Here is a 144179-nt window from a genome sequence, read left to right on the forward strand (position 1 = left end):
ACTTTTACAAGCTTTCTTTAAATATAAATCTCTATTTTAGATAAATATTACAGATGTGGGTTTTTTATGTTAGGGCGTGCAAGTTTTACTGAAGTTATTATGGTCTCTCATAAATATGTAAAATATATAACAGCACATTGCCATTCTATATACGTATATCATACCATCGTTTCTTTTTATGGCACATAGTCGTGCTGTTGAACTGTCTTTGGCAGGAAGTGTAAGCGATACAAGCATTTACTCTAATGGCAATCTTAAAGGAGCCAAAAGGTGATTTATAAAGCTAATGTCAGATTAATACAGCATGTGTCTGATAAAATCGTCTTGGGTTTTGATTACAAGACTAATAAAACTGTTGGAAAAGCAGTGAAATGTCTGTTAAATGAGTGAAGGTAGATTAGATTTAATTTTTCATTTGGATTGTTGAGATCGTCAAGAGTGGCAAGTGTACTTTTTCACATCTAGACCGTGCAGAATCAGAGACAGAAGCATTATGACTCACTTTCGAGATTCAAAATTACTCCAGTTTTGTCTAATTATTTGCCTAATTGTCTAAAACGTCTAATTACCTGTTTAACTGAATGGCTTACTGATTCATTTATTCATCACTTGGAGTGAAACCATAGACACAATCTACTGTATAACAGCATATAAAAGCAATCTATAACAATCACCAACAGTAACGATTTTTGTTTAAAGGTTTCACGGTACTTGCTGACTATATTTTAAGTCTAAGAAAGAAGTTCTTTTTGTATGATTAGATTAACGCAAAGCATTTTTACAGTTTAGACTACTTTTGGTATACTACTGGTGTTTCATTTCCTAAGAACTGCAGTGATTATAAAACTGTGCTGTAATTAAATGGCGTGACGGTGGTTCGGTGCTTGGCCCCCTTAAATACCGTATTAAATCTTGAGATCGAATAAGAAATATTATGTCTCATTCCAGTTTGTTGTCTCCATTGAAAGGCATATAGACCATGTCTATTGGTGTACAGTATGAACACCAAAGCCAAAGTTTTCTTTTCCACTTCCACTGAGGCTAATATAGGTAACAAGTAAGGAAAGTTTATAAGCATATAGTTTATAGTTTAGTGTCTTGCCTAACTTCATGCCTAAATCATCACAAGCGCTCTTCAGTTATTTAGTGGGAAATCTCCGCTCTAGGATACCGACCTGTTCTCATTGGGCAAATTGGCGGTGAGAAATCCTACACAGCTGAGAACAATCACTGTTTAAACTCTCAGCTACGTTATTTAGCCGCTTTGCTAAGGCACTGTTGGGCTTCTTAGATTTGGCAGGAGGTGTAGTTTATATCAGATGCTATTGGCTAAATCAGTCAGTTTGATAAGTCTACCTCCCTGACTTCCTGTATCCAACAGAAATGCATCAACATACAGAATCAAATCTCAAACCGGCTCTCAAACCATTTCATGGACACTTTACAGACGACAAAAGCTCACATGTTGAAAACCCATCTAATGATATCTTTCTGTTATTTTCATACTATAAATAAAGGAATGGTAGTGAACTTGAATTTCACTTCTGTATTTTTTCCCCCGTAGTAAACAGACATGGTCAAAAGATTATCATACACAAATACCTAAAAATGATTATATATCGTTTGCTTTTTGCCCTGCTTTAGACATTAAATTGTGTGTACACTCACATTCCCACCTCTGTCTATTACCTTGGCGAGAATCCAGGTGTGATAAACTTTTCAGCATAAAGAAAATAAAGCAAGGGAGGGGTAAAAGGAAATAGAAAAGACGAGAACAACACCAAAAATATGTTAATGTCCAGAAAATTTTCCCCCCTGCTTGTTGTGTGTTTAAAGAAAATATGAAGGTTCTCTGTCCAGGTGGCTGCTGTTTCATGTTGGCCGTAATACGATCAGACACTAACGCAGAACAGCTGCTTTTGGAAATGAAAAAACTTTAAAAGTTAATTGTCTGATTAGTTATGGTAATCTCTCTTTTTAACTGCAATAACTATGGAGACTGTACATCGAATCTAAATCAAATCACAAAATACAGATGTTCCTTTGATGGGCCAAGACAAAACAGAGATATTACAACCCATAAAGCTCTAAACTAAAAAAAAATATAGCATATCAAAATGTATACTTTATTTACTGTATATACAGTATGTATAGGCTATATCTGATATTATAAGTACATCAGTTTAGCTAAATAGGCCAGATACAGTCAGTTCCATAAGTATTTGGACAGTGAAAATTTGGGGAATTTTGCCTCTGGACACTACCACAATTTGTATTTGAACGGAAGCATTCAAGATGTGGTTGAAGTGTAGACTTTCAGCTTTAATTCAAGGGGTTTAACAAAAAATATTACATCTAGGTATTACAGCCATTTATTACAGAGTCCTTCCATTTTCACAGGCTCAAAAGTAATCAGACAAACTAACATAATGATAAATATTAAGATACTTGGATGCAAATGACCGCCTGAAGTCTGGAACCCAGGGACATCACCAAATGCTGAGTTTCCTCCCTTGAGATGCTTTGCCAGGCCTTTACTGCCTTCAGTTGCTGCATGTTTATGGGTCTTTCAGCCTTCAGTTTTGTCTTCAGAAATTTAAAAGCCGTTCAATTGGGTTGAGGTCAACATACATTTAAGAAGATTTAATTTCTTTGCCTTTAGATGCCCTTGGGTTGCTTTCGCGGTCCATTTGGGGTAATTATTCATCTCTACTGTGAAGCGCTGTCCTATCAGTTTTGCAGTATTTGACTGAATCTAAACAGAAAGTACAGCTCTATACAATTCATAATTCATCCTGCTACTTCTATCAGCAGTCACATCATCAATAAACACCAGTCAAGCAGTTCCACTGGCAGCCATACATGCCCATGCCATAACACTTCCTTCACCATGTTTGACAGATGATGTGGTATGCTTTGGATCATGAGTTTGGATCACAGTTAATGCCATATTTTTGTTAAATGCCTTGAATTAAATCTGAAAGTCTGCACTTCAATCACATCTTGATTGCTTCATTTCAAATCCATTGTGGTGGTGTACAGAGGCAAAATTACAGAAATTGTGTCATTGTCCAAATACTTATGGACCTGATTTTAGATACCATTACACACTATGGATGTGTCCCAAAAGATGCCCCTAACTAACTAACTAACCAACTATATAAATATATATATATATATATATATATATATATATATATATATATATATATATGTATATATATATATATATATATATATATATATATATATATATATATATATATATATGTATATACTGTAGACTTGTCCCAAACCACACATCCCATTCACTATATGGAACCAATAAATACAATATCACTCTCTGAATGTGTAATGCATCACACTACACACCCTATTCACTGTAATATCCACATAAACACTTTCATGGCGGTCTAACCATCATCAAGTGTCACTTTACAGGCCAGATAAATAACATTATCAGGTCCTCTAGAATCCACACTCCCTATTCACTAATATAGGCCACAAAAATACCACATCACCAGTCCACTTTGGATGTGTTCCTAATGTCACACTATACACCCTATAGGCCACAAAAACAACTCCATCTCCGTCTCACCATTATCCGTGTACTGTGGATGTGTCCCAAACCACTTAAATACTATTTACAGGTCCTCAGTGGATGTGCTCTAAACCACCCACCCTCATCACTATATAGGCTACATGAAACTGAAACTAGACAGTTGAAGACAGGAAAAAGACCAGGCAATGTTTTTCCAATCCTAAGCTGTCCAGTTTCTGTGAGCCTGTACCCAATGCAGCCTCCTGTAGATTCCTGTTCTTAGTCTTCTGCTGTTGAAGCCCATCCGCCAGAAGGTTCGATGTGTTGTGCATTCTGGGATGCTTTTCTGCTCACCATGGCTGTAAAGAGTCAGTACGTTTACATGGACAACAATAATCTGATTTTAACCCAATTAAGACGATACTCTGATTAAAAAACTACCATGTAAACAGTGATTATTGATGACCTTAATTCGACTAAAGTCATACTCGAAGTAAACACACATCGAATTAAGATTCCACATCGATATGTGGAGTATTCCTACGTTTACATGGACAGCAGTAACCTAATTATTGACCTTATTCTGAATAAGACAATATTCTGATTAAGGTGTTTACATCTTAGACGCTTTTAGAATATTCCTTTCATGTTCCTGTTTTACATGTTATAGAAAAGAGATCGATTAACGGCACACGTCATTACGTCCCCACGCCACATGTATATCAAAATACAGTTCGTCTTCATTAAGGTACCGTATACAGTTTTGGGTGTTTCCTTTTTAATGTTACGAAAGCTTCAAGTGCGGTTAATTATTTGTCATGCTAATAGACGACTGCTTGAAGCCGTGGGCTGCGTCCCAAACCACGTACTTACCTACTATATAGTAGCCAAGATACGTGTATTTCACCTACCATATAGTAGGTAAGTACACGGTTTGGGACGCAGCCGTGCTCTCTTGTTTGCTGTCAAACGGTTGAGCGCTGCCGTGTGTGTACGTGTAATGACGTGTGCCGTTAATCGATCTATGTTCTATAACATGTCAAACTGGAACATGAAAGAAATGTTCTAAACGTGACTCATGTAAACACCTTAATCGCAATATTGTCTTATTCAGAATAAGGTCAATAATTAGATTATTGTTGTCCATGTAAACTTAGTCAGAGATCATTTGAGTTACCATAGCCTTCCTGTCAGCTTGCTTTTACCATTCCTCTCTGTCCTCTTTCATGAACAAGGTGTCTCCGCTTGCAAAACTGCCACTCATTGGATGTTTTCAGTTTTCTTGCACCAGTTTGTGTAAATTCTCAAGTGTGAAAATCCCAGCAAATTTCTGAAATACTCAAACCAGCCCATCTGGCACCGACAACCATGCCACGGTCATAGTCACTCTGAATTCCTCAAATTTGATGTGAACAATAACTGAAGTTCTTGACCTGTATTTTGCATGGGGTTGCGTCTTAGGCTGTTGAACAAATAATTGCATGAACGTGCAGGTGTACGGGTGTTCCTAATAAAGTGACAATAGAGTGAGCGTAAATACCATTATCATGTCCTCTGTGAGTGTTCTCCAAACCACACGACCACTTCACTATAAAGTCCACTTAAGCATTATAACAAACACATCATCAATCCATTATGGATGTGTCCCAAACCACACAGGGTTTTTACAATACACGATGAAGTCAAATTTTCTCAAATGTTAGTGGTTAAAACTTTAAAGTAAAAAGAGTTTGAAGAATACTAAGCAGGGCAGCAGACATTACTGAAAGAACTGTGGGGAAATGAGATTTGCATTTAAGTGTGAAAGCTGTTCTTACAAGGCCCATATGCTCACTTAACCTCACACAGACATACACTTGGTTATAGGCTATCTATCTATCTATCTATCTATCTATCTATCTATCTATCTGTATATAGTCGGCTTGTTCATCTTAATGTCAGTAACCAGATCTCTGAACATCTCCAACACGACGAAAACATGTCCATCGATCACGTCAATAACAGCGCTATCGATCACAGACAGTCCGCACTAATCAAATCGCCTGCTGGTTTGTTTGAAGTTAAAAAATTAATCCGCTCTGCTTTCGGACTTTAGCTCGACGGTTACACGGAAAGCCAGAGTGTTATTTGTATTGTTACGTTTACATTAAGTCCATGTTAATTGCATCAGCTCTGGCGGTAATGGCCCTCCCTGAGAAAATTGCAATCATGTGTGGAGCGTAATGCCCAAACTTAATTAATCTAATCTCGTTGTGTTCCATTATAGCAGCACTTTATCATTTTAAACAGATGGAGCATGAAGAAACGAAGAACCAAGAGCGGCGTCTTCTTTCCCGCCGGTGCTTCTTTCCCGCCGGTGCTTCAACGGGATAAAACACACACACACACACACACACACACACACACACACACTCTCTCTCTCTCTTCTTGACTTGTGTGAGAGAAAGTATATTCCTAATAAAAGAGGTAAAAATCTGTAACATGAATTCATAAATCGTTATAACTGTGTTTATCATCCTGTGTCAATGTAAAGGGTAGCACTGCTTTTTAATAATGGCTCCAGTAACCTCAAATTGTCGTATAGGAGGAAATGAAGGAGGAAGTGATGTCATCTTCCACTTGGGTGAGCAGCACAAGTGTTAATAGAAGATGATCAATCAGGTGTGATCATTTAAAGATTGATTTCTGGACACAAAATTCTGCCACTTCATTACAAGCGGGGTTTAAAATGAATAATATGATGCCAGTGATCGGTCTGTACAGGATTTCACAGAGTTTTTATGTGATTGTTGTGGCTAAAAACGCTTGATTTTGCTGCGTCTTTTTTCAAAATTTGCGATGTAACTTGCAGAGTTTTTTGTGCTTTTTTTTCCCCATTTTTTTTTTCTAGAAAACTACTTTAATTGGCAAATTACAATTGCACGGAAAAATGTTCGCAGCGATGTTTGTTGGTAAATGAAACCTTTTAGCTGTACTCATGTTCAGCACACGTGAGTCGAAGAGGACTTTGGCTGAGTCCGCTAAATCTACATTTACGTTTATTTATTTAGAAGATGCTTTCATCCAAAGTGACTTACAAATGAGGAATTACAAGCAAAGCGATATATCAAGCAGAGAACAATACAAGTAGTGCTACCATACAGGAATGTTAAAAAAAAATTATGGGGGGTGGTGTTAGAGTTAGGGTTAGGGTTGGAGGGGGGGGGGGGGGTAAGTTAGGGGTTAGTTAAGTGTTCATGGTAGAGGTGGGTCTTTAGCCATTTTTTGAAGATAGCGACAGATTCTGCTGTCCGAATTGACGTTGGAATTGAGGTCATTCCACCACTGAGGGACAGGCTGTTTGAAAAATCTTTGGTAATTGTGAAAAATTGCTTGATTTTGACGGTCACAAAATCTGTGAGGGACTGATTCATGGATATTTGAAACAAGTTTTAAAAAAGAAAAGAAAAAAAAAATCATATTTTTGCCTATATTTTGTATTTTTCTAGTTCTGCAGCAATGACTAATCAGCCACACAAGCAAATAAAGAATAAAAATTATACGCCCATCCTGTCCTGTCTTTATTCCTTAGATAAATGTATCCCTTAATGTACATATGACACATTAATAACATTTGCACAACTCCTGTATAAAGAAATACAGAAAGCCTGTTCAATCCCTGTTCAATCAAATCAACACTTAAATGGAACTTTTTCAACAGCATGAAGGTGGTTAAAAGGTCTTCCCAGTAACACACTATGCCAAATTTGAAAGAAATTCCAGAAATGATGAGGAAGAAGGTGACTGAAATACAGCAGTCTGGGAAGGGTTACAAAGCTATTTCAAAGGCTCTGGGACTCCAAAGGACCACAGTGAGAGTCGTTATCTCCAAATGGAAAAGCACTCAGCACAGTAGTGAACCTTCCCAGAAGTGGTCAATCTTCCAAAATTCCTCCAAGAGCACAGCAACGACTCATCCAGCAAGTCACAAAAGAGCCAAGGACAACATCAAAGGACTTACAGGCCACTCTTACATCAATACAGTTCACTGTTCATGACTCCATTATCGGAAAGACACTGGGCAAAAATGGCATCCATGGAAGAGTGGCGAGGTGAACACCACCGCTAACCCAGAAGAACATTAATACTCGTCTGAATTTTGCCAAAACACACCTTGATGATCCTCAAACCTTTTGGGAGAATGTTCTGTGTACTGATGAGTCGAAAGTGGAACTGTTTGGAAGACAGGAGTCCCGTTATATCTGGCGTAAACCAAACACTGAATTCCACAAAAAGAACAACATACCTATGGTCAAGCATGGTGGTGGAAGTGTGATGGTGTGGGGATGCTTTAATCCTTCAGGACCTGGGCAACTTGCAGTAATTGAGAGAAACATGAATTCTGCTCAATACCAAAAAATCCTAAAGGAGAATGTCTGGTCTTCAGTCCGTAAGTTGAAACTCAAGCGCAACTGGATTATGCAGCAAGACAATGATCCAGAGCATAGGAGTAAGTTCTAGTCCTAGAAGTAAGTGAAAGACTGATCTCCAGCTGTCAGAAGTGTTTGGTTGCAGTTATTGTTGTTAAAGGTGGCACAACCAGATTTTAAGTTTAATGGGGCAATTAATTTTTCACATGGGTGATAGGTATGTATATAAAAATAAAGAACGCAATAAAAACTGTATTGTGTGTTTATTCAGGTTGTCTTTGTTTTATGTTGTATTTCGTTTGAAGATCTAAAACTATTTAGTATGAGACACAGTCTCAAACAGCTGATCTGTAATGGTTATAAAGAGTGTATGGCTTTATAAAAGATGAATACAATGCTTATAGATGTGCTATGAAGACCCTATGCAAGTACCCTTCAAATACATTGTTAGCAAGAAATTAATGATTTATAAAGTGTTAACAAATGATAAAGAAGTGCAGCGATAAGGCTGATTTACAGTTCATACTGTAAACTGTTCCTACGTGCATCACTAAATCCCATGCTGAATGTCCATAAAGTTCCACAGCACATATCAATGATAAACTCATGACTGAAGTGAATCAGATCAGAGTAAAATGATGTGATCATGTTTAATCACTACTGTTGTCTCTCGTGGCATTTGGAAAGTGTGATCAGAATAAATAGTAATGTGTTATGTGTTATTTGAGTGTTGGACAGTAACCTCTAGGTGGCACATTTTGTCCAATTAAAAACATAAACATGAGGACGGATGGACGTGATTCATTAAACAGTATTAAAATACTATCAATTATTATAATTGATTACATTTAGAAAAAAAAAACCCTATTGTCACATCATCACTAGCATCTATCTATCTATCTATCTATCTATCTATCTATCTATCTATCTATATAATAATAATAATAATAAGAAGAAGAAGAAGAAGATGAAGAAGAAGAAGAAGAAGAAGAGGAAGAAGATGATGAAGTATAAATGGATAAACCAATAGGATTTGTGGTAACTATGGAAGTGTATTATAGTGTGTGTGTGTGTGTGTGTGTGTCTGTGTGAGAGAGAGAGACCTGATCAGTCCCTCTCTCTCGCTATCTCTCGCTATCTCTCTCTCTGTCTCTCTCTGTCTCTCTCTCTCTCTCAATCTCTCTCAATCTCTCTCAATCTCTCTCTCTCTCTCTCACTCAGGATTCAGACGCTGTGTCCCAAATGCCGGTGTTCTACCAAGCCCCCCCCCCCCCCCAAAAAAAACCTTTGGGGCCATGTGCAAAGACATGTGTTACACCCCTCTCTTACTGTCTCTCATCATATTTTCCCCTCTTTCAGTCGCTGTACTCGCTCTTTCTTGATCTTATTCTTTCCTCTTGCATTCACCTTCCTCTTTTACCCTTTCTGGAAAATAGCAAGAATATACAAGACCTTATATTTGTGCTTGTGTTATGATCATGAACACAGGGGCCTCTGTCACTCTCTTTTCTGTCTCAGTGTGATTGATCTATGTATATGCATGCACATTTTATATGTGTGTGTGTGTGTGTGTGTGTGTGGTGGCTCTGTGACTCAGGGGTTATAAAGGTGTCAGTAGGGGATCCAGGCGTGCTGTAGTGTGACAGAACACTGAATTATTTATCGAGCTTGAGATGTAGGTGGTCTCTTACTGAAGGCGGTGTGTTCACCCGAGCTTTTAGAAACCACACCGGCATTAATTATTGCCCTGCACATTTAATAACAGTGATGTAATAGCGCACATTTTCACTGTTATTAAATCCAACTGAGCGTGTGATTCACAACCATAAATCACAAACCATGGTGCACTGACTTAACGTCTCAACATTTCATTTCTATCAAAATATTAAAATCTTTCTAATTAGATTCTGCACAAAGCCCAGAAATTAATACTATTATTAATAATCATGTTGATGGTAATGGTGATGTGAAAGTGCATTCATTTGACATTTCAAATACACCCCCCCCCTTCTATTTTCTCTGTCTTTCTTTTTCTGTATGTCTTTTTCTCTCTCTCTATTTTTTGACTTTCTGTATGTTTTCTCTTTTTCTTATTCATTCCTCTAGTTTCTTCTCCTCCTATTTTTCGTGTTCTCATTCTTCTCCTTATTGCTCAGTCTGTCATCTCTCTGTACAAACTTTTCTCTCTCTACAAACTCACAAAATCTTTCATTGTGATATTCATCTTTCTCTCTTCATATTGAATACATTATAAAATACTGCATATAATATAGAAATATAGAATTTAAGAGACAAGTTAAGTAAGGGAACTCGAAAGAACTAGGGAACAAGGAAGTTAATTTCCTTGTTCCCTCTGTTTTCACTTTGTTTTCTCTCTATAAATTCAATGTTTCAGTCACACTTATATATATATATATATATATATATATATATATATATATATATATATATATATATATATATATATGCTAGATTTGATTAACACTTACATTCCTTTCGAATTTTTTAAAAACAAATCCACCGTTTTGATTTAACAGCAGTACTATGCAACTCATTTCCAAGTGCATTAGGCTGATATTGCTAATACTGATGATGGATAGCATGGCTGGAGTCACTGCTGTGAAAGCGAAAGGGAAAAAAAAAAAACTCTGCCTGGTGATTAAACATATGACTGCAGAGTTAACCTGGATAATTAACCCGTGCTACCATGAACAATTTAATGTAAAAGTTTAATATACAGTGTGCAGGTGTGACCTCAGGAACAAACTAAAATATTCACATTCATTTATTGGAAAATCTACAGCAGAGTAATTGAAGCAAGCTCGGGCTTCCTCTGCATCCTTATTGATTTTCTATTTTCTATTTCTCCCAAGTTCATCATTATCCTGCATTATTTACAAAGATGGATAGCTGACTTTTATGCGTTGTTGACCTTTTTACGTCACCCTCGACCACTTTTTCCCTCACAGCCACCTATTAATTATGAAATATTGTCGCTCTTGCTTTTTTTTACGCTCGGTTTTACGGCCTTCTTCCTGTTGAACTCTGTTTTTCTGTTTTTAAACGGCTGTGTTAAGTAAATGTGGAGGAACGAAGTCCCAGAAGTCTTAGGTCATTCACACATTATGTCACTGTAGAACCCTGTAGGACACTGTAGGAGACCAGGAAAATAGGGGAAACAGAAACTAGCAGGTGACAAAACTGTGGGATCCAGAAAGTGGGAAACATGGAAGTAAGGGTTAGTTGAAATTAGAAACCAATAAAACTAGGGAAACCAGAAACTCTGAGATAATAATTTTCTGGAATTAGTGATTTAAACATAGCTAAACTAAGGGAAATATAGCTAAGGGTTTGGAAACCAATGGAAGCTAAGAAACACACATAAACCTTTGTAAAATAAGGTTACTTGAAACCAGGGGCTAAGAAAACTAGAGAAACTTGAAAATAAGAGAAAGAGTAGATAGGAAACACTGCAAAACTTGCTGTAAATTTACAGTATTTATTTTACAGCAATTTTTCTTGTATTGTACAGAATTGTACTGTAAACATTCAGGCAATTAGAGCAGTGCACTGGTCAACATCTGCAAATTAGTGGATCCTTTATTTTAACAACGATGTTAGGCGAATACAACTCCTGTTTGAGTTTATTTTATATTTATATTTTATATTACCTTATATGCTAGTAAAATCTTTTAGTAAAGTGCTGAAATTCATCTTTTAGTGCAAACTTATTCAGTGGTGGAGGTGATTGAATCAATGCAAGTGAGTTGAGCTAATTGTGGTGGCTTAGTGCTTAAGGCTTTTATTTACAGATCAGAAGGCTGTGTGTTCAAACCCCAGTCCTTGAGCAAGACCCTTAACCTTTATAATACTGTATGTTTTTACAGTTATTTACTGTAAATTTCAAGTATTTTACTGGCAAATCTGCTGCCAGTAAATTACAGTAAATGTTTTACAGTGAAACTAGACGAACTAGAAATAAGAAAACAATGAAAACTATGAAAACTATGGAACTAGGACTATTAGTGTTAATCAAGTATTACTTGAAACTGGGAGGTGTACAACTATACAACTATAGAACCGGAAACTAGGAGACAACAAAAATGAGAAAAAGTAGTAAATCGGAAACAAGGATTTTGTGGAAATAGTGATTATAAGAACTGTAAGAGATAAGGAGTTTATTGAAAATTTAAGCTAGAAAAAAAAAAAACAACAACAACTCAGGAGACTAGGACTGGAGGGTTACATGAAACTAGAGAAAGAAGTTAGAGAAATGAATTTTGTGGTACTAGTGGCTGGAAAACAAATAAAATGGTGGAACTAGATGTAATTATGGACATTTAGCTTACTCACTCATTGCGAAGTAATTGCTCAGTTTCCCTGGTGTTCTGTCATTATCAAGCCGTTGTTATTGTGTATAGTTTCCTGGTTTTGATATTTGCCTTTGCCCATGTTTCTGATCTTTGTCTTTGACTCTGATTCTCTGTTTGCTGATCGCTCGACCCTGGACTGTTTATCACGCTGATCATTGCCTTTTGTTTCGGATTTGTCTGTGTTCCTAATAAACTACCAATTCATCTGCACTTGCACCCTGCTCCGAGTCTGTGTCTGAGAACTAGAAATAGGAGATAAGGAATCTGGAGGAACTAGAAACTAGGAAATAAAAATAATAATAATAAAAAAAAAACAATGGAAATTTTGGTTGTTATATATTTATATATAATATTTTATATATATATAATTATATTTTATTATATATTTCCTTATTATTAAATAAGGAAAATTGGAGAACTAGAAATCTAAAAAACAAGTATGGGAACTAGAGCTATTAGAGCTATTCAAAGGAAGACAGGAGTGGACAACTATGAGAACTAGAAACTAGGTGACAACATAACTATAGAATACAGAAAGTAGGGCCTTGGGAACCAAATATGAGTTGGACCTATGAGCTAACAAAATTAAGCAAACTGGAAACTTAGGGACAAGAATTCTGTGGAACTAATAATTAAACTAAAGCTTAAAAAGGGACACTACACCTAAAATATAAGGAAATCCAAGGAACTAGAAACTTGGAAAAAAATCACAGGAACTTGGTCTATTAGGGCTAATCAAGGCTTTCTTGAAACTTGGAGCCAACAAAACTAGGGAAACTACAAATCAGAGAGATGAAATTTGTGGTACTACTGACTAGAAGACAACAAACTAGAACTAAGCAATACAATTAGAACGAACAAGATGTTAAGTGACAAGGAAACCAGGTGAACTTCAAACTATGAGATCAACAATAGTTGTCTTATTCTCCGTTAGAAATGACAAATTGTATGATAAACTGCATCACATCATATATAAATTCATCACAAAGTATGTCTATTTTATATATCGCCAAAGTAAAAGGAAACTAATGGAATCTGTTGAAACATATAAACATATCAAGTAAGAAGGCATAGGTGACCTTAAAAAAAATGTCTCTTGTGCAGACTTACAGAACTCTCCATCCTGCTGTGAATAAGCTATAATAAATTTACACACTCCTGATCCCTGCTGTCACCGCTTTCCCTCAGTGTGTGTGCTGACTTCATCAAACACTCACTCAGCTGTGCTTCTCCTTAAAATTTCCTCATAAAACCAGAGCTTTGCTCAACATCATAAATGTCATTTTCCACCTACGCAACTGCACATGGCCCAACAGCAGTGTGTGCTGCACTGAATACTTAACCTCACTGTTCCGGGTCCACATGACCCATTTTAAATGTTGACTAAGAGCGGAACAATACAAGAAGGATATTTTTTTTTATATAAAACTTTATGGCTTAGTTTCTCTAATCATTATCAAAGGATATATAAGAGATTTTGAGGTGAGAGGAACAAGGTGAAAGTATAAAAAATGAAAGTAAAATGTCTGCATTCACCCTATCAGGAAGTTCCCCAGGCATGTGGAGGAACTGTGGGAGTCTGTGGGAGAGAGTGCAGGAGAAAGGGATTATGGGAATTTGCTAAATGACACCAGAGCTTAGAAAAGTGAAACGTGCCTGGACAGGTGCAGCTGTTTAGCCAGTTTGCAATGCTGAAAAGACCACAAAAGGTGATTAACAACAGGAAATTAAACACTTTTCAAGTACTGACCCTTTCAGTCCTAAATAAAAGTCAATCTAAACCTACTGAAATTTTTTTAAAAAATCTTTTCTATATACAATTACTAGCCATGAACATTTGTACCAATGCTCATTCATGCAATTATCCAATCAGCCAATCATGTAGCAGCATGTCTATCAGGTCTAAAATCATGCAGATACAGGTCAGGAGTTTCAGTTAACTTTCACATCAACCATCAGAATGGGGAAAAATGATCACCATGACTGACTGTCACGTGGTTATTTGTACTAACCAGGCTGGATTCATTATTTCCGAAACTCCTGGAATTTTCGTGCACGTCAGTGTCTAAAGTTTACACAAAATGGTGTAATAAACAAGAAAACATCTAGTGAATATCAGAGAGAGATCAGAAGAGAACACTATTGTAACTCAAATAAAGTTTTTTTTGTTCTGTCAGGTGTGGCAGGAATGTGGCAGGAAGATGCTAAATCAAGCTCATGAAGTCGTGACGTGAGTAGATGTAGGTTGTAATGATAATCCCAGGATATACAGTAATGCCAGTGTTGTGTTAATTCAAATAAAGAAAAAGTGTGCCCATGGTTTGAAGGATAAGCTGACCAAGCACTAAACTGCTATGCTTACAGCTCATGTTATGCACGCTGTCTTCTTCGATCTCATATTTCATATAGGCCTCAAATGGCATTCTATAGTTTTTTTTGTCTGAAAAGTTGCCGTTAGTTAACATAGTGGTGCTGGATCTAATACCGCTCGTCACTCTAGATGATATGTTGGAAGAAGAATCAACTTCAATCCAAAGACAGAATCATGTGTAACCTGCCTCCTAAGCCCCAACCCCCCAAATGCAAATCCCACTAGTGTAAGTCTGTAGCTGTACCTGAGGTCTGAATACCAAAGTGTGCAATTTCAGCATTAATTTGTTACTAGGAGTGTCCTCAGATGGCTCCGCCCCTTCAGATAGATATAGCAGGTGGACATCGCAAGTGCAAAAAGTGTCTGGCATTCCACATTTCATTTCTCTGTGATTCTAGAACATTCTTAATAGTGTGCTTTCTTTGCTTTCTTCAGCGTAAACTATACTCATGAACACAGCATTAATGCGTCCAGAAGTAACGTCAGGCACACGTGTGTCTGCCTTCTCCTGTCTGTGTTTTGGACTGTAATAGTGAAACTAGTGATTATTGGATCAATCCTAATAAAAACCATTTTCATTAATAGCTAACTGCTTTTGACTCGACAGAATTACATAATGAATTGATGAATCTGGACTGTGTTATGCAAAAGTCTGGATTCTAACTCTGACTTAAAACAGCCTTCTAGAAATGATCTGCACTAAAAATATTGCACACTTGTTCTCCTCCAGGCTGTTTGAGACACATAATTCACTCACTCTTGTTTACCATATATAATGTGAGGGTGTGTTGCTATCGGATGCCAGGTTTTTAAACTAGGTTAGATCTTTAACAGCTGAACTTCCCTGCTTCCATTTCCTTGTGTGTGTACTGTATGTGTGTGTGTGGGTGTGTGTGTGTGTGTGTGTGTGAGAGAGAGAGAGAGAGAGAAAAAGAGAGAGAGAGAGGGAGAGGGAGTGTAAAACACTTGGATTATGTGTGTGTGGAATGCTGTTCATTTTATGGGACAGTGAAGATGCTGAGGTAAACGATTTTTCGTTTGAGTGTGAGTGTGAAGTGTTAAAAGTATCGTATAAAGTGACTTGATTCATGGCATGACGTTTAAAAATAACCTGGGGTCAAGAACAGTTTAAGAGCCAACAAAATGTGTAGAATTCGTTCCATGAGAAAGAATTTGGCCAAAATAGAAGTACTCAATGTTCCTCTTATTACAAATGCTGCTATGATGCTAATGTTGCTAACAAGTAAAGGAAAATTTAAGCTTCTAGTTTAGCAGAGTACATTATTATTTCTGATTAACAGCTTGGCAAAGCTCTGTTTGCCTCGTGGAAATGTGAAAATGTTCCGTTTAACCCTACAACACTACATAAACTAATGTTTCCATGGGCTACTAGCTCTAACGGCTATATATGCTAGCCCGCTAGTGTTCACCTTGCTAGCGAATCTTTATAGCGAAAAAGAAAATCATTCCAACTCAATATTCTGTGTAAAACTTATTGTTTCCTTGTAGCCGATTGAGAAACACGAGTTGACCCTTAATAAATACATAAATAAATAAATAAAATTTTTGATACCTAATTGTTCTCTACGAATTAATTTATGATTCAACTCATTCAACTCATCAACTCATATAAATCAACTCATATAAAAAAGCAGTTTTTATATATATATATATATATATATATATATATATATATATATATATATATATATATATAAAACTGCTTTTTTATATATCTGATTAGAGAATGTAAGCAGTACAGGAGGTATACGCAGTTTTTAGCTGCTCTCACAGCTTGACCTGCCTATAAATAGAGTGGAAGCGTGGAAACACTTGCAGCCGAGTTTCAGTTACACCACCTGCAACTTTTTATAGGTCAGAAAACTTCCTGTTGCCATGGCTACAGCGAAGGTTTTGGATGTCATACAGGTAAAAACCCATCCAGCCAATTAGAGCCCATTTACCTGAAGGCAGTGGGTGGGGGAGGAGAGTTTGAGGGAACAAATGAGGTAATTTGTGGGGTTTTGTTCATTCATTCCGCTGCACCTGAGATCATTTGGCCTGAAAACAATGGCACACTCATTCAGTTTAGCTTTTCATTGGAATTTCAGCATATAATAAGCATTTATTTGTCCTTTTAAAAACGTTTTATGTTCACACACACTATTGTGAGTAGACTCCTCCCCTTTCTTTTTTTTTTCTTTCTTCAGACTGCAGAGATGACATTTTATTTGTCATGGTATTGATATAGAGACTGATGCAAATGCAGACTATCAGTGAAACATTTAATAAAGTATCAAAGAAAACACTACACAAGACTTACATGAAACAAGGCTGAGCATAACGTGATACAAGAAGACAGAACAACGCAAGACAACAGTGCAGTGCTGAACATGACACACCAGTACTAATGAGCTAAACGTGAAATAAGTGAATGAGACATGAAATGGTGCCGTGGCTGATGGGAAACGTAGTTCCTAGTCCTTTTCCGATATTACATAACAGAACCCTCCCCCCACTTAACGGGCAGCTCCTGAAGCACGTAACCAGTTCATGAGGGGGTCCTGGATCCCCAGACCAGATGTCCCTATGCATTTCAGAGTTCCATGGTGTGTCCTCCCTTGCACGGCTGGGTAGAGGATTCTTAAGGTGTTCACTGAGGTTCTGATGAGGATCGGTCTCTTCCACACCGTAAAGAGATTATGTGATATCCCCGGCCTGGTTGAGAGTGGAGCGGAGCCCGAGGGGGGCGCGATGTTCACCATGTGGTTAGAGGGGGGAACAACACTCTCCACAAGGCCAGAGGGGGGAGCAAAGTTCTCCACGAGAAACAGGTGAATGAGACATGTGATATGGTGCAGTGGCTGATGGGAAACATAGTTCCTAGTCCTTTTCCAATATTACATGACATTATTTAACTTTATGAATGATAAAGATAATGCATTATGCAATTTAGGTACACACTGTGTACCCTTCCTTGTCACTAGGTTGGTACCACCAGATGTACCTCTTTTGTACCTTTAGTATATATCAAAAAAATGTGATAAAGTGGATCTTTAAAAATAATCAAAGGTACAAAATTGGACCTTAATGACCACTGATGCACCATGAACACTTTTACTAATAAAAAAAAAGCTAATTAAAGGTATACTACATGCACTTTCCCACGTAAAAGTTACACATTAAAGGTATAAAAACAAGCATCCTCAATGGTACCACCATAATTACAAGAGACTGAATGCAAACACAATTCTCATATACTGTGCACTTTATGTCACGATTTCCCTTCGAGCCAGTGCTGCAGTATTGTAGCATGCTCAGAAAACCTGAAGTGCAAGCTCGTTGCACGAGCCTGTTGCGCGGACACTTAGCGAACGCACACTTTTTGGTCTTCCATGACATTGACTTTGTTTAGTTTGGACACGTGCTTTTATTATGGTTATGTTCTGTCTCCGCCCCGTTTTGTCATTGGTTGTTTCCCGAATGTGTGTCATCATTGTTTTCAGCTGTCCTGTGTTTAACCCATGATCACGTTTGTCATTTAAACCCCTCGTGTCTCTTAGCACATTGCGTATTATTGAGTTTATCTCCTTACCAAGTGGTTGTGCTTGTTTCTCGTTTTGTTTCACGTTCACTGACCTTGTTTCTCATTTCTCGATTCTGATTCTAGCCTCGCCCTATTTATGCCTGTTTGTAGATTTCCTGACCCATTGCCTGTTATTAGACCACGCTTGTGATTACAAGCGTAATGTGTTTTGGATTTGTCTGCCTGTCTCGCTCTAATCAAAGTCTTTAACTGCACTTGCATCCGTCCTAACCTCCATTATGTAAATTACATGACACTTTACTTCTGTTGTTTTCAAATGATTGTTGTTTTCTATCCAAGATATGGACATTAATGTACTCAAAGTAGTGCAATATGTCTTTCGAAATGTAAAACAAACAGTTACAATTTGTAACAGCAAACAATAAATGAATATTGAAAAAAATTCAGACACGTTGACTCCTCAAATAGTGTACTACACTACAGTGAAAAGGGTTATCAAGAAAACATCCCATTATCAATTAGTAGTAATGAAAAAGCTTATAACTAAATTGGACTCAGTTTGTCTCACTTCTACACGATATACGATACTGGAACTTTCTCCATCCCAATTTACCATCATGAAACAATCACATGATGACTATGCAATTTCCAAAATTAAGCGTTAGGGGAAACTCTATCTCACTGAACAGACTTGAATAATTAATACGTTATTGACGAGCTCTGCATGGACATTCGTCTCTTTAGGCACATTTGTTATATACACAGAAGAGATTTTTAATGTTTCGTACGTTCATCAAGCACTCTTAGGACTGTTATATACAATGTTACTGTTACTCTGAAAGAAATTCTATGACTACTCATGAAATTGGCTCCCAATTTAAGTTATAACTGTTTAGTAAACATACATTAGAATGAAATCACACATAGCACACGTGATTAAGTTCTTTCACAGTGACGATATAAGCTCGAAATTAAGACACATCATGTAGATACAGGTCAAGTGCTTTAGTGAATGTGATCTCAGTGACTTTGACCTTGGCATGGATGTTAGTGTCAGACAGGCTGGCTTGAGTATTTCAGAAACTGCTGATCTCTTGGGATTTTCAGACACAACAGCTTTTACAGTTTACAAAGAATGATGTGAAAAACCCCCAACTACAAACCATCCAGTGAGAGGTAGTTCTGCAGCTAGAAACTCCTTGTTGATGAGAGAGGTCAGAGGAGAATGACCAGAGTAGTTCAAACAGACCGGAAGTCTACAGTAACTCGATTAACCAATCTTTACAACCATGGTGAGCAGAAAAGTATGTCAGAACACACAATACATCAAATCTTGAGGCAGATAGACTACAGCAAAAGGCAACAATGGGATCCTTTCCTGTCAGCTAAGACAAGGAATCTGAGTCAACAGTGGGCAGAGGCTCACCAAAACTGGACTTTCCAGCATATAGCTAATTTATATAAGAATACAGTAACAATACACTTTTCAAGTGTTAAGGTAAGACATTATTTGGTTGCCAACTCAATGTGCACCATAATCAATGCATCATAATGTTGAAATATACTTTTATTTATGCCCAGAATCACAAATAGCTACATGTTTACAACATAAACGCTCTACTGAAGATATAACAATCACTTTTTATACCCGACGTAGTGCAGTGCATGCCACATTAGATTAATCCTCAGAAAAAAATGTCCTGGTCTTCAAATATTGACTCAAGTTATTTATTTAAAAAAAAAACCAAAAAAACAACCCACAAGTTTTAGATGTAATATGATATCCTTATCTTCTATAAAACCGAAGTGATGAACAAGAGATGTGCTTCCATTTTTCAGTTTTAGACGCTTGGCCTAACACCACTCAGCTTTATATCATTATTGTATTGTAATCCTTCACAACAATAAAACTCACATTGTGAATTATATGAATAATCGTGCAGAGCAAGTGTGCGATAATGAGCTGCTGTAGAGACAATGACACATAACACATAGTCCATTTAGTCATTAAGTCATTAAAGACAATTAACATTTTAGCTGTGTAATTTAGCATTTAGTTGTCAGCATTTAGCTAATAGCTAGTTTTCTGGTTTATAACTTCTTCTATAACCCAAAGCTCAAAGTGCATTATGGGTATTTGAGTCCTGTCAGTCACTAGTTTGCCCTCCAGGTATGTGTTTTTATCTCTGACCTCCATCACTGTCCTCTTAATAAATGGCACCTTTTACAAAAGCAGAAGGCAATGAATTGAAAAATGTTTATCGGACATTGTGCATTATTAATGGCCCCTTCTTGCTCAGATCGTCCGCTGATGAATAATTAAAATTAATCTTGTTATGGGAGATTTCATTATGGGACAATTTAATTAAATGAAAGCCCGAGGACCTCAAAGGCCATAGAGATCATGCTAATGGAACGAGAGGACGCGCAGGCCGAGGTTAATGCACGCACGGCCATACATTATTTAATACGGCTCCTTCTAAGTAAAGACAGATCAATGATCACTTGTCATCTCGCCAATGTGCTGAAAGCATTTATAAAAAAAAAAAGAAAATAAGTGGAAATGTGAAAAAGTGGCCACTGCTGAAATGTCAGCTCCCTGTCAGCTTAATAATAATAATAATAATAAAGGAATGGCTAGAATATTGTCTAAAGTTGATTAGAATAGTGTAGAACCATTACTACATCTAATCGTCATCACTTTAGAAATGTATAATCATGGAACAGATTTCAGGCAATGCATGATACCTTAAATTAAACACTTCTTATTATAATGTCATTATTAACACCTCTATAACTCTAGTGATTTGAAATGTGCAAATTCCTCACCTGCATTACATGGACACACTGGGAATAGATCTTCAACTGTATGAAATAAACATGAAAATTTATAAATGGTTACATTTGGACTTTTATTTCTTAGGTGTCTAACAAATTTAGGGGTCCAGAGTCTCTATAGGTCTACTAAATTTAGGCCTGCCCGAAGCCATGGAATTGTTGTGGTCTAAGGATTTTATGGATCTAAAGTTATATAGAAAGCAGGTATCAAAAATAAAGGTTTCCAGAGCATGATGGGATTCTAGGAATCTTGGGACTCTAGGTCTCCTGAAATTGTGCAGGGAATCTGAGGCATCACATAAGTCCTGGAAATCTAGTGGTCTCAGGAAAGCAGGGCTAGGCAATCTCGTCTTCTTAGACATTGTGTGAGTCTAAGGGTTTAGGAGAAATGGGCTTCCTGGAATGATAGAAGTCATCTAGAGCAAGCAAGCTTCTTGGAAATCTAGTGGTTTAGGGAGTCTAAATGTCCAGGGAATCTAGGTTTAGAGAGTCTTGACTCAAGGCTGCTTTGTATTATGGGTATGCACTATGTGTATAAAATCATGACTGAATTCTATAACAGACTGCACGATAACGTGTTCTCTATGTCATATTGTACGATAAAAATCGTCTAATGATGATAGCTCAGCGATTAAAGAGACTTACTGTGTTCTGCTCGTGTCATCAGTCAGCATGATCTGGGCTCATACAGAAGACAGGGTTGCAGAAACAGAAACATTCTTCATAATGAGCATGAGGTAATAAGGATAATTTTCTGTATTGCCACTACTGTATTTGTAGCTGTTCCATGAGTTTCGTGTCATCCAATGTCATGCAAGTAAGATTATATAATTACCGATATTTTACTTTAGACCTATACAAAGCTTTCTGCTTTCTAGATGTACGTCAAAGCAGCATTCAAATTGCAACCACTTAGTCCAAAATGGTTTTGGGAGAAATCTTGTTCATTTGGTCGCAAAGCCAGGAAATTGGCTGCTGGTGAAAACTTTACGTTAAGCGATGTTTGTGAATCTTACACATGATTGTACTGAAAATTGTACAGTGTAAAGCAGCACTTACTGGAAGTTCTAGAAATTCTTGAGGGCTACAGTAAGCTTAGGCTTCCTGGAAGTGTTAAAAATCTATACGGTTGAATCCAGTGTTCTACATAATCCAAATCATGCACAAGGACACAAAGACAGAGAGTACAGAAGTTAGCTGTGGAGGGAATGGCGTGTGAATACTTTTGCACCCAGGTTGAAAGTTGCTCCATATGAATCTCGGAGGAGAAAAACTTCATCTATCGGATGCGGAAAAAAAAAATCGAAATGATATCACAGCCTTGTGGGAGCCATTAGGAAGCTTTCTTTGTGCTGGAGCCTTTTTGTGTGTCTTGTCTTCAGAAGCACTTAAGTATTCCTTCGAGTCTCTGATCCACATCTAATGTGCTTCTGAAGGCACTCAGATATCGAGTGTGTTAAAGGTTCTTCACACACTCACCGTAACCAGATTATACCGTAACACAGGTGGGTTCAAGAAGACTCGCAGTGAGGAATGTTGGAGAAATATTTGACTGTCTGAGAACGTTAAACTGGAACAGATAACATTACTATTTGAAAAATATTACATATTTATTTGAATCTGACACAAGGCTGTTACCGCTTAAGCTTGCAATATTGAAGTATATATATATATATATATATATATATATATATATATATATATATATATATATATATAACTTTCTGAACTATTGAAACTTGCTTTTCAGCCTCAGTTCTGAATTTTAAGGTGTTGGTTCATATCGGTCATTCTTGGTTTAATTTTACTTACATTACTTATATTAACATTTGTTAATGCAGATGCTAAATATTTATTCATTATTAAAAAAACAATCAATACAAGTGTTAGTTACTTTATTAACACCACTGCATTGTTTTATTAATGAAGGATACATCACACTTTTTATCCATTTATAGTTACATTTAATGTAACTGCAAGTTAGTTCTTATTATTGCTTAAGTTATAGCAGCCACTCTCACTGATCAGCCTCTTGCTTTTTCTCTCGTTTATTAAGTTAATGATCATGTTCCTGAGAAAACAGAAAGCAAAGATCACCTGAAATACTGATAGTATTTCAGTTATATGATAGTACTGCTGTTATATAAAATTGATTAATCCAGGACCTTTTGACCAATTAGATTCGAGAATTTAGCAGCACTGTGGTATAAGATCAGTTAATGCAGCCTTAAAATGAAACATTACCTATATATGTATCGGGCGCACGGTGGCTTAGTGGTTAGCACGTTCAGGGTCCGGGGTTCAAGTCCCGCCGGGGCCCTGTGTGTGCGGTGTTTGCATGTTCTCCCCGTGCTGTGGGGGTTTCCTCCGGGTACTCCGGTTTCCTCCCCCAGTCCAAAGACATGCATGGTAGGCTGATTGGCGTGTCTAAAGTGTCCGTAGTGTATGAATGGGTGTGTGAGTGTGTATGTGATTGTGCCCTGCGATGGATTGGCACCCTGTCCAGGGTGTACCCCGCCTTGTGCCCGATGCTCCCTGGGATAGGCTCCAGGTTCCCCGTGACCCTGAAAAGGAGTAAGCGGTAGAAGATGGATGGATGGATATATATATATATATATATATATCTAGAATATAAAGTTGTTCAAAACATGATTGCATTGCTTTAGCTAGTAATACAGCACAGTATTTCATACTGTGTTAGTAAATGCTCTATAATGGAAGGTAAGACTGCTAGGTTAAAGAACGTCGGTGAAATATTTGAACAAATGAATCACATTACATTACTATGTTCATAATATTGTATATTGATCTTAAATAGAAAACTTGCAAGCCTGCAAGACGAATTACATTTTACATTAAAAAGAAAACAGGCTATAACGTGATACCTATACATGTGCAGTCTTCGAACAGGAACTTGCCAACTTCCTTGAGCTGAATATGAAGGGCCTGTGAATCCCATTAAGCGTATAATGCATATGCAGACGCGACCGCCCATTTTAAAATAGGAAGTCACCACCATAAACATTAGCATTTTGCGCAAACAATGTGAGTAATTTGTTTATCCTGATAATAAGCCTGAGATGGCACACAATGAAAGAAAGCCTTTCGGTTTTAAAATGAATAAAAATTGATTGCGTCCCAATAAAAAACGAATTGGCAGAGTGTTAACTGGATTCCGCTCAAACGTCTGTAGGAGTCCCTGGTCGCTTTATTGTGCGTTAATGCAATAGAGCACACTTAGCAATAAATGCATCTTTCTGATGAGCTCTGAGAGGTTTTCCAAAATGGCCTTGATGAAATTGTCCAAATCAGATTAGGCTAAGCTGCTAATGACTCCTAAAACAAAGGAAAATCTCCAAATAAAATTAGCTGAGCCTCTTGTTCTCTAAATAAATCATATGTAAATTACTGTCAGAGGAAAAAAGATGCCTGCCTGCAGGGTAAGTGCTTTATTATCTCAATGGAGCTCTAATAAGGACGAGCTTCCAAGATGATTAAAAATAAAATAAATCAAAAGGAAAGTGCTTTAGCTTAGTGGAGTGGAATCTTAACTCTAGTGAATACTTTTATTTATACGTCTATATTTTTAATCTCAGGACTCATTCCTGGCTGCGGCTTGCTTTCCATAAGGCGTGTTTCAGAGACTCACTGTTTTCATTTATTCCCAGTTATTTTAGCAGTCTAAGGTGTACAATTGTCCAAAAAAATTCAGTTAACACAAGCCAACATACATTTTTATACGAGTAAGGCAGCCTCCAAACTGGTCTTGCAAATGAAATGAAAAGACAACATACGCACACACAACAATTATACACTGATCAAGCTGGACAAACAGGGTTTGCTAAGCAGCTTAACCATTGCTCAGGACAAACAGTGAGACATCAGTTGCTTAGTAGCTGTGAGTAAATGCTTGCGTGTGGTTCTCCCATTCAGCCAACGCGTTTATTGTTCTTATTCAGACCTGTTTCAGCTGCTTAAAGACATGATGGGCGAACAAAGCTGCTCCTTTATCAAGCCGAGCTCCATTCAGCCGTACAGGAACACAATTTACCCAGAGTTATCGTTTATTAATTAGTTTAATGTGTGGATGTGTAAGAGAGCAATCATAACAATATGCAGAAAGAGCTGTTTAAAAAAGCTGAGTGTCTGGGTTTAAATATTCTCAATGAATGCCTGAGGATACAGGTTGCACTTAAAATTCTGTTTTTGTATGTTTTAGACCATTCTTACTTTTGTGCGGTTAAGACATTCATAGTCAGCACTCAGCTAATACCTTTATTACTTTTAAGTACTTTTGAGTACTTTTGCACTTTGTAGCTACTAGATCAATAGTGACTGTTACTACCGTAGCTAGAAGACTGCAGGAGTGCCATGTGTGTCCTGAACAATCTGGAAATCTCAATTAGTGATACTTTATATTCTATTGTCTATTCTATTTTATATTTTGTGTGTGTGTGTGTGTGTGTGTGTGTGTGCTTTTGGCATTACTCACCCCAAAGTCCATCCTCAATCCATCCAATCCTCCAATCCCTTACATCCAAAACTGAAAAAATAAGAGCATCAGAACTCGAAATCTAGGTGGTGTGGATTTCTAAGTACAATGTTCTATCGCCCAGTCCCACTATCTAGAAAAGAGTGAATAAATGTCATGATTGTGTCATGTGTCTATTATAGAGTGTTAATATAGTTTAAAGGGGCTGCTTTTCTTCCGTTAAAGATACAAATGTCATTATAATGTCCTGTATTTGTCATTAGCGTGTTAATATCGTTAAAATAGGCTGCTTTAAAAGAGAAACATGTCATTACTGTGTAATGTGTTAATATAGTAAAAATGTCATTATTGTGTCGTGTCTGCCATGGTGTTAGCTAGAGTGTCATTATTGTGGGCTATGTCTGTCATAGAGTGTTAAAATGCTTAACAGAGCATTGCTTTAGTTTAACTATAGAAATAACATGTCATTATAGTGCCCTGTGCTTGTCATTAAAATGGGTACTGTAAAATATCCTGCTTTACATTAACGAGTGAAAAACAATCATTATCGTGTCACGTCTGTAATAGTGTTAAGATAGTTGGGAAAAAAAAACAAAAAAAAAACAACCTTGTTTATTTTTATCTGTAGAACAAATGGTGTTATAGTTTCCTGTGTTTGTCATTAGAGTGTACTAAAGTTTACTTTAGATATGCCCTTATTGTTTCATGTGTCTCTAATGGGGTGGTTAAAAGAGTTCAAATGGACTGCTTTACTTTAGCTATAGAAATAAAGGTCATTATTGTGTCATGGGTCAGTAATAGAGTGGTGCAATAGTTAAAAAAAAAAGAGCCTTGCTTTACTTTAGCTATAGAAGCAAAGTCATTATTGAGTCATTTGTCTGTCATCGTGTTACGGTGGTTTAAAGGTGGCTGCTTTACTTTATATAAAGTTATTACTGTGTGATTATCGTATCAAGTTACAGTAGTTACAGGGTTTAATGTTTGCTTTATTCAAAAAAGTCGTTACAGCATTAGACATCAGGTAGGACAGTTGTATAACATGGATATGTCAGCTGACATACGACATTACCGACACATGATTTGCTCCCTGATTTTCTTTGTGTGTGAGGATCAAGTGCGAATCGAATCATTCTGGCCGTGTGAGCATTTCTACTATCTACATACTGTACGAAATGTAGACCATCTTCATGGGATTAAAATGAATGCCAAAATACGAACTATATCAGAAAACCATGTGCACCAGCTGTTTAAGTAATCTATTCCTCATTTCCTGTAAAGCTTCACCTCCAAAAACGATTCATACGATTCAGGATCATTCAGATACAAGTCTTTAATTGGGCTGAAGGAGCTGAGCAGCAGATTAGCGCAATAGAAAGTTCACACCGTGACAAAAGTAGCTGTTGCTCTGCTTAGCCAGACACGCTGGTGCCTTTCGCCGACTGTTGGTGAGAACTAAATATATTTTCTGGATTCTGAATGGCATTCCGCTCCAAAAGCATTCCGGGCCAGAACTTAAGAGTGTATGAACATAAATAGCTTCCTCATCCTATGCCTTTGACCAAATGGGACAAGTTTGGACTCTAAAAAAGAAAGTCTAATCCAATAAAAGGTGATTCTAAAGCCATTTATTAGTGAACATTCCAGTCGTATATATCGAGTACTTGTTCATATTGACAGCGTAATTACTTTTCCTGGCAGCCTGGTACGCAGTAATATGTCAGTGTTTCTCACTCGAGCCAATATTATGTCACTCGCACCACCTGTTTCTGCAAAACGTCACTATCCTTAAGTAGTTTGGGCTGCTTTCCAAATAGCTAGCCTCCTGCCTCGTCTTGTCCCCTTCATTCTGGAGTGAGCAGAAGAGGAAGGAAGCCTGTAGCAACAGCCACGCTAATTTAGTGATGAGAGGAAATAACCAGCAATAAACGGCTCTGGCCTGATTTAACCCTGCTCCAGCGTGCTCTGTTTAGCCATTCCGTTCCTTTAGATTTAGAAGGAATATGACAGTGAGAAAAGAAAAAAGAAGACCTTTTTCCCCCAGATTTCGAATGAATACGTATGTCAAATGTGTTTTTTCTGACTGAAACAGAATTTAAGAATGAATACAGTCCGGTTCATAAGTATTTGGACAGCGATACAATTTTTGCCTCTATATATCGCCTGAATGGATTTGAGATTTGAAGCAATCAAGACGTGAAGGGGTTTAACAAAAATGTCGCATTAACCATTGTGGAATTGCTGTCATTTTATATTTTGTATAAAATTACGAAAACTCTGTCGCTGTCCAAATACTTATGGACCTGACTGTAGATGACCTGTGACCTTTCTGTTAGTTCTTTAACTCCATCTGTTCTGACCAAAACCCTATTTGATCCCAAAATAGTTCAACAGTTGACCATCCATCCATCCATCCATCCATCTATACCGCTTACTCCTTTTCAGGGTCGCCGGGAAACCTGGAGCCTATCCCACGGAGCATCGGGCACAAGGCGGGGTACACCCTGGACAGGGTGCCAGTTGAACAGTACTACCTCTGAAGTAATAATTATTTTGGCCATAATAATGAAACAATTCATTGGCTGAACACACCAAATTATGTTTAATATCATTTCTTTTATAAGTGACAATGTGAATAAAAAAGGGTTATCAAGAAAATCTGCTTTTTGCGATATTGTCGATGGGTGTAGCTGTTTTGAAAAACAAAAACAACCTTTGCATGATTGCGAAACATTTTTAGGTTAATCATATCTAATGGAAATGATACGCTTCCATTTTACCAGTGTTTAAATCCACACCAGCCTCCCACAATCATGGGATTGTCACAGAAAAGTCTTTTAAAATTTGGTTAATATGGTTTGCATCACCTACATACTGTCTCATCACCTACATACTGTCTTCTCTAGGAGCCTGTTAGAATAAATAAAGCAAATAAGTGCCATCGCAGATATCATGATATTTTATTGTATACTTTTTCATCTATTCATGGTGTACAGTGGGTAGTGTTGCTGTCGTACAGCTCCAGTATCCTGAACCTGATCCTGAGCTCAGGTCATTGACAGTGTGGAGTTTCTGTGCATGTTCTCCCCATGTCTGTGTGGGTTTCCTCAGGGTTCTCCGGTTTCCTCCCACCTCCCAATGCCAGTAGGTGGTTCGGCTGCTCTAAATTGCCCCAAGGTGTAATTGAGTGTTTGTGTGTGTGTGTATGTGTGTGTGTGTGTGCATGGTGCTCTGTGACGCAGGGGTGTCCCATGCAAAGTGTATTCCTGCATCCAGGACAAGAATATGACTGAATGATGATAGTCTTTAGCCCTCTTTGGAAATCTCACATCTGGTCAGCAATAAAATGACCACAGGAGTGTTCAACTCACTCACTGGAGTGAGTTCCTTATGGATCATGCTCCATTCACAATATGGCGTCCAAGCCATTGAAGAGGCGCTTAAGAGTGTGGAGAAAAGGCACTGGCTCTTATTTCAGTTTGAGGAAAACTTAAGTTCCAGCAACAATTTGGAAAATACAATAAAACACTAATCACAGTGTATATATTTTTTTTTATCTGTTGATACACACTACAAGACTGAATACAGCAAGTAGCAGCAATCAGACATCTTTTTTTCCAACACGAGGTGACATTTTTATGGAAGAACACGGACACGTGTATCCAGGTGGGATGAAAACGATCAGACGATTGCTGATTTTAGCGAAAAACAGTAGGTAACAGTAGGCCTGTAATTATCTCAAAGGAGGCCTGAGAAGAACATCGACATGGCTGATCAGGGTGGAATAAAGTCATAGAGGAGTACCTGTAAAATAGGAAATTACCCCAGGACCGAATGTACATTTAAACCCTCTCCGGCTAGAGCTTATCATGTCAATCACTCCATAAATGATTTTTTTAAATTGCTTGGCCCAATTTCATCCATAAGTTATTATCTAGAAGATTTTGGTAACATATTATTTGGATAGTCCACTTTCAACATTCTACAAGAAGAGGATAAATGATAAAGAGACTGTCAACAGCCTGTGTTCCTTATTATTTGTGTCCCAAATTATTTTCACATTATTTGGATAGCCCAGTTTATAGCTCTTGATGTTTAATAGATCATCTATAGACAATTAACTTGTCCCTCGTGTTATCCTGACAGTCTGCATAGTTTGGAGAGTACACAGTCTGGATTATCCAAATATCAAGACACACACACACACACACACACACACACATAGAGGTACTCTGGTACATCAGGTACTCCGGTTTCCTCCCCCAGTCCAAAGACATGTGTTGAAGGCTTATTGGCATTTCCAAATTGTCCGTAGTGTGTGAGTGTGTATGTGATTGTACCCTACGATGGGTTGGCACCCCGTCCAGGATATCCTCCACCTTGTGCCCCGAGTTCCCTGGGACAGGCTCCAGACTCCCCCGTGACTCTGTGTAGAATAAGCAGTATGGAAAATGGATATAATAATAATAATAATAATAATAATAATAATAATAATAATAATAATAATAATAATAACAACATCAACAACAACAACAATAATAATAATAGTAATAATAATAATAATAATAACACAGCATTAGGGAAGAACAGCATAAATGTAATAGAAATTCTAATGAAAATTTATTTTAAAAAATTATAATAATAAATTAAATCAATTAAAGTAATTACGATAAAATAGTAATAACAAATTGGGCACAGCACTGAAATGTAGATTTAAAAAAAAACAAAAAACAAATAAATAAATAAAGAAGTAAGTAAATAAATACATATTAAAATATCTTGTAAAATGACAATAAATTAAAAAAAAAACGAAAGAAAGCTAAAGTGTAAAAAGGGTATTAAGCTGCTTTTTTTTTTTTAATTGCTTGTGCAAAGAAGTTCTACAGTTTGGGAGTGTGAAATCACTTCTCACCACCTCTTCTGTGTTATGTTCTTGGAACCGAAAGCAATCCTCTGTTTAATACAACAATAGTTCCTGGTAAAGAGGACCCTTTATGTGTTTGTGGAATTAATAACAGTTGAGTCCAAATAAGAAATCGGAAACATAATCAGCTCTAAATATGAAGTGCAGGAATGCTGTGTTATTTACGGTAATAATACCCGCTGCGGTCCAGGAATAATAACAAGTTTATCAGTCAGCAAGAAGTGTAATATAAAAATGAGCTCATAATAACTTTTATAGAACTTTCCTTGTAGTAGTAGTCAACAATTGTATGTATTAGAAAATGTCACAATTTCACACTGTTAAGAGTTTTTCCCAAACATATTTTATGGAAATATCATCTAATTGCTGTGCTGAATTCTCAACTCTGATTGGTCAGAGAGTGTCGTTTTCATTTTCTATAACAGCGGCAAGGCGGACACTCCACATAACTTAGGTTTTATAATAAACAGATTAAAAATGTCACTTAACCAAGAAAAATGTAGAATCATTGATATGGTGACGCTTTCTGTAAGGAGATGTTTATTTCACACTTATGGAAGGAGTCTCCAGTGTTAGAGCTTTGTAACAGTTTTCTCCTATGGGAAAGTCTTCAGGACAGAGATGTTTCTGTTTTGTGGTTTCTTGGTAACATTTTGTCTTATTAACTTTAAGAATAAGAACATATGGCTGCTGATGGAATGATAGCTTATACGGTAGCTGTTATAATGTACGTGTAAACAGGAAATAACTTGTCTGGCTAACTTTAGCACTAAATGTAACTAGAAATGGATAAAAAAACTATGATGTGTCGTTCTTTAATAAATACAAAAACTGTAATCGGAAGAATGCTGTAGTATTAGAGGAGTAAAACATTTTAGAATGTTTTTGTTGTTGTTGTTGTTAGAATGTAATTAAGTGGTAAGAGAGTAAGTGTCTGGCTGTATCGTTGATTAATTTCATATAAGAGTACACCCCTAAGTGTTTGATTTGTTAGTTAATATTAGGTTGAATCTAATGAATCCAGGTTCTGAGCTGTACATGTCAAATAGTATTTCCTGAAAGTCCATCAGATTTTCTTGTAGCATCTCAGGGAGCTTGAGCATGAGCCGAGTTCCTCTGTTCTCTGGACTCTATACTTCACCTCTTCCTACTTTAATCCCACTATCCAGTGTGGACCAAAGAAGGATGACTTTCCCCTTTTTTAGTCTCAATTCCTCTCAGTTCTTGACGAATGTTTGTGTGAGTTCTGCAAAGCTGTCTTCCAATGATCTCTTAAAAGTGTTACATGGGAATTGACATTCTTAATGTGTTAAATGGGTCAAGATAAGTTGTTCAAACCTTTGAATAATAAAAAAAAAAACACTTTTTGATTATTACACACTATTTGCTTACACACCTTGCTTCCACTAAACATTTAAGATGCTTCAGGACATGAAGGGTTAATCAGACATTTGCCTAATGTGTTTTTGTTACATGGCTCCTAACCCCTGCCCTCCCCCCCTCCGATGGGAATTCAGGCTTAAACTAATCCAAACGCCGGAGTGTCTGAGTGTCCTGTGAATGAGACGGAGCCGAAACGCTCCGAGTGGTCGAGGCAGCTGCGAATGCCACAATTTCGGCCCGTGAACAGCAAATGTTCTCTCGAGTCATTAGCAAAACGGGCCAGGAAATTTATTACCAAACATATTGGTATTTTAGGGTGCAGCTGATTCGAATTTAGTGCACTCTAAAGGCACTCTTTCTCATTCAGGAATTCCAGCTTCCAGCAGAGGAGCCTTAAAAAGCAGCCAGGGTCAAAAAGAGTCAACAAATTATCCACTTTGACGGCTGTGCTACACACACCATGTATGTTTTAAGGCATATCTTGGGTCTAAAAAGTTTAATAAGATAATATCCTTTGTAGTACATTGCTAACACACACTGTGTACTGTTAGACATTCTAACACACACTAACACATTTTCACATGCTCAACTACCACTAACAAATTTAGTATTACAAATTAACAAATTAACAAAGTTCTGACTTTCTTCATAGAAAGGCAGGGATAAACTGAGGGCTGAGGTTAAGTTGAGGGGTGTGGTTAAGTTGAGGGGTGGGGATAAGTCGAGGGGGGTGTTAAGTTAAGGGGTGGGGTTAACGTGATGGGTGTGGTTAAGTTGAAGAGCGGGGTTACACTGAGGGGTGGGGTTAAGTTGAAGGGTGTGGTTAAGTTGAGGGTTGGGATTAAGTTGAGGGGTGTGGTTAACATGATGGGTGAGGTTAAGTTGAAGAGTGGGGTTACATTGAGGGGTGGGGTTAAGTTGAGGGGTGGGGTTAAGTTGAAGGGTGTGGTTAAGTTGAGGAATGGGGTTAAGTTGAAGGGTGGGGTTACACTGAGGGGTGGGGTTAAGTTGAAGGGTGTGGTTAAGTTGAGGGTTGGGATTAAGTTGAGGGGTGTGGTTAACATGATGGGTGAGGTTAAGTTGAAGAGTGGGGTTACATTGAGGGGTGGGGTTAAGTTAAGGGGTGGGGTTAAGTTGAAGGGTGTGGTTAAGTTGAGGGTTGGGGTTAAGTTGAAGGGTGGGGTTAACTTGAGGGCTAGGTTCTTTTAGTGCTTTTTTCGGCCTTTGTAAATATTTCCACATTCACAGTTCCATTATTTCTGTTGTCTTGGGCATTTTATCCTTCCTCTTTGTATTGACTGCATTCCGTCCTTGCATCCATCTACCTCTTCTACTTATGCTCTACTTCCTGATATCATTTAGAGTAATGAGTCTCGGTAGTGTGCTTGTTTCACTTTTTCCAGCTCTAAGGAGCAATAAAGTGTCATCTGGACGACGACGAGGCCTGGCTGAATTTCTCCAGGTGTTTCACTCTCATAAAGACGAGATTCATGACTTGAGAAAGCACTCAAACTCAGGCACAATTTGTAATAGGTTTGAATGGAAACTCTGCTATGGACACAGCTACAGAGCAATAGCAAAGACCTTAAAGATCCTTTTCAGTACAATTAATTAGATGATATGCAGGTGGGACGTTCATGGAACCACAACTAATCATCCTCAGGCAGGTGAACCATGCAAGATTTCAAAAAGAGCTCTTAGGTTAATGATAAGGACGATAAGAAAGAAGACAGCAGTCACTCAAAAATTGTTGCAGGATGACCTGAAAGCCGCAGGAACAACAGATACACTTAGAACAATAAGCAGTGAACCCCTTGCAGAACTATTCCCTTAAAAAAAGAAGCACAGACACGCATGTCTTAAACCATTTACCTGCCTAATATTGTGTAGATCCTGCTTCTGCCACCAAAATAACTCTGACCCATCGAGGCATGGACTCCACAAGACCTCTGAAGGTGTGCTATGGTACCTGGCACCAAGATGTTAGCAGCAGATCCTTTAAGTCCTGTAAGTTGTGAGATGGGGCCTTCATGGATTGGACTTGTTTTCCCACTGCATCCCACAGATGCTCGACCAGATTGAGATCTGGGGAATTTGGCGACCGAGTCAAGACATTGAACTCTTTGTCATGTTCCTCAAACCATTCCTAAACATTTTTTGCAGTGTAGCAGACCACAATATGCTGCTCAAAGAGACCACTGCCATTAGGGAATACCGTTGCCATGAAGGGCTGTGGACGGGGGACAGCATGGGTGTTCTGACACCTTTCTATCATAGCCAGTCATACACGGTCTAGCCTTCACTCCCCACACACTGCAATGAACCTTGGGTGTCCATCACCCTGCCGTTGGTTCACTGGTTGTCCTTCCTTGGACCACTTTTGGTAGGTACTAACCACTGCATACCAGGAACACCCCACAAGACCTGCTGTTTTGGAGATGCTCTGACCCAGTCGTCTAGCCATCACAATTTGGCCCTTGTCAAAATCACTCAGATCCGTACGGTTGCCCATTTTTCCTGTTTCCAACACTCAACTTCAAGAACTGACAGTTCACTTGCTGCCTAATATATCCCACCCTTATGACAGGTCCCACTATAACAAGATAATGAATGTTATTCATGTCACCAAGCAGTATTTTTAGTGTTATGGCTGATTGATGTATTTCCCCTTGCTGAATATCTTCTCATATTTCCTATTTCAAACCTGTGATTTGCCTCACAGCCAGCACTGCTGTTATAGTAAATGAATCAACACCTTCTGACTAATCAGACTCAAGAATTCAACAGCACTGGTGGTATTAATACAAATCATACACTAAAGCATACGTATGCTGTGTGTTGTGGGACTAACTAACTAACTCTTGCGTCTAAATGCTTGCAAAGATGAAACACCTTGTTGTGTTTGTGCATAAGAAAGGAGGTTTGCATATTTTCCCATCACGCCCGCCTACAGACTGACCTAATGTTTGTTTAAAGAAAACTGTGGCTCTGCTTCAACTTTCATTCGCCACATGAAAGCACGTTACTTGCTACTAATTTACTTTAGAGGGCTTTCAATGATCTTTGTGCACTGTTCAATCTTTTTTTGTGGTTACAACTTGTCATCATCATCATCATTCACATTTATGGCATTTGGCAGACGCCCTTATCCAGAGCGACTTACAGAAGTGCATCATCATCGACATCAAACATATAGGTGAATTATTCTGAATGGAAAGATGCGAAGGCGTATTAGGACGTCTTCTATTCTTTTGCAAAATTATATCTGAAGCTGTTTCAGCTGTGTCAACAGGAACAGTAACATTATTATGTTGCAATGGTTGCTCAGTGGTTCATACACTGACCGGAAGGTTACGAGTTCAAATCCCAGCACTACCAAGCTGCCCCTGTTGGCTGGACCCGTGAGCAAGGCCCTTACCCCCCAACTGCTCAGTTGGATAAATGAGATATATGTAAGTCGCTCTGGATAAGGGCATATGCCAAATGCCATAAATGTAAATGTATTGTTTTTTTTTATATAATCCTGTAACTCTGGATATTATTAATATTTCTCTGATTATGCAGACTTCTGACAACTCTTTGAGAAGTTGCCTAGATAGCAAACTAGATTTAGCCCACTAGCTAGTTAGGGCTTTAATGATAAGCTGAATTCATTCTTAAATTCATTTTGCTGCATTCTATTTAGGAATTTGAAGCAACAACAACAACAAAAAAAATCATTTTCTGAGTCAGAAATATGCAACAGACATATAATTCCCAGTTTGACCCTCATCTAAGCTCAAATAGGATCTTGGCTAACACCTTGCCTGAGTTTGCAGACATAAACATACCACAGTGAGTGAAAATGCTAGCTTATACAATGAAATCTATCTTTGCTTTAAACCAAATCTTAAAATGACTTCCATGTTTATATAACCATTCGTTTTGGTTTGAACGTTCCAAAGATCTTGGTAGTCTGATCCGACTAGTCTGACTTGTGTATTAGCAGAGCTCCTGAATGTTGATTTCATTAGCAAGGCTAGCAAGAACGTTAGCCTAGCTTACGCATCATTTTTCCAAGTCTATGTTTATTGAAGTTCCAAATTTTTTTCTGACTAAATGACATTTTCCTTTCAGTTAAACCCTTTATCTCTCCACCTTGAGCATTAAAAAAACATACTCACTTAGTAATACACCCTATCTAGCGATGTTAGCTTGAATGCATGGAAGCTACAGTACAGTTGAGGTCATAAATTTATACACGCCTTGCAAAATCTGCAAAATGTAAATATTTTTTTAAAGAGGGATCATAAAAATCGCATTGTGTTTTTTTTAAATTTAGTCCTGCCCTGAATAAGTTATTTCACATGACAGATGTTTACATATAGTCCACAAGACACAATAATAACTGAATTTACACAAATGAACCAGTTCAAAAATTTGACACACGCTTGATTCTTAATCCTGTGTGTCGTTACTGTGTTTATGTGTTGTGAGAGTTCTTCACGAGTCCCTCGTTTGTCCTGAGCAGTTAACCTGCTCACTGTTCTTCAGAAAAATCCTCCAGGTCCTGCACATTATTTACTTTTCTAGCATTTTCTTTATGTTTGACCTCTTTCCAGCAGTGTCTATATGATGCCGAGATCCATCTTGTCACACTGAGGACAACTGAGGGACTCGTACACGACTATTACAAAAGGTGCAAACGTTCACTGATGCTCGGAAGCTACTTAAGATATTTTCAAGTTTCCCAGACGACAAAATAATAATAATTTAAAGCTAAATTCCAACACCAAATTTTAAGTGTCAAAAGTGTCTGAATAGATAAAAACACACTCTTACACTTTATTATGCAACGAGTAGCCACAACATGGACTCAGATAACCCAACGCAGATAACATTAAAAGGTTAAACACAGGTGTGGTCTTGCTGTAATGATTGACTTACAACACTGTTATATGTAGTAGCCCATTACGTGTCCCTTGGTAGTGAAGTTCAATTTGCAGATATAGTGCAAAATGGGAAGTATTATTTTAACACCTTGAGCGAAAAAGAACTCTATAAAAAAATATAAGTAATGAAATTACCCAGTGGACGGAGGATGTTTTTTTCACCTCAATCAGACGCTATTTAAAGCCGAATCACTTTAACGGGCTGCGAGTAGGCAGCAGCTTTGGCAGCTCAGCTGTAGGCAAAGCATGAATCATTGCATAATTACGCATTTGTGACATAATTTTCTTAATAAACTCCACGCATTCAATCTAAATTGCAGTCTGCAGCCTCCCGGTAAGAGATGATCCTTAATAAAGAACGGATTCACTTTTAATCTTAGCACACTTCTCAGGTTTCTCACTTGATATAGTTCTTGGCAAAGTCGTGTTTTAGCACTGATGTCAGGCTGAGAGCATCAACGATGCTTTGTTAAGGCCAGAATAATGGCCACATTACGCATCTATAATATTAATACTTTCTGTATGTTCACTTTTAAAGTGTTTATAGATATTGATACTCTAACCTATTCCCACAGTGATGGATTAGGAGTGATGGGTGATTTAAAAAAGAGTTTTCTTTCTTTCGTTCTTTCTTTCTTGCCTTTATAATTATATTTTAAACCACAGTGGGTTTGAATTCTCAAATCAGAAGCTCTGAGAGTAGTTCCATCTGTAACATAAATGACAGGTTTATATTAACACGCTCGTTGTACTATCGTTTATAAAGATCTACCATTAATTTTCAAGGACTTGTATGGAAGATGAGCTTAAGCTGATTTGTCGTTTAATAAAGAAAAATTCTGTATATACAATCGTACGTTTGAGACATTTATGGAACATTCTGGGAAGGAGTCTCCAGCATCAGAGCTTTGTAAACAGTCAGTAAGTTTCCCGACATGAGCAATCTTCAGGTTTGTGCTGTCTGATTTCTCAGTCACATGACAAGCTGTGTTTCAAAAAGAAACTCGCATTCATTTCCAGAGAGAACTTTATATGTGACTATAAATGGTTAAGGAAAGTGTGTTGTTTATTAATGAATTGCAAAAATGGAATCGTTGGCAAATCAGCGTGGTATACATTTGATATCTTATCGACTATTATTCAGCTCAGTTCAGACAAACAACGTTAGCTCTGGAAAACATACTTTAAAAATCGTATATCAATAAATCACTTTGAAATAATAACATTGTATTATATTTTCTGTTATTTATTGTTATATACTGTATACACATATATACAGTACAATTATACCTTAACACTCTTATAGGTGTGCATATTATAGTATATTAAATGACACCATTTTGCTGTTATATAGTCATTTGCCATTTATCATATCGATGACCATATATGGTTATGGTATTAGTCTGTATGGTTATTTATATTTATACACATTTATATGCCAACCATTTTATTGAATGGTCTATTATTATATGTCATTTGTTACATGTCTATTGTACAACTTTATAACAATTCTTTATGATTTTTATATTACATTGTTGTTCAGCACACGTTATGTTTAATTATACTGTTATATAGGGTTGTGTAGTGATTTGTGGTTATATACCTGTAATTCTTCGGACTACATTTACGCTGTCTGATCGCTCACTAGCTCACTAGACAGGGATGAAAACTGTGAGTGTGTTTGGATGGGAGATAAGGAACTTGCCGGTAATTACACTCTGCAATTTGAAAGTAACTCGCTTGCAAAATGACAGTGAAAGTTAATTTCATACAGCTGCTCATTGAGAGAGAGAGAGAGAGAGAGAGAGAGAGAGAGAGAGAGAGTATGTGTGTGCACCGTAACTCGATTGGCCACTTTTTAGCCCACAGCCATGGCGAATAGTTACTCGAGAGTTCTGCAGAACTTATTAGCCGATTGAGTTATCAAGAAAATGCGTTAGATTTAATTTTCTGGGCTGAAATGAGAACCATTGCATTCACCTGCAGGCACACAGACCAGCGTGTTTACAATAAAAACACACTCTTTCTACTCAACCTGCTGTCTCAGTGTGACCACCCAGTGCGCTAAACTCACTTTAACATGTATCTGAGCATATGAACACTCCAACATGGAACACTCCAGAAGTATCTTACATTACACTAACATTAGTGTGCCAATCCTTTTGCTTCCTGAGATTAAGGTTTCGGTTCAGTTTTGGTGTAGTAACAGTAATTAACCTTATTAATAATTATGTTAATGAAAGTTTCTCAGAAGAATAGTTAGACAAATGTGTGTGTGTGTGTGTTTATATCTTGGTTGTGACCAAAATACGTCCCTACAAAGACAGAAATATCGGCCAATTTTGTCTGGTCCCCACATTTGTCTGGTAACCACAAGGAAACTGCTTTGTGTGCGTGTGCATGTGTGTGCGTGTGCGTGTGTGTGTGTGTGTGTGTGTGAGTGTTTATATCTAGGTTGGGACCAAAATACATCCCTACAAAGTCAGAAATATCCGCCCATTTTGGCTGGTCCCCACAAGGAAACTACTTCGTGTGTGTGTGTATGTTTATGTGTTTGCGTGTGTGTGTGTGTGTGTGTGTGTGTGTGTGTGTGTATGTATGTGTGTGTGTGTGTGTGTGTGTGTGTGTGTGTGTGTGTTTGGTTCTAACGTTATTATATTTAATATATAGTATCATTGTTGGGTTAAGTATCAAGTCGGTTGTAGTTTAGTACTACGTTTGAGGATTTTGAGACTTCCATCCATTCATCCATCCATTTTCCATACCGCTTATCCTACAGGGTCACGGGGAGTCTGGTGCCTATCACAGGGGACTCGGGGCACAAGGCGGGGACACCCTGGATGGGGTGCCAACCCATCGCAGGGCGCAATCACACACACATTCACACACCCATTCACATACTATGTATAATTTGGAAATGCCAATCAGCCTACAGTACATTTATTTGGAATGCAAAAGGAAACCGGAGTACCCGGAGGAAACCCCCCCAAACACATGGAGAAACTCCGCACACACAGGGTGGAGGCGGGAACAGAGCCCCCAACCTCGGAGGTGCGAGCCACTAACTAACCACTAAGCCATCATGCCCCCTGATTTTGAGACATTTGGACATTAATAGAAAAAAAGAGAAGATGTAAGGAAAGAAAAGACTAAAATGAAGAAAATAATAAGCATTTTTATGTTGATCATTAAAAAAACAAACCGGCTAATAATAATAATAATAATAATAATAATAATAATAATAATAATAAAGTAGTCTATTGTAGTCTGTCTAATGTTTTCTTCATAAGGTATTTCTTCTCCTAAACATGAGCAGAACAGTATTGCACATCGCCCCACCACTGAGCTTATTTACACTCCGTCTATAACGATTCGATCATGTCTACAGTGCATCACGGTCTCCGTTTCCCGCTTCCTGTTCAGCGAGACGACGGCATCCAATTTCCTAAATAACACACGAGAGTTTTTTTTGTTCTTTTTTTCGTGAGGGACGTTAGAACATCCGGTATATTGTTTGTTAAAAAAATTTACACAACTTTCTCTCAACACCGATACCAGTAGACGTAGCATAACGCTAACAGTTTCCACTATCGCAAATGTCATTTATCACAAAGTATCATAACATCAATACATCATCACAGCCCTAATGACAAAACAACAATGATTAGAGATGGAAAAGGTGATCAGGGGGGAAAAAAGGAAAATAAATCTTAATCTTAGGGAGAAGTATCAGCCTGAGGGGAGCGAGGGATGAGGAATTGTTTTAGGAGGAGTGATAAAATCTGAAGGAGAGAAATACGGCTTAAAGGGGCAAGTGAATGACATATGGAGGGCTGGTGTGAAGAAAAATCCCCAGTGCCTCCTCCACCTCCACCTCCGTCCTAAAGCCTTCCTGTGTGTGTGTGTGTGTGTGTGAGGGCAACTTTCTGCTTTTTTAAAACCCTCCCTCCCTTCACCACTCCCTCTCTCTCGCTCTCTCACTCACTCACTCCCTCTCTCTCTCTCTCTCTCTCTCTCTAACACACACACACACACACACTCACACACTCAGACTCCAGCTAGCCACTGCCTCCAGCAGTCATCGGTGGACTCTGACACACTCTTCTCCTCACACACACACACTTGCAAACACACACACACACACACACACACACACACACACAGAGTCACTCAGTCTCTTGAGAGCTGTACACGGGACTTCGTGGCTTTTTCAGGCTTAAAATGAAAAAGAAAAAAAGTCATTGAAACGCCGTTGATTTTTTTTTTTTTTTCCCCCGTTGTCGAGTTTTGAAATCCGAGATTCTGCAACGCCGCATCGTTTGCTTGTGGGACAAAAAAAAGGAAAAAAAAAAAAATAAGAAAGAAAATCCGACGAGTGGAAAAAGAAAGAGAAACAAAAAGAGGGATAACAGTGCAAGGATTCTTCCCGAACTGCAGTGAGTACCTTAAACATTATTATTATTATTATTATTATTATTATTATTATTATTATTATTATTATTATTTACACACAGAACTTTATTTTCATTTTATTTACATTTTTAAAGCAAGCTTCTCCTGGAAAACCTTTAGATAGGCTATTGTAATCAATATTAGATAGAGATTTAGGATAGCAGTACATAGTGACATTTCTAAACTGATTTGACACTTGCAAAGTTCAGTTTTTGAACATTTCCTTAATGAAATATTTTAAACATTGGAACAAAACCGTACACCTATAGAGAGAACCTCAATGTGTGTTGCGCGTAGTAACGATCATTTGCATAAAATAGATTTAACCGCAAAAACAACAACAACAACAACAACCAACCAACCAACCAACCAACAAACAAACAAACAAAAAACCCCACTGACTGTCTTTCTTGGAAAAATCCAAATGATTAGAGAGCAGAAAATGTCCAAAATCACCAAAATATCTATTAGTGTAAAGTCGAAATATCGAAATGTAATATATATATCTCAGAAAATCAATAAGTATGGAAGAAAATCATATAAAAAAATATGCTAAATTATATTCAACCACCCCTAAATTCGACCTAATTTATTATTATATTATTATATAGTGTACTGTTTATGGTTTTAAACTAAAATTCATCTCAGCACACACCTTTCTCAGCTCAGAGCCATCCATTACCACACATACACACCTTTTCTTTATCGAGAATTAAATAACACACTAATACATAGTATACTCTAAGTCAAAAATTTTTTTCATGCTTTATTTATCCATATGTGTCATTTTAGCCTCCAGGGAATGAAGAGAATGAAGCAAAGCAGAATAAACATGATGTTTAAAACACACACACACACACACACACACACACACACACACACACACACACACACGCACACACACACAGGAACAATCTGAAAAGATCAGCGCAAAGAATAAATCTTATTCTAATATATGCACTGTCTATTTTTCTTTTATACTTCTGCAGAAAATCTCCATCTTAGGTGAGTCACATGGAAAAGTGCGTGCGTTTTATACACAACATTTCTAGAACATTATGAATTGTGAATTCTGTAACAGTAGTGATGAATAATCCTGTTTTGAGAGCCGATCTTACGTTGACGCGCTTGATTTCAAAATGATTGCTGTCATCACATCACGTCCAGTCTCAGGCCAAAGAGACAAACTCAACAAAGAAACCAAATCAAATGAAATCATTTCAGAATCATTAAGTAGAGATTTCAAGGAACAGTTCAGTGGCTTGAAGTGTTGCTACATTTAAACGAAGCAAAAATGTTTGTAGCAAATTTTGGACTTTCATATCATGATAACTTATTTTTTTTTTTTTTTTAACAAAACAAAACAAATAAAAAAAACAACGTTTTTTTTTATAAAAAATAATTGAACGTTTATTTTTTAACTTCCTAAATATAGCTGTCACTGTCATAAGAAAACCGTAATGGTCAGAAAAAAAATCCAACTGTAATTGATCTGCTTCAGTTTGGGATAAATAATAATAATAATAATAATAATAATCATCATCATTATGATCATCATCATCATCATCATTTTAAAAATTCTATCATAAACAGGGTGTAAATGCTGCTCTGTCTCTCGCTCTCTATCTGACGAATATTATTTCTGTTCTATTTTATTAATATGATCTCGTATGTAATGATCTCGTTATAGAGTACTGACTCGGCGTGTTTGTTTTTAATAAAGCGCACGCTTGTGAAAATGCCGCTCTCTTTTGTAAGCACTGAAGCGAGATTAGCGGCCACTGTTTACCCAAGTGTGTGTGTGTGTGTGTGTGTGTGCGCGCGCGCGCGTGTGCTGAGGAAATGCAGCGTTAATTGACGCTGTTTATGACACGCACGGCTGTATTGTGTTTAGTAAATACAGCAGTGTGTTATTTAGTTAAGGAGCTGATTAATTATTCATGATTTATGCAAATGATCTGTGCATATTTCCCTGTAATAAGTGAGCTACTTTGCATAAAGACGAAATGAGAATTTGTGTTAATTGCCGGTTTGGTAATAATGATAGTCTGGTTGATTCAAAATACTCTTATTATTAGTTCAATACTGAACGAGTAATTTATTTGAAAACTTTATTTATTTATTAAATGTTTTTTGTAGAAGTGACGACACGACGCTTTGAATTACTTTTATTTATTATTTTAACTGATTTATCTTGTAAAAGAAAATGGTAAGATGGTCTGTGAGACATTTGTGTTTGTTTTGGGGTTTTTTTTGTTTGTTTGTTTGTTTATTTTTGTTGTCGCACTGCGGTAGGGAGCGACGCATGAAGTGCGCACTTTATGAAGCGGCCCTTCTGGAAGTGATTTGGAGGCCCGAAGTGAGCGTTATTAGCGGATTTAACGTGAACTGCACGTCAGATCGGACAAAAACGGGAGAGACAAATTGCACGTCAACCGACATCTGACAGGAATTAACATTTTAATCACCTGTTACGCCACATCGCACGCGCAGTCGCACACGCAGTCGCACGCGCTGTCGCACACACGGCATTGGTCCATAATGCATAGCTCTATTGACATTACACTGGATGTGTACTAATAATACAGTACAGTAAAATAATCATAATAATACATGTATAACACAATAATACATGTACGTGTACATCATGCCTGCTTATTAATACTGGATTCATGGGATTTTTCAGTTGATGCATTTTTATAATATATATATAGATATATATATATATAGATATATAGATATATATATATTACTATAATTATGCTTCATTAGCCTACTTTAAAAAAAAAACCTTTATAATGTTTTCTTAAAAAGGAGCTGAAACACATTAAAACATTTATTTATTTATTTATTTATTCATTTATAAAGGAGAAAGTGGCATTTATTTATCTAAGTGGTGTGTGTGTATGTGTGTGTGTGTGTGTGTGTGTGTGTGTTAGCTGTATTTAAAACGAGCATGGTGGTCATGTTTGTGTGTTCACCACTGAAGCATTTCATTTTATTATTATTATTATTATTTAGTTTTTTCAATATGATAGGAGAAGGTACACACTGAACAATTCCATCGCAAACACAGCGTTAATGATAATAAAATGTGAGCTTGTGTGTGTTTGTAGCGCTGAGAGGTCATATATCAGGGATTTCAATTTTGTTTCTACATATTTCTATAGTCCACCCCCCCCCCTTTATTTTGTAGATTTTTTAATATAATCTGCTCAGTTTTCTAAATGTTAATGCCATTACATTCTGTATGTAGTGTGTGCGCATGTGTGTGTGTGTGTGCGTGTGTGTGTGTGTACATTTTTGAATAATTAAGGCTCCGCCTCAGTGTCCGACTCTTTTTCTCCTTCTCTCATGTTGTCATTTTGAAACGCTAATCAGTCTCCTCGCTGCGTCTCCGTGGCTCACACAGACAAGTGCTGCGCTGCAGTTTGGCCTCACATCTGTGTCCAATTTTTGTCCACATCGACATTCTTTGCATGTCGATTTGTTGTTTTTGGCCCGGCGTGTGGGTTCAGCTGAGCGGCTTACGCGGGGATTAGATAGTTGAAAGTTATTTTGATTAAAGTGTTGTGTGTGTGTGTGTGTGTGTGTGTGTGTGTGTGTTTTAACACTACATATGGTTTGCATGATGTATACATTTTTAATAAAATCAAGTGAAATACTTTGAAAGCAGGATGGACACACTGATTGTGTTTTCCACGTAAGTAATATGTGTGTTCAGTCGTACCGTAAATACATGTATATATATTTAAATGATAATGAATAACCTGTGATATTTCATATAACAGCTTCTCTCCAGTAGTTGGTTTGAGTTTCACTTTCATCATTACGATATTAGAATTTTATTTGTATGTATTAAAAAAAAACAAAAAAAACAAAAAAACAAAAACAACAACAACATTATGACATGTTTAAAATTATAGGGGTTTTAATTTCTGGTTATTATTATTATAATTTTTTTTTTAACCAGTTAGAATTCAATGCCATTTTTATGCAGGCTTTAAAAGAAAGTACAGCTACGGCATCTCTTAAAATCCTCCTAACATACAGCAAAATAAATAAATAAATAATGATTCCAGCACAAATTACAGCAGAATTCTGAAAAACGCCTAAGAACAATATTATAACACTGTTATTACGGTATTATTATTAGTAAACAAGAATATTGTGTTAAATATCACTGTATATTGTATCACCGGTTATCGGGACAACCTTCCGCAGCTTGTGTGTGTGTGTGTGTGTGTGTATTTGCTTGTGGAGCATGACCAAAAAAAAAAAACAACCCAGAGCAAACAGTCATGAGTGACGTGCACTTGGCCTTTATTTATTTTTTGGATGACACTGCGCTTTGTTCCTGTAAAGGCGGCGCTGGGCGCAGGCTGAATTGAAACCTGAACATCAAAGTGCGCACGTCTTCTTTTTCTCGTAAAGCTTGTTAGGTTTAGTGCTTGTTTGCACTTCACCTGCACAGACTCACCTGCATGAACAGAGCTGCTCACTTCCATCTATATACAGCTAGAAGCTATAATCTCTATAATCTCTTCATTTGTATGCAAAACATCATTACTGTCTCGGTTCTCATTCATCGCTGTCGTAAGAGGCTGATTTTACTGATATTGTAGTACGTTTTGATATGTTGAAATTTTTTCATATATACATTTTCATATATATATATATATATATATATATATATATATATATATATATATATAATTGTTGGTTTTTGTTGTATGAGTATACAGTATATTGTAGCTAAACTGAATTGACAGAGTGAGAGATAAACGCTTTAAAGAAAACGTATAGAAATAAAACACTTTAGAATTAAGAACAGCTCTCGTTAGAGCTTGAGAAATGACTTCTTGGACACCAATGCAACTAGTCAAATTCAAAAATTAAAACTAAAAGATGTAATCTAAAAAAAAAAAAGACACACACAGAAAAAAAAATCCCAAGCAAATCTTTTTTTGAACAACAACAATACAACAAGAACAATAATAAAATAAAAATAAAAAACAGTCTATGAATATGAGTGCATAAGGTACATAGGAGACAGATGGTTGCCAGTGGCACTAAAACCCACTCCCTCATTGTGTATTTAATACTTTTCCAGTTTAGATATTTGTAACGTCAGGTAATGATGCTGTGGCTTTGAATTTCAATCAGTAATCGTTTGTCTCTATCATTAATCTTCTTTGATTTTGATAAGAAGCACGTGACACCGTTATAAATGCCGCATGAAGGGCGTATTGTAGCTAAATCCACACGAGAAGAACAGCTCGGACTTACACGAACCCTACATGTTAAATGTTACTTCAGCTCTGGAGATTTAGCTTGATCGTTTTGGACTCTGCTAAACAGATAAACCGTCGCTAATTAGAACGTCATGTTGAACTTTATCTTGTACACTTGCTATAAAAACATTATACTTTAACTAGAACTTAAGAACTTTTAAAGAAAGAAAGAAAGAAAAAAAAACCCCAGTGATAACTGCTTGGTTCTCCAGGTTCACGTCAACACTCACTGTTTAGAATCAGATGCTTGGTTTTTTTTCCCTCTCTTTTCTTGTTTTTGTTGTTTGATGATCTTGGCTTTATTATTTATTTATTTATTTATTTATTTATTTATTTCTTATTTTTGCCTTTCTCCGAGGTAAAAACAGTAAACTCCAGGGGCGAAAGTGGGCGACAGAACCGACTCACGGGTGTCATAGGGGGCATTTTGTAGTGCCATAAGAACCATATGTGGCTCCATATGTTCTCCGCATTCTCCATTTCCAATTTGACCTCGTCGCAAGAGATGGACTGCAGTTTTAGGGCTCTAAAGTGCTCTCACCATCTCTTTTTTCTCTCTCACTCTTTTTTCCTTCCTTTCTCCCTTCAGCCCCCCCCCACACACACACACCAAGCCCTGCGCTTTCTTTCCTCCCAGTCGCCTGAGGCAGAGTCATTAGGAACTGTCACTGTGCAGGGAGATAAATTTCAGATAGCGTCAATTGCAGATGAAAGATACGGTGAAGATGCTAGGGGTGTCGCGCTCCACTTGCTTCTGTTCAACAAGTTCCCATCTCTCTCTCTCTCTCTCTCTCTCTCTCTCTCTCTGTCCCTCTGTCTTTCCCTCCCTCACACCCTCCATCCCTCCCTCCCTCCCTCCCTCCCTCCTTCCTGCTTACCTTGGCTAAGCCGCTTTTGCATGTTGATTGGGGGAGGACTAATCCAGTTTGCAGCTGTCGTAGTCCAATGATGAATCACCTTTCCCTTCATTTCGGGCCCGCTCTTTCGTTCTCGGGAGGAAGGAGGGAGGACCTGGAGGAGGAAAAACGTAGACAATGTGCCTCTCTGTTCCTCCTCTCTCTCTCTCTCTCTCTCTCTCTGTCTCTCTCCCTCTCTCTGTCTGTCCGTCTGCTCGGGAATAACAATAATGTTTTCTCAGACAACGTCTATTGTGTCACGGATGGATCCGGACAGTGACGCTGAGCTAGAATAACAAAGAGGGACGTTGTTTCATTTGCAGGTGAGGAAGAAAAAGAGAAAGAAAGAAAGAAAAAAAAAGAAAGAAAAGAAAAGGGGGAAAAAAGGCCTAGTTGAGAATCATCACATTTCCAGGTAAGAGAGAAAGATGACATGAGATGATACAGGAAGTGGAGTGTGTTTTAAAAAAAAAAGAAGATATAACAGAGGTAGAGACTCGGATATTCCTTTCTGAAATAACCCAATAATACTTTAAACTTTGCTCTTAACTGTAACTGTAACTTCCTGTTAATGTTTGCCTTGTTTGTTTGTTTGTTTTTCCTGCCGAAACAGGAAGTCAGATAATCTCTTTACACTGATAATATGTGCATCAGTATTGTTTTGTGATGATTATTATTATAAAAGCTGAATGTTTCTGATAGCCAGAGTGTATAGAGTCAGATCGAGTTAGCTGATTGGACGATCGCCGTAATTGTTCCTTAACATTGTTAGAACAATAATGCTTTTAGCAAAGACAAACACAGATGAACATGTGTTTGAGTTTTGTGGCCGTACTCTCTCTCTCTCTCTCTCTCTCTCTCTCTCTCTCTCTCTCTCTCTCTCACCCACACACACACAAACACGCACACTGGCCTTCATTTTCCATGCATAATAAAGCAATGCAGATGATAGAATAATGTTTTTAGTGGCACAGATTTCAGCAAAGAAAAACTTTTTAATCTCTTGCATTCATTCCTTTTTTTTTTTCTTTTCATTTCCTGAACTTGTTTGCAACCTCGAATTGTACCGACCCCTAAAAACAAACAACAACAAAAAAAATTCATATGAAAACGGCATTGTGCGTAAATGGTGTGAATTATTAACGGTTAAAATGAGCAAGGCCAGTCACTCGTCAGTCGAGGCGTCTCATTAATTGTTAAATTCGTGTCGAATGTCATTCGCGTGCCTCGAGGGACATTAAGTGTTTTCATCTCAGGAGACCAATGCAATGTGTTTAGCTGAAACATGTTTTAAATACAGTGTGTGTGTGTGTGTGTGTGTGTGTGTGTGTGTGTGTGTCAGTGATAATGTGAAAATGGAATAATAAATACGCTAGGAAGATGTTAAATAACCAGCAGGGATTATAGTAGTCACAATAATTGAAATCTATTCAAAATATGAATTCGAATTTTGTGTTAAAATGCACTGTAACTGTCACGACTATGAGTTGTGGTTATCGATGATTTTTTGTTGTTGGTAATGAATCATTTGCTAACCCTTTATTGTGTACTTGATATCAGATTCAACTGACATTCATGTCTGTATGTATATGTGCGATGATATTTACTGTGCGTTTCATTCCCAGGTCTATGGAAATGCAGGATCTAGCCAGTCCGCACAGCCGAGTCAGTGGTAGCAGCGAATCTCCGAACGGCCCAAACCTCGATAACTCGCACATTAACAACAATTCCATGACACCAAATGGCACTGAAGGTGAGATCCTTTCATGTGCATTCAGCACCGTCTACAATTTACTGCTGATTTTTATATTACACATGACTTCTCATCCTTCCTTCTCTGTGAAACGTGTTAAACGAGCAATACTGTACGTGGACAGACTGATAGTGAACGTTTTATGGTTCACTAGTGACGTTATGTCATATTTGAAATCTTTATTATATTTGCTTCAGGAAAGTATAATAATGTTTAGCTTAGTTAGTTACGTCCGAGGTGATAACTTGATATTAGATATTTGTTGGGTATGAAATAAAATGTTCTCTATTGTATATAAACACTGTAATATGAACAACTCGGGTATATGAACAATCTTCTCTCATCACTATTTGTCAGGCTTTATAAGTCAGGATTAGGAAAATGTACTATATACTGTATGACGTACAAGATATACTGATATTTGTCTTATATCAGATCGGAATTGATTAATATATTATATATGATATATGAATATATATATAAATAGAAATCTATGTGTGTAATGAAAGTACATTTGAATATTGTTCAAATTTGAATATTGTTATTCGGATAATATTTGATTAAAATAAATGAACACGTAGTAGTGGAATTCAGGAGGAAAATCATTACATCTTGTTTTACTGAAATAAAAAAGAAATAAAAAAATAGGTTATGGTATGGTATGTATCATATACCTGAGCATAACTTGAATTATATTAAAATTTTAGAATAAACTGAAGAAAGCATATCACGTTGAGGCGTCTCTAGATCATGCCTCAAGTGAACTGTGTTATATTTTAATATCAGATTTTGCAAAATAAATAAATTAATTAATAATAACAATACATAATAATAATAATAATAATAATAATAATAATAATAATAATAATAATTAAAAAAATTATATTTTGTTCATGCTATCAGTTTAATTCTTATAAAATGATATTATGTGGTTGTAGAAGATATAAATGATTTAAAATAGGTATAGTTATGTGTGCCTTATAAAACCTTATATGATAGTTTTAGCAAGATTAGTGAGACACATACTAAAAATTTGTGTAATGTTTTCTAAATAACCTCCAAACTGAAATGAGACCGTTATGAACATCATTTAAAAAAAAAAAGCCAGGTTGAGTTTAAAGAATCTAAAATGCGAGTCCGCTGTTCTCTGCCGATCCTATTTCAGCCTGTTGGGAATCTTAATCTCTCGCTCTCTCTCTCTCTCTCTCTCTTTTTTTTTTACGCATTCTCAGTTTACATAATGTGATTTCTGTCCCGCCTGTGCTGCGTCGAGCGCCCGTTTTTTGGTCATCTGCCCCTTTCTGTGCCACTCTCTCTCCCTTTAGGTGATAACATCACTATGCTTACGACAGCCGACTGGTTATTAAGTTCTAATTCGCAATCCACTGCAGGTTTGTGTAGAAGCAAGCGAGCAATGAAAGGCCAATACTTGGTGTTTTTTTTTTTTTTTGGTTTGTTTTTTTAAACAGAGAACAAATTCATCACTTATTCAGTTTGGCGATCTATCAAATCTACCGTAGATTTATTCTTTTTTTTTAGCTACAATTTAATTGATGAGATTGTGGAACCATTCAACTATTGTGCCTTTCATTAGGGTCTGTTGTGTTGTGTTGTGTTGAATTGAAAGCATGGTTGAAGTTGAAAAAAAAAAAAGAAAAAGAAAGAAACGCTCTCCTTCTGATCAGAGTTTCATGGTATGCAATGAGAATTTAGCGCTGTAGATTGTGCATGCTAGTTTTCCCTGCTTCTTTTTTGGTTTTTTTTCTAAAAGAAGGAGGGAAAATGTTGGTTTGTCTTGTGAGGAGTCATGTTCGCCATGTCGAGCATGAGGGATTTCACTGGGCATGACTTTATACCCACATGGTGGATTTAGTTTTCATCAAAAAAAAAAGAAAGAAAAAAAAGCGCCTTCTTCTTTCACTTTCTCTCTTTCACCTTGTTCTTTCTTTTCCTCGCTCCCTCTCTCTTCTGTCTCTTGCTTCACCCCTTTCTCTCCTTCTCTCTCATTTCTTGTCCATTGCTCTTTCGTTCTCACTCTCTGTCTCGTTCCCTTCACTAGCTCTTTCTACTTTCCCCTCCTTCTCGCTTTTCTCTTTCTGAAATGGATAGACGGATGTGTTTCACAGATACGGCTGAAGTCTGAACCGTGCTGTGAAATCATCTCTTTTTCTGCCCGGGTCAAGCTCATAACTGTTTTATTCGCTTTTTGACGTCTCAATTTATCCTGCACGTTCATGCATTCCACAGTGCAGCACCCGGCTCTTTGGCCTTTTATTCTCTCTCTTTATGCCTGTTTTCCTCTTTTTATGCCACATAAAAACCTGCGGTAAGAAACACGATGACTGATAAATCAATGATTTGATCTGACATTGAAAAAAAAAAGAAAAAAGAAATTGTACAATTCTGTCCACAGCAGCTACAAACACTGACTCTAGGCATGTAGGCATGTGCCAATATTCCATTTTAATATCATTTTAATATAACTGCGTAACTTTCGGTCACGGTTTACGATATTCACCTAGTGGTTTAGCAAAACCACAAAGGGCATTTCTCAGTGGTGTGGGCGTTTTCCGACATGTTAGACATGATAAGCGAGAATGTACTTTGTTGAAAGAGCGAAGTGGTAGCCTCTCAGCACTGAGAAAATAAAGTCAGCTTGTTGACACTATTGACTTAACAATAGCTAGCTAAACGAACTTGATTTGCACAAGCCACAACAAGCGTCCCAAATTTGATTGATCTATGTGCATAATACCTAGTGTTGTGGTTAGTTTATCTATTTACCGCAATGCTTTTTCTACAGTTGAGCATAACATGATAATAATCACCATTATTTACTGCTCACTTCGCCGCTTTAATTCCGGTCCGAATTGTAAAACCGTACTGTTTCAATTGTCATTGAAGAACGTGTTAAATGTCTGACTGTGTGTATTAGCAATACAAAAAGGAGTAACAAAATTTTGCTCAATGACATCAGTTCAGTAAAAACACAATTACGTTTAGCAATTGTCACATTTATATAAAATAGATATCACAGATATGAGCAAAGAAGCCTGTGAAGAATTGTTTTTATTGTTTAACCTTTTGATCTTTTGTTTAAACGTTCACAAAAATACTCTGCTCTCATGGATATCAAACAATTGCAAACACAACACAGATTTATCAAAAAAATATCTTTGTTAAACATAAGTTGGCCACAATTATTGGCAGCCTTTTTTTTAGTCAATACTTTGCGCTACCTCCCTTTGCCAAGATAACAGCTCTGAGTCTTCTCCTATAATGCCCGATGAGGTTGGAGAATACATGGCAAGGGATCTGAGACCGTTCCTTCATACAGAATCTCTCCAGATCCTTCAAATTTTGAGGTCCACGCCGGGGGACTCTCCTCTACAGTTCACCCCACAGGTTTTCTATGGGGTTCAGGTCAGGGGACTGGGATGGCCATGGCAGGACCTTGATTTTGTGGTCAGTAAACCATTTTAGTGTTGATTTTGATGTATGTTTTGGATCATTGTCCTGCTGGAAGATCCAACCACGGCCCATTTGAAGCTTTCTGTCAGAGGCAGTCAGGTTTTCATTTAATATCTGTTGATATTTGGTAAAGTCCATGATGCCATGTATCCTAACAAAATGTCCAGGTCCTCTGGCAGAAAAACAGCACCAAAATATTAAAGATCCACCACCATATTTAACTGTGGGCATGAGGTACGTTTCCATATGGTTACCTCTCTGTGTGCTCCAAAACCACCTCTGGTGTTTATTACCAAAAAGCTCTATTTTGGTTTCATCTGACCATAGAACCCGATCCCATTTGAAGGTCCAGTAGTGTCTGGCAAACTGAAGACGTTCGAGTATGTTTTTGGATGAGAATAGAGGCTTTTTTCTTGAAACCCTTTAAAACAACTTGTGGTGATGTAGGTGACTTCGGATTGTAGTTTTGGAGACTTTCTGACCCCAAGACGCAACTAACTTCTGCAATTCTCCAGCTGTGATCCTTGGAGATTTTTTCACCACTCGAACCGTCCTCTTCACAGGGCGTTGAGACAATACAGATACACATCCTCTTCCTGGTTGATTCATAAAATTTCCAGTTGACTATAACTTTTTAATTATTGCCCTGATGGTGGAAATGGGCATTTTCAATGCTTTTACTATTATTCACTTCCCATTTTGTGAAGCTCAACAACCTTTTGCCGCACATCACAGCTACATTCCTTGGTCTTACCCATTGTTATGAAAGACTAAGTGAATTTTGCCTATGTGTTACCTCATATTTATACCCCGTGAAACAGGAAGTCATGGTTGAACAATTTCCTGTTCCTAGTCACTCATGTGTACTAAAAAATGTAACATATCATTGGGAATATACTTCAAATATATTTTTTCTCATATGAATTCATACTGGTGCCAATAATTGTGGCACACATATATTTTTTGGATAAACCTGTGTTTGCAATTGTTTGATCTCCATGAGAGCAGAGTATTTTTGTGAATTCTTTGAACAAAAGATCAAAAGGTTAAACAATAAAGACAATTTTTCATAGCCTCCTTTGCTCATATTTACAAGAGGTGCCAATATTAGTAGAGGGCATTATATATATATATATATATATATATATATATATATATATATATATATATATATATATATATATATATATATATATATATGCATTTTTGCTACATCACTAACCCTGAATGATTATGAAAGTTCTGAACTGTATTGAAATCAGTAATAATAACTTAAATAAATTGTCACTCGACAATGTTATAATTCCACAACACATGTCCAAAGCAAAAAAGTCACTGATGATATTTTCTAGAGACCACGATAATAATATTATATGTGAATATCGCAACACATATATTATAGAACTGATTATTGGCACATGCCTAACTGCTAACCCATAGCAGGACATGTCTCGGTCTTATTATTATTACTGTGAACTTTATTATGCAAATGATTTCAGTCTTCTATAAATATTTTACATGTTCATACTTGTATCATGATCCTAGGAATTTAACATCACCAGACTTATGCAATTATAAGTCAATATAAAAGTATTTTCTCACTCATTTGTGGAATAGTTAGTGAGTTCTAATTTAAAGAATGTATTAGAGGATAATTAGTAAGGTGTAATACATTTCAAATTATATATACAATAATTAAGCTTTGTTGTGTGTTTATATTTTCTCTCTCTAATGATTATTTTTACTGTTATTACAATTTTTTCTTCTGTTTCACAGTTAAAACAGAGCCAATGAGCAGCAGTGACATCACCACGTCTGTAGCAGACGGCTCGCTAGACAACTTCTCAGGATCAGGTAACACACACACACACACACTTTAATACCTTTATTATTCATAAGATCATTATCTCTAACTTTACAGCATAACAGTATCAATATAAACACGTAGAATTTCATTATCACGTTATATATCACGTCACTTCCTTCATCAGCAAAAACATTCATTAGTTATTTATGTTGGTACGTATTGAAAGAAAACTTGCGGCCTAAATTATATATTAGAGGGAAAAAAACATAAACAACCAAAAGATTAGCTAGTTATCTTATTAGCACTAGCAATAAAGCTATTTTTCCGTATCATGGTATACCACAATACACCATAACAACCTTAAATACCGGTCACGTTACTTCCTCCAACCACAAACCCAAACAAAATCATCAAATTAAGGTGAATGTGCATTAACAGAGGAAACTAATTGATATAAATTTACATTCCTGCTAATCGTATAACAAATTAGCATCAAAAGAGAATCATAAAATGGCACTTTGGATTGTTTTGACTGTGTATCTGGTTGAACCCAAAGCAGAATGTAAACTATATCGCACTTCAGAACGCTTATACACTCTCAGTGCGTATTAATTTCGAACTTAAGCAAACATATTTGGATAAGTGTTACAAATTCCCTGCTCACACTTCCACATGGCTCACGGTGGTGTATAGCATTGCTGCTAATTTGTCTTATTTCCATCCCTATTTGACTGAACACTTGATACCTTAACGTTAGACGCACATAAATCACAGTTATGACTCCTGTCTCTGTGATATTAATGAAATTTAGGCGTTTTAAAGTCCGGAGAACTCGGGGGAGCCGAGAGGAAACGTGTCCGGTGTTAATAAAGTGTCTCGGCTCCTGAACTCATTTTACTTTACATGCCACAACCAATTACACACACTCTACCTCACACACACACATCTGTAGAGAGCTGAGAGGTGGTCGAACCCAAAAATATGATATCATTGAGCATAAATAGACTTTTCAACCAATAAAGCTAAACAACAGTGTTTGTTTGACAGAAACGGCAGTTTCTAAACTGTTGCTACATGATAACTGTGTTAATGAAACCCAGGCACACACACACACACACACACACACACTGAAAATTAGGTTGAAAAAAACACAATATTGTGTGTTAAATAGTTTGTATGTATCTTTTTTTTTAAAATGGCAGCCCATAGAATACTGCTACTTGTATATGCTAAGCATGTGGTTATAACAAATATTATTATAGTTTGACTAATAAGAGAGAGAGAGAGAGAGAGAGAGAGAGAGAGAGAGGAATGGACAAATGTCTGTTAGTTTAGAAATGTCAGCTGTGTTATGCTGCTGATGTTATACTAGCATAATTACCTCAGTAAATAGCAGTGCCAGTGCTGTGAATATTAGCAAGAAGCTGCTATTTCATGTGGTAATAAGAAACATTATAATATCATTAATAAGTGTGTGTGTGTGTGTGTGTGTGTGTGTGTATGAGAGAGAGAGAGAGAGAGAGAGGAATGAACAAATGTCTGAGTTTAAAAATGGCAGCTAAGTTATGTTGCTAATGTTATATGCTAGCATACTTACCTCAGTGAAATAATAATGCTAGTGTTGTCAGTATTAGTAATATTATTTAGCTATACTAATAGTAGTAATAAATATGAGATATTATTACCAATATTGTTATTGTACTGTATTTCTGAATTAGTATGATCAGCATATCATAAATATATCATGTGTTCTATGTGTTAATGAAATAGCATTTATTAAAATGTTACATAGCTAGCGCTAACTTAATACGATGAGAAAAACACTATATCAGCATATCAAGAGATTGTACGTTGCACTGTGTGTGTATGTGTGTGTGTGTGTGTGTGTGTGTGTGTGGCCACTATGCCCTCCCACAAAGAGATCTGCACAGTCAGTAGAAAGCCTCCTGTTTATTTTCCCTCATTACTGCTCTTCATTATTTGGCTTTAAGTGAAATAAATCCCACGTAATGACTTTTCCCCTTCAGATTCCATGTGTTCTGCTGGCACAAAGTCATATTTACTTAATATTTTTTCTATAATGCTTGAAACTATGTGCTTGCCTGTTTTCCGTAGCTATTGGAAGCAGTGGCTTCAGCCCAAGACAAACTCACCAGTTCTCTCCACAGATCTATCCTTCCAAGTAAGTGGACTTTTATTTTCGCTCTATAAAACAAACAGAAAAAAAACAAAACAATTCTTTGTAATTTATTATTCTTTTTCAGTCTAACCTTACTATTTCATTTGATTATTATTGACGGTCATAATTGTAGAGTATGTAGTCAAACTATGAACATATGTAATGAGTTTATTTATGTAAATACTGTAGATACAGTCACCCCAGCATACTGTCACAACCTGTATTGGGATTTAGGACTAACACTTTATCAGTGTGCAAATGTTACGTAATGTTACAAAAATATGTTTTTCCTTATCTGTTCCATCTCTTATAAAACTTATATATCTACTGTTGACATTTTTTTTTTTTTTTTACAGTGTATTCTTCATCTATGATTATGATTAGGATTATATATGCTGGGGTTTAAATTTTTTGTTCCAATAACACATTTATACAAGAAATTTTAAATATATTGTGTAATATTTAGACCACAGCATGGTATACGTCTTGATTACGATTGGTCAGACGGTAATTTACCGACAGTCGTTCCAGCTGCAAGGCAAATCACATTTTTATATTAACGTGCTTACGCTTATGCTTATAAAGTTTTCTGTGAAGAGATTTATTTCGTTTTTTTTGGAAGGAGTCTCCAATGTCAGCATTTTGTACAGTACAGTAGTAAATCTGCTACAGAGTACAGAGCACTACAAGAAGCTAATGCTACTATAGCGTAAGCTTGGTCACAGATGTTCCACAACGATTAATGCAACGATTAAAAAGTATGTCGCTTTTGAATAAATAAAAAATGGCTCACGTTGACGTATTGCTGTGGTGTAAGAGAAATAAAGCACTTTCTTTAAATGGAAACAAATATGATTTATAAGCCAAATCAGAAAAATCAATGAGGAAAAGTTTATATTTCAGGTCTTTGTGAGTGAACGAATGTGTATCATGTTCCTTTCTTCCTTTTTTCTCCTCCCTCCAACAGCAGACCTTATCCGCATATTCTTCCCACTCCTTCTTCACAAAACATGGCAGCGTATGGACAGACGCAGTACAGCACAGGAATGCAGCAGGCCTACGCCACTTACCCTCAACCAGGCCAGCCTTACGGCATCCCGGCCTATGGTAAGCACAAAAAGACAAACAAAACAAAACAAAACAAAATCGTATTGCTTTCTCTTTTTAAAACTGGCCCTGAGTTCCAATGTTATTTATAATGGGTTCTTTTCCAGATGCTTCCTCTTTGACTTTGTCAAAGTATTGTATTTGGTTTAATTCCTCAGACTCCTTCATCTGTACATGACAGCAGGTGAAAACTGTGTTATTTTACGCTTCACAATTCTTCCACCACGCAATCTGGTCTGTTAACAGTAAGCTTTGGTTGCTAAGCAGCCTAACAGACAAAGATTCAATGGAGAGAACAATGGCTGTAATGCGATGGTTTTATTGTTTTGAAACTTGGCACATCAACAGAGAATTAAATCATTGTGATGGAGTCACAGTTGTGTGTGACCTTGAACGTGGCTCAGCCAATCAGGTTTTAGAACCCGAAACTTTACGTTTTTATAAAAGAAATTTAGTTATGAAAAGCAGTGAAGCTTTGGCTGTCATAGTATCGTGTTGGAAATTGTCTGCACCAAGTGACTAGCCAGGTAATATTAGCTAACTCAAATACCTTGAATACATGATGATGGAAAATGATGGATTTCCTACAAATCACTGTGTCATGACATCACAGTCCCAAGCCCTACCGAACCATAGGCCCGGATTCTCGTTGCACCTTACATAATGAAAATGTCTCAGCTAACATTTTAATACTTCTGCAGTGTGCACTGCTAAGCAATGCTCTACCACCCTGAAGTGGCCGTCTCTTCAGATTTCATGGCAATACAACTGTGACATTTATTTTAAAAATTCCCCCGCAGATATGCAGCAACAGCACACCAAGCTCTTAGCTGATCATTGAGATAAGATTAACGTCGATGACTTTTTTTAACCGACTAAATTCTTGCGATCCTGTGCGTTTCTTTCTAAACCATGCTATTTTGTACTACATAGGCAGATTAGACAAAGAGATTAGACAAACAGGGCCAAAACAAAGAAATTTAGATGCAAGAAAAGTTCTTCATTTGTCCTTGTGATGGAGGAAATTAAATATGCATTGGCAACACTATAGAATTTCGGGAAATAAAATGTAAAAAAAAAAAAAAAGCTTATGATTAAGTTGAGTTTACATGATTTTATCACAATATTTTATTGGAAAAACTGTGACAATTTTGTTTGCCATGTTTTTGAATACTTGCCTTCAGAGAACATTGGTGCGGTGAACAGAATTATGGGATTACCTTCTCAAATTAAGAAGATATCCAAAAATTTTCATGCCACAATGTCAATGGTAAAGACTTGTCCAACAGTGCTGCCTACCTAGGCTGCCTTGTCCCAAATAGGATAACTATAGTGCCCTCAGTGGCGATGTGTATGTACCATGTAGGTTTTTGGATAATTAATTATCAGGGTTCCTCTATGGTTCTTTGGAGTTAACTGCACTAATAGACTTTTAAACAGGTTCTTCTTGGAATCCTCTCTGAAAGGGAAACCTGCTGTTTTAGGGTTTTAAGGTTCCCCCAAATGAACAACCCAAACCTTTAGTCAGTTCCTCCAGGATTTCGCAGAATTGAATGCAGATTTTACGCCAGTTTGGACCAGGACGTGTCATGTGACATGATCACAACGTACATTCAGCCAGAGCCGTCTTTGATTCCCGTGCGTCGAACATGAGTACAACTGAAAGGTCTCATTTACCGACAAACATCACTGTGAAAGACAATTCCAGTAGTTTTCCACAAAAAAAGCACAAAGATGCAGCAAAATCGAGCATTTTTGGTTGCAACAATCACAAATGATCTGTCGTTTTAAGCGAGTGAAATAAAATTGTACAATTGATGAAGCGCCAACGCTGTTTTATCGGGAATTGTTTACATAACGAATAAAACACAATGGGAAGTGCCGTTATAGGAAAATAAACGGCAACGGCATGATGTAATGCCTTTACTATCCCTGAAAGGTGCTGTTTCAGAAAATGAATCAACATCTTCTCAACAGTCAGACTCGACAATTCAACAACACTGTGGAAGTTTGATCAAGTGATAAAGTGACAAAGGAATTTTAAAAGAAAAGTATTGCTTTGAGACTTGAAGAGACTGTTTCTCCATCATTACTCTGAACCATCGCCCAACATACAGACAGATATTTATACTTTTTGAATATGTACACTGTGTAATTAAGGATTATGCGTCACTGTTCTGGTGTCACTAACTGATTTAGGTCCATTGTGGGCAGGAATCAAGACAGAAAGTCAAGCTCAGTCTCCAGGACAGAGCAGCTTCCTTAGTTACAGCTCCAGCTTCTCAACACCGCAGACGGGACAAGCGCCCTACAGCTACCAAATGCAAGGTTAGAGTCTGCTTCATCTTCTTCTTCTTCTTCTTTTCTTGTTCCCACCTCAATGGAAAAGACCTGTGGTTTCTCAGTTCAGTCCAAATATGTCAATTAATCAAGTGAAATTGCTTGATTTGGTATTTGAAGACATACACGCAGCAAAGTTTTCCACATTTTTTGGTATAGTTTAATTTATCAGCGTTCACTGCATTTTGATCATCATGTTCAAATATAAAGTCAGGATTCAGTTTATTTATCCCTGTAACGTCTTTTCCCAAGCAGTGGAAAAGAAAGTAGCACTCTTTCAATGACTCTCACTCATCCAGATGATAACTGTTTCAGTGATCGTGTCTTTCTTCCTACTTCGTACACGATGTGAGGTTAATTTTGTTTAAAATAAAGTCCGTCTGGACTTCATCGCACACTCCCGCGGCAAGAAAACAAAACCTCTGCTGCTGCTGCTGAAAAAAAAGAGCAAACGAAGCCGCAATTGATAAGTCACTGTCTCCTTTTGAGGGAAATTTTAAGTGAAGCACAACAAATAAGTGCAGGAGCGTGTAGTTAGGAATGGAGGATGGGGGGTGGGGTCGGGGGTTTGCAAGGTTTGTGCCTCGGGGAGGGTGGGGTGTTGGGTGACCAGGCCCTTTTCCCCAGCATGAGTCAATTCTTCATGGACAGGAGGGCGTTTAAAACGGCCTTTCATGTGGCTCCACACTCCATCCAGAGTCAACGTATGTCCCTTTTATGACTTTTTGAACTGTAGGTTTTGTTAATTCAGTGTGCGATGGGAGTCTGAAGTCTGAGGAGAAAGTTCACGGTTGGGCTCCTCCCCCCACCCCCACCCCATTAACAAAAGGGTGAAAGAAAAACGAAGACTTTGCCACACTTTTATTGAGACGTCTAGCATCAAGTTAGAAATGCAAGCTCTGCTGCGAATCAAATCAGACCCCAAATAAAGTCAGCTAGCCATTGTCTTGCTGTAGATCCTTGCCAAATATTATTTAGCACTATCCCTGCTTCTGCTAATTCAGAAGTCTGCAGAAAAGAAAAATTATTTTATCGCGCTTGTATTGAGACGTCTGGATTGAGATCTCTGCTGAACTTCCCATCAATGATTGAAGGTGATTAAAGTTATATGTTTTTTAAGCACTTAAAGTATAGATTCTGTTCATACTCTATTTTGTGGGTTATTCGAGTGAATGGATTTTTGGTTTAAAGAATGAAATGATCTCTTTTAAATGCGCATTTGAATTCCATCGATTTGAATTCCAACTGCCAACTTGTGATGTCATAACGCCTTTTGGGACAGCAGCAGACCAATCAGCAGCTTTGTTTTGAAACTTCAACGAATAAAAAATATATTGATCCCTCTGCTGAGTCATTGTTAGATACAACATATTTACGCATAATATAAACTAATCACCCTCCAAATGTGCAAGAAAAAAATGATTATTTCTCCAATTGTTTTCTTCTGAATAGTTTTAGAAGGTTAATGTTATGTAGCATTACCTAACCATTACTTTCCCTATGGTATTGTTCATGTAATAACGAATGGGCCTCAGTTATCAAGCTGGATATGAATGGATTTATTCGTAAATCGTTCGTAGGATAATTTACCCAAGAAATGTAGTATTCATGAAAATCCCATCATTTTGGGGGGAAAAAACAACAACATTCATGTCCTACTTCAGTGCTTGAGTGTGTACAAATTTGCATATAAGGAGACTCACTAACGCGATTGATCGGCTTCAAATCGCACAATTGGCACGAGTTACCGAAACTGTATATACGGATCACGCTGAAAAGTTGAATAGCTTATTTATTTCAATTGCACATACATGTAGCGATTTAGTGCTTTGAAAGAAAACAATAAAAAAAATTTTAAAATCCATAAAAATATCAAAACAAATTTACAAAAGGAGAAAGTGTTAATGTGGTAGCTGAGCTGCATTAGTGAAGTTTATTCATTGTTTTGTAGTTTTCAGCTCACTTTGAGCTTTGCAAATCAGCAAATATGCTCCGTAATTCACCGCTGATTGATATTTATCAGCACGCACGTGGGTATAAAGAAAATCAGAGTTACCGAAACTTTTGGTTACCAAAAGTTTACACACATTACTTAAAGTGCACCTATTATTGTGTTTCAAATATTACCTGCTATAGGTTATAGAGCTGTTTGTGAATGTAAAAAGTCTGCAAAGTTTCAAAAAATCAAAGCACACAACAAACGGAGTTATTGACTCCCAAAAGAAGGAACCGATTCTGAACAGCTGAAACGAGTCGTTAGTAATTCCAGACTTTACTTCCTGTACTAACTTACGCAGGTTTGTAACAAAAAGCCCCGCCTCTGGTCTTCATCGGCTGCTCGCTGACAGACGGAGCTGAAACTCGTTTCCTTTTTGAAACACACTGACAGTGGTAGGCCAATCACAACAGACCGGGACATCTGACCAATCAGAGCAGATTATACTCTCTGAAAGGAGGAGTTTAGAATGAATCCTTTAGAGTCGTTTGTGACACTGGGGTAAAAAGGTAATGCTGCAGTTTAAATTATGAGCACATTAAAGTGTGTTTAGAACTTGGATGCATGTAAATCTATTGTACGAGACCTTTAAAACAAAATTAGACACGTTTCAAAACCATAATAGGTGCACTTTAAAGATGGATAAATGAGGCCCATTATCAGTACGGCATGGTGACATGGTGTCCTTTGCATAGAGATAGACAATTATCAATTTTTAAAAATTTTTTTTTTGATGTAAAAGTGGCTATGCTGAACTTGCATTGCCCTGCTCTGCATTTGTAATGCTTTAGAAATAAATGGGGCTTAACCACAACACAAAAGATTTTCTTCAAGAAAAATGCAGTTAAATTGTTATGGAAAAAAACAGCAAATGAATCTGTAGGGCAGATTAAGAGAGAGAGAGAGAATGAAAGAGAGAGATAGAGAGAAAGAGAGAGAGAAAATGAAAGAGAGAGAGAGATAGAGAGAATGAAAGAGAGAGAGAGAGTGAATGAGAGAGAGAGAGAGAGAGAGAGAGAGGCACAGCTGTTCATTAGCTTAGAGCCTGTTGATATTAGTTAAACCGGCCACAATGGGAAACAACTTCCTGGGAAAATATTTTCACCGTGACACGGTGTCAGAGAGAGTGTTAGAGAGGCATGTTGAAAAGTTTACTCTCGCTCTCGCATGTTTTGCTGACGTGCTTGTTCGAACGGCATTTCCACATAAACAGAATAAATATGTAAATAAAATGTAAAAACGAATATTATAATAATACACATCTGATCTGAACTATACGATCATCCGAATAACTTCTGACATACAGTTCTACATTCAAATTTCTACTTGAGTGACTGGGAGTCATTTCAGATGGGTGTCAATCAAGTGTGCTAATTAGAATATTAGGCCACACCCACCTTAGTAAGGGCAGACTTTCGAGAAAGCATCACAACAAGGAAAATGTTATATGGTAGAGTGAGCATCATGTCGAACACTCTCTCTCTCTCTCTCTCTCTCTCTCAGTTAAAGTCATGTTCAGTTTATACATGCTTTTGGGAAACTTATCTATTTTCCACTGATCAAAATTGTCCTAGATCTATAATATAGTGTAACAATCACGTTTGGTGTCATAGAAATATTTTGCTAACACTTTACAATAAGAATAATCATGCACTAATACCTGAATAAATACTTACATAAATATGAACTGATGAGTCCAGTCACCACCACTCATTACTTTAAATATGCAGATGATGCTGCCATTCTTGCATTGCTTAATAAGGACAATGATTCTTCTTTGGACTATCAACGCTCCATAGCACATTTTAGTACGTAGTGTGTTGATAACTTTCTCCACCTTAATATCGCAACGTTCCAAATATCGCTCTTCCAAAACACTGACCCATCCTTCCAGTATTATCATTAACAGAGAGATGGTTGAAAGGGTGGGGCATTTCAGATATCTGGGCATCACATTGGATAAACTTCAATCAGCACACTCTAGGTATTTACAAGTGCTATATAAGTGTTATTCGTAAACTTAAACACCTGTCTGTTCAGCCTAGACTTCTTCTTCTTCTATATCGAAGTATTATTGAACCGGTTCTTATGTACGGTGTTTCTTCTCTATGCTAACAGTTACCAATAAGAACAAACTCTTAAAGATAACTAATGTAGCGAGAAAAATGATTGGTATTCCCACCCCTAATTTATCGGACTGTGTTATTTCATATACGCTCTGAAAGGCACATCAAATTTCCAATGATCCAGACCACCCACTTTATCAATATTTCAACCCCCTTCCTTCTGGCCGCAGGTATAGACTACCCATGTGCAGAAAGGCCAGCTATGGTAGGAGTTTTGTTCCTATGGCTGTACGAGCGTTGAACACATAGGTAATCAGCCATTGTGATGCCATCTTATACTCTGGCATTTGTTGTATGATCCTGATGTTTTTCTTTTTGTCCCCTTCTCCCCTCTGTGTCTGTGATTGTTTTTGGTGGTTAATATGTATGGTGTTGCTGTGTGTGTGTTTTTTTTTTTCTTTCTTTTTCTACAAATGCACGGTGGAAAAAATTTCCTCTTTGAGGACAAATAAACTATCTATCCATGTCCTAATCACAAACTAATGAAGAGCTAACCTTAACTACGACGCGAGTCTTATGAATTCAGGCGTGAATAACGATCACGTACACGTTAGTCCATGTTTGTTAGGTCATGTATTAATTAACACGTAAGGGTTAAACTCAATTAAATTTCACTCTCGTGGGCAAAGGAGCAGTGCCCCAGGCTCTAGCCACCCAGAGCACGTATTAGTACTACAGTGGGATTTGAAGAGAAATAAATGGAGAATGACGCAGAAAAACGAGACGAGATGAAATGATTGGTGTTTATTATCAGTACGTCTTTCTACGTTCGATAAGTAAGATCAGTATAAATCGTGAAAGTAATCCAGCGCCATCCAGTGATGTTTGTGTACGCAGCTGCATCTGGCAAATTCTATAAACAATTTGAAACGATGCACATTTCATAAGACTCACGTCGTAATTAAGGTTCGCTCTTCGTTCGTTCGTGATTAGTACATAAGCCTTAACTCGTCATTAGTTCATATTTAAGTAAGTATTCCTTCAGGTATTAGCGCAGGATTATCCGTGTACTGCTGTAAAGTGTTACCGAGATTTTTTAGATTGCGACTTCACGCAATTCAAACACGTAACGTGCAAGAATTCGTATCCATTTACACACCTATTCATTCAAATCCAAGTGACGTGAAGATGGATTTGTGTATTCATCAGCCGTTCAGTAGTTTACACACAACACTGGGACTGTTTCCACCATTGTGAAGGTGATAAGTGATTAAAAAAAAAGAAAAAGAGCTATCCTCCCATTCAACCCTGTTTCCGTCCTTCACCTCTTTCTTTTCAACCTGCAGCCAAGATAAAACCCACTGATAAGGCAAAGAAAAGACATGAAGACACTTTTAGTCATCTCCGTCCTCTCACACAACCCTCACATGCTTCACGCTTTAGTTTTAGCCTAAAGCAATGTGGCTTTCACGCATCAGAGCTTTGTTTTTACTGTATGCGTGGGATGCTATCGCATATTTCAGGCAAGGAATCATTTCCTCTTATTTTATTTTCATTTTTCAGATCGCAAAGCGTCCGTCGTCTGAAATCGGGAACGCGTATCAACTTACATCTACGTAATAAATGCATGCGAACCATTGAAATAAGCTGAGTGTATTATGTAAAAATCATAAACACATATCAGTTATTCTAGCACTTTGAATTGATGAATGGAAATCAGACATTTTATCATTTAAAACATTGCTTTAAATGACAAATTCATATGCTATATCAGCCTTTTCAATAAGTGCAGGTTATCCATTGTTTCTCTTGATTCTATACGTGTACGACTGCAATTTTGTGTGTGTGTGTGTGTGTGAGAGAGAGAGAGAGAGTAAAATCTGAACTGTAAACCAATTAAAATGGAAACAAGTGACAGTTTTCGTGTAATGGATGTGGAATTTGAACTCAGAAGTGACTCGACGTTAATATTTGGTCATGTGACCAGATGTTAATTTAACAGCAACATATTCAAGTGCATAGTAAAGATATCAGGGTGTTTATTTGTCTGTGGGATGTGATATCACATGGACAAAGACCTTTGGAGGTGCCAGTAGCAAGGTTTTTATTTTTTATTTTTTTGGTAATCTTTTGTAATACAGGGTTTACTCACATTCTCACAGATATTACGCATAAGATATCGACTCGAAAGAAAAACGCATTTTGTTTTCAAGCTAAGATCCATCAGAATCACTTACCGTTGCTTTAAGAGATGACAAAGTTTCAACAAATACTGTCAAGGTTAAAGAGAAAGCACAATTTCGCTTTGCATTGAACTATGAATATAAGAAGAAATAAAAAGGTTTTTAAAAAAAAAACAAGAAGAAAGTTTTTCATGGTAAAGATGATACTTGTACGGAAATGCCCAGATCCAAGTCACGGTTATGCGTCTTGCTCTTACAGGAGGCAGTTTTACGACGACATCAGGACTGTACGCAGGAAGCAATTCCCTCACGAACTCGACTGGATTTAACAACACACAACAGGTAGCTGTAATCCACTTTCCCTTGTAAATGTCTTTCCTTTAGCGCTTAGCTTAGCCTATATCAAGCCATCACATGTCCGCATGTGGAAGCCTTTACAAAACACGTGTACGCTTGAGTATTATCCACACGATAGGAGCACAACAGTTCACGTCGCACCAGGTAGTCGTGGTCGATTTATTATTATTTTTTTACTACTTTCGCTGCTGTAAATGGATTTCCTTTATCTTTTAGCATCAGCCGTTGCGTGTAGCATAACGGAAACTGGATTTCTGAAAGTTTTATAAAACATCTATATACTTCGAAGCTTTTTTTTTTACAACACTCAAGTCAGCCATAATCCATTTCGTCCATCTTTGACTGCCTCATAAACGCTTGCTATTGATTTCGCGTTTAGCATCGCTTCTATAAATACATTCACACAATCTTACACAAAATACAGGTATTTGAAGGAACATTTTAGCCAAAGGTTGATATTTTGCACTGAAGCTACATGGCTAATGCAGCTAATATGTCAATAAAGCTTCCGCATACGAACACAACGGGAGGGCTACACAACACGCCAAACAGCTTTAGCCGTATTTTTCCATCATAAACAGTGCATGTTTATGACTGCGTATCTTCTTTAAAGCTTAGCTCCAGCTGTTGCATGTCAACATATGCAAGCCGGGATTTCTGGAAACCGTTTGAAAACATCTGTATCCTTAAATCTTATCCACATGATAGGAATCGCCCCAAAACGCTTCGGCGGCTGCAGACAAGGATTACCTCGGTGATATTCTCACATATGCATTACGCTGTGAGGGCCAAAAAAAGAAGACAAGAAAGACAGATCGCTTCCCAGATGTAGCACATGACTGACATGTGTTCACGTTTACATATTTGGGAACCTGTGCGAGGAAGTAGCGGCGTTCGTAGAGTGTTTCAATCCTGTATCGCATTACAGCAATGCAGTTTGTGTGTGTGTGTGCTCCTTTGCTATAAATACAAAGTACATTAACTAAGTGCATATTTATGCATTGTGGCTTACATATTATATCATTTGTGTAAAAAAAAAAACATAGCATAACGCTCCTACTTTTAAGAAGTGGTTTTAAAAAGTAAAAAAATAATGGAGATTAAATTGTTTTCAGATTTATTTAATTCACAATTAGTAGCTTATCTCTGAAGCTAACAGTAGGTAATAGTAGCTAAGACATACGTATAGTAGCTAGTAGTAGTTAGCAGCTAACACTTGGAGTGTACAGATAGATGTCTTAAATAGGAGTATAAGACAGTCCCTGCGGGAGTTCGCAATTTTGCGATGGCAGAAATGAACGCAAACTCCGCAACATTCTCAGTAGCTTGCGAAATGTTCAAAATGACCCACAGGTTTTCTGCAAATTTGGTCCGAGACACGTGACGTAACGTCATCACGACAGGCATTCGGCCGACGCCCTCTTCGATTCACGTTCGTCGAGCACGAGCACAGCTAAACGGTCGTGTTTACCAACAAACATCACGGCCAAAACAATTGTGTGCGATTGCGCCAATTCGAGTAGTTTTCTGCAAAAATTTTTTTTTTTTAAACATGCAAATTTTGAAACAAGCTGCAGCAAAATCAAGCGTTTTTGGCTGCAACAATCACAAAAACATAAACTGTGAAATCCTCTACGGGCTGATAAGAGTAGTTAATAGTAGCTACAACTTGGTGCTAATAGTAGCTAGCAATAGCTAAAACCTGTAGTTTCTAGTAGATAACCATAGCTAATAATAATTTTAAAAAACCATGGAGTTTACAGTAGCTATCAGAAGTTAATAGTAACTAATACCTAGAGCCTACACTTGCTAACAATAGTTACTGTAATAGTAGCTATAACTTGGAGTTTGTAGTAGACAACAATATTTAATAGTAGCTAGCAACTTGAACATATTGTAGCTAACTGTAGTAATAGCTAATATTAATAATAACATATTATTGTAATAGTAGCTAACACGTAAATTTTAGAGTAACTAACAGTAATAGTAGCGAACACATAGTTTAGAGTAGCTAACAGTCATAGTCGCTAACACGTAAATTTTAGCGTAACTAACAGTAATAGTAGCGAACATTTATAGTTTAGAATAGCTAACAGTAATAGTAGCTAACACTTTTAGTTTAGAGTAGCTAACAGTAATAGTAGCTACCACTTATAGCTTAGAAGTAGCTAACAGTAATAGTTTAGAGTAGCTAACAGTAATAGTAGGTAACACTTATAGTTTAGAGTAGCTAACAGTAATAGTTTAGAGTAGCTAACAGTAATAGTAGGTAACACTTATAGTTTAGAGTAGCTAACAGTAATAGTTTAGAGTAGCTAACAGTAATAGTAGGTAACACTTATAGTTTAGAGTAGCTAACAGTAATAGTAGCTAACACTTATAGCTTAGAAGTAGCTAACAGTAATAGTTTAGAGTAGCTAACAGTAATAATAGCTAACACTTATAGCTTAGAAGTAGCTAACAGTAATAGAAGGTAACACTTATAGTTTAGAGTAGCTAACAGTAATAGTTTAGAGTAGCTAACAGTAATAGTAGCTAACACTTATAGCTTAGAAGTAGCTAACAGTAATTGTTTAGAGTAGCTAACAGTAATAGTAGCTAACACTTATAGTTTAGAGTAGCTAACAGTAATAGTTTAGAGTAGCTAACAGTAATAATAGCTAACACTTATAGCTTAGAAGTAGCTAACAGTAATAGTAGGTAACACTTATAGTTTAGAGTAGCTAACAGTAATAGTAGCTAACACTTATAGTTTAGAGTAGCTAACAGTAATAGTTTAGAGTAGCTAACAGTAATAGTAGGTAACACTTATAGTTTAGAGTAGCTAACAGTAATAGTAGCTAACACTTATAGCTTAGAGTAGCTAACAGTAATAGTTTAGAGTAGCTAACAGTAATAGTAGCTAACACTTATAGCTTAGAAGTAGCTAACAGTAATAGTAGCTAACACTTATAGTTTAGAGTAGCTAACAGTAATAGTTTAGAGTAGCTAACAGTAATAGTAGGTAACACTTATAGTTTAGAGTAGCTAACAGTAATAGTAGCTAACACTTATAGTTTAGAGTAGCTAACAGTAATAGTAGCTAACACTTATAGTTTAGAGTAGCTAACAATAATATTAGCTAACAGTTATAGTTTAGAGTAGCTAACAGTAATAGTTCAGAGTAGCTAACAGTAATAGTTTAGAGTAGCTAACAGTAATAGTAGCTAACTCCTCGATACAATAATGATCAGTGTCAGTATAATAGATATTAATATGGCTATTTTAGCTAATAAACTAGCTACATTATAACATTGACATTTGTAAATTTGATCTATTAGCCTATTTGAACATACACGTCTTTTGTGTTTGTGTGTGCAGGATTACCCGTCCTACCCCACGTTTGGCCAGGGTCAGTATGCGCAGTATTACAACAGCAGCCCATACACGTCGCCCTACATGACCAGCAACAACACGAGTCCCACTACGCCGTCCACCACGGCCACGTACACGCTGCAGGAGCCGCCGTCCGCCATCACCAGCCAGGCTCTGACTGACCAATCAGCAGGTGAGATGCTAACGACAACTGGTTGCTAACGAATAGCCTCATAGTTTTTAGCTATGGCGTTGTATATGGTAACGCTATCCATCAAACAAAAGGGGTGGAGAAGCCAATTAACAATTAGGAAAAGCATTTCCTTCCTAAGTTACCATTAGCTAATTGCCCCAGATGCTTTAAATCATGACTGCTGAACCGACTCACTCCTTTTTCATTGATTTGGGGCTTGATTTTGCTTTCTCAGGCAACAAGCGCACATCGTAAAAGAGTTCCTCGGTTGTGAGGTAAAGATTACGACCAAACACAGTCGATGTCAAAGCTCTGTCAGACATTTTGTTTAAAATCTCAGACCGACATTTATCTAAAGGATGGCATAGGATTATATAACAGCTACATATAAACAAAACATGCTCACGAACGGAAACATTTTATTATTGTTATTACCTCAAGCTCGCTTTGATGAAGGATTCTGAACGATTCAATTCAATTCAACTTTTTTTTTGTATAGCTCTTTTAACAATGGACATTGTCTCAAAGCAGCTTTACAGAAACATATAAACACAGGATACAGATTTTGTATGGTGTGGCAAGGAAAAACTCCCTAAGATGATATGAGGAAGAAACCTTGAGAGGAACCAGACTCAGAAGGGAACCCGTCCTCATCTGGGTAACAACGGATAGTTTGAAAGTAAAGGGAAGTTCATTATGGTTTTTACATGAAGTCTTTGTTAAACTAGCCCAGATTGATGACATAAGCAGAACGGAGTAAATTTCTTTAGTCACAGGTCTATCGCCAGAAGATCTCCGTCATATAATCCGACTGGGAGAACACACGTTATCGTACAGTTTGTTATAGAATTCAAGATTTTATTGTACGGTCTAACGATTCAGTTGAGTCATTTGTGTAATGACTCATTTCAAATGAGTCATTTTGACCAGAACAGAACGCAGACAGGCTGAACCAGGGCACTCCAGACACTCGCTTACAGCCATTAGTGTTGAATAAACGGTATCCAGGGTGTAAGAGGATCAGATAAACGGATTCAGCCGCACATTGTTCAGGTTTTGAAGGTGAAAGGCTTCTGGTTTTTTTCCCCTCGCTTTTGATACACTTTTTTTTTGTGTCTTCCTGCAGGAGAGTACAGTACAATCCACAGTCCATCAACCCCCATTAAAGATTCAGATTCGGATCGATTGCGTCGAGCCTCGGATGGAAAGTCACGTGGAAGAGGAAGAAGGAACAATAATCCGTCTCCACCGCCGGACTCTGACCTTGAGGTACTGTACTGCGCACACTTACTTTCTGGTTCCAGTATAATATAACCAGGAATTTTTAGGAATTAGTTTAGTAAAATGTCATGCGTAAGTAATGATTTTCAAAAATTGAGTTAATGTATGAACATTTCAATATTTTTCCTTTGCAATCCATATGCTATGTTTATATTACAGCATTGTGTATTTTTTCCCACTTAGCTAAAAATTTGATGTTGTATTACATTATTGATTATCTCATATCTCAGAGCATGTTAACATTTCTGCTTAATTAGTTGGTTATTATCGATCATGCTAATGCAGGAACCAGATTTTTAACATTTTATTTATTTATTTTTCATTTTCTTGCATGCCGCCTTCTCCATTGGCCCCTAAACCCTAGCGCCGTATTTATCGACAAGCGTCTCGGTTTGCACGTGTCATTGATTTAGCGTTCTGCTTCTCCGTTCCCTTCCAGCGTGTGTTCATTTGGGATTTGGACGAAACGATCATCGTTTTCCATTCCTTGCTCACTGGGTCTTACGCCAACAGATACGGACGGGTGAGTGATTCGGAAATGAATGAAAGAAAGAAAAAAACAACATCTGTGAATGTTGCAGTGGAAAACAAACGCACATAAAGATAGAGCAGGTTGGGTTTGGCAGTATACCATAATAGTCTATAGTAGTTATATAGTTAACGTTACACTGTGTAGGAGAAACTGGAGTCCTGATATCAGAAAATAATTTTCCTTGTTAACTTGCCTTAAAACATAGTCATTTGTATTAAGCAAATGTTCTAGCCCCATAGAACACACACATATCTAACCATTGCAGGATTGTTGCTATGGCTACATCTATGAGGACAATAGATGTAAATATATATATATATATATATATATATATATATATATATATATATATATATATATATAATGTGTGTGTTTGAGTAAATCAATGCCTATTTATGTTTGCTGTCATGGTTACATTGTGACATTGTTCCAAAATATCATGAGCATTAATTTTGAGTTGTCCATTTTTGCCTGGTCCACCAATCAGAAACAATTACTTGTGATGTCATAACACTGGGCAGATGATTGAAATCTGCTATAAAGTTGACTTAATCCACCAATCAGAAACAAGTATTTGTGATGTCAGAAAACTGGTCAGATGATTGAAATCTGCTGCAAAGTTTCATTTCGATCTGTGTTTTAGATTTTTCACTTGATCCACCAATCAGAAACAAGTCATTGTGTTGTCACGAAACTGGTCAGAGGATTGAAATCTGCTGGTAATTTTTTAAAAGCATTTTATAGAGAAAGATTAGAGTTGTTTTTACATTGTTTTGATAAAATACCAAAGAACACTTTAAGCAATACTCCAGAAGTTTCCTTCACTCGCACTACTGCTACAATACTACACAATAATACTATAATAATACTATACAAAAAAAAAAAACCTGTCATATTTGGCGAATTTGTTGCATTGGTCCAAGACCAGTTTGACTAATTGTTTCCTTTTTTAATCGGCCCGACGAGGCCTGAGAGGAATGCGATTTGGCCTGCAGCTGTCTGAGATATGTGACCGCAAAACAGTTGCACTGAGAATGTCACTTCACACTTCTTAAGCGTTTTTTTTTTCTTTTTCGCTTTCCTGTCCTTCAAAAATACTTCATTGTTAGTTTAATGAAGTGCTTTCCAAACCTTCCGCTCTTAGCGAGATTAGCCTGGTACTTTCCGGGATTCTGAGACAGACAGATGGTCACATGGAGCAGAATTCTGTTATGGTCATGAGAGTGTGTAAAGGTAGAGCCATCATGGAGCTAAAGACTAATGTTCGGAAGTTACTCAGGCTAATAAATATCTAGTTTTCAGCCAGTTTCAGCCAGAGAGCTGTTTTTGGTACCCTATAAAAGAGCCTTGGATGAACTCATGGATTAATATTTAATAGAAGCATTGTGAAAAAATGATGAAGAGTTTGGACTATCTGGACTGATTCTCAAACCTTACTGATGATTCCATGCATTTATTTGCTTTGGATTAATATACTGAATTAATTTTTTTTTTATGCTTTGTGAGTTGTGTCTAAGGACCGAGTTGTGTAGCTTCTTTCATTTTCTTTTGTGCTAAGATTCTATGATGGTGTGTGTGTGTGTGTGTTGATGGAGCCGTTTGGCGCTCTTTGTTCCTGCAGCAGAGTGTTTGATGGCTGCAGTGTTTTGTTTTAGGGCCTAGAGAGCTTTGCCCCTCGACCCTTAACTCTGTTTATTTACTTTGTCTTTGCTGTGTATGCTGGGGAAAAAAGTGAGCCTCTGGGCTTCAAACACAAACACACACACACACACACACACACACACACACACACACTCACACACTCCTCTTATGCAGTTCAAAGTAGCTTTATTACCATGACCATACCAAGATACCATTCAAAGATGCAGTATTGGTGCATACATAGACCAAAAAGGGCCTCAGAGGTCTAAGCGCACCCCCCCCCCCCACCCCATCTCTTCTGTATCTCTATGTCTTTCAAATGTGCTACACACACCGCACCACTCTCAACTGAATTAAAATTTGTCAAGTCTATTAGTTCCTTGTGTGTATATATATATATATATATATATATATATATATATATATATATATATATATATATATATCTGTGTGTGCACAGATATATACATATCTGTGTGTGTAATCAGTGCCATTCTCACAAAACATTATTGGCCCACTACAAGAAATCACTCAAATAATAATAAAACGTACTTAAGCTGGTCGTTATTCACGCATGAAATCACAAGACTCAAGTCGTAGTTAAGGTTCGTGCTTCATTAGTTCGTGATTGGTACATGCCTTAACTCATCATTAGTTCATATTTAAATAAGTATTAATGCAGGTATTAGTGCAGGATTATTCATGTAGTGTTATTGTAAAGTGTTACCCACACTGCCTGTCGTAGTGAGTTGCTAAAGGGGGAAAAATAGATGATTGATTGTTTGTTCATCAGGTTTTTGAGAACGTAACTTGTAAAAATAAGCTCTGCTAATCACTGTTCTGGAGTCAGTAGGCCTCAGTCCTCTGTGGGCAGGAATAGACAAAAAGTAGTCCCAAAAAAATAAATAAATAAAAAGAAACAGACCAGAAGAAATCTGAGAGCCATTGAACGTGCACTAGAAATTAAAACACTATATTATGGTTTCTTTTCTACGTCTATTTTGTGTAAATATTTCTAACATTGCTAATTATGAGATTGGTTAATGGTATGCAACATTTTGGAAAAACTGAAAAACCCAGACAACCTAAAAGAAACCTCCGAGAGGTGTATAAGCCTTTGATTGCACTGCATGAAAGCTGCTTTTCAATGGTTTATTTCTATGAATATTCCTAGTCATTTAAACGCTCTGAAATACGACGAGATGAGACGAGACGTTGCTGCTGTTTATAACGAGCAGAAATGTTTTCATCGTTGAACGCGTACGAGAAATGTCTGAAATATGGGTTATGTTATATAACTGTCGCGATGGCTGTAATTTATATTGTTATAAAGTCTTAAAAGAGATGGGACAGAATTGATCTGAGAGCAAGGGAGAATAGAAACTGTATTTTTTTTCCCTCCCCGTTGGAGGCACACTATAAATAGAGCTGTATTGGAAAAGTGCACTGCTGTGGTTATCAGTTATCCTAATTGGCATAAAGGCAGCTCACTTCCATAAAGCTGATGGCTGAGACCAGCTGTGTGACCATCAGGGTTTTAGGGTGTGCCTCTAAGTGTGTGTGTGTGTATGTGTGCGGCTGTGCGGCAGTGTCAAGGGGGGGATTTGGCGCCCTGCCGATGATGGCTGATGGGTAAAAACAGGTGGAGCACTGACAGGAGCAGATCCTTTTGACCTTTTGGCTTCCTTGTATTCTTAACTCCTCCTGCTGAATGATTGTCTCGATTTAATTGGAGGGGATTCGCCACGCTGCAGAAATGCACTTTACATTCCTCTCAGCACCGAACTCGTTTTTATTGACTGTCGGATGCAAAATGCAGGCGCGTGTAATGAAGGCGATGAGTAGCGGGCTCATAAATAGATATTGTACTATAGCAGGGTGGATGTATCCAGATACACTACAATGTTTACATTGTATGTGCGTGTATGCAGGTAGTCTCTGAGCGCACGCCCAACAGGATTTAAAATGAAATATCAGGACTTTTCTGGAATTTTCAAGCACTAATTACTTCTGAAAAAGCAGACATCAATCAAACCATAAAGGTCTTGTGCAGGTCAAATACAAGGAACTACTTTTATTCAATCAAACACTAATTTGTCCTGTTCTTAGACTGGTCTTAATTTCACAACATGGTTCTTATGAGGATCTCGGAAGTGTTTAAAAAGCAGATCATGGAATGCAGTATGGAAATTCAGACGAATGCGTTGGACACCAGTTGACATCAGATTAAGACTCATCACTCATCATTTAAAGTCCTAAATCCATTGTTGTGATGTTCCTTCTCTTTTTTTTCCTTTTTTCATTTTTTAGGAAATCTTCATAATTGCTATAAGTTTTGAAATAGTTCTCTTTTTAAAAAATAAATAAAAAATAAATAAATAAATAAATAAAGAAGTAGCCAGAAAATAGAAAGTTGAAAATTTTCAAATAAATAAATAAAATAAATAAATAAAATCTATACGCATGCTTAATTAAAGAAGAAGAAATGCAGAACCGACTCCGTGTGTGGTTATTCTGCACTTAAATCATTTTTATTGTCGAGTGTGACACGCAATCAGGAGAAAAGCTCAGGTGATTCTTCAGGTGGCTTTACATTTAATCCCCCACTGCTGAACACACTGACACACACACGCACACACAGGAACAAATCCTCTCCTTCACCTGCTCTCCTCTCACTCTCTCTCTTTTAATAAAGTGCTCAGAGATTAGGAACATGAAGCCCAGAGTGAACGACGATTACAAAAAGAAGAAGAAGAAAAAAAAACAGTTTAAAAGGAAATGATTGACTAATGTCTAAATTCGTATTTAATAAGATTTGTAATGTCTTCAGTGCTCCAGATCTGGGTAAAATTCAATTACCTCAAATAGAACAATTAAACATACTTGTTATGTGAATAACCAAATACAGACTGATAGAAACAATAAAGCACTGAGGTTCAATTCTATTATTCTAGCTATGAGACAGGCACGCGCTTTTAATTCTGTTCAGTTTAACAATGTTAATCATCATCAACTGGTGAAATATTTTGAAGTCTGATGTGTTTATACCATGCATCGAAACAAAGGTAGATTATTAATTAATTAATTTTTTAAAGAAAGAAAGGAAAAGGAATGACCCTTTCCTTTGGAATTTGGCCTCTTGATGATATTAGGGAATATTAGGGATATTAAGAAAAAGCTTCAGCATATGTCTGGGGAAAAAAAAGACTTTTTTTTTTTCAATTTTTCTCAAATCTGCTCGTGTCTGGGAGACTCTCCAAATGCTGCGTTCAAGTGCAGATTAAAATGGTGTCCTGTCTGAGGTGGGTTGTAAATTGAGGTTTTATGGTTTAACAATGAGAAAATGATGATGCAGAAACTAAAGTACGTGAAGAATTATGTGTTTATGATACCAGAATGAGCTTCAGCTCATCTCAATGCAGTTTTACCGACTTTTATAGATTTTACAGCCCACACAGAGACAGTATAAGCCAAAACAATACAGCAATCATGTTAACTAGGGATGCAACTAGTAATGAGTATCGGTATCACTTTGATATTGGCCTGAAACTCTGTATCAGTACTGAACTGCATATGATACTTTACAATCAGAGCTAGTTAAATCTACGAGTGTGTGTAATGATGACAGTTTTCTATGAAGTTTCAAGTATTAGTATGGATATTTCTGTAGCAGATCCTGAAGCAGTGAAAACTTGTGACAAAAGATACTCACAAATATAGCTTGTGTTAGTTAGATAGCTAATCTCTAAAATGCACATCGATCTCCTTCTTCCGAACTAAAGACTTCAATACATTGACGTGCCAGTTCAAGGCCACTCCCATTTCCATATATGGACTCAATACAACACCTGCAGTATATATCCATATATGGAAATAGGAGTGGCCTTGAGTTTCTTTCAAATTGAACACTTATAGTGTATATGTATTTAAAGACATGTCAGGTAATGGCCACTCCTATTTCCATATATAGACTCAATGCCACCTACATCCCCATTTATGGAGTCAATGCCACACATACATTTCCATTTATGGACTTGATGTGACAAATATGTTTGAAGTGACAAATATGTTTCCATATATGGACTCAAAGTGACATTTATATATATGGACTAAATGAAGCACCTACATCTACATATACTATGTACTCACGTACATTTCCATATATGGACTCCATGTGACAAGCTTTGTGTGCGCTGTGATGTGCAGATGGATCCTGTATGATTGTTTTTATAATATTTGATCAATCATATTTTGCTATCGTACTTAATATGTCATCTTTTCCAGGATCCACCGACGTCTGTGTCATTGGGACTCCGAATGGAAGAGATGATCTTCAATTTAGCAGACACACATTTATTCTTCAATGACTTAGAAGTAAGTGCTCAAGTGTTTTTATTTTTCTGAGCTGGTTTATTTTGAACTCAATAATGTGTCTGGCATTCCTCCTCAATTTAACAGAAATTTTGAATTTGGACTTTGTTTGTATACCTGTAATGGGAACATTGAAAACAAGCTTGTCTGAGGAGTAAACGTTGTGGTGTGGATATAGAGAACTACTTCTGGCTCGTTTAAAAAAGTAGTTGTGTTTGGATTTTGTTTTGGCTTGTTTTGATGAAATTCGGTGAAATAGTAGAATGGAAGCCACTAAGTTGACTTTTTGTGACAGAAAGTCAATGTTGTTGCCTTCTAAACAAAACATTCCCTCAGAATTGTTAGCATGTTTTCTTCACCAGATAATGTAAAGCTTAATCCTGAGGTAAAAGTTGTCATATTATGACTAAGTAATGGTCTAAAGCAGCTAATTTTACTTCCTGTCAAGGGGAACTGTTGCTAAGAGCAGCATAAAAACCTTGGCGGTATATAACAGAACAGTGACAATATAGTTTGTCCATTACTGGTTGTTTGCCATAGTCTATTTTTCTTTTTTCTAACATATATTAGGTTTGATTTGGGATATTTGGCTCAGAAAACGCCACGCGCAGACTTGCTTTTCCATCCGCAACCTTGTTCCAAAACTCGTTCAATTTGGTGTAAACCCTGGCAACCCTGTGTTTATGTTACGTTACGAGTGAGTGCAGTCCTGGGAGAGTAAAATGGCAGCGTGTTTTTGCTTACCTCACAAAACTCTCCCTAAGTCTGCGCTAATGTTAGCGTATTTTCTTTACCATAACATGTAAAGCCGAATCCCGAGATTGAAGAGAAGTCAAAACAGGCTGTATACATTACATTATGAGCACGATGCATCATGAACACGCATACACGATAAGTCACAACACAGTATATAAGTTACATTATGAAGCTTCGCCGCAACAACCGTTTAATGGCAGAAAAGTGCCTGAGCCATGATGTGTGCCCTCAGAGCCTGAGGGACATGATGAATTTTACATGTCCTGTCAGTATCCCCTCCCCAAAAAAAAAGCAAACACTTTTGCCCCCTTTCACCCCTCCTCCCTCCAACCAGGGCAATTTGTCAGTATCTAGTGTTTCTCTATGTACTTGGAGTGTCTATGTGTCATGCTGTGATGCTATCCGCCCCTCTTGGTCATGGTTTGGGGTGACCCCCATTCTCCTAATTCATGCAGATCGGTGTAAAATCTGCCCCCAGGGGCAATAACTGCGCGGGTGTCTGTCTGCTTTACCCAGTGAGGGGTAAAACTTAGATTGGCTGGGACAAATCTGCCTCCAATTGGTAGCATGGTAACAGTGTTAGCTTACATCTATGTACTCTTAGACTTAAAATGTAGTGCATTGTGCAGTTGTTTGTTTTGTTTTTTTGTGCTTCAACATGGAAAGCTAAACCTATGACTAAGTCATGAGAACACTGTCGCTAGGCAACTGGGAAATATGGACACTGATTATACGCCAAGTAATGAGGATAACGACTAAGACTAATGAGTTGACGAGCTAGCGTGAGTGTTTTTTGGACAATGAAAGGGCAAAGTGACCGTGTGAAGAAGACAACCCTGTCCAAAATATCAACATTTTCCTCAGCAGTGTTGGCAGTTTACACAGAAAATATTCCTAAAATCACTAAAATCATGCTGTATTTCTACTTAGCACTGATTGCTAACCAAACTGGAGAGACAGCTACATTCCGTCACAAGTGTGCTATTACACGATCTTTATAAGACAGTTGTGAATACCTCAAAAGTGGTTTGTTCGTGTGGAATATCTTGTGAACACAATGTTCTTTGAATGTAGCATCACATTAGCTAGCTTCTAATGTAGGCGAACATAGCTACAATGCTAGCTAGCTAATGTAACATACCCTTAGTAATAAGAGGAAGTTATCTATGAGAGTTTGTTTTTCAGACTTTTATGGGAAAAACTTGTGGCAAATTATGGTATTTTGAGTTGCTTCTGTGCTTGTTGAAAAGCCTCGTGGTAAGCCTCTAGCACGTAACCGATTATCTACTCATGCTAATTGCAGGAGCGTTAAAGCACAGATTAATGCATTGCACAATGCCCATTTCTTGTTCAAAATGTCATTTCTTATTTCTCATTCAAGACAAACCCAAACTAACCAAACCCCAGCTCGCTCGCTCGCTCTCTCTTTCTCTCCCTCTCTTTCTCTCTCTCTCTCAGCTCTATAATCCGACACCGCTGACCCACCAGCTTTCCCTTCACGTCCTGCTCGCGTCTGACCCTGCAAGAGAGGAAATGTTTTGTTTGATACTTAAGTGTGAAGTGAGCTGCCAAGTTTCATTAGTCACCGACCTTTTCGGACGAGGAGGGAAAAAAAAAAGAGAGAGAAAAAAAGAAACGAGCGGGTAGAAAGAAAATGTTTGTGCTACACGAGACAGCCGAGCCACAGTCGTGCGATCAAAGTTAATAGGCGGCAATTGGCTGTTAAATATTCCCGTATGTTTGGCCACATCGGATTGAGTCGAACTGCGCTCCGCTTTAATAGACGCGGCCGTGCCGTTTTTCTGAGAAGTACGAAAATGAGGCTGTGACAAAAAAGCTTCAATGTGGCTTTAACATCTGTCCTGTATTTCGATTTCTGTTTCATGTGCCCCTTAGACGAATTGGCAGCTCGAGCCGGGGGGAGCCTCTTATTAAACCCCCCCCAAAAAAAACGCTTCGAATGTGTATAGTTTCGTCTCTCTGCTTTATCTCAACGAGAGAATTATTACGGCTTGTTTTGACAGGTCGAAAGCCAAGGATGGTTAAAAGTACAACAGTGTGAGGGCGGATTCTACGCAACACAGTTTGACGGCGAAGGAGTGATGCACACGCTTATTTTCGAGAAAAAAAAATCCATTTCGGCACTATTTGAATCACGCTGCTCTTTTGCGGCGAGCGCTGCATGTCTTCAGTTGGCCTGTTCCATTTTTACAGGCTTCATCTAAACACATGTGAACACACTCCTTCAGTGTAAACAACACCACAGCAGGTCTGTATTTATGGCTCTGTCCAAACGCATATGCTATATCTAATTTAGTCAGAGCCATAAAGGGAAACCCCAGTGCTACCACACACACACACACACACACACACACACACACACGCATGCATGTGTATTGCTCAGAATACCCTAAGCATTAAGGATAGTCTACAGAGGAATATAATATTCCAGAACTAATGCACTTTTATGACTTTTTAGAAGTTGCAATATGTTTCATTAACACTTTCTGTGCCTCTGGTGGATATAAATTATTATTATTATTATTATTCTTACTTTACTATAAATACTGTATATTAATTACTTTAATATGGACAAAACGTCGACCATTCACGAAAAGTTATGATTTCAGGAACACAACAACTTTTCAAATAGGTGTTGGTTGATACATTACTGATAACAATTTGCGAATAATATTATATAACATTACATATATTATCCATTATGTAATTACCATTACGGATGGGACAGATTTTTGTATTGAAAATGCACAAGGTTAGTTGGAATCTAAATAAGAATAAGGAATAATGTAACATTAGCGGGAATTCGCGAAGCTGTACTCTTTGTGTTGAATAACGGAAGTCTTGAATCGATAATTATTACACGGGACGGTTTGCGTAAAGTTCTTTAACGCTCGCATGGTTTGGTTTGTTGAAATGAAATGCGTCCATACGGCCTTCGCATTCGTGAATCTGTAATATGACAATATTACTAGTATAATGCTGGGAAGATTCTAGATGTCTGTAGTTATCTGTCTGTATATCTAGTCATACATCTTTACATATAGATATAGAGTGCTGATGCTTTGTTGCCTCTAAGTGTGTGTGTGTGACTTTCTGTGTATGTGTGTGTGTGTGTGTGTGTGTAGTTAATGCTAAAGTGACGATACAGAGGAAAGGAAGCTGGCCAGTGGGTGCAGAGCTGGTCAGTGGGGATCAGTTACACACACACACACACACACACACACACACACACACACGCACACATAGGCCATTGGATCAACACAAACCCTCGGCATATTGATCAACAGAATAAGCATCAATGTCACTCCTAGCTATAAGATAATAAAGTGCGCAGAGAAATGGATACTTTTTTTCGGCCACTTAATTATTAATATTTTACAAAGACAGGACGAATCCATAAAACACTCATCAGCAACGTGATCTGTGTATTGATCGGATGTGCAGTATTCTGGTTTTTGTTTTTTTGTTTTTTCAGTCTGAAAGAAAGACGTTTGGAGGAAATAGATACAGTAGCCTTTGTCAAGACCAAACCCGTCAATTGCTTGGACAATACTGCGGGGTTTGATGATGATAATAATGATTTGAAAACTGTTCTTTATAATATTTATTTATGTTCGCATTATCTGTTGAACACCCAGATGAGGACGGGTTCCCTTTTGAGTCTGGTTCCTCTACAAGGTTTCTTCCTCATGTCGTCTCAGGGAGATTTTCCTCACCACCGTCACCTCTGGTTTGCTCGTTAGGGACACGTTTATCAATTTATAAATGTATATCCTGAATTGATATATTTCTCTAAAGCTGCTTTGTGATAATGTCTGCTGTTTGTTAGATCAAGTTATCTTAAGTTGAAATGAAACGCATTCAATTGGACTAATATATTCGACAATTAGACAGTAAGATAATTAACAGTGAAGCAGTTAGTTAGAACTTGAGCCGAGTATTTGTGTGTCTTGTTTCATATCTCTCATAAATCAACTTTTATATATTTATATACCCTATACCTGTGCCTTTTTCTATACTAGATTTAATTGACATCTCTTAATTAAAAAAAAACAAAACCCTTTATTATTTTCATTGCCAATCCACAACAATCACTCAACGCACAACAACTAACACGATCTCACGTCTTCCTAACATCTAACGTCTCCCACTCTATAAATCACCTGGAGTGTCTCGGGAACTACCTGAGCGTGATCTGCGGGTGTGTGTTGGGATGAAAGCATTCCACCCCACTGTGTGTGTGTGTGTGTGTGAGAGAGAGAGAGAGAGATAGAGAGAGAGCGTGTGTGTGTGTGGGATGTTGGAGGATGTTAGGTGTGCATGTATTGTGCCCTGCTTGCTCTCTGCAGGGAAAGGTTCGAGGGTAAAAACCAAGACGAGTCCGCTTGTAGGACGGAGTTCCCTTCCTGAGCTGGGCCCGGTTTAAATTAGACACACACACACACACACACACACACACAGTGGAAGAGAGCGATGACATGGCAAAGCTGTGACACACAGCAGTTAAGATAAAGATGATTTAAAATTTGTTGATTGTTTCTGTAGTAGAGATGATACATTTTGTATTATTATTATTATTATTATTATTGCTATTATTATTATTGCATTTGTCCTAATTATATTTCATTTTGCTTGAGTTATTTTCATGAATTAAGTGGATCAATCAACTGATCAGCATAATTATTATTAAAAATAATTATTATTTAGAGTCTTCCTTGCTTCCTATTATTATTATTATTATTATTATTATTATTATTATTATTATTATTATTATTTACCTGAACACATTGCTCCTAGTATTTATATCACAGTGAAGCTTTTTGTGGATTGTTCGTTAATTATATAAAGCTAAGGATGATTATTATCGTCGTTTTATTCGATTTTTTTTTCAGTCTGATGTATAAGGATTATTTCGTTTACTGGCATATGATTGAACCATTTAATCACTTGTAGATTGAGAACACTGCTCGGCACGTTTCTATCGTTTTGTCGAACCTCTCCATGACCTGTGCTGCATCCTAACGAACCCCCCCCCACACACACACACACACACACACTCTGCCCCTCCCCCACCCCCCAATAATTCCACAAAGTCCTCCAAGCTTATCAAAATAGAGGAGCAACTCTTTTGAAAGTGAAATAAGTCATTATCATAACTTTCCCTGCACTCCTTGTGTGTGTGTGTGTGTGTGTGTGTGTGCGTGCGCGCGTGTGTGTTTAGGCACTGGATTTGACTCTGCGGATTTTAATGTGTGTTTTTTTGTGTCTAGACACGGCAGCCCTCATGGGTTTGTTGGAGGGACTAAAGAGAGAAAGTCGAGCCTTCAAAAGGCAGCCCTGTCTATCTTCTCTCAACATACCCCCCTCCTCCACACACACGCACACACACACACACACACACACACACACACACACACACACACACTACCCGTACCACATCATCACGGCCGGATAACACCGCAGGGTCGAGCGGAAAACATAACATTACTAACAACTCCGTGCCAAATGATCCAAATGATGGCAATAAGAAAGTACCTGTCTTGTGTGTTTTATCAGACTATTTAACACCTGCTTGTTTGGGAGAGGTGAAATGAATGATGTGTTTTTAATGAGGAACATTTAATTAATCTAAAGTAAAGATTAAAGATTAAAGTAATTTAAATTGTAATTTAAATCAAGGTCCGATACTGGATTTTAGAGGAGAATTGTAAGCACTGTATGTGTTTATCTTAGGCTATATGATAACTAGTGAGTTTAATTTCTTTTCTAGCAATGTACACTCTTAAAGAAATTTGTACATCGTCTTGCCTGGGAGATGTTTCTTCCACCCTCCTTATTTAACGAATAAGAAACCCCCCCACTCAATTTCGCGATACCCGTGTTTCCACCCAGTTGTTTTGTATATACGTGCTGGTGTGTGTTTAAATTCCATGACTATTCAAGCAGGAATTGTGGATTGGAATGAAGTGGGTCTGAAGAACTTCCTTTGTTCTCTATATCCTGTATCTGACCCACAGGTAAGCTCTCTCACTCTCTTTCTCTCTTTCTGCCTCATTTTGCCCCCACAGCAGTTGGGGTGGGTGGTGGGTGGGGTGACGGGTTGGCGAAGCTAAATTTCGGGGTCACGACCCCTCCTCTTAGAGATGACAGACTTGGCGAATGGAGTAGCGGCATTGAGAACCTGCGAACCGTGGCTTCGGCTTTTTCACATGGGCCGAGCTTGTAGGCTCGGAGGAATGCCGTGATGACGGCCGTAATCGCTCACACTGCGCTTTTTGTTACTCGCCTGAGTCAGAGAGACAGAATCACTCGAAGAGCCAGAATCACAAAATCGAATCTAATCAGGTCGTGTGACTAAATTAAAATTACAATAAGAAATTGTTAATAGAATTGGAATCTTATGTAATACATACATTACATACATAATACACTGTCGAGACACAATCACAGTCTGAAATTGAGTCTGTGACAATACAGGATGATATGAATACAGGAACTCGAATCTGAATCAAGATTAGAATCTGAATCAGTAAAAGAATCAACTGGAAACAAAACATTTAGCCTAATTTTAGAAGAATATTTTTCTTACCTGTGAAGACGATCAAAATAAGACTCAGAGTCAAAACACTTTAGAGACAGGACTAAATATCGAATAAAGCTCAGAATTAATTTCGAATAAAGATCAGAATTATTATTATTTTTTTTTAATCATGTGAATCAGATATGAATAGAATCTGAATCAGTATACTTCATACTGAAATACTTCTTTATGCTCCTGTTTTATGATGTTTCACAGCTATGCAGGGGAAACTATAATGAGGATTTCAGTAGGAATCAACATCTGAATTATAAATCAGAAATATGAATTGTATTGGATTCAGAATCCGAATCTTTATAAACACAGCTGTCGCACTGATTTCCTTACTCAGGCAACTCAACTGAATCATAGAACCAGAAACGCGATTCATCAGGTACATGGTTCTAAAGAGTGCAAATATATGTTTCAGTCAGAGGAAGAATTTGAGAGTTAATGTACAGCAACTATACAGAATATATTTGAATAAGACTATACAGTAAAAGAACACACCAATCACTTCCTGCTGTGTCTTTTGGATGGAGGTGAATTCGAATCTACAGAATCAACGAATCGAATCCTGAATCAGAATCTTCGTTACACAAATGCATATCGCACATGAATATCTCTTGGTGCTCGGAGCCAAAAACAATTCATATCAGATGTAAAGTGAAAAGTATGTATTATAACAACAACATAAATGTATAATAAAAGAAATAAAGATACGCGTCATGAGTGGCATATGCTGTTGTGTTTATATAAGGCATGGCTTGGGCTAAGACTCTCGTCTGGTTTGAGTCCTTTTCCTCCTGTGTGGGGAAGAAAAAAACGAGGAAAAACGGAGGCAAGCCAGCGAGAGTAATGCAATACGGATGTTTCTAGGACGAGAGGGAAAAGCCAGGTTTTTGTAGTTTGAAATAATCATTTTCTGCTTCTTTTTTTTTTTTTTTTTTTTTTTTGATGCACTGCAGCTCTCCTCTGAGCCGTCAGTAGCAAAAGTCCTTCCTCTGGCCAACAGGAAGAATCGGCCTGATTGCTTAATGACAGACGACAGAGGAACAAAGGAGCCTCTGATAGCCACTCTGAAAAAAGCTTTTGCAGAGGGTGAGCTGAAAGAGAGCGAGAGAGCGAGAGAGAGAGCGAGAGAGCGAGAGAGAGAGAGAGAGAGCAATGCTGGGCGAGAAACGGCGAGAAGGTGATTTTTAGGTGTTTATTTTACAGCTTTGTCGAGTTCCCGTGTTTCAATATGTACTTTTTCATTCCGTCGTCTCTGTCTGTTAGGACGAGGCCTGCCAGACGGTCGAAAAGGAACGAGATGAGGGGAAAATGCGATGAATTAAACCCGAAAGACAAATTGTTTGCTTAGGAAGTAATTACGTATGGACCGTAGAGGAGGATCCTTGTACAGTCTACAGTAGGAACATGTGGAGCGAGTTAAGGGTGATTGTAGGGTTTGTGAAGATCGCTGCTCGGCGAAGGAAGAGCCGAGGACGCAGCAGAGCAGCATGAGTAGCGAGAACAGTGGTTCAATTTGTTTTTATAGTTTTATGGCCTGTGCTATCTCAAAGTACATCATCTTGATCAGATTTTCTAGCTTTTTTTTTTTAAGCTGTGTTCAAATGGTACACTGCATACTCCACTAGTACGTACTATTTAGTTAGTGCATAACTGTTCCAAATAGTAGTACACAGTATATGACAACTGTCATTCAGTGTACTAGTACTAGTTTAGCACTAGTACTACTGTAACTGATCAATTTTCTTAAGTGGCTTGAGTAATCAGTCTTTACAACCGTGGTGAGCAGAAAAGCATCTCAGAATGCACGATACATGAAACCTAGCCTTCACATCAGCTTGAAAGAGTGACTACGTTTACATGGACAGCAATAATCTAATTACTGACCTTATTCTGAATAAGACAATATTCTGATTAAGGTGTTTATATGAGCTGCTTTTAGAATACTCCTTTCATGTTCCTGTTTTACGTGTTATAGAACATAGGTCGATTAACATAGACACGTCATTACGTCACCGCGCCACGCCGTCGCGCCACTTATTAACATACAATTCGTCTTCGTTATGGTACCGTATACAGTTCTGGGTGTTTCATTTAAAATTGTACAAAAGCTTCAAGTGCAGTTAATTATTTGTCGTGCTATACGTGCAATTAGACGACAGCTTGAAGCTGTGAGCTGCGTCCCAAACCGCGTACTTACCTACTATATAGTAGCCGAATTACATGTATTACACCTACTATATACTGTAGCAGGTAAGTACGCGGTTTCGGACGCAGCCGTGCTCTCTTGTTTGCCGTCAAAAGGTTGAGCGCTGTCGTATGTGTGTTTACGTGTCCTGTCGCAAAATGCGGTGAAAACTCCCACACGACGTTGTGTGATTAAGGTGTGTACATGTCTGTAACGCACGTCAATAATGCGAGTAAAACAGGAATACTCCACACGTCTTAATTCCATTTGTGTTTACTCCGAGTATGACTTTAGCCCGATTAAGGTCTTCAATAATCACTGTTTACACGCTAGTTTCTTAATCGGAGTATCATCTTAATCGGGTTAATATCGGAATGTTGTTGTCCATATAAACATACTGATTGTGGCCATTCCGCTCTGACGGCTCCCATCAGCATGGAGTTTCCGCCTACAGAGGTGCAGTTCACCGGATGGTTTTTTTTTTTTTTGCACCATTTTGTGTAAACTTGGAAAAATCCCATCAGATCAGCAGTTTTTTAAATACTCAACTGATCCAACAAGCACGCCACGGTCAAAGTCACTGCGATCACATGACCTGTATCTGCATGATTTTATGCATTGCTAAGCTACAACAACATGATTGGCTAATCGGATAACTGCATGAATTAGCTGGTGTGCTAATTATAATAAAGAGGCCAATGAGTGTATTAAAGTTCTTATATATATTATTGTATTAAAGTATTATATTGTGTGTGTGTGTGTATATATATACACATACACACACACACACACACACACACACAATATAATTGCCTGCTTAAAAGTAGCTGTATATTTATTAAAGTACTTTGTAACAAGATGATTTTCTTTATGTTTTCCTTTTATGTCATACAAATGACTATGTACAGCTGCAATGCACCTTTACTTAATTAAATAAGTAAACAAAACCCCACGCATATGAATATACCGTATCACGTATATGTATGGTTTTTTTAATGATATGTCTGAACAAACTCAAAAATTCACAAGAGTAGTGTTTTTAGTATTTAGACAATTCCAAATGGCTAGGATTCGCTAGCTACAACTTTGAGTAGACGGTATTATATTACTATTCAATGTAATGTATATTGTTATACTGACAAAAATATCAGTTGTTGAGCCATCGCAAGACTGTTATCTAAAAGCTGAGATGCAAGAAGAAGATTTTCTTCTTGTTTTTTTTCCCCCCCGACTATTTTGTATTACAGCTAATTGTCTGTGAATTTTTTTTTTAAAAATGTTTATCAGATGACAGCACCACAAGAGCGGTCCCAGTGTACATCCTCCAACAACTGGCTATGCTCTGAAGTATTATTAAAATGTTAACAAGTGTGTGTGTGTGTGTGTGTGTGTGTGTGTGTGTGTGTGCTCTAAGAATTCCCGGGCCTCTGCTTCAGTACTAAATGCACACCATGGCCTGTTAAAGCACTTACCGCTCATCCATTCCTGCTCATTTAGGCTTAACAGTGTTTACGAGTGCTTAAGAAGGACGAATAATGAGTCTCGCGAGTTTCTGTAAGACGCTCAGCAGTCAAGTAGTTTATGGGAAATCCTGCTGTGCGTGGTGATTGTCGGAGTTTGCGGCGTTCCTTTCCTTCTTTTTTGTTCACCCGCCTTTTTTTCTTTTCGTGGATGTCTGGCAGTCCGCAGTACAACATTTAATTGTGTGTACTGGTACAGTGAATAAATAACACAGGCCATGTAAGCATGCAGTGACATCGGCTATTCGATTGAACGCATTTTTATTGCCACGTACGACACCTGAAGGACTGTTATGAAAACTGTTAGTAAGTTAGCGTACATCCCTGCAGACTGGTGAACATCAGTTATCATCATGCTACTTGGATATTCTAGCTCTTCTTGCTACTTGTGAACGAGGACTAGACATTATTGCCCTGTAATGATTTTAGCCTGTCTGAAGCTGCCGCTTCTCCCAATGACAAATTGGTACTTCGCAAGTATTAAGGATCCATTGCTGAAACAGATTACACAAACAGCTTGAGCAGCTCTAGTAGGCAGTCCATCTTCTGGACCCATAATGCTCCGAAATCTCCATGTGAGGTCACCCCTCCCTCCGTCACTCCCTTGCTCCCTCCGTCTACCGTCCCTCCTCCCCTTATCTGAGTCCACGGAGCCCTAGAGAGGAGCAGAAGGCCACTGGGTCAAAGTCTTTTCCTCTTTGGATCTGGAGACTCGCTGGGAGAGAAGGCCTGCATTAGAGCAAAGGTTCTCGAGGTCAAGATTTTAATTCTGTTAAAGAACAGCTGGTTTGAGTTTCTCTGCGCGTCGCCCGCCCACAAATCCAGGGAGATGAAAAATTTGTTCAGAGGGGAAACCAGTAAAATAAAAAAGGTTTACGGTCTAAAGCCCTTTTTACCCTTAGCCTGCTCTAGCATTAGCCAGGAATGCAATAACATCAGCATTTGGCCGGGTTTGGATTGAGTTAAAACGAGGAAGTCCTTTTGTTCATGTGTTCTTTGGTGTCTTTAACAGACGAAACGTAAGTTGAACATCTTAAAAGGAAATTTTGGAAAAGGAATTTACGAACCTGCAACAAAATAGTAATAAACTGTTATTCACATTCAGCTGATGGCTGGAAGTGGTCATTATCGAGCACGGAACAAGAATATAAAAGATAGCCTGGCCTCAATTTAGCTGCTCCATTTTCATCCTCTAATGCAGCTGAATGTTGCAATCCTGCCTTTCCATCCCATCTGAAATTTGTTGGATCCTAATGTCCAGGCAGAACTCCCAAACATTTGTGGCTCTTCCAAGTGGAGGAGTGGGGAGTGGGTGGCTTGCTTGGTCGGTTGGTGGTTGTGGTGGGGGGGGTGGGGGTTTGAAGGAGTGGGGGGGGGGAGGGGTCGGGGACGCCTATAAATGGAAAACTAATAACAGATTTTCAGTCTGCACTCTGCACAAAAACGCCTCGGGCCATGCTGGTGTGTGGCTCGGCAGCAATCAGAGGTCATAATTTCATTGGCGGTTAGCATCAGGTTCAATTTTTCTAGTATGTTACATTTAGCAGAAAGTCTGGTTTGCGTTAGCGTCAGTTTGGAGCTGAAGAACTCGTCGGCCTCTCCAAGAAAACGAAAGGCGCACGGATGCGCTCATTATCCCACAGATACCGCTTCATTTAGGCACCGCAACAAAGCAAGTGTTTTCGTCCTCCTATAAACATGCGGCTAAGTTTAAATATTGGATTTTTCATGCAATAATCTTCCCATGCAAAACAGAACTTAAAGTTAAATTTAGTCATCTAATCGCAAACTTAATCATGTGACCACATCCCAAACCCCTATTTTCTCTTCTTACTCTGTTGCTAATCCTTTAGGAAGCTGGTTAGCTTAGCTAACGTTACTGAATTAGTATATCATATGCATTAAAGCCTGTATTTTAGATTCCACTCTTGTTGTTTTTTTAGTATTCCTGTTCAGGCCATGCATATGAAAGAAGCTTGTAAATGTTTTTTTTTAATATTATTATTAATAAATAGACTACCAGTGGACAGTTATTCTTCTACTGCACGTGACTTCTTGTTTCTAATCCAGCTTTCTGTCTAAGTCTCGTCACAGATTTTCATAGGAAATCAAAGGATGCCCCAATGCAGAAACTGGAAGTCACCCAGTGACTTGCATAATATGACTGGTTTAATGAAGCGCTCATTCTCGCAGCCGAGAAGCATCCCATGAGTAGATATGTGGCGGCAAACATCAGCAGCTTATTGGTATTTTTGAAGCCACGCCGATCTCCTCCCAGCTGATGTTTATCTAGCAATAGATGAAAAAGCATTAAGCTCTTCCCTCTAGTACTAGTGCCCAAGTGGCTACACCCTTGGTCCCCTGATGATTATGTTTATTTTTATTAAGATCGAGCAGGTGGGGGGTTCGAGCCTGGAAGTGGTTTTAGACCATGATTTCTGCTTTCCGCCCTGAGCTCTAGGCTTCAAAATGGGAATTCCACAGTTGTTGACATTACTCACTTCACATGGATCCGAGCTGCCAAATCACACCCAGTTTCACACGTGTAAGCCATTAATCAAATCGGCCTACTTTAATTCCGATTGTCTTCTGTATTTTTTTTTTCCTGTTCTTCTTCTACAGGAGTGTGATCAAGTCCACATTGACGACGTTTCCTCTGATGACAACGGTCAAGATCTGAGGTAAAGCTAGCATGGTGTTCAGAAGTTCAAATATGACATTTGGGCAAAATGTAGTCACTCAGACGAGACGTTTGGTTTCTGAAGATTTGCTTCTCTTGTTTGGAATTACCGTCAATTAAGTCACCAAAAGTCTTTTCCATAAACGTCCAAGTCCTTTAGGAATGCCACTTCAGACACCAAATGTCAAGGCTGATCAACTACGTTTGCTGCAAGTTGTAAATATGTGCAGTATTAGTAAGTAACGGTATTCTCAATCCACCACTCCGATCTGAAACCGATCGGTCTATCTTTTTTTTAATAGCACGTATAACTTCAGTACGGACGGCTTCCACGCCGCCGCCACCAGCGCCAACCTGTGTTTGGCGACCGGCGTGAGAGGAGGAGTGGACTGGATGAGAAAGCTGGCCTTCCGCTACAGACGAGTAAAAGAAATTTACACCACCTACAAAAACAACGTCGGAGGTAATTCCGCAATAAAAATGCTCAGGGCAAATTGCTGGGCTGGAAGGAGGGAACGGGGAATGGAAATGTGTGTCAACAAAAACACTCTGAGGCTTTTTTCTTTCCACCAAGCCTCCAACTTGGGTTGGGGCTAAATTTTGAAATTTCTGGAGTTGTTTGCAAAAACGGGCCAACTCAAACATGGCTTTTTTTTTTTTGGTTTTCAGGATTGCTGGGTCCGGCCAAAAGAGAGGCCTGGCTGCAACTGCGAGCAGAAATTGAAGCTTTGACAGATTCCTGGTTAACACTGGCACTGAAAGCACTAACATTAATCCACTCAAGGTAAGGAAAATTATTTCGAGAGCAGATACATAAATCTACAAATTGCAGAATAGCACTTCAGTCTATACGCTCCAAAACCTTATATTGTTTGCAAACAATTTAATCACTAATGGTGACAAGATTAGCTTCTGCCAAAATGGAAGAAAATCATTCTTTCTCTTTTCTGCTTCAATTCCAGGTCAAATTGCGTGAACATCTTAGTGACCACGACGCAGCTCATACCTGCCCTCGCAAAAGTGCTGCTCTACGGACTGGGAATAGTTTTTCCAATCGAGAATATTTATAGCGCCACGAAAATAGGTGAGTGATAGCTCGTCTACCTGCGGGTTCCTGTGGGCCGAACAATCAGGATATTATGTTATTATGTGTAAACACCAGGAGACGCATGGTGCAGGATTGGTTTAGGCTGCAGAAGGGGGCGGACACACGAGAGGCTTGATGTCGGTTTCTAAGGAAAAGGCCTAATCAGGCTAGGATTATTTTCTTGGAGCTCGGCCTGAGCTGGGCCTCTCCTTTTTTTTTTTTTTTTCTCAGGCCTGCATATGAAACCACTTCGGCAAATTTATTTCATTCCACACGGACATTTTTGCCCCCTCACCCTCTCCACTCCTGCCTCCGCTTCTTCAAATGCAAAATAAACTCTATGTGTAGAGTCCACGTTTTTTAACATTTTTTTTGTGGGCCATCTCTGAGCAGAGACGGTTCTGGTTGCGGGCTGCATGCCTCCCTAAACTCTGGCATTAGCATGTGAGGCTGATTTAGCTCGTTAAACTCCATTTGTCCCAGGTTTAGGGAGGAGAAAGACACACTTAATGCTTTTCAGGCCACTTTTATCTGGGCATTGATCTTATCGAATCCCCCAAGCTACGGCTAAGTGTTTACACTGGGTAATTTTGTGTAACTTATTGCGTATTTAGAGAGCTCTCACAAAAGGCTGGCTCTTGGACGCGTTTGGAAGCACTAAACCTGTTTCTGTTCCTCCGCAGGCAAAGAGAGCTGCTTTGAGCGAGTAATTCAGAGATTCGGGAGGAAAGTTGTTTACGTGGTGGTGGGAGATGGAGTAGAAGAGGAGCAGAGCTCCAAAAAGGTAAATGAGAAACCCTTCACTCGACCCTGCTCGCCCCCCCCCCCCAGCCCCCCGCCCTCTCTTTCACTTTTATCCATTTATTCCCAAAAAGCCCATTGGCGAAACGAGAAAATAGCTTCCACAATTGAATCAGCACTGACAGCTCAAGTGTAAAAAGGGGGCGAGATGGCATAATTATACATTGCCGAGCTGAGCTGAAGCAGCATGAATGCGTGTAACGCTAGACAAGTCCTTTCAGGCATGATCGAGAGACCGGCCCATAAACAGAGCACGCGTTTAAGAAGCTTACATCTTTGTTTGATGAAATGTGGGATGTTTTTCTTGTGTGGGTTGAAGATGAGGGAACGGCTTGGCTGCCAAAGCCTTTTGATGTGTTGTATGACACGGCGCAGTAGCAGCCGGGTCTTGTAGTTGCTCTCGTCTGTGCTGTTCAAAGGAGGATTCGAAGGATTTATGTTACCTGCTGACTGTCTGAAAGCCCTTTTGTGTGCTGAGTTTCTGCCAAGTTTTTCACGTAAACTCGATGCTCTAACCATGAACCGCAAAAGACGAAGATATTCATTAGCTAATTAATTACCCGGGGGAACAAACACATTTCCCTGACAGCTAAGAAACAGATCCAGAAGGTGAAGCTGCATGTCGACACATTTCTGTATTATATCCTGCCAAGTATTAAGTTGCATTTCGTCAATTCGAGATGCAAGGAATGTGGATGTTAACACAGCTTCGCGTATATGTTTCTGACACTCCCGTACACCTGCGCTAATACAGTGCGAACGATTCTCCGTCCATTTGCCGTCATTAGATAATAGAAGGATGTCAGAGTTTTGTCGTTAATTCTCCTGTCTTTTTTTCCCTTAAAGAATCCCCCAAACAATCCCCCCCCCAACCCCCCCCCCCGTCTGCTTAATAACCCAGCTAAGGTGAAGAAGAGATAGCATCTCTAGGCTTTTAAAACTTAAAAGCAGAAGACAATTTACAAAACAAAAAAAAAAAAAGAAAGGGGGGAAAAAAAGAGAAAACGAGTCTTTTAAGGGTCAGCGCAAGCTCCTCTAAGCGGAACATATGCCTGAGAGAAGCTATACCGTTGATAAGAGGCAGTAATGGAAGCACTGAAGACTCCTGACAAGCTTCTTTCATTCTCGCAGACTCATATTTCTCCCAGCGTCTCTCCGAGAACAAAGCCTCATTCGCAATGCCGTGTTCAGGGAAGTTCGGGCCGTACAGTGCATTCATACTTATTTTCCCAGTAGGGCTTTAAAAAAAAACAAAAAAAACAGGCCTCGAGAGTGCTGCAAATGTTGTCCTTTTCTAATTTCTTCCTCATTACTTTACTAATGAGATGGTTAAAGCCTTTGGCAAACAAAATGCCACTAACAATTAAGGGTAGCGCATAAAAAAAAGTCAACTTTGCTAACATTTTTTTCTTAATCGCACCAAAATGTTTAAAGTTCAAATACCAAGTCATTCAAAGTTTGTATCAAACAGCTCCACACTTAACAGGAAGTATTCTTAAAACGGTTGCTAGCATCGTTTTTCTTTTCTTTTCTTTTCTTTTCTTTTAAGATTTTTCAATTGTTACTTAGAAAATATATTTTATAAAACGTTTATAACAATGTCTTTGTGTACAGAGAGAAAGAATGAAGTAATGCACCTGCTGTGAAAAAGAAAGTGCTAGCAGGAAGTATTTTTTAAATGCTTGCTAGCATTCTGTTTCAGAGTTGCTCAACTGCTAACTTTCTAAATACCTGTTACTTACTAATCGGCAGTAAATTTAATGGCAGTAAAAATATTCGAATGGCAAGTACTTAAATGACGACGCTTTTATGAGGAGAGGAAACGGGATCTTGTAAATTCATGTTGTTAAATGTTTGCTAGTATTTGTATTCGTAGCTAGTCAGACCGTTTCGAGTAATACAAATAGCTAATTAGGTAAGTTCTAGAAATTGTATTTCTACAAACCATTTATCAATGAGAAATAAAGTTCTGATCGCAAATAGTATGACAGGACGATTTTGAACATGTTTAGTAGTTAGCTATAAGAATATTCATTCAACAAATATTCACATGAACACATTTTTGTTGTTGTTGCTAACTCACTTTCTTTTCCTAAATAAACTTTTTGCTAGTATTGTATAGACATTTGGCGATGATAACATTTACGTCACAATAATTGCTTGTCTTTTTGTAACGATTTAAATTATATCATGCTGTTCTATTTAAAATTAGTATGCTTTTTCTGCCGGTCGGCATTTCGTTCAGGTCTTCACTTCTAGCTTGTTGTGCACTTTCAATTTTCTACAATGATAGCTAGAGAAGGTTAGCTAGATGGAAACATGGCTAGCATAGTAATAGGGAGCTAGCTCATATTCATATATTTGCTTGAACTGTAGATGAAGCGTACGCTTAGAAATGTTTCCATGGAAACATGGCTAGCATTACTCCTGAGAGCTATCTAATGTTCTCATATTTGCTTGAACAATACACAAAGTATATAATTAGAAATGTGCGGCTATAATACAAGATAAACAGAGCAAGCTAACCAACATAGCTTGCTAAATAGATACGTAATGCCCGCTGGAAAGTTACAGATTTTGTATCTGAGGTTACATTGTGTTAGTTAGATCCAAATAACAGTGCTAGTTAGATATTGCTAGTCACATAGACCTCCTCTATAATGGACAGAGAGGTACAGTTTTTTTTTTGGGGTGGGGGGGTTATTGTGTTGAATGCCGTGCCTAGCTGCTTAGATGACACGTAAGGAATAAAATAAGCGTTGCCTTACATCATCCCATGCATCGTGGATAATTTTCCTATAACAGCACATCTTGAAGCGTTTAATTTGTCTTATACTACAGCAATTTTCAACGATTACAATTTCTTATTTATTAATGAATGACATTTCATGCTTTTTATCCATTTATAGTTGCAGTTAATGTTTTGGAATGTCTATGCAGCGAGTTAGTTCCTGTTAGCAATTAGATTATAGCAGAGCTTATCATGTTACAGAGAAACCTGAGAACTGAAAAACAATGATTACATGTTTTTCCTTTGTTAAATAACGCTGTTTTTAAAAGAAAGAAAGAAAAAAAAAAACGTCTAAGTTGAGCGTCCACCATACAAGTCTCTGAGTTATTACTATAGAAACGTATTAGAACAAGCACATTAATATATTAAAGCTTTGATTTGAATTACAGCTATCAGTATTGTCAGAGCTGCTGTTATAGAAAATAAACCAGCACCTTTTGACCAATCAGAGTCGAGAATTCAGCAGCGCTGAACCATACGTAACATTTATGTGAGAATGTGCCTGAATGCCATTTTTTTCAAAGTGATTTGCTCATTAGTGTTTTCTCTCTCTCTCTCTCTCTCTCTCTCTCTCTCTCTCTCTCTCTCTCTCTCTCTCTCTTTCTTTCCGTAGCACAACATGCCCTTCTGGAGGATCTCCAGTCATTCGGACCTCATGGCTCTTCATCACGCGTTGGACTTGGAGTATTTGTAGCACTGTGAGATCCTCATCTGTCCATTTCTACTCAGCACGGACCGACAGCAGAACGTTAACACACTTAACGGGGGGAAAAATAAACGTTAACACACACGTGCAAATCGGCCCGAGATTCGTCTTAACCCTAAACCTCGGCCCTCGGTGGAGCGGTCGAACGGAGGATTGTGATTTTTACGACGCTGCAGCTGCAGGTTACTGTGAATTGACTCGGCTTCTTTTCGAAAAAGCCGTCAGAATGTTTTACGGAATTTCTGGGGAAAAAAAACTGCAAGGGTTCACACCTGTGAAGAAACCAGAGCAACCGACGTCGCTTTTGGCTCTTCGCGAGACTCCCACTGAGATTCAGCGCGATTTCCCCCTCTTCTCATTTCTCGGGTTCGCTCGAAACCACTGCGCCGGATGTCCTACTCTTCTAATTTATAATCAGAGACTTTGTTGAGCGCGCCGCCGCCCTGCGAGAGACTTGTCGCCGTTTTTGTTTTGTTTTGTGTGTTTCTCGCCATGCAAAGTACTTTGATTCCAAGAAGACGTTTATGGAGAAGAAGAAAAACGGATTTTCTAATAATTTAAGGAAAAAGAAAAAAAAAAACTTTATCTGGATTTTGCTCAGACAATCAAACGTGTACAGAATACGGCGGTTTTTGTGTGTGTGTATATTTTTAATCACTGGACTATTCCTTCCTGTTTCGCATTAGCTACAGTTCATGCTATTCAGTGCTTTTTTTTTTTTCTTTTTTCGTGGAAGTACACTAAGGCAGGAGTGCACACAAAAAAAAAAAAAAAAAAAAAAAAAAAAAACGTGTGCGGGGCCTAAAAGTGTTGTGTAATGGTTAAAATGTAGATTTGAAAGATTTCTTGAGAATTTTCGTCATGACCAAAAGCATGGATGTCACGTGTCAATGATTTCGTATTTTGTTTACGGATTTATTGATTATTTTATTTTTCTCCGTCCGCCCCCCCCCTCCCCCTCCCCCTCCTTCGCTAGTCAAAGAACCTCGATAGCATTTTATTTTTTAATTAAAAAAAAAAAAGATACACGTATTTATGGGATTACACACATCAGAAAAGAAAGTAATAATCAAAGCGAATGTAAGTTTTGAGTTGAGCGTCTGTACGTCTGTACGCTCACCTCTGACTGGTTTCTGTTTGATGTTTCAAAGCAGTTAGACCTCAAACTCCACAATATTTCAAGGTTTTGTTATCTTTTGTACTGGCACTAAAAGCAGAAACTCTTGTACATTAAGTGTAATTTTTGTATGAAGTAGTCTTTTTCATTTCTATTTTATTTTATTTTTATTTTTATTTTGGAAATGTCGCTGTAGAAATTCTTCGTAGTGCTTAGATTAAATAAGACTGTGGACTTGGGAAACTTTAAAGCTCTAAAGACTGTAAGAAAGCCACTACACACACACACACACACACACACAATGATGCAAAAGGGGTCAAGAACACACATGCACTACCGACTGTGAATTTCCTCAGCAGGAATTGAATCTGCGTGTGAGTTTCTGACCGGTTTCTGCTCCGTCGTCAGTGTTGCTTCATTCCTGCAGGTGAAGTATTCTACTGCCCCTTTTACCCCGTACCTTCCATCTACAACCTACCCCTCTAACCACCCCCCACCCTCCTAATCTAATATATGCTTCTTTAACCGACAATATCCAAAGTCAACCCCACAAAGTCAATTTAATATATGCTTCTTTAACCAACAGTATCCAAAGTCAACCCCCTCTATATACAATTCACCCCATAACCCCACCCCACCTCAATTCTGACCCTTAAACACCACCACAATTTAAATCTGCCCCCCCCCCCTATTTACTATACTCCTTCCTCCTGTCCCCCAGGGTATCACATATTGCTGCTAGTTCATGGTCATATTAGATGGGAGATGTTTTATACAGTAAGCTTTTTTTAATAATAATAATAATAATAATAATAATAATAATAATAATAATAATAATAAATATTGCAATCATAATGCAAACTGGAAAAACATTGACGTGGGCCTCGTCGTGAACACACAAACATTTGTTGTGTCTGGGAAAAAAAAGATATGTACAGATGTTTTTTTTTTTTTTGACATTATTATTTGATTGTGTTTAAATTAATAAAACATTGATTTGTGAACTGGTACACACACACACCGTCCCCTTTGCACATTTATTTATTGTGTGATGGATCAATTCTGGTTTGTAAACACAGTTCAGTCTGGTATACAGAGCTAACGGTTTATACGTGTTTATTACCCAAGCGCATTCAAGTATAATACGTTTAATACATTTCATAAGTAAGGAATAAAACGCAGTGGGGTGTGCGGTTATAGGCAAATGGTCAAACCCCGAAGGTTTTATTTTCCTATCGAAGAAGTCACGTTTTCGACGATTTTATAATTTTGTTTACGAGGTAGTCAAATGAGAATCTTAAACCTGCAACATAAGTAAAAAAAAATAATTGTCTAGAGGAAGCTTGACACTTGAACACTTTGGAGATTAGGTTAAAAAACAAAACAAAACAAAAAATTTTTTCATTTGAAACTGCTTTGTATTAAAGAATAACGCGTCATACTTTTTATCCATTTCTAGTTACGCAAAGTAAAAGTTACTTTCCCATGATGAAAAACTCGAAGTTATCTCTCATGAAACTGGAGACTTCTTCCAAAAATGCTGAATAAACATCTCCTTACAGAAAACAACAATTAACTTGTGCTTTTTAAATTTACATGCTGTAATCCACCATACAACTCTGTGTATACTGTTACCATAGAAACAATATTAAAGTATTAGAATTAATATAAACCCATGATTTGACTTGAAGCCAAAACTGCAATGTTATAATATATATCTCAACACCTTCTGACCAATCAAATTCAAGAACTCAACAGCACTGATTTTCATCCTCATGTTATGAGAACAGTACCTTTATTAGTACCATTATTCCTCACATTCCTTAAGATTATTTTTCTTTGAGTGTTTTCTGTAAGGACACCTTTTCAGTACTTTTTTTTCTCACTGAAACACAATTACAGGTACAGCTGACCAATCAGCAGCTTCACTCAGGCTGCTTTCACACTGGCAGTATACAGTTTAGATGTAATCCTATGGGAAGCAATATGGCAATGTAGGTGGAGCGTGGCCGCTTTTAAAAAGTGCTGCTGCGGGTTACTTTTTGGTCACAAAGTTGAAAAAACTTTTCAGAAATGCACGCCAAACGCCAAACGGGTCAGGAGCTGGGAGGCAAGTGAGAAAAACCAACATGGAGGACAGAGTGGCAGTGAAAAATGAGTCTTGCTAGTGAGCCAGTATAAGGAGATTTATGACATGTTGAAATACTTCTTTGTCAATATGCCAACCTTGCAATGTAACTAAAAAGAAGGGTTTTTTTGTGTGCTATTTTTGGAACATTCACCACTATGAGATGTGACGTCCCACTTTAACTGTGGCTGTGGACATTCAAGTCGCAAGCAGCTTCAAGCAGCTTCACTTGTTGAATTTTCATTTTCAGCACAAAAAATTGTTCCAGCCAGTGTGTTTTTCTGTCTCTCTTGGAGAAACCAATCAGATTGAATTAAACTTTGGACTAAAATACAATCGCTTTCAATTAAACAATTCTTTTTTTTCCACTTTGATGTTTATTGGGATTTTCTATAACAAGGCAAAACACAACACAACACAACAAAACAACAACAACAACAACAAAAAAAGTACAAGATTGCCTATGGTTACCGTGGCCTATTACAAAAAAAATATGAATCCTTGTATTTACGTGTCCGTCAATCCATATGTATTTTCGGTACATCATACCTCCTCCATTTTTCCCACTTATTGAAAAATACTTTTTACTTCAGCTGTAGTTGGTAATTAATTTTTCCCATCCAAATTTCCATCCATTGTTCTATATTTGGGCGCACGGTGGCTAGCATGTTCGCCTCACACCGCCAGGGTTGGGGGCTCGATTCCCGATGCTGCCCTGTGTATGCGGAGTTTGCATGTTCTCCCTGTGCTGCGGGGGTTTTCCTCCGGGTACTCCGGTTTCCTCCACATTCAAAATACATGCATGGTAGGCAGATTGGCATGTCCAAATCGTCTGTAGTGTGTGAATGTGTATGTGATTGTGCTCTGTGATGGACTGGCACCCTGTCCAGGGTATACCTCGCCCTGTGCCCGATGCTCCCTGGGATTGGCTCCAGGTTCCCTGTGATACTACAGGATAAGGGGTATAGAAGATAGATGGATGGATGTTCTATATTCATACCCTGCACCAATATCTTGTGATTGCTTTTTCCCTTGCTATAAGTAATATTTTGGTTAAGTATCTGTCATTATCATTAACATATTCGCTTAGAACTCCAAGGTACATAACTCTACATTTTTTAGCTACTGAATAACCCAGGATGTCCTTAACCACAGAATATATGTACATTTTCCCAAAACAAGTATAATTTGTTGCAATGAAACTACTCTTAAGCTTTATTAACTGATTATATTACATCTAATTTATATTACATATATTGCACCTAATATGTATAATAATCCCATCACTTCCTGTTACATACATACATACAGTAGTATTTACTTATTTACTAGTCTCTTCCTCCAATGCTCCACAAAGCTGATCATTTTGTATACTTTTCTGGCCACAAGTTTCAGTATCTTAAGGAGGATAGAATTACAGGATAAAACGTTTGCATAATCCTGTCATTCTGTTGTGCTTTGTTTGTTTAAAGTAGTTAGTGGTGAGTAAACCAGATCTGTGGCGATAACTGCATTGAGTAGGTTACTCAAAAAAAAAGTAATCCACTACAGATTACTAATTACTGTACTACTTTGCAACTTGATTACATTACTGATTACTGCATGTAAAAAGTAATCAGATTAGTAATTACTTTACTTTCACGTTACTTTCAAAACCTACAAAAATACAATTTCAAAAATAAAATTCTTTCAGTAATTTTAGCGTGCGTTCTCTGGTGATTCATTAAACCGCATACTTATTGCTCAACTCCGGTAAAATTAGCCTAAAATGCTTATCCAAGGCATACCCAAAGTAAAATTAAAGCTGTTCTTGAACCATTTGAAGTACATGCATGGTTTTGGTCTTTTTTTGAAAGTTTTTTTTCCACCCAGCAGTAAAAATCACTGTAAATGCTACTTGTATTGTGTAATAGAAGTTTGAACACTGAAATAGAACGAGTTTGTTTCTGCCTGATTTTTTTGCATACAGATGCCTGCAGATGACTACACCTGGGATCTATTAGCTGGAAAAAAAACAATTGCACCACAGCATGAAGCTTTACCTAGTCCAAGTTCAAATTTGATAACAATACCAAAGAAAATTTATATTTTACACATGTTTTTCTAAGGGTATTTCCATGTGGTTTACCAAAATCACCTTTTGGAGACTCCAAAGGACCCTTGGTACACATACCTAGGATAAAAAGGCTATTACGTTTGATTTTTCTCATGATTTTGGGCACTAATGAAAGGTGACACTAAGAGCTATCATATCAAAATCAAGCAATCTACAAAATGTATATTCAGAATTTAAACCTTTGCGTGCTTTTACGCACAGAAAAGCGAGATTTTCATTGGCTATACGATGCGCCAGTCATCCATACAATCGGTTGCAATAGGTTCGAGCTTTTCACAAAGGAACAGGGAAAGACACTTCCCTTCAGCACGGGCTCTCATTGGCTCTTGAAGCCTATGAACAGGACATGGAAGCTCCTATTGTTTCAAATGAGGTGTCAAGCGAAAGGTCACAGACCAGCGGCCATTTTGAAGTCAAGAGATAAGGAATATTCACGAACAGAAGTTATAACAGAGAATACGTGAAAGATTAGGCACATCTGCCAGTCATTCGAAATGATGCAGCAACATTCTGTAGGTATTTACTGATGTAATAATGTGTTTTGGACTAAATATTTTTACGTGATTGGAATGTTTGGACCTTTGCCAGTGTAACAAGACTGTTTTTGTCAGGATGTTATGGATCAGTGGACTACTATGAGGCTTCATAGGTGAGCTGCCTCAGTTTTGTAAGTGTTTGTTTGTATGTTGGTGGTCTGACAGAGACTGATTGTAGCTGCTATTGTGATTGTATCTTGAAACGTTTTATATCGATCAAATAAAAAAAAAATCGTACTTTTCCAAAGATTTATCACATGAGTACCTATGTACACACAGGAGCTGTGTACATAGCATAGTTTTGTGTTAAATAACGGCGGAATTTTTAACTGACGCAACCACGCAAAATGGTATTTCTTTTAAAAATGCATTTTACTTAATATTGTTTTCTTAATAATAAATGTGTAACGCAAGTAATTCTATTGACATCAGTAACTGTAATCAAATTACATAAATTTAAATGTAATGCGTTACATTACAGAAAAAGTAATTACAATACTTTGTAACACGTTATACCCAACTCTGGTGAGTAAACAAGTGAAGTCTGGTTGTTAATCTACAGTGTCAGTTAAATTGTTTCGGTCTGTAAAAGTAGGTAGTTCTTGGTTAGGTTTATTAAAGAAATGCATCAGATTCTCTACTGAATAACTTCTTTTTTATTTACTGTTTTCTTTTTGTTTTTAGTTAATTTATTTACATTCTGTCACAATTCGAGGTTGAGCCAGAAGCAGGTGCAGATAATGACATTTATTTGAAGCAACGTACCGAGAAACAAAGACACTAAGACAACTTGACTAAACACACTGTGGCAAGAAACAAACACCAAGACATAAACAACGTGAGTCTTAAACACTACTTGGTAGAATACTGTGGCAAAACTAAACATAGACTAACAAGATCAGGAAACATGGAACACAGGGGTCTAAGACAACGAAAGACCAACAAACCGTGCAGACACGGACTATATATACACAGGAGTGCTCATTAACCAAAACGTGAATCAGGTGCAGGTGGTCATGTGACAACTAGTGCAGTGCAGTGGCTGATGGGAAATGGAGTCCAGAGTTTCTTGATACGTGACACATTCTTTTCTTGCACCTTACTTATTTCACTTTCCTGCTCAGTGTCTTTCATACAGTCCCTTCTGAAAGTATTGGAACAGCGAGGCCAATTCTTTTTTTTTTTTTTTGCTATACATTGAAGACATTTGGGTTTAAGATCAAAAGATGAATGTGATACGATTGATCAGAATTTCAGCTTCCATTTCCTCATATTTACATCTAGATGTGTGAAAAAACTTAAAACAGGGGACAGGGGACAGACCACACAATGGTTAGGTGATCAAAAGTATAGGAACAGATAGTATTAACGTAAGTTAAAGTAAATAAGATTAATAAATTAATATTTGGTTGCATATCCCTTTCTAGCAATAACTCAGTCTGTTGCATTTTTTATGTTGCTTTCCCAGGCTTGTACTGCAACTTCTTTCAGTTGTTGCTTGTTTTAGGGGGTTTCTCCCTTCAGTCTTCTCTTCAGGAGGTGAAATGCATACTCATCTGGGTTAAGGTCTCACAATGTTTCTGTCATCAACTGATGTTGTTTTCCTTGGCTGACCTGTTCCATCTCTGTCTCTTTTCTTTTTCCGGACATTTCAAAATGTTGTACTGGCTATGCCCAATGCTTGTGCAATGGCTCTGTTTGGTTTTCTATTTTTTCTCAGCTTCAAAATGGCTTGCTTTTCTCCCATAGACAGCTCTCTGGTCTTCATGTTGGTTTATCCTTTTTAACAACAAATGCAGTCTTCATGGGCTAAACCAAAGGCTCATATCAAGCGTAGACATTCTTTAAATGAGCAATTTAACAGGGCAAACCTGGGCAACAAGAAACACCTATCAGTCACGTGTTCCAATATTTTTTGATTACTTGAAAAAATGGGTGGGTTAAAACAATAGGTGCCATGTTCTAAGTTTTTTTTTTTTTTTTTAAACACATCTAGATGTAAATATGAGGAAACAAAAGCAGAAATTCTGATCTGTCATCTCATATTCATCTTTTGATCTCAACCCCAAACGTCTTCAAAGTACAGCGAAAAACAATAGAATTGGCCTTGCTGTTCCAATACTTTCAGAGGGGACTGTATTCAGTAGACCTCATAAAATAAATAATACGCCTCGTTTAGTTTCTTCGTTTCTACTCATACTTTCAGGATAAAACTAAAGAAGTGAACCTTAGATACCAGACATATTGTGGATGATTGATTGCATTAGGAGTAAATAAAAAAAAAGTTATATTCATAAAATTTTTGGCTGAACTGTTCCTATAAAATAAACACATCAAAAGCACTATATACAATACAAAGAAAGAAGTATACATCCTACATGAACCAATACACAGTTCCAGATTAGCCCATCTATTACTTTAGTTTATTTGAAATATGAAAAATTGGTTCGTAAATTGTCACACTAAATTTGATCTGTTTTGATGTAGAAAATGGTGCCTCCCATTAGCAACTCTCCCTTTTCCGGACGCCGGTTTGGAAATCTTTTGTTATTTTTAGGGAGGTTTGAAAGCCAACTATGCTGCTAATTGAAATTTCTCTTTACACCATGGCCAAGTTTCTCTGCACAGACCCCTGAGCTTCTTTGTGCATTTCTAAAAACACTAAAGCCCCACTTTGCCCGCGTTCGTTTAAATAACACATGAGAAATATTTATGAGCCTGATTGTATTTATTTTATGAGGCGGTCATGGCGTAGCCTGGCTGAGGAAGAAAGGATTTTTCGGCAGCAGTGGAATTTTGTTTTGACCTTTTCATTCTTTAATAACATCAATTATATTTTCAGATTTAGTCTGCCAGGAGGAGCCGTTCAGACTGTTATCATTGGAATACAACAGAAGAAAGACCTTACGATGTGCTTTTCCACTTCCGAATAGCTGAAAGACAAAGGCTGCGTTCTGCACTGTATTTAACACGTCCTCTTCGACTTTCCCTTGGTTGAAAAGGACTGTTATTTCATTAAAATTTTGGCAAAGGTGAAATCGATGAGTGATAGTGTTGACATTATTTTAGGATGCAAGAGCAGATCTCAGCATAGATAAAGCAGAGACAATGCTCACAAGCTTGCATACTCTTTTGTGCGTATTGGCTGTCGCATGCGAGTGCTCCAGTACTGCAGGTGGCACAATTAAAATTTCATGAGCTACCATGACTACAGGAAGAAGATTGCTGCTCTTCAAAGTCATATGCTACGTCCCAATTCGCCTACTATCTGTCCTAAATTGCGGAACCCCAGACATGAAAAAAACAATATACTGTGGCCACGAATTAAGAATTAATTCCCATGATTTATTAATATGTGAGCATGTTTTATTAATTCATTCCCTAATTTTAGGTAAATCCTGGCCACATTTTATTAATGTGTACTCTTTCTTTTAGGTAAATTGTGGCCACGTTTTACCAATTTGTGCCTACATCGCATATTGAGAGCCAGGAGGCTTTACCCACAATGATATGGTGACTTGGGGGCTGGTATTGATGTCATTGTTGATCAGCTGCAAGGCCCTGGGAAAGATCATGAATATCGGTGTTTGAAACAAGTTATTTGTTCGCCAGAGCCGACACTTGAGCCCAGCCCCCAAGTCACCATATTATCGCTGGTGAAGCCTCCAGCTCTCGATATGCAATGTAGGTTCCTCAAAATAAAATAAAATTGTCTCTGTCCATAACAGCAGCTATAGATGTCTTTTATCACTGCACATTAATGAATTTGTGGCCACAAATTGGTTAAGCTTGGAAAGACAAGGAAACAAGTTAATAAAACATGTCCACGATTTACCTAAAATGAGGGAACGGACTAATAAAACGTGCTCATGTATTAATAAGTTGTGGGAACGAATTCTTAATCTCGTGGCCACGATATATTGTTTTGGGTTTTTTTACCCGCATGTCCGTACTTAACATCCCAGGTTAGAATTAAAGTATCCCAAATCATAGTAGTTTGAAATGAGTATCCCAAAGGTACCTGGATGGTGTACTATTTCTGGTAGATTTTTGATGTGTAGATCCGGAGTCCTGTTTTGGCTTTGTCACGCAACTTGTCTCCCTTCCTTTCTAACTAAATGTGTGAACACGTACCCGATATATAACAAGTTTTTAGGTCATTTATGCGATAACATATTCTGAGAGGAGGGTGGGACGGTGACTTAGTGGTTAGCAAGTTTTCCTTGCATCTCCACTGTTGGGGGCTCGATTTTCACATCCGACCTGCATCCATTCTGCATGTGTGGAGTTTGCATGTCCTCCCCGTGCTTCGAGGGTTTCCTCCAGGCAGTCCAGTTTCCTCCCCCAGTCCAAAGACACGCGTTCTAGGCTGATTGGTATTGGTGTTTCCAAGTTGTCCATAGTGTGTAAATGTGTGTGCGATTGTGCCCTGTGATGGGTTGGCATCCTGTCCAGGGTGTCCCCTGCCTTTTGCCCCGGAGTTCCCTGGGATAGGCTCCAAGCTCCCCCGTGAACCTGTGTAGGATAAACAGCATGAAGAATGGATGGATGGAAATCTAGATACCATTTTGACTGTTCTCTCAGCTATGCAAGGGTTAGGGTTAGTCACATGTCATTGGTATGTCACATTTGCCTCACATTGATAAAATACAGTAAGACTCTATAGTTTGCTTAATGAAAACTAGTGTTATTACATTGTTGTGGTACAGCTTTAGCCTTTGATGGAGGCCTCCATTCTCTGAGTCTTAAATGGCCACTTGTTCTCTACAGTATGGGGTCTATATGGGATGCAAGTTCCTTCCTCCAGTGCCACTGTAAATCGGACCAAAGTTCCTGCCCAAAACGCCACCGTAACTAATCGGACTACAGCTACCATTTCGGTCTCTCTGAAAGTAATAGCTAATAAAAACAATTTAAGGCATTTTGTCAATTCCTTTATTGGACTTTAATCAAAGCAATTGGGTTATCATATCTGATTGCTGTCACTTACTTGTACTCCTTGTACCCGTCCTTATTATCTACATATCAAATCATCTTGTAGTAATGCTCACTGCAGTCCAGACTCTATCTTGTTTACTGATGTCTTTATACAATGATGAGTAATTATTAGTGTCCCCACTGTTTGAATTATGTCTTTGCATGTGTTACACAGCACTCTATCCAAGTCACTCATGTTCTACCACTCTTCAGCTGTCCAGGTTTTTGACCTTTGCTGGTCTGTTTGGACTGTGAATATGGATTTGCCTGTATTAACCCTGTCTGTCTGTGGGCTTGATCAACCTGCCATACACTCACCCGCTGTCTGTGGCCCATGAAAGAGAAATACAAAATAAAAGAACGGCTTGATGATTTAGTGTTTAGGTCCAGACAGCGATTTCATGCGGATTTGTGCAGCAGTGAAGATTATATTACACACATATCACAAAGTCCATGACCTGCCTGAGTTACTTTACAACAAGAGCGGTTATTAATAGGACCATTCTCCCTGTATAATTTTATAAATAACAATGCTATTATTGCATTCTCTCTATGGGAAGCAAATGGCAATAGCACTATTCAGATTTTCATATAAATGTCAATTAAATAATGTTGTAGTAATTATGATCGATTCGCATAGGATCTCAGGCCATCAAAACTGGACTGGATTGGAAAAAAAAACACGTTGCCTGGTCTGTCCGTGTGGTTCAACGCCTCAACGTTGTGCATTCTGAGATGTTTTTCTGCTCACCACGGTTGTAATGGGTGGATATTTAAGTTACCACAGCCTTCCTCATTCTCCTCTTTTCAACAAGACGTTTCCATCCAGAGAACTCCTCTTCACTGGATGGTTTTGTTTTTTGCACTATTGCTCACATAAAAAGTGATTGTATTACCTGTCTTTTTCATCTATCTTCATCCTTCACAATCTCAGAATCCGCCTGATACAGGTGTGTGTAGAACATCGCTAACATCTATTCATTTTCCAAACGTCATATATATATATATTAGAGATGCACCGATACTAAATTTCTCAGCCGATACCGATAACTGATTATTCAGAGTGATGTCAGTCGATACCAATAGTTCTGCCTTTTATGCCTTCTTTTAAATGAATAATAATTCATTAAAAAGAATTCTGAAGGAAATGAAAATAAAAACGTTATTCGCTCCATTTCAACAAGTTTCACAGTAACTGGTCTCATAAACAGAACACACATTACTCTAATGAACATGAACACATGAACTCAATTCTGAAGATTAAAGTAAGATTATTAACTTATTGAATGTTATTAATTCATATGAACAGAATTAATTGACTGAATTCTAAAAAAAACCTCCTGTTAGTCTCACATTCACTCTCCACAAACACGAGCATTTCTACTTCATCACTGAACATCAAACTGCTAATATATAATATACACTTTTTTATATATTAACATTAACTGGATATGAAACATACTAATTATTATTATTATTATTATTATTATTATTATTATTATTATTATTAATACCTTCCTTTTTCGTTTACCTTACACTCAGGATCAAATAGAATAGAAATATTGTAAACTAAATAGAAATTAAGTTAGGTCCCATGTTGGAAAAATCCCCTTTAGTCCGGTTTCACTTAAAATGGCTCACTTTAACCAGAACAGAACAGAAGACTTAATGGACGCTGTTATGTCGAGGTCAGGAGAGTTTAACACTCGCACTGAGAGACCGAAGGAGACGCCTGCAGTTTAACTTCTCTATTTACAGCCTGTGATGATTCTGACTCTAGTCTATTAATATATCGTATTATACCACATACATCTTCAGCACTGCACAGAGTTTATGATGTGGATTTATGTCGTCTGAGTTAAACCTGTTAAAGGCGTGAAACCGTGGAAAGTTTATCTGCCAAAACTGTAACTGTAACTGGATTGGACTAGAGGTGTGACGATCTACCTCCTTCTTCTCCATACACGGCTACTGGGTGTGTTCGGGCCGTAGATCTCCATATTAGATGGCTAGATACAGCACGTAGTTGATGTCGTCAATACACAGTGACGTAAAGCACCTTTGCCACCATGTTGGCGTTCATTTTCTGTGCTGAAAAATGAATGGGAATCTATTGGACGTAATGTAAACCTTCCTCAATCAGATGGTACAGATGGAACAAATATGCTGAGATGCCAAGTTTTCCTCTGTCAATTGTCAATTCAATGTATTTCATGGTGGAATGTTAATAAGCTTTGCTGCCTCACAGCTCCGGGGTTCCCGGTTTGATCCTGACCTTGGGTTACTGTCTGTCCCAGTGTCCATGTGAGGTTTCTTGCAGGTTCTCTGGTTTTCTCTGATATCCCAAAATCACCCTAGGTGTGAATGTGGCACTGTTCACACCTGGCATTATGAATGCATCTCCTGTGATCAGATTTCATACATCATTTCCCTTGAAGAAAGGCTGTCACGCACATTTACTACGTCAGTCTTCTGTTGAATACCTGTATGCACTGTTAAAAGCGCAACTATTATGGTTTTGAAACGTGCCTAATTTTGTTTTAAAGTTCTCATGCAATAGATTTATATGCATCCAAGGTTAAAAAACTCTTTAATTTGCTCATAAATTGAATTTTTCCTCCTTTCAGAGAGCCTACTCCGCTCTGGTCAGATGTCCCAGTCTGTTGTGATTGGTCTTACAGCGTGTGTCGAAAAGGAAATGCCTACTACCATATCCGAGTTTCAGCTCCGTCTGAAAAAATGTCTGTTAGACAGTTAGCAGAGGCTAACAGCTAAGAGGCTAACAGCTGTGCACTGGCTGTACACGCATACAACATTATCAATTTATCATTATCAATTTGGTAAGTTTATATGTAGTTTAACAATAACGTGAATTTGCCGGTTAGCAGAGGCTAACAGCTAACAGATTAACAGCTGTGCACTGGTGTTGGTCGGAGTTGAATGCAGTGGTATCGTTTTATGAACTCTAACCACTGACGCTTTAGATCCTCATCCTTTGCGAGTCCATGCAAAGTGGTTTCGCTTTTGCAGCGTAGAAAACAACGTGTTCTAGTCTCTTTCAGGACGCTACCTCAACTGTAGTGTTTGAGGGTGGGTCAAAGCTGTTTGCGAGCAGCCAATGAAGACCAGAGGCGGGGTTTTTTGTTACCAAATTAGGTAGTTTAGTACAGGAAGTAAGCCTGGAATTACTGACGACTCGTTTCAGATGTTCAGAATCAGTTTCTTCTTTTGGGAATCAATAAATCCATTTGTCGTGCGTTTTGATTTTTGAAACTTTGCAGACATTCACAAACAGCTCTATAACACACTACATGAAAGGCAATATTTGAAAAACCATAATAGGTGCGCTTTAAAACATTCTCTCGCTAATGAAACTTATAACTGAATGAGAGATGAGACGAACGAAGCTATGAAAAGCAGCTGCTTTTGTCTCTACTGTTATAACGTCACCTTTATTCATTAGCAGCAGGGAGCTCTACCATTCAACACGATTTCCTACAACTCGATTAGGCGGTCCTTCGTTGCTGTCCGGGGACGCATCGAGATGCATTTGACCCTGTTCACACCTTTCATACCTAATCCAGATTAATCACCTGCATTTCTGTCATGGTTACGTCAAGCAGGATCATAGGCTAGCTAGTGGATTTTTAAAAAAATGACTAAACACTTAAAAGTCTTTAGACTCAAACAAACCGTATACAGAACATCAAATAAAGTAAAAAATCGCTAACATAAGTAATCAGTTGAGAGCTTCAATATCAAGCTACTTACATTTGTAACCAAAGTTGGCTGAGAGTTCGTCCGCCATTTTTTCAAGCTGAGAGGCTTCAGAAAATATGATGTCATTTCCAATAAGGGAACATAGTGAGCATCGATGCTCCCTGGTTTTTGCAGTGCATTGTGGGAATTTTCAAGGAGTGAACGTTCCAGAGCACTGGAAGGATTTTGCGATTGAGACAGCCCTTAAAATGGCCGACTCCCTGATCACTGCCCTGACTGCTGAACCGGGGAGCTGACTGAGACGCACCCTTTAGCTTTAGTTAACTAGCCAATTTCCTCTATAAGCGTTAGCTATCTACACTAGCTTGATAGATGAAACTGTTTATTTGAAGTAGTTTAATCATTCTCACCACTCTAATCCATTATTTCATGGATTAGCTAACTGTGGAATTGATATTGATGTGTATGATTTTAGCCGGACATTTTTTTTTTTTTCACCAGAGCGCTAGTTAATGAGTAGTGTTTAATAATGTTTAACTTTGAGAAACTTTTTAGAGTAGCCTTGATGAGCCTTAGGACTCACTCACGCACAAGCACACACACACACACACACACACACACAAACAATGTGTAACTAGAAACTGAAGGTCAAATAAAACATGCACTATAGTTAGAAAAATCAGATTTATTTGCAAAAAATGTCTTGGTTTTGTGACAATCAAAACAGTGGTGTAATGATAGATAAAATGCAATACAAGTGTATGGAGGTGTGTGTAATTACTTCCTGGGATACGTACTGCAGTTTTGTGAACAGTAGTACACACTCTGTCGCCCACACACTGTGTTAGGCCTACTTGTTAAAGAGGTAAAAATCTGGGAAAACTGGTGTTTCTACATTGTTATTGACTACGTTTACATGGACAGCAATAATCTAATTATTGACCTTAATCTGAGTAAGATAATAATGTGATTAAGGTGTTTACATGAGTCGCTTTTAGAATACTCCTGTCATGTTCCCGTTTTACATGTTATAGAACATAATTACATTAACAGCCCGCGTCATTACGTCACCGCGCCACGCCGTCCGACGTCCCTCCAGAATTTCACGTATCAACATACAGTTCGTCTTCGTTATGGTACCGTATACAGTTTTGCGTGTTTTTATTTATTTTTTTTACGAGCGCTTTAAGTGCAGTTAATTATTTGTCATGCTATACGTGCTAATAGACAACTGCTTGAAGTGGTGGGTGTGTCTCAAATCGCGTAGTTACCGTCTATATAGTAGCCGAGATACATGTATTTTTCCCCACTACAGGCCTATAGTAGGAAAGTATGCGATTTGGGACACAGCCGAACTCTCTTGTTCGCCGTAAAACGTAAAACTGCCGTGTGTGATCGTGTCCTGTCGCAAAATGCGGTTAAAACTCTCACACGACGTTCATAATGTGATTAAGGTGTTTACATGTCTGTAATACACGTTTATAATGTGACTAAAACAGGAGTACTCCACCTGTCTTAATTAGATTATTGCTTACTTCGATTATGACCTTAATTAGATTAAGGTAAGTAAAAATTGCTGTTTACATGGTAGTTTCTTAATTAGAGTAGGGTCTTAATCGGATTAAGAGTGGATTATTGTTGTCCATGTAAACGCAGCTATTGACTACGTTTACATGGACAGCAGTAATCTAATTATTGACCTTATTCTGAATAAGACAATATTCTGATTAAGGTGTTTACATGGACAGCAGTAATCTAATTAATGACCTTATTCTGAATAAGACAATATTCTGATTAAGGTGTTTACATGAGTCGCTTTTAGAATATTCCTTTCATGTTCCCGTTTTACATGTTATAGAACATGTACGCCGTCCAACGTTCCATCCAGAATTTCACGTATCGACGTACAGTTCATTTTCGCTATGGTATAGTATACACAGTTTTGAGTGTTTTCTTTTTAATCTTACAAAAACTTTAAGTGCAGTTAATTATAATCATGCTATATGTGCAAAGAGACGACCGCTTGAAGCCGTGGGCTGCGTCCCAAACCGCGTACTTACCTACTATATATTAGCTGAAATATGTGTATTTCTCTTACTATGTAGCAAGTAAGTACGCGGTGACTTTAGTCAGATTAAAGTCATCAATAATCACTGTTTACATGGTAGTTTCTTAATCAGAGTAACGTCTTAATTCGGGGTTAATATCGGAATATTGTTGTCCATATAAACGTACTGATTGTTAATAAACTACTTTCCATTGTTTGAAAACTAACAGTGATCTAGAAGTTTCCCTCCACTGAATAACTGAAGCATGAGTTGCTGCGGCACAATTCTAAGGTGTTTTACGGCGTCCTCTTTGTGAATGGGAAGTCGGTAGAGAAATGCACTGAAAACCATCTTACTATGTTGGCTGGTTATCAAATCGGTAATTTATCACATTATCACACCTCTAGGTTTGACCAGCTTTAGAATCCTAAGAGGAAACACAGGATACGGAGCCCAAGTGACCCCCTTTTTTGGGACGTTATTTCCAAACCCTTCTGCTGCGTAAACACAAAACGCGAATTTTACAACGGGAGCTCGACAGTCAACGTCTTTAATGATGGCAGTTATTACTCAAAAGTCGGAGAGGGCGAACTGGATCGACTTTCCATGTTTTTTTTTCCTTTTGCTGCAAAACCTCCACCTGCATTTGCGGTCACACGACGAACTCGGCGAGAGTTCAGAGCAGTGAGTGGCAGTGAGTTCTATGTTATATAGTCATCAAGAGTCGGTTTTTTGGCAGCGCCAAGCTTATGAGACGTGATTTTCTGCTCCCCGCGGGACTTCATTTGAGTTCGGACCTCCCTGCCTGGTGTTAATTGGTCTGAATTTCTCCCGTTATGACTCGTTAAGGCTTTGCTCAGCTGGCCCCGGTTCCAGCCTCTCCACCAGTTTAATAAACTTTACGTCGTCCGGTTAATAAAACAGCGCCCGAGCCCACCTCAGCTTGTTTCTACTCAATGAGTCAAGACTTTTTCTTCCCTTTCTTACTTCTGCGGCTTTTTTCTGAGCTGGACCACTGTGCTCTGAATGCATGAAGGGACATTTTCCCTGTCCTTATTCCGTTCTATCACCTTTTTTTTTATTTCAATGAGCACTTTGAGTATACATCAAGACTAGTTTTATGGGAGCTGGCCAGATCAGGTCGACTGATACGTCTGGGAAGGATGTAGTCAGACCGGACAGCCAGATGACAGACTCCCCTTACGCACTCTAAAGTAGTGCACACTTCAATGGGATGATATGTTTCCCATGCCCTCGCAGCAGAACGAGTGAAGCACACCTGTCCTACATCGGCGGGCTATTATCTCCAAAATCAGCCATGCTGTCAGAGTCCATAGACTCGTGAGTTTATTTTCATAAGAATTCTCTCTCTCTCTCTCTCTCTGTCTCTCTGTGTCTGTCTCTCTGTCTGCCTCTCTTTTGGTGGAATGTTAATGTCCTGTTCCAGTTGGATGGAAATGGAAATCGTCTTCCAAAAAAAAAAAAAAAAAAAGAAATAAATAAAAAACCGTATTTGAGCTCCTAGCTGACTTCTCCCACCCCCACCAACCTCCTTCCCACCAGGCAGGGGATTACAAAGGCTTTAAACTAGCGGATGGAGAAAAGAAAGGTGGTAAGTGACATTTCTGGTCTGGGAATATAGCATTCAGCAGTGTGGAGAGCTGCCAAAACGCTAAAAAGACTTCGATACAGTGTAAACAAATGCTGTGTTGTGATGTGGGGCTGAAGAACGAGTGAAAAAGGCAAGGGGGGTTCACGAGCAGTGGTGCTGGACGGCAGATCTCTTAGCCATCAGCGGACTCGTTTCATCTAGCCTCGGCTGCCTGAACGATGTGAACGGAGGCTTTGTGTACCTGTGCTAGGACAGGAGCTGGGAATGAAACGAACGGAACGGAAACCACAATCCGACTTCCCCCTCCTCTGCTCTTTCTCCTTCCTCCCTCCGTCCCTCCATCTTTCTCTCCCCAAGGCCCTGAAATACAGTGTATACAGTCTTGCATTCTGCACTTAGCCTGGTTAAGAGGAACAAGAAGCTGGCGAGAGTCATTGGCAGGTCGGAGGTCACAGGGGACAAGGGGACACAGAATAGCAGCCATACATATTTAATCACATCAGGCAATGGGGAGCGTGCAACGTGTGCAGTGTCGGTCTATAATTCATACCAGTCATTAGTTAGAAATGCTATAACTTACCCTTGACACTTTATGGCAGTCTAATGACTTATTCATTGATGCGGTTATTTTCCACTTGAGGCATTTAGAGGTAATGGTACATATTATTTTTATTTATTGTTAGTGATTTATCCCTGGTTATGCCCAAATACACAGTAGACATGGTAGCTAGTCATTTTTCCTCCATCTAAGGATAATATTTGGATGGCTACTAAAATGTGAGCGCCAATAAGCTGAAAGTTTGCTAGAAAAAACTTTCTTTGCTTGTTTTTGTTTTTAACAAAAAAAAAAAAAAGGAAAAAGAAGAGGAATCAACTTTTTTTTTTCATTTTTGCTTTTATTGGCACATACTAAATTAGGAAATGAATACATTTTTAATACAATTATTATTAATATGAACTGTTTTTCATTGTTTTCTACGCTAGAAGTCATTGATGATTTTCCTATAACAGCATTTCCCTGAGTGTTTTATTACTTTGTTTTTTTTCATTGTGTTTTATTTTTTGATATACGACACTACATAGTGCATTCAGAGCAACAGTTCTGCATGGAGAAAACAAGATCTAAAGTAAGAGTGTAGGATTAAGAAGGAAGTAGCTAACCCCGCCCCTCAACATAACCCTGCCCAGTTCCCTAACCTTTACTATTTAGGTCAGGTTGGGTGACTTCTGTAACACACACACACACACACACAAAGAGGAATCTTCTATCTATCACTCTCTTTGCAATACTATGAAGAGAGTGATGCCAAAAATCACCCAATCTTCCCATTTCCACATGCAATGAGTGTGTCAAGCTGCCATCCAACATCTGACAGGATGACAAGGAAATAGAGAGAGAGACGGTAAGCAAGAGAGAGAGAGCCAATGCAGGAAATTAAGAAATAGGATCACACCAAACTATGCATCATCAATCTCCTCGACTCACCTCTTACACACGAGCAGAAAAGGAAACAAAATGTATTACCCTGTCTTAACATGCCAGTGATATTTCCCCGTGTACGTTTTTATTTTATTTTATAGATGTTCCTGACTCGAGCTTCCTGCTGGGGGTCATGGATTCCACGGTAACTCCTAGCTAGTGCAATGCATATTTACATGCAAGGCTATAGGTGTTCACAAGCACCCTGTTTGGATACTCTTTTAAAATGGTCTACTTACCCCTTGAAGTGTGAAACATCTACGTCACAAAGTGGCCACTTGCATAACAGAGACTCAAATAGGAACACACTTGCCCTCGGTTGTAAGCTTAAACATGCACGAAGTGATTTTACTAGTGATTTGCGCACTTTACTTACCACAAATGATGAACAGAATTGTATAAATGCTTTTTTGTGTCTTCGTATTACCTTTAAAAAAAATTATAACAATTAAAATGTTAACATATACAGTATACCAGATAAAATCATAGCTTGCTAAGTACAGTTGAGGTCATAAGTTTACATGTGCCGTGCACAAAAGGTGCAAACATTCACCGATGCTCAAGAAGGCAACATGATACTTTAAGAGCCAGGGGGGTGTAAACTTTTGCACAGGATGAACAGGATGATCTGTGTAAATTGTTTTTTTTTTTTTTTTTTTGTCTTCTGGGAAACATATAAATATCTTAGTACTAAATGAAAAAAAGAAGATATTTAAACAAAATAATAACAATTTACACCAATCATCCTGTTCAAAAGTTTACACCCCCCTGGCTCTTAATGTATCCTGTTGCTTTCTTGAGCATCAGTGAATGTGTGCACCTTTTGTAATAGTTGTAAATGTACGAGTTCCTCAGTTGCCCTCAGTGTGAAAAGGTGGATCTCAACATCATATAGTGACTGCTGGAAAGGGGTCAAATATGTACAATTTGCTGGAAAAGTAAATAATGTGCAGGACCTGGAGGATTTTTCTGAAGAACAGTGGGCAGTTTAACTTCTCAGGACAAACAAGGGACTCATGAACAAGTCTCACAAAACATAAAAACAGTCGTTGATCATCCAGGTAACGACACACAGGATTAATAATCAAGCGTGTGTAAACTTTTGAACTGGTTCATTTGTGTAAATTCAGTTAGTATTGTTTATTGTGGACTATATGCAAACATCTGCTATGTGAAAAAGCTTATTCAGGGCTGGACTAAATAAAAAACTAAATGCAATTTACATATTGACATATTGCAGGTTCTGCAAGGTCATCATACAGTATGTAAACGTATGACCTGAACTGTCGCTAGGAAAGTACACACTGTTATGTTAAACAGCTGACCCAGGTTGAAAATAGCACATTATATGATATGTTTTAAAATATCAATTCTTTCAACATGCTTCATGCTTATACACATTGCATTGTCCACCATATTTTTGTTCTTGAAACCAGAATTGAAATGGAAATGAATCAGATTGCTGAGAATGATTTCTGAGTAAGTTCTGCTACAGCTATATTGCTCCCTTTCTTCGTCCCTCTAAGGGCTCATCTAACAAACTAATAGAGTAATGAAACAGCCCTTAAGATGGCTTTGGGGCAAGTTGCCCATATTGATGATGAACTAATATCCCAGTGAGGATTCAGAAAAGATGATCGTGTTTCACCGTGCAAAATAATAAGCACCCTGAGTCCTTCGCTGGCTGTTACCAGGTCACTTTGCTTCCCATTTGCATAAAGCATGGCTTTATTGCTTCACCCAGCTCTACCCTTTTCACTTTGCCTACAGCCGCTCTACTTTGTAAAGTAGTATTGAAAAAGGGATGAAAAACAATTATGGAAAATAAACTGTTCTAGAAAAGCAAAAAAACAAGGTGGTGTAATGAAGCAGATTTACTGATACCTCCTCAAAGTTGATTATTTTCCTATAACATGCATAGCATGCCCTGAAGTGTTTTATTGCTCGTATACTACAGCAGTTTGCCAAGACTAACAGTATGTCATTATTAAAGAATGACACTATACTTTGTTTTTCTGTTTGTAGTTACATTTAATGTCTGGTAAACAAGTTAGCATGTTATAACAGCTATAAACTGTTATTCTATCACGTTTCTATTTTTCATTCTTTTTCATTCACTTTAATATGACAAAAAGTGTAAATTGAAAACCTTCTGCTGAAGACTCTTACACTGGAGACTCCTTCCATAATGTTAAACAAATGTCTTTTTTTTTTACAGAAAATGTCACCATAACAATGATATATATATATATATATATATATATATATATATATATATATATATATATATATATATATATGGGATTTGTCTTGCCATTATAGAAAACTACCTCAACACCTTCTGACCAATCAGATTCAAGAATTCAACAGCTCTGTGACATACAGTTTTGAGACTGTGAATTGTATTTATCTCTGATTTTTCATGTGCAGAAAACACACTTTTTTTGTGTGTTCTTGGAAGAATTTTGGTTGGCCTTTCACACACTATGAGTTTGAGTAATATCACTATAAATCTCAAGTCATTTCAAAACACTGGCCATGAACATATACACTTGTGCTATGTGTAGAGTGTGCGCACATGATGGAGTAATCAGGGCACGTTCTGCGGCTCCCCGCTGTTTTAAAAGTCTGACAACAAACACGTTGTTTTACACCCTGGCAACGAATCAAACATGGCAATATTGAAAACACTCACCACACACTCACACACTCATATAAGGTAATTAAATTAGAATGTGTAACTCTGCTATGACCTGGAAATGTTGCATTTTTAGCTTTAGTCTAAGTTATATAAAGAGTTTGATACATTAGGATAATGCTATGCCTAACGGCAATCCCGAAAACGTTGGGATAGTATGGAAAATGCTAATGAAAAGAAAGAGGAGTGATTTGCAAATATACTTTGGCTTATATTTAAACAAAAAAACTTATAAAGACAAAGTATTTGATATTTTACCTAATCAACTGCATAGTTTTGGTTTTTTTTTGGGTTTTTTTTGAAGATAAATGTTTATTTTGAAATTGCTGCGTACAACACGTTCCAAAAAAGTTGGGACATGGGGCAATTTAGGACTAATAGCGATGTGTAAAAGCGAAGTTGAAATAAGAAGGCGATGTGAATCACATGAATCACATGAATATGACTCACATGAAAATGAATCACATGTAAATGAATCGCATGAAAATGAATCACATGTAAATGTATCATATGGAAATGAATAAATAAATTAAAATGTAAGAAGGCGATGTGAAACATCACTGTATACAGAATGTGTTTTCAATATAGTACAGGGTGAATTGAATTTTCAAATGACTCAAATTTAAAATAAATAAATTAATTAGCATTTTCCATACTGTCCCAACTTTTTCAGAATTGGGGTTGTATATAAGGACTTTGTGACTTCTGTATAAGCACTGAATAATACTCAGATAATAATGCTTGTGTATCGGATGCTCCAGGAGAATGCTCCTGGTATTATTTTAATGCTCTGAAGACGAGATTAGACGAGATTGCCACAATCATTGTAATGTCGACCATCATCTAACCTCCATTCATAGGCACACTATTTGACTCATATTTGCACACTCCCTAAATTGCACCATTCAGAATCTTATGCTATAATTCGAGGAGTGAATTGAATGGATCCTTCTCAGGAAGGCAATCTCATAATTCTAGACTAGACAAACATGGCAGGCTAAACTGTCACTCTGAGGAAGGAATATGTTTACATACAATATAATAGATATAAAAAGTCTACACACCCCTGTTAAAACGGCAAGTTTTTGTGATATAAAAACATGAAATGTCAGAACTTTTTCCACCATCAATGTGAAATTGCAACATATAAAAATTCAATGGAAAACAACCTTAAAACCTTTTTAGGGACATGCAGAGAGTAATCAGTAATTGTCAGATATTCCTGCAGGTCTTTTAATGTTGCTGTAGGTCTCTTGGCAGCCTCCCTGGTAAGTTTTTGTCTTGTCCTTTTATAAATTTTGGAGGGACGTCCTGTCCTTGATGTTGTCACTGTGGTGCTCCAATTTCTCTATTTGTTGATGATGGCCTTTACAGTGTTCCATATAATGTTTTGAAATTTATACCCCTCTCCTGATCAATATCTTTCAACAAGTGTGATACCACGCATGCTTTGTAAGCTCTTTGCGGACCATGGCTTCGGCAGTTGCATGAAACCAAGAACATGTGAGGAAACTCCTACAGAAACAGCTGGTCTTTATTTGGGTTAATCAGAATAATTTCACTGATGACAGCTGTATGACAATTACTTTTGAACATGAGATTGAATGTGATTGGTTCATTCTGAACACAGCCACGTCCCCAATTTTACAGAACACTTATTCAACCAAGTTATTGTATCTTTGTTATTTCCCCCCTAAAATATTGCTGATTGTTGTTCACTTCATTTTTATACCTTGTAATTTCACATTGAGGTTTGGAAAAGTTCTGAGGTGATTTATCGTGGTTTAATTTTTTACATAACAAAAAAATCTGCTATTTTAACAGGGGTGTGTAGACTTTACAAGACAGACTTCTTAACCAGAAGCATTTTTAATAATAGATCATATTCAAAAAATGACATACAATCCTTATTCAGACATCAAGACTCATTTCTGTCCAGCAAAGAATAATACACACACACACACACACACACACACACACACCATTATCTGACGCTGCTAACATCTTCATCATGCAGATAGATGAGACACGGGTTGTACTGAATCTTTCACACACCCATCACTGTTCATTCCAGGGAACTGTAATAAAAAGGAAGAAGATGGGGGATGAGGGTTATGATGCTTCATAATGGCATTATCTCCTGAGCATCAGTTAATCCAGTTGACCCATTAACCCCTTCCTGAAGTACATGAACTGTGACCAGAGACAAAGTTCCAAACACAAAGGATGGTGTACACAAGTAATATATAAATATTAGCGGTGTATTATTATATTATGACTGTTGAGTCACATGATCAGCATCATGTAATTTTTTACCGCTACATGTCCATGTACTGCATAAAACTTGTTTTCTTGAGTAAATGGCAGATGTCTTATTGCAGGACACAATCGCACACACACTCTCACACTACGGACAACCTGGGAACGCCAATCAGCCAACAACACATGTCTTTGGACTGGGGGAGGAAACCGGAGTACCCAGAGGAAACCCCCGACAAACGTCGTGCACACAGGGTGGAGGCGGGATTCGCAACCCCCAACCGCGATAGTACGAGGCAAACACCCCTTTATTTATTTGTTTGTTTGTTTGTTTGTTTGTTGTTTGCTTGATTTTGTCACATTATTAATTTCTTATGAGTGTGTTCCAAAGCCCCTAATTTCCCTCATGTCAAACGAGGACTAATTCATTTCTAAAACCTATAAATGCTGATCAGCGATTATGTACGCATGTGATGTGAAGTCCTTATGAAGTTACATAAAGCATGTTTTCAGACACATCTCCAAAGACGCGAGCGTTTTAAAGACGTATCTTAATCTCGTAATGGTTTGTGACACGTAATGGAAGAGAATTTCGGAGTCTTCAATCCGTTTTTCCTAGCTTTTAACTCTTTTCCAAAGAGGCCTCAATCTCATAAAACCTCGTAAAGACGGAGTGATGTAATGTGCTCTCGGCGTCGGAGGAAAGAACGCAGCTGTGATTTAGCGAATGGAGAGGGAAGACATGACAGAGACTAATTGCACTCGTTTATCACGTTTTTTTTCCCCCCCGGGTGTGTAAACTAATTGAAATCCTCTTACCTGTCAGCCAGCCAGCTATTGTGGAGTTTCACTGCCTGGGTGGGTGGATAAAGGGATGGACAATGAGAAAAGATGGAGAGACAGGGAGGGAGAGGAAATGAAGCCTTAACTCCAAATAAACCATGCCTTTGTCTAGACAAATCTCTGCCGAATGGTAATGCTCTCTAAAAATGTGTTAATGTCATGTAAAGTCTCTCAGCACAGCGCCGAAAGCCCGGCTCGCCGAGAAAAAAGGAGGCTTTTCTCTTCCGCCGTAAAACACAAAATCAAATTATTCAGGAGTGAAGCAGCTGCTGCGGCCTTTAGAGAGAGAAGAGATTCAGCCTTAATATCCCTGTGTGACAGGAAGCGTTAAAAAGGCCTTAAAGCATGGCAACAGAGATATCGACACAAGTCTAATCCACAGCAACTGTTTATACACCATTCATAAACCACTAATATGATAAGAATTCAACGCTCTTCCTTTTTCTGTTCAAAACAGTGAGTTCGTATAGACTATAAGCAATAGTGCATAAAATGTACTGTATTCATGTGCTACTGGAATTATTGCAAATTCAAGTTCTGGTACTAAAAGATGGCGTAAATAGTGGAAGCTTGAGAAATCATTTTGATACTTGAGTTTATCTTTTCAATCATGGTGACAGTGGTAGGTACATTACTGTTCTTAGATACAGGTCTTACAAAAGTAATGCCGTTTTTCACGTTATGTTCTGAAATGGCGCGTTCAAGGAAGCAGTGACAACATAAATCAAAAGAAATGAATCACGTGAGAAAATAAAAAACACATGCACAATATTTGAAAAATGAACAATAAAATCAATTTAAAAACGAATCAAATTGACAAATCAGACAAAATCAAATAGAAACACACGCACTACTTGTACATGTAAAGTGTCTTAAAACCACACGTGCAAATTTCACTTGCAAAACACAAGCGAAGTGAGTTTTCTGTATGGAGGCTTAAGGTCTTTGTGCACCAAGACGATTGTGTTCAAGTTGACGCGCATCCCGTTTTTGATAAAACAACAACGTCACAGATCCTTCCAAACTGCACGGAGTTTTTTCTGATGGCTGTTTTAATGTTAAAAAGTCGGAGAGAGAAGGAAAGCGACATATTTCTTTTACGTCACATTAACATTTCCAGCGTTTAGAAAAAGCTCTTATTAAGAGTGACTTACAGAACTAACATTATATACACGTAAGTATAAAAGCTTCTTTTTTTTTTTTGACCGACCTAAACGGAAACTCCAGTAGTCATGAGAAAGACTCCTCATTTGCATTTTTGAATCTTTTTAAAAAAAAAAAAAAATCCTTGCTGTATGTTGGTTCACATCATTATAGTGTTTATTGGTATAGCCATTATAGGTGTTCAAGTTGCTGTAGAGTCGATCAAATTGAACTCTGTGGTCCGTTTTGTGAAAATAAAGCGAACGGGAGAAACGGGTGTGTGTCGTGTTAAGGACGGTAACGCAATTTCAAATGTTCAAAAGTTTAAAAGGCATTCTTCGACAATAATGATCAGCTCAGAAGCATGCTGTATTACTGATTTTTAGAATGAAGTGCCCCCCCCCCAATAAATAAATAAATAAATAAAAGGAACGAATGATTGAATGAATGAATGAATAAATAAATCAACTAGAAGCACTGAGGAATGACATTTTAAAAAAAATGTTAATCCCATTCCACCTGCAATGTCATCCATCAAAGCACTTTTTGTTTTCTGGCCAACACTGTAATTACACTAAATGGGTAGGTACATGCTGGATTGAAAGAGAGGGGAGGAGACCGAGAGGGTGGTGGGAGAAAAGAGAGAGAGAAAGAGAGAGAGAGAGATTGTGATGAGGATTTAATTTTACCCTTCGAAACACTGTGAAAATTCCTCACCCAGTAAGCTTAACCCTCCTGTAGTGTTCATTGATTAGCAAGGTTCCATCCCATCGCACTAGCCGGCCTTTCATATTTCATATCACAGCTGTACACTATACTGTAATGTTTATTATAAAACCTCCAATCTATTTCTGTTTCAGTATAAACAGGGAACAGGACGCCACTAACATTACCATTCTAATTTACATTTATAAACCCTAGGTTTTTTTTTTTTGAATAAACACGTATTTCTCTTGTTCTTGTTTAACACAATGCCATTAATCTGTATCTGTATGTGTTTAGTGCTTAAAATAACAATTTGCAGAACATAACTATTATGTTCTACAATAACAAACTATTTAACTCCTGAACTTCGACAGTTCCTCAACTACATCACTCGAGTTCATAATTCATCTCAACCAGATGTTCTGTAGAACTTTCTAGAAAGTTTTCTATCTAATCTCATTGAGTAAGCTAGGGAACTATCTTTTTTCCACAATCAAGGAACTGCTGTTTACAGTTGACAGCAATAGCCACCTAATAACACGTTATCAGATTTTGGTTTTGGGGTTTGTAACATTCCAGAAAGTTTAGAAATGTTCACTAGACATACTATCACTATCTAATATGAAGCTGGGACGCAGTGCTGCTATGAGTCAAAATGGGGTCCTTTAATCTGCATTTCATTACAATTTAATGCCAGTATTATTTATCAAGCAGATAAATCTTTAAAATTGACAAAAAGCATTTTATATTTTTTGAAACCCTGGGAGAAAAGTGCTGCCCTGTGCACAGGGTATGGATTGTGTGAGCTATGAAAAAGTGGCTCTATGAATATCTTTCAGGCCAGTTTGTACAGTAATACGGTAGAAATATGGTTTTTGGAGCACAGTAAGGCAATGTTGAGGTCCACTACCTACTATTGTGCACCTTCTCTTCGCACTTGAACACCGGCTTTGTACCACAAGCTTCACACTTGTATTAAAGTATGAAAAGTTAAAAAAAAAAAAAAATTCTCATTCTTTTCTGTTTCGTCCTGTGGAATTCCAGTCCTAACCCACAATTCTAGTCTCAACTAGAAACTACAAAGTCTCCAAAAAAAAAAAGAAGAACAAAGAACACGACACCTACTATTCATATCTGTATTCTTATATTTGTATACGTTTAGAATGCATTATCTGTTCAAATTGAATAATGTATTCGTATTCAATTATATCCTTGGGTTCATGAATTTCAAACCCAGTATGATACTCACCAGAGCTGTTCTAGAACATTCCAGTAATTACAACATGACATAAATACTCAACTCTACATTCTAGAATAAGTAGCTATTAGTAAGTAACATGTCCTGCTTTCGTGTATACAATGTAACCAAGGCCATGTTCAAAAACGTAATTAGCTAAACCTAGTTAAATTTTTATAAAACATTTTTCTTTTGCAAAAGCATCTTAAATTGCCTGTGAAATGCTGGTATTTGATTCCATATGTTGACATATTTTCCTTTTGAAACAGGAAGTCAGGGAGGGAGAATCTCGAAGGGTTTGACAGAATTCCACAACAGCCAGTACTGTTTGACATACACCGCATCTCCCGTGAAATCTAAACAGACTTAACTGTAGCTTAGCGAAGCGACTAAATAAGCAGACAAGGCAATGAAATAAAATGTATCAAGAAACAAGCTTACATACACACACACTCTTTAACATGCCTTGATATCTGATTCACTGTCATACCCAGATACTGTATGCTACTGTAGCTGTGTACAAACTGCAAGTCATAGTGTTCTTGGAGAGAGGTTACGCATGTTTAACACAAGGGCAAGTCTACAATCATCTTTTCAACCTACATGGGACACTTTGGAAAAGGAATAGCTTGGAGGAATGTACATGAACAAAACTACACGAATGACCCACCTTTGACGCTAACTAGCTACACTGTGAAGTGATACAGTTTGTTATGAGAGAATGTAACTTAATTACATTTGAAGTCTTATCCATGATTTATGTTACTGCTGCTAAAAGCTAACCAAAAGAAACTGCCTGACAAACAATTTATTCCTGTGAACGACTTACCAGCAAGTTATCTCCTTACATTTTCAACCAAGAAACAAAGACCAAGTTAAATCACTTTTTGGATTAAAAATTAGATTCATAAAACAGTTTATTATCTAGTCAGTCAGTCATATTTACATGCTTGTTGATTTAACAATGAGCAACACTAGCACTTTGCTACAAGAAAATGTAGCTATTCAAACTAGCTAGCTAATGGCTTGGCTAGCAGAGCTAGAGCATTTTTACATGTGGCTACTGTAGCCTAAACACTGAGTGAACTTTTGTACAGTGTCAACTCTCAACAAATTGAGAAATTGATTAATCGTGGCAGTTAATTTAATTAAGAACTATCACTCAAATCCATAGGCAACTATTAGCTACTGTTTACATCTTAGCTAGCAATGCTGACTAGCATGATATTAAGCCAATCAATAGTAACCCTAGCTTGCAAAATAATGAGAAAATGAAACTGAAAAATTTTAAAATATATTGAAGATACTCTGTCACCTAGGGCTCATAGACACTCCAGTGTGGGGAAAAGGGGAGCGAGGTGGATTTGGAACACAGCCCGGGAAACAAAGACAAAAAGGAAACCGTGTCGATTGTACAGAATTCACACACACTTTTATTTTTCTGTGTTAACATAAGCAACCTCAGAATGACCTGAACTTCCTTTCTGTAACAGCAATATGATTTTAAAATTTATATTCTGTAGCTAAATGGGCATGAAGGTAATTTACTACTTTTAGTGAACGAAAGGCTTAGTCACAGAGGCAGTTGTTTTTTAGAGGAGATGTAGGGGACAAATTCAGGAGTGATTGCTGTGTGAGAAGAAAAGCCTCCTGCCTCGAGAGTGCAGATCGAGTTACGAGGTCAGAGACAATTAGAGAAAGAGGATGGGACCTGGCTGCTGTTGTCATGGAGCCTGGACACACACACACACACACACACACACACAGTTTCCCGCTACCTTCCTCTCACCTTTCTCTCAGAGTTGAAAAGACCTCGGGCTATGAGAGTGAACATTTCTGGCGAAGTGTGAATGGAGATTTAGTTTATTCTGAGTGATCACTGCTTCCTGAGCATCGGGTCTCCTAATGTGCTGTATTTTCCGTGTTATTATTACAGTTTTAATCCTACAAGGTTACACCAATCTTTTAATTTAGGGTCATTACATCATCACTACTGTACAGTAATAACACATAAATCTGTCTTGCTACATGGAGTTCATAGTATGGGTAAGGTTTCTTCTAAAGAAGTTCTACTTGAAACCTTTTTCTAAAATAGGGAAACTGAAGAGCACTCGCTGTCTGTCTGCCTGTCTGTCTGCCTGTCTGTCTGTCCATTTGTCCAAACAATGGGAATGCATTTAACTTTAGAACCAAGAAGCCATCAGAAAAAAAACCCTTGCATCTAACCCTAACGCTCAGTATCTATCTATCTATCTATCTATCTATTCATGGTGCTACATTCACATTCCACTTTAATAGGAACACCCGTAGCCCTGCTCATTCATTAGCAGCAGCACAATGCATAGAGTCATGCAGATACAGGTCGTGCTTCAGTTAATGGTCGCTTGGTAATTTCAGTCTGTATAACAGTCTGTAGACTTTACAGAATGGTGCGAAAAACCAAAAATATCCAGGCAGCAGCAGTTCTGCGGGCCATCTACACGACTGAATAAATGCATGCATGAGCAAAGAGTATAGGTGTTCCTATTAAAGTGGCCAGTGAGTGAATCTGTCTGTTTATCTTTCTAGTAGCCAGGTTCACTCTCAATCTAGAAAATACACTATTACTATGGTCATATACAGTATGATCGACTCCTTACGATCAAACGTAATTTCCACTCTAGTTGAGCCATATATAATGTGTATGTTTGTGAGTACACAGTGTATTGTGTGTATTTGAAACATGGCCAAGAAATGATAGAATGTGAAGCATGTGCATGCATTGCAATATTGTGTTTGTTTCCAGAGTTGGGTGTTATTGTAATCTAATTCCGTATTCTGATAACGCAGTAATGTAACGCATGACGTTTTAAATGTATGTAATTTGATTACAGTTACTGATGTCAGTAAAATTACGTTACTTGCGTTACAAAATTATTGTTAAGGAAACAATACTAAGTAAAACGCATTTTTAAAATAAATCAGGTTTTGTGTGGTTGCCAGGGGTGTAACCTGGCCTGGGTATTCGTGCTGTAGCTGTAGATAAACAAGTTTATATATTTTGAGTATTTTGTTAAATGATAAAATGGAATTCTTGCCATATGGCAACATCATGAGATAATGGAATTGTGGTATGTGCATTCATGAATTGAAACAGGCCTACATAGCAAATTCTTTCAAGAGAAAGAATTAATCAGATACTTCACCCAAAACATGTTTGAACCAAATTTTTTTGCATGTATTTTGAGTGAGTATGTACTTTTTACAACTGTAATTATTTGGGCATTCTCTTTCTCTGGAAAGTTTGTGTACTAGGGTTAATCTTTAACCGCATGCGCTAACCGCATCTATGATTTCTACTGAAAAATGCTGTAGTTACTTACTGTAATATACTTACTTTTAACAGATTTTTATAGTGAAAAAGTCTCTGGACACACTTTATCACAGTGAGTGAGAGAGAGAGAAAATTTATATTCTGTTGATATATTATGTAAATATGAGACCCAGATTGGAAATGATGCAAAGTGAGAGAAAGTGAGAGAGTGTGATTTCAGTCAAAGCATCGCGCTGCAACGAGCCAGAAACTTCGACTCGCGTCGTTTCATTCACTTCCTGACGGAGTGTAAATGGAGGCTCACTTGTCAAACTTCTTGTCCTGTTGCGGGTTGTGTGTGTGTTTTTCCCCTCCTTCTTCTCAGTTCTAAGAGCACAGCGTTCACACAACCTGCAGAAAAAAAACAAGTCCAGGCCTGAAACTGGAGAAATGCTGAGGGCTGGCATGACGCAGGGAAAAAAAAACAACACACACTTTCTCTCCCTGTCTTTCACTCTTGCTCTCTCTCTCTCTCTCTCTCTCTCTCTCTCTCTCTCTCTCTCTTTTTCTTGCTCTCTTTGTCTTCAGGCCAGCACCTAAGTGTTCAAAGCTTTGTCAGCCTCCAACACTTTGATATTCTCCCCTTCTTCCCAGGCTTCAAAAGAAAAAAGGGAACAATGGCCTTGTGACTCCGGGTTACACAAACCGAGCCAAAGCTCTACGAGTTATCAAATTTTCCTTGTGAGGTGAAGGTGGCACATTTCGGAAATAAGCCTGGCATTTTTGTGGTTTCTCAGACACAGCATTCACTCTTCAGAGCCCAAGGCTCTGATAGTTGGAACATTTCCTGCATCTTTAATACAGGTAAAGGTGAGGGCAAACCTGAGTCAGGTGGTCTGAACTTTGCCATTTTTTTTTTATGTCTAAGCTCCAGGATGAAAAAAGAGAGTCTGGAACAGAGGCTCAGTGTGTTTATGCACGTCCTTGTTTTAGTGAGCAACAGGCATCCTGAGGTCAACAAGGGTGGAGCTTAAGTTCATTTTAATCAACCAATCACAAAGTTGATTATGTGACAGCACCAGTACCTTTAAAAAAAAAAAAAAAAAAAAAAGTAATGTTCTTTCACTTTGATGTCTTGCTTAGAATAAAATGGTGACTTTAATCACGCAATAATCATTTCGCAACATATATGGTACATCTAGCCAGTTTATAGCACAGCATAATCGAATCGAATCGCGGGTTTATATTAATATGTTATCGTTTCTATAGTAACAGCGACTTGTGTAAGACAGAGGACTTTGTGCTTTGTGGTTTATTACTAAAATGACATTGTCTTATTAATATCTATAAAGAGAAGGAAAAGAGAGAGGGAATGATCGGTTATAGCTGCTATAATGTAAGTGATAATAGGACCTTCAGTGTAAGTCTTAAGAGATAAAAATAAGTATGCTGTGTTGTTCTTTAATAAATAAAAAATATATATAATATTTGGCTCTGCTATAAGAGGAATTAACCTGAGTATCCATCTTTAGATTTCTTTTTGAATGCAGTATATTTATAAGTACAATGGTGAGCCTGTATAGCAGATCCTGCACTTGCATAACTCACTCTTAAGAAAAGAAATATAACTTACGAAACAAGGCCTTCACTTCAGAAATGTGGAGTAGCCATCATTTTCAATGCGCTTAGCATAAATAACAAAAAGCATGGCTATTAAAACCAATGAAAATCTCCATAAAGACATATCCTGCTCTTGTCTAAACTTGAACCGAGTCAGGCGGGGATTGAATAACTTCCTCTAAAATCTCCTGCTGGACGCAAACAAGCTGGTATTTTTAATTTTGCGCCTCAAACGAGACATTCAGTCTAAACGGGGGGAGAAAGAAAGAAAAATCTCACCTTCCGTTGGGAGCACTGCTTTCTGGCAGCAAGTTCAAAAGGTGGGGGGGTGGGGGGGGAGGAGGGGGGGGGGATGCACAGGAGCGAAGTTCACTCTGCCAACAGATGGAAATGATGGTTGGCCTGATTTTGGCTGCAAACTGAACTCAGAAACAATTAGACACCAACAGATGGAAGTCTTCATGTTCGAAATCTCAACAACCCGCTTAAAAAAATCTGGAGGCAACCCCCCCCCCCCCCCCCCAAAAAAAAAAGTCAGTGCTGGCATACAGGAAAAATTATATGTAGTTTATATATACACAATAAAATTCAAAAGTTTGGAATTGCCTGTAATATCTTATTCAATACTCTATTTTATTCAACTTCTTATTATTATTGACCACAAACGTATACACTGTAGAAGTAAACAATGTGCAACCAGACACTGACTGTGCTTTAATTCATTTAGTGTTTCAAGTATAAAACAATAAGACTAAATCATTAATAACACATTATTGATTATCTCTGGACAGGAACGAACGTGCTCCTTCACGTATGTGCATCAAAACACTCGCTTACTCCTTTCTGAATATTAAATGTTATTCAAACACCAAACAAAAAAATGTCTTTAAACAGATAGGAAAGTCTATAAAAAAATAAGAGGCGTACTAAATATACATATGTCCCGATGTAAGAATCTACAACTACCTTAATATTCTTAATCCCGCTTCAGGAATTAGTGCCAGCCAGACATATTTAACACGACCAGGATAAGAATAGTGCTGAATGGAAGAAACTAGCATTTCAATTAGAATACTTCTTATTGAAGTACTCATGGGAGAAACCCTTTTCTCACCTAGCACTCAAACTCATCCTACAGGAGCTTGGAGAGAACGATATGGTCATTATGAGACCATTACATTTCGACTTGGCTTAATTTCTGAAATAAAATATTCCATACCACAAGAATGGTTTGAAGTTTGCTTTTTTATGTTTGTACTGAATTAACATGGCTAATGTTAGTAATGAGGTAATGTACTGTAGGTAAACATACGGAATGGAAACTTATTCCAATAAACCAGTAGTTTATCACTGTTTAAACCATACGGATAGATTATCAGAGCTAAAACGTTCATGCTAGCCATCTCAATTTCTTCCTCAGACAAAGTCTGAAGGTTAATTGTAAATTAGAAGTGATTCGGATAGTAAGATATATTCTTTTTTTTTCTTTTTCTTTTTGGAAAAAAATTAATAAATACAGACCTAATGTACATTCGTGCAGATATGGTTACTGAGCTAAACAATGTTTTCTAGGTGAGTGTGTGTTAGGGGTTTCATGAGCTTGCATTTAGGCATGAAGTTTGCACTAGTGGCTATAAGCTTCTCTTTCGCTACATTAGCTTCAGTTTAAAATCGGTCCTGATTTTGCGATCGCAGAAATGAACACAGAATCAAGCACCGCCCACAGTATTCGGAGGAGGTGGTGTGTGTGTGTGTTTTTTTTTTTCATTATTACCGCCGATTTTCTCCAGGACTTGTCATTTGACGTCTTGGCCCACACAACGCACATTCAGTCAAAGCCCTCTTCGATTCGCGTGGGTCGAACATTGGTCATTACGAAACACTCAGTTCCATGCAATTGCAATTTCACCAATTCAAGTAGTTTTCTTTAAAAAAAAAAAAAAAAAGGACCAAAAAACTCCACAAATCGCATCGCAAATTTTTAAATAAGCCGCATCGAAATCAAACAATTTTGGCCGCAGCAATCACAACAAAAACCAACTCGAAATCCTGTACGGACTGTAAAATGAATGAGCCACATTTCATACACCAAATACGGTGTCTTGACTAACAGACCTCCTTTGAAGTAAAATTTTTCGCCAAATTATGCTTCATAATGAGCTTACAAAAGTTAGATTCATTCATACTGAGGTGTCATTTTGATAATATGTGACTTTTATTACTATCATCTTATTTTCATTTTACTAATTAAATTCAGATGCATTAGTATTCAAAAAAAAAAAAAATGCCTGTGAGCAATGACAATTCGTTTGTTCAAGGACTCCTCATTGTTAAACCATTGGAAAAGAAGTGTGTTTTTTTCCCCCCTCTTTTTTATTTGTTGTGCCTTGACGTTCAGCGTCATTCTATCCATCAGCCTCTTCCTCTCTTTCACTGTGTGATCAGATTTCCAAAAATAACACACCAAAACAAAGTAAATAATGCCTCTGTACAGGTCTACAGTTGTTACATTTGCCTTTGATGGACGATCAGAACCTGTAAAGAGCATTACGGGCTCAGACGCTGCTTCACAGCGGATTCTCTCCCAAATCCGAAACAATTTAAAAAAAAAATGGCGAGTGATGCTATGCCAGCACGAGAATGAAACTCTACAACCACCCACTCCTCTTTTCTCTCCTGCTGCCTCTCGGAGGAGGCCCAGACAGGACAGCGATACTCTCTGTCTGTGTGTGTGTGTGTGTTTGTGTGTGTGTGTGTGTGTCTGAGCATGTGTTTTAAGTTTTCTTGGGGACCAAATGTCCCCGTGACGACAGATATACATGATAATATTGATAGTTTTAGCTGGTCCTCATGAGGAAAAGACCTTGAACTTAAAATAAACTTTATGTAGGCATGCAGTTATTTACCTACATTACTATTAATACACGATGTGTGTTTGTTTACTTTATTCTGTTAGGATTAGAACATTAGAAACTTTATATTCTTAGTGACGACATTTTTTTTAATAAAAGTGTAACATATTGATGCATTATTACATTAATTTTTGAAAATCCCTTGTGTGTGTGTGTGTGTGTGTGTGTGTGTGTGTGTGTGTTTGTGGTGACTTGACGTTAAGTGTCCCTACAATGACAGGAACCTGAAAAGGTGTGATGTGTGAGGTGTGACATTTGATTGGCACTGTAGTATTTTGCTACACTTATACATAATTTAATGGAAATCCACCCGAATAATATGTGTGTGTGTGTGTGTGTGTGTGTGTGTGTGTGTGTGTGTGTGTGTGTGTGATTCTCTGTAGGAATGTGTGTTTAATTCGTTTTATTCTTTTATAAACACCTCTAAAAATTTAACCTTCTGACATCATGGGAACATTTATAAAAGAATACCGTGTAATGCATGAATTAATGGAGAGTCTATGTAAAGTATGTGTGTGTGTGTGTGTGTGTGTGTGTGAGAAAGAGAGAGAGAGAGAGAGAGAGAGAGAGAGTAATGTTTTATCTCTTTATGGGGACCAAATATCCCCATAATGATTAGAATATCTGACATTTTTGAACATTCTGAACATGTGGCTGGTTCCCATGAGGAAAATCTCTTTTTAAATAAAAGCAAGAAAACGAACCCAAGCCCAAATATTTCCTTTTGGTTACTGAGGTTAAGGTTAGGACTCGGGACAGGTGTAAGCATAGTGTTATTTAGCTACAGTAAAACACAAGTCGCTGGAAATATCCCACAAAGATAGAATTAGTAACGTGTGTGTGTACTTTGGTTCATACTTTTATGAAAAAAAGACACTTGAGGGACATTTTACTGGAAAATCACAAAAAGGGCTGCAGTACAGATTTACTGTGATGATTTCTAGTAAATCTCCAATCTAGACACAAGTGTGTTTGTGTGAATTGTGTGTATGTAATATGAGGGTATATTTGTGTGAGGGATTTGGGTTTATTTTCCTATGAGAGGATATAAAATGGTCCAATAATAATAAAACCTGAAAAGTTCTGACATTGCGAGGACATTTTATTGGTATAGCTGCATTTACAGGAATACATTGTTTAAGGGAAAACCCCAGTAGAGATGTGTAGTGTGTGTGTGTGTGTGTGTGTGTGTGTGCACCGTCTGTTCCCTAGACAGAGGTGACCGGCCATATGCTGTCATTCCTCAGACTCGTTCAGCCTTGACGCTGAATGAATTTATTATCTATTTTCTTGTGCGTGTGAGTGCGTGTTTGTGTGTGTGTTTTCACCACTGCCTATAAAGCCTGTCTCCTTTTCAGGCTTGTCACACACACACACACACACACACAGACTGATGTATTCTTTTTTCCCCCCTCCCCGTCGCCGAGCTTTATGATGAAAACTGATATACAACTCTGTGATAGAGTTTCGGGATAAATTATTCACGCTTTCTTGGAGGACATCCATTTTACAAATCCACCCCCACCCCTAGCCTCTCCTTTTACAAACCCACAATCCTTTTAATTGATCTGTTCCTCCACAGGCCATTTTCCAAAGCCTGTCTATCTATCTATCTATCTATCTATCTATCTCTCTATCTATCTATCTGTATAAAACATCTCAAAATGACATCACAGGGTGTCACATGCTTTCTCTGCTACCTACAAGCATCTTTATGGGCTCTCTTTATAAGACTCAAATTTTGAGCATTTCCATTTAGGATATGTGAATGCTATTACCTACGTCATTAATGCCATGGTCATTGGTGTTTAAAAATGTTTATAGCTACTAGATGTCTGAAGTAAAGAATTATAGGTGTTATGTAAACAGTTGTACCTACTTTATTTCTAAAAAGGTATATAGTGTAATGGCAGGCTTGTAAACATACACCGATCAGCCATAATATTAAAACCACCTGCTTAATATTGTGTAGGTCCCTCTTGTGCCCCCAAAACAGCCCTGACCCACCGAGGTATGGACTCTACAAGATGTGCTGTGGTATCTGGCACCAAGACGTTAACAGTAGATCCTTTCAGTCCTGTAAGTTGCGAGGTGGGGCCTTCGTGGATCGGACTTGTTTGTCCGGCACGTCCTACGGGCGCTCGATCGGATTGAGATCTGGGGAATTTGGAGGCCGAGTCAACACCTTGAACTCTTTGCCATGTTCCTCAAACCATTCCTGAACATTTTTTGCAGTGTGGCAGGGAGCATTATCCTGCTGAAAGAGGCCACTGCTATTAGGAAATACCGTTGAAATGAATGAGTGTGAATGAGTGTACTTGGTCTGTTTAGATAGGTGGTACGTGTCAAAGTAACATCCATATGAATTCCAGGACCCAAGGTTTCCCAGCAGAACATTGCCCAGAGCATCACACTTCCTCCACCAGCTTGCCTTCTTCCCATAGTGCATCCTGGTGCCTTCGTGTCCCAAGGTAAGCGACACACATGCAGTGATTTGTGCTGCAGTAGATCTTCTGTGGGATCAGACCAGACGGTCTAGCCTTCAATCCCCACACACTTCAATGAGCCTTGGCCACTCATGACCCTATCGTCGGTTCAATGGTTGTCCTTCCTTGGACCACTTTTGGTAGGTACTACCCCCTGCATACCGGGAACACTCCACAAGACCTGCTGTTCTGGAGATGTTCTGACCCAGTCGTCCAGCCATCACAATTTAGCCCTTGTCAAAATCACTCAGATCCTTACGCTTGCCCATTTTTCCTGCTTCCAACACATCGACTCTGAGAACTGATTGTTCACTTGCTGCCTAATATATCCCACCCCTTAACAGGTGCCACTGCAATGAGATAATCAATGTTAATCACTTCACCTGTCAGTGGTTTTAATGTTATAGCTGATTGGTGTATTTTCGACTGTAAGAAGCAAATAACAAATGAACTTAATCCAGTGTACTCACGTTGCACACTAGAATTAAACCCAGTGGACTAAAGATGCAAACCTATCATCCGCCATGATAATTAAACGATTGGCCATTTAGGGGAAAATACTGTTAATAAGAGGATTTTATAAATCAAACGGATGATCTGTTTAGAGTGCAACCTAAAAAAAATATGTTGCAGACAAGTGCCCAACATAAGCTAAGCATCACTGGGTTAGCTAGCAAGCTAATAATTAGGATAATTAAGGCTTGCCATGTATCAATGACATTTCTTCAACAAAACTGCACAAAAATACCTGAAACTAGCCCAAAAAACTCAGCCATTGCAAATGGGGAGACACAGATTTGTACTTTTTTTTTTTTTAAGTCTTTGCATGGAAAATGAGGTCACTGTTGTGTGCACGCTGTCCTGATTTGCAGCATCTATAACACATGTTTGTTTTTTCTTTCTTTAATTTGTTTTGCTTTGTATTTATCAGTGCCTGGTACAGACCTCCATACTCACCATTTCCTTCTCCAAATCACTGCGCTTTATCTTCATCAGAAATAGTTCTGTACATCATAGATACACTGTGCGCATTTATACTAATGGCACTAAGTTGTATGAAATTGATATGAAATAATTCAGAATTATTTGCTTTAAAACAAACTGTGGCAGCTGTGGACTATATTTAAACTAACACACACAAAAAAACTAAACCACCCATGGGTTTGTTTTCTCTAAATGCAATCTTGTTCTAAAGCTATCTCAATGTGGATTAAAAACTGTGACCCTGGCAACCCTGGGATTAATTCTGTCCTGAAATGAAACCAATTTTATACCATTTCCCTAGAAGGTGCTATTATTTTCCTATAACAGCATGCTTCTAACAGTAGTACCGTCTGCAATTCAAATGATTTATTGTATATTCGAGGTTTATATGAACATATTCATAATATGGTGTCATTTCTATAGTAAAAACTCATTCACGGGGACTTGTATATGGAGGACAATGTACATAATCAAAGTTTAATACCAAATGGATAAATAAAGTGTGATTTAACAAAGAGAAATGTAGAATTGTTCATATGGTTTTCTGTAAGTTGGTGTTTATTTAACATGTATGGAAGGAGTCTCCAGTGTCAGAACTACTTTGTTTGACAGACGTTCCGCATCATTTAATGAAACTAGAGTATAAAAGGATTAAAAGTATGTGTCATTCTTTCATTAATAAAGTAGTACAATTGTATGTCATTGGTGTGGTTTAAGAGGAATAAAACACTTTGGGGTTTGCTATAATTCGGAACTAATCAAATTTGGGGCGCCATCACACCACCTTGTCATTGATTATTATCTTACAACAGCAAACTCAGTCACGTTTTCTTCCTTACTGAATGTATCAAACAATCAAACAACTAAATCAGGTCCTGAAACCAAGTGAATCAGTTTCATTTAAATATTGTTGTCAGTATTAGTACTGTATATCAGTATTAGTAACCCTCTACTGCATGAATTATTACATTTACATCAAAAAATGTTTTTATGGATTTTGATTAGTTCAAGTAAAAAAATATATTGTAGTTAGTAAATTGTTGCTGTATGGCAACAATGTGCAATGGTGGAAAGTATTATATAGTCAAAAATAACACATAATGTACGAGATGGCATTTTTAATTTTGTTATGTCAAAGTTAAAGCCCACTTTTTCCAGTTACATGGGAAAATAGTAGTTTTGTATTATTGCGTATGAAAATTTTTGTTGCCATATGGCAACACCATACAGTAAAGAGGTAGTAGCTTGACTCACATCCTTTTCCCACTGGCTATTTCTATTTTCACATTATACCCTATCTAAAGTCTCCATACACTTCTTAACAAAAGATACTCCTACTCATTATAAACTTGTGTTAACACATCTGGTGTTATGCGTGTAATTGCATGTCCATGTCAACCATGTGGCAGCTTCCCAATCCCGCCACAAGAATGATTTTATTCTCGACTAAATAACAAAAATCTGGAAGACATTTTGCCTGTATATACATGACTAGTCACCTGGCTGGGTCATAACAGCTCAAAACACTAACGTTTCCCAATCATTTTTACACATGAACTATGCATAATGGTCCTTATGTCTCTTTCCATCTCCGAACTTCATGATGGAAATACATGCACCTGAAATATTCTGCATTTTTTAGAGACTTGTATAAAGGACGACTACGTCAGGCAGCACCAAATACACAACGATTATATTGTTCGAACCGGCTGCGTGATCGCCATGAACTCAGCTAATGCCAGATCCAGCTGTTCGGATGGGTCTTTAATTGAAAAAAAATAATAAATCTTGGCCTGTGCAGAATTTGTTGGACAGAAGTCGCTCATCTCCTCGAGGGAAATAAGTAATGAAAAGAAAATAGCTTCTCTCCTCCTTTAATACCTGTTGAAGCCATAAAGACTAGCAGGAGGTGGGAAAATAATGGACTGAGCCACGGCGAGTAGGCAGATAACTTTCATATTACATCGTACATCTGCTAAGAAGGTTTTCTTGCAATTGGATTAAATGTTATTGCCATTCAGCTCTCGGAGAAGCATACGGTGGCAGCTCATATAGCATTTTTTTTTTCTCGTTAGATTTATTTGGAGATGAGAGATGTATTTTTATGTGCAAGCTGCACCCACTTTGGATAAGAAAAAAGCCCATAACTGGAGTTTTTCTCTGTTAAAATAAACAGTGAAAGGTAGAGCAGACACTCTGGAGACTGGAGAAGATAACTGATGAGTCTAGCAGCGTACAAAGAGAAATAAAAGAGGCTTTTGACTCAGCTTAAGTCAAAAAGTCGCAAAAAAAAACCCCCCACAAAAATTGCTTGCTGATTATCTGAAAAATTCCACCATGCTTGTGCTAGAAATATAAGTCGGTCTGAAGTTGTAAATTAGCTATCATCGTCATAGCGCCATTATTTACTCTAACCCCATCACTCATGCGAATTTCACCTAGTTACTTTGCTAATTACCTTCAACCAAGGGAAGAACTGGAACACATTGCTAATTTAAGAAATAGATTTATAATATTTCCTTCAAACTATAGACCTTTCAAATTTCATTCAAACTACGTACAGTACCAGAGTTATACCGGCTAGCTATCCTGCTAACTGGTCAAACATGGGAGACATTTTGACTATAGAAACCTTTACAAGTGAGGAATATTCAACATGGTGGCTGTATTAAAGTTTGTAATATAGTAAAATGAGCCAATCAAGGGATCCTAAGTGGGAGGGATGATGTTATTCTCTCCCCTGTCAATCAGAGCTACACTAGCCAGTCATGAGCAGGTGTTAGCTCGGGTATGAGGAAGAAGGCTGATAGAGTGTGTTACGGTGCCCTGTGATGCAGCATAAGCAGTAGTTTCAAAAGATCTGTCTGGGAGGAAGCATGGTGTCGTCTCCACCCGCCCTGATTGGTAGCTGTTGGGTGGGGAAAGGCAAAAATGAACAAATTTGTGGGAAAAAATTGGGAGGAAAAAAAGCCCAGAGTTAAATATACATGTTCTTTTTCTATTTAAAAAAAATTGGAGGTCTTAGGTCTTGTATGGGATTGTTGCCAAGATGGCTGCTGAGTGAACTGACGACGCATCTTATCAGCTTGCCCTCTAGCTATCTGATAACTGGTAGCTAGTCAGGTGTCATGTACAGATGGAAAAAGTGTCCATATTAAACCAACTGGAACACAGCTTACCAAATATGTTACTGATATATTAAGTAATTTACTTACACCAGTTAGTTTGCTAACTAGGTCATTTTCTAGCTACACTGAAATAAAAGCTTGTTGAATTTACTTAACACAAATGCGTACGTCGGTTCCACATGACTGAGTTGAGTTTCATTGACCCAATTTGATTTTTGTACATCCAAAAGGATTTGATCATGTATTTTCAAAGTGCTGAATAAAATCGAACTCTCTCAAACAAATGATCAAGCAACAGCCAGATTAGCACTGCGCTATTCTAACACACATTTTAATTGCGTTAATTTAATACTATAGTTCTAGTTCCTGTCAGTGCCACCATCCTTGCAAGATTTCATAGTGTAATTGGTTTACGTTAACACTACTCGAATTGATTTATGCATCACGCTCGCTCACTCCACTACATAATTCAATCTACTAATTAGGAACTTGTTGAAATTAAGTTTAGTATAAGCAATGAAATCACGTTTTGATGAACAACTTCCACATTAATGTTTATTGATGATTAATGATACATTTGAAAACGCATCTTTTCCTCTACGTTTTTCGCCTCGGAGGTTTCCGAAAACGATCTTCCGAGGGGATAAATTTCAAAACACCGTTTTCATGTTGTAGTGTGGACTGAAAAAAAAAAACAAAAAAAAAAAAACGGAGATATTCAAAAATAATGACGTATTTTCAGTCATGTGACCCGTTCAACTCAAAACAAACAAGATGGTTGACGATGTTACGCTGCAGTTATTGTACTGCTATCCAGTTTGTTAGCATTGTTAAAGATTAATATCACTTTGTACAACCTTAGACTACATTTATAAATAGACGGCTGACGGAAATGGCCAAAAAAACCAACAGGCCATAGCTTCTTATGTTTTAACGCACGCGCAGTTCAGGGATGTAAGCGTTTTCAGACGTTTCAGTGTGGACGAACAATTTTTGGGAAATATTTCACAACGCCAGTGGTGACGGAAAGCGTTTTCAGATCTGTCGATGAGGTCGTAGCCTATTTAATATTTTTATGTACCTATACATATGTTATGTTATTTGCTAAAAATCTGACCGACCACATATTCCATTTTTTTCAGTGTACTCAGCAGAGTAATTCTATCATGTACAGATTGTTAATTTTTTTTTTTTTTAAGTGGACTAAATAAAAACTACTTTTAACACAGCATAATATACTTTTCAAAAATGATTTTACTGCTCAACTACGTACGTATATCATCTGCGTTCTAACTAGCTAGCTACAAACAAAGCTCTCAGTTACAGAAGGAAAACTTGGCCTCATGAAAACAATTTAAATGTCACAAATCAAATGCTACAGTTTTTAAAATATGAAGTATTTTCTCCAGGCCCAGTGATAGCACCATGATTTTTATGGCAGATGGTTGTTATGTTTGGTGATTGGCGGGTGTGTTGAGATTAGCGAGCCTCCCATGTGCACGTTTCGGGCCTCTGCTGTGTGTTTTGGCATGCGTGGCTCGGAATAAGTGTTGTTTCAGCGCAGCACGCTTGTTTTTTTTCCCACAAACTCCCCACACACACACACTCTGAGGGATGGAAAATGGTTTATGGTTGTTTTCTCTTGATTTTAACCTTGCTGCAGTGTTCACTACTTAGCAAGGTTCCGTCCAATTGCCGTAGCAGTACAAATGAAACGTTGATTTTAAAATCACATGTTCATCTCAGTGAGGTTTTATGTAGAGGCAGATCTGATGGAAATGAAGCTTCAGAATTCCTTCACATGCTCGGGGATCCTACCGATGGCAGGTATGTGTGTACAAGTGGGACTAGAAATAATAGATGAAGGGAATGAGACAGACACTATGATTTTAAAAACTTTACTTCACATTGTTACTCTCAGCTCAGAAAAAAAAAATCTCTATAGTATAAATAAGCATGGAGAATATGTAAGGGATGAAACATAATGAGGCATACGGTTAGAGGGAAATGATCAATGATGGGGTGGTGTAATGCAGCCTGACATGAAGCTGAATTACCAGCTCGAAGCTTTCTATAACCGCATACCCTATTGTGTTTCATTACGCAATCTTCCGACAATTCCCATATTTATTTATTAATGAATGATTTTTTAATCCATTCATAGTATTTAATGTTCAGGAATGTCCGCAAAACAAGTTATGTCCTGTCATCCCTTACATTATAGCAGCATTATAGGTCTTTCCCTCACTAACCTCCCTTTATTTGGTCTCTCTTGAAGCTACATAATCTGTTACCATGGAAACGAGTGCATTAATACAAACCTAAGAGTTGCCTTGTAGCTGCTATAATAGAAAATGAATCGGCACCTTCCTATCAATCGGATTTGAGAATTCGACAGTGCTGTGGTATAACAGGAAAATAGCACGTCACAAAACAAAATACACAATACGCACCATGGTTTCGAATTTTCATTTGACAAAACAATTAAGGTAAAACGTGACGCAATAAAACAAATGGGGAAAAAAAAGAGCCTATGATACAGCATGATTTTTTAAAAAACCCAGAAAAGTCCCATTCTTTGTGATATGAATATCAAATTGTCATATAGCACAATCCTAAATATAAAATATGATTCTAGCACATAAAATTTCATGTTAGAATTTTTTTTTCCCAAACTTGAGCCAAAAAGAACATATGAGTTAAATCCATTCATCTTCCTTCTTTCTTTCTTTCTTTCTTTCTTTCTTTCTCTCTCACCATGTCTCTCTCTTCACACCATGGCTTCAGTAACAAGGCCACAAGAAATGATGCGGTTCAGCGGGAGACAAGCAGACCTGGCGAGACGCAGGAATTCCCTGAACACATTCATCATTCCCTCGCTCTCTCTCTTTTTCCAAAAACACGCTGGCGTCACTTCAAAAAGCCCCGAGCAGTCCAAGTCAGCTCGCATAAAAGCCATGTCCTCTTCATGTTCTCCGTCTCCGGATCTTAAAAACGACTGAACAAATAACCATTAACTTTTTTTTTTTCTTACTGAGCTTTTCTTGCAGACAGAAGTACTTCATTTCATACTCACTGGAAGTTTATTAGAGAGTTATTTAGTTTTTCTCTGTGTGTGTGTGTGTGTGTGTGTGTGTGTGTGTTCACATTGTGTATACTTTCTTCTGCCAGTTACAGATTTTATGGAAGGCATTTTTCTTGACTCATGGCTACAGTGGTTTTTGCACATAAATAAATACTCATCAGTGCTGATTCGCTCTGTATATTACCCGAAGGTATTTGAAAACAACTTTAACTTCAGTTTATAATTACAGTCTACATGAAATCTGGCACAATCAAAATGACTTTCGGACATATTTAGCATATCAGTGGAAAAGCAATTTGGAAATTAAAAAAAAGTCTAATTAGGACTCTGATGATATATTGCTAGGGCTGTGTAGCTTAATCAGGAAATTGGAAATGGTTATATCACTAGTGTTATGATTGTCGGTAATCTGTTCGCAGTAGCAGCATCCTTTAGAAGTCTTTGTCTCATCGGAAAGCATTTTAACCAAAAAGGATCCTCGCGTTCAGGGACCCGTGAGTATCGGTACACGTTGCTGCATAGCGTGCTGTTTATTCAGTATCGCTTGCTTTTATGGTGGCTGAGAAATGCAAAACAAAACACAAATACGAATACAAAATTGACAAATTATAAACGCAACGACAAATCCGAAAACGCAACGACAAATCTGAAAACGCAAGGACAAATCTGAAAACACAACGACAAATCCGAAAACGCAACGACAGATCCGAAAACACAACGACAGATCCGAAAACGCAACGACAGATCCGAAAACGCAAGGACAGATCCGAAAACGCAAGGACAGATCCGAAAACGCAAGGACAGATCCGAAAACGCAACGACAGATCCGAAAACG

At 37.8% G+C, this 144179-nt stretch overlaps 1 protein-coding gene across 3 annotated transcripts; it reads left to right on the forward strand.

The window, feature by feature from the left end:
* The first annotated feature begins 40721 nt into the window (after positions 1–40721).
* eya1 (EYA transcriptional coactivator and phosphatase 1) lies at positions 40722–97958 on the forward strand. Of its 3 annotated transcripts, XM_053611369.1 has the most exons (19): positions 41209–41242; positions 47772–47863; positions 49074–49201; positions 50527–50592; positions 54449–54526; positions 56595–56661; positions 57626–57765; positions 59965–60093; positions 66610–66692; positions 70068–70254; positions 71381–71523; positions 71975–72058; positions 77993–78082; positions 91776–91834; positions 92136–92296; positions 92503–92617; positions 92796–92917; positions 93604–93704; positions 97126–97958. In XM_053611369.1, the coding sequence occupies exons 3-19, from the start codon at positions 49078–49080 to the stop codon at positions 97204–97206; spliced, it is 1830 nt and encodes a 609-aa protein (XP_053467344.1). In that variant the 5' UTR covers positions 41209–41242; positions 47772–47863; positions 49074–49077; the 3' UTR covers positions 97207–97958. The 3 variants fall into 3 exon arrangements, with proteins under 3 accessions (XP_053467343.1, XP_053467344.1, XP_053467342.1); XM_053611368.1 differs by lacking the exon at positions 47772–47863 and having other exon boundaries at positions 40722–41242; XM_053611367.1 differs by lacking the exons at positions 41209–41242; positions 47772–47863 and having other exon boundaries at positions 49004–49201.
* Positions 97959–144179: the final 46221 nt, after the last annotated feature.

The sequence above is a fragment of the Ictalurus furcatus genome, chromosome 23 (assembly GCF_023375685.1).
Source record: "Ictalurus furcatus strain D&B chromosome 23, Billie_1.0, whole genome shotgun sequence".
Classification (NCBI taxonomy): Eukaryota; Metazoa; Chordata; class Actinopteri; order Siluriformes; family Ictaluridae; genus Ictalurus; species Ictalurus furcatus.

Coding starts and splice junctions, on each gene's coding strand:
- eya1 (XM_053611367.1), top strand. CDS start 49,024: ATGTCTGTATGTATATGTGCGATGATATTTACTGTGCGTTTCATTCCC. Junction 50,593..54,448: donor TAATTCGCAATCCACTGCAG/GTTTGTGTAGAA, acceptor TCTGTTTCACAG/TTAAAACAGAGCCAATGAGC. Junction 92,918..93,603: donor TTATAGCGCCACGAAAATAG/GTGAGTGATAGC, acceptor GTTCCTCCGCAG/GCAAAGAGAGCTGCTTTGAG.